At 33.5% G+C, this 144,179-nt stretch overlaps 11 protein-coding genes and 1 non-coding gene across 13 annotated transcripts; 4 read left to right on the plus strand and 8 right to left on the minus strand.

Annotated features, from left to right (window-relative positions):
* Positions 1–6,663: 6,663 nt before the first annotated feature.
* Positions 6,664–8,281, minus strand: LOC133801661 (caffeoyl-CoA O-methyltransferase-like). The gene is made up of 5 exons (XM_062239908.1): positions 7,880–8,281; positions 7,714–7,793; positions 7,478–7,622; positions 7,268–7,399; positions 6,664–7,149 (listed from the first exon to the last, which is right to left on the minus strand). The coding sequence occupies exons 1-5, from the start codon at positions 7,970–7,972 to the stop codon at positions 6,856–6,858; spliced, it is 744 nt and encodes a 247-aa protein (XP_062095892.1). The 5' UTR covers positions 7,973–8,281; the 3' UTR covers positions 6,664–6,855.
* Positions 8,282–11,447: 3,166 nt separating this feature from the next.
* LOC133801663 (U-box domain-containing protein 1) lies at positions 11,448–15,891 on the minus strand. The gene is made up of 2 exons (XM_062239909.1): positions 15,213–15,891; positions 11,448–12,910 (listed from the first exon to the last, which is right to left on the minus strand). Exons 1-2 carry the CDS (start codon positions 15,710–15,712, stop codon positions 12,055–12,057), a joined length of 1,356 nt encoding a protein of 451 aa, XP_062095893.1. The 5' UTR covers positions 15,713–15,891; the 3' UTR covers positions 11,448–12,054.
* An 8,933-nt stretch (positions 15,892–24,824) lies between these two features.
* On the minus strand, positions 24,825–24,895 carry TRNAG-GCC (transfer RNA glycine (anticodon GCC)). Its single transcript has one exon. It is a non-coding gene; the product is annotated as a tRNA-Gly (tRNA).
* Positions 24,896–26,269: 1,374 nt separating this feature from the next.
* Positions 26,270–30,785, minus strand: LOC133801664 (ubiquitin-like modifier-activating enzyme atg7). The gene is made up of 14 exons (XM_062239910.1): positions 30,501–30,785; positions 29,860–30,077; positions 29,480–29,671; positions 29,334–29,388; positions 29,128–29,222; positions 28,809–28,998; positions 28,584–28,689; positions 28,337–28,481; positions 28,104–28,262; positions 27,796–27,984; positions 27,396–27,596; positions 27,196–27,311; positions 26,903–27,062; positions 26,270–26,645 (listed from the first exon to the last, which is right to left on the minus strand). The coding sequence occupies exons 1-14, from the start codon at positions 30,634–30,636 to the stop codon at positions 26,454–26,456; spliced, it is 2,154 nt and encodes a 717-aa protein (XP_062095894.1). The 5' UTR covers positions 30,637–30,785; the 3' UTR covers positions 26,270–26,453.
* A 1,439-nt stretch (positions 30,786–32,224) lies between these two features.
* Positions 32,225–36,436, minus strand: LOC133802658 (putative transcription factor bHLH107). Its single transcript, XM_062241009.1, has 2 exons — positions 35,665–36,436; positions 32,225–32,954 (listed from the first exon to the last, which is right to left on the minus strand). Exons 1-2 carry the CDS (start codon positions 35,971–35,973, stop codon positions 32,469–32,471), a joined length of 795 nt encoding a protein of 264 aa, XP_062096993.1. The 5' UTR covers positions 35,974–36,436; the 3' UTR covers positions 32,225–32,468.
* Positions 36,437–60,807: 24,371 nt separating this feature from the next.
* LOC133802659 (heavy metal-associated isoprenylated plant protein 28-like) lies at positions 60,808–62,201 on the plus strand. The gene is made up of 2 exons (XM_062241010.1): positions 60,808–61,110; positions 61,555–62,201. The coding sequence occupies exons 1-2, from the start codon at positions 61,056–61,058 to the stop codon at positions 61,887–61,889; spliced, it is 390 nt and encodes a 129-aa protein (XP_062096994.1). The 5' UTR covers positions 60,808–61,055; the 3' UTR covers positions 61,890–62,201.
* A 5,098-nt stretch (positions 62,202–67,299) lies between these two features.
* Positions 67,300–74,066, plus strand: LOC133801665 (putative lipase YDR444W). Its single transcript, XM_062239911.1, has 11 exons — positions 67,300–67,769; positions 68,150–68,297; positions 68,692–68,759; positions 69,947–70,017; positions 70,126–70,356; positions 71,860–72,023; positions 72,113–72,168; positions 72,266–72,318; positions 73,276–73,444; positions 73,537–73,634; positions 73,728–74,066. The coding sequence occupies exons 1-11, from the start codon at positions 67,574–67,576 to the stop codon at positions 73,830–73,832; spliced, it is 1,359 nt and encodes a 452-aa protein (XP_062095895.1). The 5' UTR covers positions 67,300–67,573; the 3' UTR covers positions 73,833–74,066.
* A 7,507-nt stretch (positions 74,067–81,573) lies between these two features.
* On the plus strand, positions 81,574–84,770 carry LOC133801666 (14-3-3-like protein B). Its single transcript, XM_062239912.1, has 7 exons — positions 81,574–81,818; positions 82,089–82,395; positions 82,475–82,562; positions 82,955–83,064; positions 83,183–83,331; positions 84,266–84,321; positions 84,408–84,770. Exons 1-7 carry the CDS (start codon positions 81,746–81,748, stop codon positions 84,408–84,410), a joined length of 786 nt encoding a protein of 261 aa, XP_062095896.1. The 5' UTR covers positions 81,574–81,745; the 3' UTR covers positions 84,411–84,770.
* Positions 84,771–86,567: 1,797 nt separating this feature from the next.
* Positions 86,568–87,068, plus strand: LOC133800444 (DUF724 domain-containing protein 3-like). Its single transcript, XM_062238402.1, has one exon. It carries the CDS (start codon positions 86,568–86,570, stop codon positions 87,066–87,068), a length of 501 nt encoding a protein of 166 aa, XP_062094386.1.
* A 9,349-nt stretch (positions 87,069–96,417) lies between these two features.
* LOC133801667 (dof zinc finger protein DOF1.5) lies at positions 96,418–97,307 on the minus strand. Its single transcript, XM_062239913.1, has one exon. The coding sequence runs from the start codon at positions 97,127–97,129 to the stop codon at positions 96,587–96,589; it is 543 nt and encodes a 180-aa protein (XP_062095897.1). The 5' UTR covers positions 97,130–97,307; the 3' UTR covers positions 96,418–96,586.
* Positions 97,308–106,626: 9,319 nt separating this feature from the next.
* Positions 106,627–107,625, minus strand: LOC133800445 (uncharacterized mitochondrial protein AtMg00810-like). Its single transcript, XM_062238403.1, has one exon. It carries the CDS (start codon positions 107,623–107,625, stop codon positions 106,627–106,629), a length of 999 nt encoding a protein of 332 aa, XP_062094387.1.
* Positions 107,626–113,849: 6,224 nt separating this feature from the next.
* LOC133801668 (protein SCAR3) lies at positions 113,850–121,422 on the minus strand. Of its 2 annotated transcripts, none has more exons than XM_062239915.1 (9): positions 120,964–121,422; positions 120,058–120,221; positions 119,201–119,324; positions 118,949–119,081; positions 118,439–118,509; positions 115,161–118,110; positions 114,951–115,040; positions 114,237–114,347; positions 113,850–114,154 (listed from the first exon to the last, which is right to left on the minus strand). In XM_062239915.1, exons 1-9 carry the CDS (start codon positions 121,116–121,118, stop codon positions 114,101–114,103), a joined length of 3,852 nt encoding a protein of 1,283 aa, XP_062095899.1. In that variant the 5' UTR covers positions 121,119–121,422; the 3' UTR covers positions 113,850–114,100. The 2 variants fall into 2 exon arrangements, with proteins under 2 accessions (XP_062095899.1, XP_062095898.1); XM_062239914.1 differs by having other exon boundaries at positions 114,951–115,049; positions 120,964–121,421.
* Between the last annotated feature and the right edge of the window lie 22,757 nt (positions 121,423–144,179).

The following is a 144,179-nucleotide window of genomic DNA, read 5'->3' on the forward strand; positions in this document are numbered from 1 at the left end:
GAGCTCGTAGAGGAAAACCAAGCTCAGCCAGTAATGATTGAAGCCAAAATATTTCGGAAGCTCCATTAGCTAAGGCACGGTACTCGGACTCGGTGCTGGAACGAGAGACCACTTTTTGTTTGGCGGATGACCAAGAAATGAGATTGAGATCGAAGAACACACAGTAGGCGCTAGTGCTCCTGTGATCATCTGGGCAAGAAGCCCAATCGGCATCCGTAAAACAGTGAAGGTCATGAGAGTGATCGGGTTGAAGAAGTATACCGAGATGAAGGGTGCCTTTGAGGTACCGAAGTACCCGTTTGGCTGCTTGGTAGTGTACACTTGTTGGAGCATGGAGAAACTGACAGAGCTTGTTCACAGCGAAAGAAATATCGGGTCGAGTCATAGTGCAATACTGCAGGGCGCCAACCAAGCTACGGAAAGAGGTAGGGTCCGAGAGTAACTCACCGTCGTACAAGGACAGTGATTGTAACGCCATTGGTGTAGCCACAGGTTTGGAGTCCAGAAGTTGGGTCTTGGTGAGGAGGTCTCGAATATATTTGGATTGTGACAAGTGAAGACCTGAGTGGGACCGAGAAACTTGAATGCCAAGGAAAAAATGGAGAGGCCCGAGATCTTTTACTGCAAACTTGGTGCCCAGAAATGTTAAGAGATTGGCAAGGACGGCATCACTTGAACCTGTGAGGATAATATCATCAACGTATATAAGCAGTACAACCACAACATCTTGCTTTCTGTAAATAAAAAGCGAAGCATCAGCTTGTGAAGCAACAAAACCCCAATCAAGGAGAGCAGTGCTCAATTTAAGAAACCAAGCCCGCGGGGACTGTTTCAACCCATAAAGAGACTTAGACAGCTGACAAACGTGGTGAGGATGAGAGGAATCCACGAATCCCTGGGGTTGTTTCATGTATACTGTTTCGGTCAAATCTCCATGGAGGAAGGCATTCTGAATGTCAAGTTGCTGGATGGACCAATTAAATGAGACAGCAAGGGATAGAACAAGCCGAATGGAGTTCGGCTTAATGACTGGACTGAACGTTTCATGGTAGTCTATTCCTTGCGTTTGGTGGAACCCTTTCCCGACAAGGCGTGCTTTGTACCTGTCCACAGAACCATATGCACAAAGTTTGATGCGATAGACCCATTTGCACCCAACAATACGCGCACCAGCAGGGGGAGGAACAAGAACCCAAGTATTTTGCGATCTTAAGGCATTGATCTCGGCTCTCATGGCTTCATTCCAGCGAGGGTCAGTACTAGCGTCACGAAAACTAGATGGTTCAACGGGAGTCCCTGCAGCCACACTAAAAAATAAACGGGGCTTATGGATGCCCGATTTAGCTCTAGTAACCATAGGATGCAAATTAGTAGGGGCAACGGGAAGCGTATGTGGACCATGCATATCAACCATAATAGGAGTATTATGTGGGGAAATAGGTGAGGGGGCAGTGGACGATGAAGGAGAAGATGAAGTTGAGGAGGACGAGGAAATAGGGCTGAGTGGGGCGGGTGTTGGGGAGTTGGGAGAAGGGACGGGTGTGGGGGAGTGGGGCTGATGGGATGATGGAGCCGAGAAATTAGTGGTGGGAAGAGGAGGTTGGACATGGCTGTGGGGAGAGGGAGAAAAAGGTAGACAAGGGACAAGAGAGTGTGCTTGTTGAGGAGGAGGATGGGAGGCCGAGAGTGAGGAAAAAGGGAAATTGGACTCATTGAAAATGACATGACGAGTGATGAATATACGACCAGAAATGGGATGGAGACACAAGTATCCTTTATGTTTGCTACTATAACCAAGAAAGGTGCACGAATGAGAGCGAAACTCAAGTTTGTGGTGATTATAGGGGCGAAGAAAAGGGAAACATTGACAGCCAAAGACTCTAAGAAGAGAGTAGTTAGGAGGTTTTTGATAAAGAAGTTGATATGGACTGTGGTATTGGAGAACTCGAGTAGGAAGTCTATTGATTAAGTAGGTGGCGGTGGAAAAGGCATATGGCCAATATGAGAGGGGTAAGTGAGCATGAGCAAGCATGGTGAGGCCGGTTTCAACTATGTGACGATTTTTGCGTTCTACACGACCATTTTGTTGAGGGGTGTGAGGACAAGAAATTTCGTGTTGGATTCCATGATTAGTGAAGAAACGGGACAGAGGTCGGTATTCACCGCCCCAATCTGTGCGGACAGTTTGAATAGTGGAGTGAAATTGCGTGGAGACTAAGTTTTGAAATGTGAGAAATGTGGAAAAAGCTTCATCTCTATTAAAAAGTAAATAAAACCAGGTAAATCGCGTGAAATCATCAATGAACAACAGAAAATATTTAACGCCAGTAATAGAAGAAACCGGGGCTGGACCCCAAATATCTGAATGTATTAGTTCAAAAGGCTTTGAAGCCTGAGATACAGAGTTAGGAAAACTCGGCCTATGAGATTTTCCTAATTGACAAGATTGACAAAATGAGAGAGACTCTCTTCGTGGAAAATGAAAATTACATTGAGAAGAAACATGAGAGATAACATCTAAACTAGGGTGACCCAGCCGTGAATGCCACAGATCAATGGACGACTTTGAGGAGTAAAGTAAAAGGGGAGAGGCCGAGGGAGTTGACTTGGTGGAGGAGTAGACTCGGTAGATGCCTTGATCAAGAAGACCTGTGAGAATAATTTGATGATTGACCTGGTGTTTCACAAGAAAATGAGTGGGGTGAAATTCAACATATGCATTATTATCCTTACAAAGCTGAGAAACACTAAGCAGATTTTTGGACAGTGAGGGTGAATAATATAAACGGCAAAGTTTAAGAGAAGAAGAGAGGGATGAAGGAAGATATGCAGAGCCCACATGAGAGATACTAGCCGACTTACCGTTGCCCATAGTAATTTGATCATTACCCGTGTAAGGAGCTGCTGATTCCAGTAAGTTAAGGTCGGGAGTGAAGTGGTGAGAGGCACCCGAATCCATATACCACGCCGAATCAGAGAAGGAGTTGGTGGACGGGGGAGTGGGCAGTAAGGGTGGGGCGGGTGAGGAGGGTCTTTGTTGGGTAAGGTATGCATTGAAGGGCCTGGGAGAAGTGGGTTGGAAATTGAGATTGGCGCTGATAACTCTACAAAATAGAGTTATTTTACCATATTTTATATGCTAATTGTTGCTTAGTTCTTGAGTTTTTAATTAACTTATTAAGTTTTTATGTAATTTTTAATTTATTAGTCTTATTGTAGTTTTCTAGATTTTTATATGTTTTTATAGTTATTTTATTGTGTTATATTGTAATTGAATTAGTTATAATTAGTATTGTTAGTTTGAATGTTAAAATTTTGATTTTATTGAAAAGTAAATGTTATGTAAATTAAATTTTAATTAATGTTTTCATGGGAGTTATATTGTATATTTTATTAATGAAAATATTTAATTTTAATTTAGTTTATAATTTATTTTGTAGGAGAATTATTTCATTTGTGGCATTTTTGTGGAAGAAACAAAGAGATTCTGACATTGTTGAAATATGTTCAGCCAGCCCAAGCCTGGCCCAAGGCCCAAGCCCACGCTGAAAGCTCCCCTTTCCCACGCCTGGCACCTCAAGTCAATTCCTCTAGCATATGCAATTTCGCCAGCCGTATGCCCAGCATCATATGCCCAGCCGAATCACCAAAATCACTCCCCAGCTTCAGCACCTCTTCTCCTCACCATGGGCCTCCTGCCCAGCCCATCCGTACGGCCCTGCAGCTTCCTGACCGCCTGGCACCCAAAGCAGCCCAGCTGCCAACACATCCACTTTTTGAGCCTAAATTTGCCTAAATGTACTAATTGTCCCCTATGCTCAAAATGCCACTTTTTACCATTTTGTCTACACACTTTTACCCCAAAATCATCATCACTCCTACAAATTACCCCTATTTACCATCTTATTATTAATTTAATCAATTTACTTAATTTAAATTGATTATTTTAATAATGTCATTTTGGCTATAAATAAGGGTTTTGAAGACCATTTTGGGGTGCTTAATTTTTGGTTACCATCTTTTTCTCACATTTTCTCTCTATCATTATCTCTTCCATTTGGGTTTTTCAAGAGCATTTTGCAAGGATGTATGTCATTTATTTTGTAATTTCTACTCTAGTTATGTGCTTCTAATCTTTTTCATAAGATTATTAAGATCATGATGAAGCAACTTGTAACTAGGTAATATTTATGTTGTATGTTGACTTCCCTTGTAATGCAACAAAGTCTATGGATTTTTCTTCTTCATAAATTTCTTTCATCTTAAATATCTTGTATTTTAGATTGTTAGAACATATTTACACTTTGTTCTTCATTAGTGCATAAACATAATATTCTTTGTGTAAGATGTGTCATTAAATTGTACACATCCATGCTTAGAACAAAAATATTATGTTTTGCCTTATAAATAATGTTCATTGATTTATTTGTTATTTCATTAGATTGATTTACACTAAATGCTTTGAAATTATAATTTTGAAAAGTGAAGAAAAATCCTATCTTTTTATAAGAAATTTGTGCTTAAAATTATAAATCTTTTTGGAAAATGATAGTTTAAATTATTTTAACTATCACTAAAACTTGGGAATCAATATACTAATAAATATCATTAAACTTACATTTTGTGGATTCTAGTATCTTAATAATCTTTTCTTTTAACACTTATTGTCAAATCATTATTGGTTTATTTTCATTCTCTTAAATAACTTTATTTTTCAATCTTTTATTTTATGTTCATAATATTAAAACTCATCAATCTTTGGAACTAGGTTAGAATTTATTACTTTTGATTTAAAATAGTTTTCTTTTTTATTTTAGACAACTCCTTTGGGTTCGACATCGTGCTTACACGAAAACTATTCTATAAATACGATTCGTGCGCTTGCGAGTATAAATATTTAAAACATACCCGTTTTGGGTCCATCAGGCGCGATGGTAGCAAGTTATGGCGGTGTGACCAATCTTGAAGTATATTTGGCATTTGGGTGGGTGAGTTTGTGGACGGAAATTGGGTTGAATCCAGGGCATAGATGGACGAGAGGGAGGTCGGTGTGAAGATGAGAAAGATGTGGGATGAGATGAAGTTGGTGGTGGTCGAGAGTGGTTTGAGGAAGTGGGTGATGGTGGTCTCGGTTTGGGAAAGGGAAGTTTGGCAAAGTTGGCTTGAAGGGAGCTAATGGAAGCAGCAGCTGTTTGACGTTCAAGTCGAGCCTCATAACTGAGGAGAAGAGCATGAACTTCTTCTATAGTAGGGGGAATCGACCGAGCAAGTATGGGTGTAACAAAGGCATTGTACTCAGGGCCTAAACCATTGAGAAGGTAGGAGAAATGGTCTTGAGATGAAATCGGTTCACCAACAGAGGCAAGAGTATTGCACAAGGATTTCAGCTTTTGCAAATAAGCTGAAGCAGTAAGACCATCTTTCCGTAAGGATGCAGAGCAGTGCGAAAATCGGAGCTGCGGGCAAAAGAGGCAGCTGTGTACGTACGTTCGAGGGAGACCCATATCTCAGCTGCCGTCGTGAAGCTAATGATTTGCCCAAGCAAGGAATCGGAGAGAGAGGCGTACAACCAGCTCATGAGCAACCTGTTACACCGATGCCATGCTTGAAAGTCGGGGTTCGGGGAGGAGGAGTCGGGGCCGATAAACTGTGAGGGGCAGAGGACCGAACCGTCAATGTATCCTTCAAGGCCATTGGCAATAATAATGTTCTGCATTTGCATTCTCCATACAAGATAGTTTGAATCATCAAGCTTGACTGAAATTGTTTGATTGAAATTGGGAAGAGAAGGGTGGGTAGGTGAGAAAGAAGAGTGGGGAACGGTAGGGGCGGCGGTAGGAGAAATAGTTTCAGGGTTTATGATACTAGGGTTTGGAGGGGGGTTTTGGGTATTTTCGTCCTCCATGAGTGGGGTGGAACTAGTATTGCCTTCGGATGCCATAGGGAAGGCCTGATACCATGACATAAGGAATCGGAGAAAGTGTGTATTGTATTCCTTGAAAAGTTATGGTACACAGTATTATCTTTATATATTACACGTGAAAGGAAATAAAGAGCCACTTGGCAATACAACAATGAAAGAGAAAATATCTACCAATAGCAAAGAGATAACAGTAAAAGGGAAATGAAATATTCTATTGTTTAACACTAACCAATCATGAAGTGTCACCTCATGTAGTGTTGTGAACCTTAAAATGTCAAATAACAACACTATATTATTCCTCTCATTCTATTATTGGGGGACTTTGTTAAAGTCATTAAAGATTTTCCATCTTTCTTTCCTCAGGTGCATATAAGTCATGTCCCTAGTGAAGCTAACATAGTTGCCCAAAGTTTGGCTAAGTATACTTTAAGGTTTGATAGAAAATTTATTTAAATTGGTAACGATCCCTTTCCAATTTTTTAACAAGTACCTTTTTTTTAAAAAATCGTGATAATGATTTCAACATCATTGTGTTTTGGATAAAACGTTAGAAAATAGAGAAAATGAATTTTTTTTTCCTTTCCAATAAATCTTGAATTTTGTTTTCATAAATAATGTACCAATCAAAAACTACGATGGTCCCATTTATTTTGAGATTCTAAGCTTATAAAATTAGATTTGAATCTCATATCAATCACACTCTAAATAAACTTCGCAAAAAAAAAACAGACCAATAATCGTCATTGAACCTTCTTTTTTTAAGGCCAATAGCCAAATACAAATTTATAGACAAACACATATTGTGTAAAATGAAAAACACATTGCGAAGAAGAAGAAGAAATTTAGATAATCAGAAAAGAAAAGAAAAAATTATTGACTTTTTTCTTGTGATATATAATTGGATTGGTCGTCAAATTTTCATTTGAAATGACTTAGCTGATCCGACGGCAGATAGTGATTCCATCACCAACGGGAAGCATACAGATCTCGATCCTAGGGTCAGCAGCGAGTGCCTTGTTGAGCTCAATAACAAAGTCTCTGTAGTACCTCACGTACTTCCGGAGTGGCGCGTCGGGTGGCGCCACCACAGAGCCGTTCCACAGAGTGTTGTCGTAGCCGATCACACCCCCAACCTTGACCAGGTCAATCAATCTCTTGTGGTAGTTAAGGTAGTTGTCCTTATCAGCGTCAACGAAGATAAAGTCAAAGCTTCCATGGTACTTTGCCTGTGTATCACCGCACCCAATCAAAATCAAAAGACTTTTCTTTTTCTGTAATTCCATGAAATGAAAAAAAAAAAAAAAAAAAAAAAGAAGAAGAAGAAGAAGAGAAAGATATATTTACATCTTCGATCATTTGATCGAGAACAGGAAGAGCTGGGCCTTCTCTGAAATCGATCTTGTGAGCAACGCCGGCTTTTTCAATTACAGGCAGACCCAGTTCGTAGTTCTCTCTGTTGATATCCATAGCCAGAATCTGCCATAACCAGAGTTTAATAAGATTTTCAAGCTGTGTTCATGGCAGAAATATATACAAATATATATATATATATACCTTTCCATCATCAGGAATAGCTAGAGCTGTGGCTAGCAGTGAGTAGCCAGTGTAAACACCGATCTCCATGGTGTTCTTGGCATTGATGAGCTTGATAAGCATGTTGAGGAACTGACCTTCATCAGCTGAGGTTGTCATGATGTTCCTGTTTCGATGAATAAAAAAAAAGAAATCAGTAGAAACCCCAAAAGAAAATTTCTCAGACATTGAATTCGGACGAGTAAAGTCGAACCCACCATGGATGCTTTGCTGTCACTTCCCTGAGCTCCTTCATGCACTCGGGCTCTCTTGGGTAGACACTAGTCTCCAGGATATACTAGACAAAACATCAAACACAACAAGTTCAGAAAGAGAATGCTGTTGTTGTGTAAAATTCTGAAGAAACTGATCTGGTTTACTGACCTGGAACAGAGCATCGCTTTGGAGAAGGCTCTTGTGGCCGACCTCTTGGTGTCTGCTGACTTGGGTTTGCTCTCCTTCTCCATTGTTGGCCATTTTTGTTGGGAAGAGAGGTTTTTTTGTTCTTGGAATGGAGCTGAATTGTGAGAATGAGAAAAGGGCAGGGGTGTTATTTAGGGAGATCGAGGAGAGTCAGGGGAGGGGGGTTGGTGAAGTGGTTGGTTTGGGTTGTACGAGCCTTGGGTTGTAGCTTAAACTTTAGTCTAAGGCAGAGGTTGTGGTCCCATTAATGGTGGTGGTGGTGGTGGTGTTGTTGTTGAAGGAATCATTGGTCGTGTGAGCTTGTACTAAGCCCGGTGGAATTGGATTGCACGAACTAGAGTTTGGTGAGAGGTTGGTGAAGGAATCTTGGCCATTGATTTACCTGGCGGGGTTGGTGGAAGTGATTTGTATATACAGATTAATACTAATATATATAGTTTACTTTGTCAAAAATTATTTTAGTTTTAATTATTGTTTGCAAAATTGTCTTTAATAATTTAGATCCCTTATCAAAATTTTAGATAGATGGTCGAAAAATTCAAATAGTCCGTCGAAAATTTTAGATAATACTAGTCGGTTGAAAATTTAGATAGGTGATTGAAAAAAATTTAGATAGTACTAGTCAGTCAAAAAATTTAGACAATTAATCGAATTTTAGACCGATGTCATTTTACAAAATTTTATCAAAAATAAGTTAGAGTACAAAATCACTTAAAAAAAATTAATTTTCACAAATTTCTCCTTTGTATATATTAATTAAAGAATATTATTTTCTTCTTAATAAAAGTTAAAATATTAACTTATTTATTACCCTTTTTAATTTAATCATAATTACACATTACTGTGTTAAATTTTCATTTTTAATTATTTTTAAGGTAACATAATCTAAAACACTATTTTAGATACGATTTTGTTTGTTATATAATCAAAATCTTAGAAAAATCCGAGCTAGGAGTTTCAATATTCTGTGCAACAATTTCAGACTTTAATAGGTAAACTTACTATATTTATATTCCGTGAACATTTTTATGTGTTACTGAAAATGTAAATAATTGTTGTGTGATATCTCTCTGTCTTGGAATTTATGATGCCATTGAAAAAAAAGAAAGCTTTACCTCTTCTTGTGATGTTGTTTTAGATGTATATTTATTCTTATTATGATTATTCTATTGTAATCTTTCAACAATGTGAAGGCTCCCTCTAGCTAAGCTTGCATTGTGTATGGGAAATATCCAAATTTGGTGGGTTAGCTATCCTCAATGTATTTAGTCGATTATATTGGCTAATTTATAGGCCATGATTATCTTCAGTGGGGTTAGCCTGCGGGACAGAGTTTGGTCTGTTCCTACACTTGCGTGTCATATGACCTGATTTGTTACAGTTATAGCATAAAAACTGTCCAGAGTCATTCTTAGGGGTGGTTGTTGCTGCCTTCCATTTTGGTTCCTTGGAGGGTTCAAATTATGATTGTTGTTGTTGTTTTCGAGAATTGTTGTTGCAGTTGGAATTTGGATTTGGCTTGCGGTTTTGATTCTTAAAGTTTTTACCATTTGGCTTCAGATCTGCAGCAGTGGACTTCTTAGTGTTGTTGTTGTTTGAAACAACGAGCACCTCTTCTTTCTGGTATTGCTTTCGTGCCTCTTCCTCAATGTGAAGGCGAGTGATCACACTTTCTAAGGAAAATTCCTTGGTCTTATTCCTGAGAACATTCTTAAAATCTTTCCAAGCAGAGAGTAATTTGTCAATCATAACAACTTGAAATTGTTCATCAAGAGGCATACCTTCAAAAATAATTTCATGGGCAATTTTCTATTGCTCATGGACCGCATCTCTACAGGTTTGTCATTGGTCATTTGGAACTTTAGGTAGCAACTAACATCATACTTCTTAGTTCTAGCCTCCTCAGTGTCTTACTTCTTCTGTTAAGCCTCCCAAATTTTCTTTGTAGATTTGTCATAATTATAATAGTCATATAAATCATCACACAGTCCATTCAAAATAAAATTCTTACAAAGAAAATTATTCTCAGCACAAGACTCTGAATCCTTAGTCTGTTTCTCTTTTTCTTTTTCATCAACAGTATCAGACACAACTGGTTTCTCACTAGTCAGTACATAATTGACTTTTTTCATGGTAGGGAAAAATAACATTTCTGGTTTCCATTGTTTAAAATGAAAACCCTCAAAACGAAAAAGTCTTATTAATATCAAATAAAGCAAAACCAGAAAACTCATCGGTAGTAGTCATGGCAGAAGCTAGGATTGTCTTAAAATTGTTGATGCAGAAAGTAGATTATACCACTATTACCGTATGAATTCTCTGGGTTGAGTCATGGACACTGTCGCTTTCTTTAAGATATTTCGCGGCTCTGCCCGATATGTGCAAGACATTCTGTCAACCACGACGTCCCCATAATAAAACAACACAGTTCTCTGTATCGATATCCCTTTGCACAAGAGGAGATCGTTCACGTAGTCCCTTTTTATTGCTCAAGAAATTCGAGAGGAGGGAAAAGAACATTTTTGTTTGATAAAAGCATGTTTCTTCTATTACTTTGATCTGTCTGATTATCGAATTAAAAAGCTAGATTAGAGAGGTAACGAGAAGAAGAAAATGTTTTTCTGAACGTGGGGGAAAGGTAGTCTTGTGCATAAAATTAAGGAGAAAGAATGAATTAAATACAAATTATAACCCGCCCGGATCAGATTGCAATGCACACGTGATGATCAAGTGTGTGAGTTTTCACTCATTTGCATAAAATTGGATACCCCTTGGGGCATATTCCAATATTTACCACTTGCATTTTATATACACTCTTACTCTTAAAAAAGTGTTCCAAATTCATGTGAAACTTTTTCCCATACATACAAAAGACACTTTTTCTATTTTTCAATAATTCACTTTTTTACTTTTTTTCAAAAATTCAAACAAACATCAATAGTTATGGCAGGCTAGTGGAACATGCATAATGGGCCCATCACCCATGATATGATAACTAGTAGACTTTATCATGTTACATTGTAGTGTGTGCAGTTCCATGTCAAGGTTCATTGGAACTTTATCATTCCACACCATAAATTCCACTAGCATGGAGTGTGGCCAAGACATCCAAACTGGGCTGGTCCCAAAGTATGTGAGGCCCATGCAGAATGTAGTATTTTTTTTAAAACAATCTAAATATAAAATGATAGTTTTCTAAATTTGGGACTTCTTGTATGTAAAAAATTAATATTTTATTTTTTAAGATTTTGGGGGGCTTTATGACTTGGGGCCTAGGCAGTCCACCAATATCCAGGGTCTGACTCCATTAAAAAACATCATGATGAGAGACTGTCCTTGCCACCATAATGAAGTTACTTTATACCATTTGCTTGGAAAATGGCCATAGATATAGAGGAAATTAACATATGAAGGCACTCATATAATTCCTTGTGAGTAAGATTTGGTTGAAGTTGTTCAAGAGATCGATGGATGAAAAAAAAATGTTGTTCATTATTAATCAAATAGTGGGTTGACCTTAGACATTAGATCATATAAATGCACAAGAATTGTATTAATTCTCTTTCAGATCGAACTAGGAGGACATATGCGCCCTCTCTCGAAATCATCCTTGTGTTCACAAATATGCCAAAAAGCAAATCTCACAATAATACCACTGTAAAAAAGAATAGCATTAATTCCAAGGCAAATTTGGAATTTGTGTTTTTGAACAAATGAAATAAAAGTATGTTAGATGGGAAAATACCAGTTTGGCAATGTGTTTTTTCCAAATACGCGATCGACTCTTGTGTTTTGTTAAATAACAATTCGGACCTTATGTTTTACGAAATGGATCAAAATAGTACCTTATACTCAATTTTGGTCAAAATATTTTCAATTATAATATTTCATTCTCAGTTCCTCGACTACTTTTTTCGCTTTCACGAATCCATCGCATCACTAAAGACTTGAGAATTGATCTTATAATTGAAAATAGTTTGACCAAAATCGGGTCTAGGGCACTATTTTGATCTATTTTGTAAAACACAGGATCCGAATTGTCATTTAACAAAAACACATGGGCCGATCGCGTATTTGGAAAAAACACAAGGGTCAAAATTGTATTTTTCCATGTTAGAAAAATGTTGTGAATATCTTCAATAAGGCAAACTCTTAGAGCTCGTGCTGATCACCAAGGCTTTGAGATTAGAAGACTCTCCATCAGCATTAGCTCGTCTTGTTATCATTTCCATGTTCTTGTGCAAACTTTGCTTCACCAAACTCTTCATCATCTTCTTCCCTTCTTGAGTCATTCTCTCATTCACAGGCGAACCAATCGCCGCAACCCTCCCAGCAGTCTGAGGTCCAGAATGCGGCCCCATCTTCGCCTGTCGCTCGTCTCTAAACCACTGCAACAGTTTTAGTGACCTCTTCTGAGCTAGAGGACTCCCTAGCAATGCAACTTCCAAAAGCACTTGCACAATTCCAGACTTAGCCATTTTTTGTCTTTGAGCTGAACTTTGATGAGCTAAAATCATTAGTATGTAAGCTGATAACTCTTGGCATTTAGGTTTGTCATCCCATGTCAATATCTCAATCAAAGTCTCTGGCACCATTTGACTATTTTCCATGGCCTTCTTTCCCATTAAGGTCACTACCAAGCACCCTAATGCTCCAAGCACTTTCTCGGAGAGTTCTTTTGTCGAGGACAATTTTAAGAGAGTGTCTACTACTCCATTGGAAACCAATGCTCCTGCATTGTCCAAAATATTGGAGAGGTTACACAAAGTGCCTATACATGACTCCATTGTTTCAATATTAGTGGAACTTGATTCAAGTATTCCAATGAGAAATGGGACAATTTCTGATGAGGCTAAAGGGAAGGGTGTATTTGCTAATGAAGATAATGTCAAGAGCAATTCTGCAAATTCAAGCTTGGTTGGTTCATCTAAAAGATTTGTGTTTTTTGGTAGATTTGATAGAATTCCTGCTTCCACCATAAGAGCTTTATTCCTGAATTAAAATAAATAATTAAACAAATTAGAAAAAGAAAAAAAAGGTTAGAAAGTGCAAAATAATGGTTCAACTAGAAAAATTGGTTGAAGAATTATATATATATATATATGATATTATAAGCACAATAATTCAAAGGTAGATGAGAAAACCAAAACTACCCACATTTTCAAATTGGCTAGTCAGATAAATTAAATAATTTAAGAAATGAGAAAGGGGCTGATTTTGTAGTATTGAGAAGTCAACGAGATTCCAAGATTTATAGATCAGTGTTGGAAAGTTGGGGTCAAATAAAGCTGGTTTAATTAATTAATTTTTATATATATATACACATATATTTAAATATATGTGCCCAAATTTCGAAATGGAATCTAAACCACTACACTAAATCTTACAAGCTGTAAAATATCCAATCTCAAAGACATTATGTTCCCCTCACAAAACTCTTCTTTATTTTTTATTTTTCAATTAATAATTCAAAAAATTAATGTGGTATATTATCCTAATTATTATTTCCATGTTAATTAAGGCTAATTAAGTACAAATTAAAGGGTTACCACATATTGATATTATTGAATGTACCACTTTATATGGGATTGGGATAAGCCCACTGACCCACTAAAAAAGTTGGGTTGATCAACATGTTCTATGGTGCGATACATATGTTAAATAAGACAACTGCTAGAGTCAAATTAATACTTCAAATTGCACCCACGAGCCTATAGTATTATCTTGTAAATAATGGTTTATACTTGTTTGATTGGACTCTATGTTTTGACTAATTACTTTTTCGAACCTTGTGTGGTGTAAAATGGTTCAGATAGACTCGCTCATAAATTCATTTTTTATCAAAAATTTTCAAATTAAATTCTTAAATAATTTACCAAACTAACAACTTAAAACAAAAACATAATTATTATGCCTAATAATTATGTTGTTATATTTAATTTTTATCTATTCGAACTATTTTACATAATCTAAACAAATAATAAGACAAAATCTAAAACAAGACAAATCCTCAAAAATAAATTTCCCACCAATGAAAGTAACTAGTTAAAGAACTTTTTATTCTGCCCTACATGACATGATGTGACTTGAGCTACCTTAGCTTGAATTTGAAGGAATTTCACTATTGAAGTCCTCTTTCTTATACAAGAGTCTCCATCATCATCATATAGGTGATTTTTAAACGAGAAATGAGTGAAAATGACTTTTTTTTTTTTTAAGTGATTTGCACTTTAGTTTATTTTTGATAATTTTTTACAAAATGATATCTGTCTAAAATTCGATCAGTTGTTTAAAATTCTCGACCGATTCTTTGAATTTTTCGACCCCTATCTAAATTACGAGATGTAAAATAACTTTAAATAACATGACATTTTGCATAGAGATATTTTTAAAAAATATTCTTTGTCCTATTGTTATTTTTTCATTACTCCATAGAGTAATTCATACATGTCAATAAAATCATCAATTGTACAGACAACTAGGTCAGAATTAGATATGGGTGGATGACTGCCAACCAAACCATGCATTACATTTACTCATGTCAAAGACTCTATACTTTAGCCTCAAATGAATTATAATATCCAATGTGCTCAAATCAATAGTCAAATAAAAAGTGAAAATTATATTTTATATGGATTTTTTAATAAAGTTTTAAAAAATATGACTTTTTTTTTACTAGTATTATTTTATGACTTTTTAAAACTTATATTCACTTCTATGGGATTTTTGTAAAAAATCATTATTATGCCATATTTTTTTTTTCCTAATCTGATTTTTTTTTTAAGAAAGGTTTAATTACCATATTTTTTTGCATATTAATAGCCAAAAAGCTATATTTATGAAAGAAATCCCTAAATAAAACCCAGGGAGGAGCCCATAATGGCCTTAAATATACCCATGGAGGAGCCCATAATGGCCTTAATAGCTAAAAAAACTATATTTATGAAAGAAATCCCCAAATAAAACCCATGGAGGAGCCCATAATGGCCTTAAATATAACAATGTTATTATTTTATATTTTTCTAATTTATTTAATAATAATAAGAAAATCCTCTGTCAATGTCAAATGCAAACAAAAATTTGTATATTATTGAGCACTAAAATACATGTGTGAAGCTTCTCTTGCAAATAAGTCCCTAATTAAGATTTATTATTATTAGTCACAACTCATTTCGATCATCATGTTAACTTTTTTTTTTTTTAATTAAGTTAGAACTAAATATTTATAAATAATAATAATAGCATGCAATAAATAAATAAATAAAGTTAAGTAATTATTAATTGATCGACTTACGTGTAAGTTCCATTAGCAAGTTGAACAAGAGCAGCCACCGCAGCACGGCGGCGAGAAACGACGTCGGAGGCGGCCATGGTAACCAAAACCGGTATAACGCCGAGCTCGGCAACCAACTTTCTGAGCTTCACATCATGTTTGGCCAAGCTTTGAATCTCCAAAGCCGCCATCTCTTTCTCCTCCCAGCTCCGACCAAAGTGAAGCCTCTTCACTGCTCTCTGCAGCCCCGCCACGTCATCTCCTCCGCCGCGGCGGCTGCCATCGCCGGCGCCCAATTGGGTTTCCATAACTTCGAGCACCGCCGCAGTCTCGACGAGGGCTTGGTCGCCAACGCTGCTCAGAGCTTCGAGTCGGTCAGAGGATGAGGACACGTAGCGCTTGCGGCCGGCTTTGGAGCGCAGGAACCGTCGGATTCGATTGAAGAACTGAAGCTTTACGTAAGAGTAGAGCCATATAGGAGAAGTTGAAGATGAAGAAGAAGTAGTAGTTGAGTTAGCCATGATAATGTTTTTGTTTGGGGTTTGAAAAACTGTGTTTTGGGGCTTTGTTTTATTTATATGAAATTCTCCGAAACCTCTGACTTTTGTGGAGAGAGAGAGAGATAGTGATGATGATGATTTAATTGTGGGATTAGTGGGACAAGAGGGAAAGAGAAAGAGTTTGGGAGGTTTAAACGGAGGGAGCACAAAGCACATGCAGACTCACTATGGTACAGTTTTGTCCCTATGAACTAGTGGACCCTCCGGCACACACACACATATATATATATATATATATTTAAGGGCTTATTATTTGGGTTAAACAACAATATTTATTTTAATTAATCAACATTTATGCACAAGAGTAATGATATCTGTACCCAAAATATGCACCTAAGCATTACACACAGTGGTGATAATTTGGTCTGCCCAATCACATTTATTAAACTGGGATCCACTGTTTTAAAAAGCAGTAACATGTCACTGTGTGTAATATTTTTGTGCATATTTTGAGTGCACATATCATTACTCTATCTCTATTTATATAGGAGATTTTTAGTCAAGGACATTACTTTTGCCTCTACCGTAGAGGTGTTTTCTGTTTTTGATACTTAGAGATATTATAACCCAATTTTTTGTATGATAATGTATATGATAGCTCTAGTAGGCATCCTGCTAATTTTCGAGAAATTTTGAATAATTTACAGTGTTGAAATCAGAGTTCAAACATTCTGTTTTCCACAAGTAAAAAAAAAAATCAAGTACACGTGCAACTGAATGTTTGGACTCTCATTTCGGTACCGTAAATTATTCAGAATTTTCTGAAAATTGGCGTGATGTCTATTATGACTATAATATACACCATCATGCAAAAAAAATTGGATTATAATTTCTCCAAGTACCAAAAATAAAAAATGCTTCTACGGTAGGGGCAAAAGTGATGCCCCTACCTAAGAAAATTCATATATATATATAACTATAGGGAGTTTTTTTAGGTAGCAAAACTAATTTTGCCCCCATTGTTAGGGGCATCACTTTTGCCCTTACAATTAGGGACGCTTTATATGACAGTGTACATGATACTTATATAGCAATCAATTAAGAATTAGTTTTGTTTCTATAAACTAGTAGACCGATCGTGACATATGTATATTTAAGGGCTTATTTGGGTTAAACAACAATATTAATAATTAACATATATATAATTATATTAGGTAGGGGTATTATTTTTGTCTATAGTTAGGTCTGTTTACATGTTAGTTATATCAAACGTCCCACAAATTTTGGAAAAAATTTAAATAAATTAGGGTACCGAAAACCCAATATATTTTACAATCATATAAAAAATATATTAAGCATGTATATAACTAACTGACTGTTTGAATCCCAATTTCAACCCCATAAATTATTCATAGTTTCTTAAAAGTTAATGGAATATCTACTATAATTAATACAATGTACACCAGGTTATTATTTAATAAGCTTTTGGGTTATTATTATTGCTTGGTACAGATCGTTCTATAATGTTAGGCAAGGTTTATTATATTATGGGAAGTTTCATGGATGTGATGATCAAAATCTCAGAGTCTTCATCGGACGGCTAGCACTACACATGAAACACACACCTACGTTGACTGTCGATTGTTTCATATGATTCCACAAACATTTTAATTATTGGGTGCACAAATATACATATAAGGATATTTTGGTCGACGATTTATTAATTAATATATAATTTTTGGATTTGAATTTAATCAAGCACATTTATGTGGGATTTCATTCAAAAAGTTCATATACCTGGCATGCATGGTGTGATTTAATATATGGTGCTAATTTCTTGGATCTAAAGTATACTGCTTTTCTTTTTTAATTTATATATATATATATATATATATATATATGGCTACAAAATCTACAATGTATTACCTCATTTGATATGGTCACATGCATGGTTGTTTGTGAAATTTGTCCCTAGAAAAAAGATAAGGTCACTTTATTAGGTAAATAATAATTTAATTATACACAAAAGAAGAAGATCCCAAATTACCTACATGATGACAAAAATTTATGAAAACAAATATGTTATATGGGTTTATATTTTTTTTAGACCCGATGTTTTATTTCATTACTTATTTAGATTTGTGTTTTGATAAATTATTTTTTGGATTATGTGTTTTCTAAAATAATTTAAATAGGCTCCTAAACCCGATTTTGATCAAAGTTTTTTTAACTAAATTACAAATAATTCATCAAACTAACAACTCATAACAAAAATACAGTCATCTTGCCTAAGAACTGTGTTGTTATACTTAATTTTTTATTCATCAAAATTAAGTTTAGGGGCCTATTTGAACAATTTTACAAAACACAGGGTCTAACAAATAATTTATCAAAATACAAGATCCAAACAAGTAATGAGGCAAAACACAGGGTCTAAAAAAGTAAATTCATGTTATATTGAAGTTGATATATATATATATATATATATTTTGCCAATCTTTTGTTGCATGGTTGCATTTAATGCAATGCATAGGCATCTTTTTGAGATTTGGGCATGGACAGATCATTAGGGAACAAACACCACACACATTTATATAAATATATATTGGGAGTTTCTTAGGTGGGGACATTATTTTACTCTCTGTATGAATATTTTTTATTTTTGGTACTTGGAGAAATTATAACTTAATTTTTTTATATGATCGCGCATATGATAGTTATAGTTATAGAAAATTATGAATAACTTATAGTGCCGAAATAAGAGTTCAAATAATTTACTGTTTGAACTTCGATTACAGCACCATAAATTATTCAAAATTTCTCAGAAATTGGCAAGATACCTATTATATCTATGATATTTGTCATCGTGCAAAAAAACATTAGGTTATAATTTCTCAAAGTGTCGAAAATAGAAAATAGTCCTACGATAATAGCAAAAGTAATATCCCTATCTAAAAAAATTCATATATACACACATAAAATATAAGGCTTGATCAGAACAACCTTCAAATCTTTGATTATATGGCCAAGAAACTTTTAAGATGACCAACAAATTTAGGAAGAGTTTTTCTGTTCTCATAATATATAAATATATATATCATCTGATGTTATATATAAAGGTATTATCTATTTATTAGAAAAAGAACAAAAAATAATTGAAAATAAAACAATTAATGGAGTTTAGTGCAAGCTTTCTAACTATTTTGCGTGTGAATTACAATGTTATTTCTTGTCCTTGTCCACTATATGAAAAAAGTATTATCTAATTTTGGATAATAACAAACATTGCTTTTTTTTTTTTGTCACAGTCAGAATTTCATGATCCACAACAGGAAAGATCGGGTAAAAATTGTTCAATCTCACACCCTCTGGGGAAAGTCAAGTGTGATGATTCTAAGACTGTGTAGGTATGAGACTGCACAGCTGAAGAATGCTTAAATAGATTGATAGGTACTACCTATGCCAACAAGATGCATCTACTTTTCGGTAGCTCATCACTTGAGAACTCTAAAGTTAAGTGTGCTTGACTTAGATTAGTCTCATGATGGGTGACCTCCTGGTAACTTTTCTCAGAAAGCGTGCGAGTGAGGACAAAACATGCTGGAAAGACTAATGACGTGGGGTGTTAAATTTTCCAAAATAATTTAAAATGGAATTTGGTACCATCTTATCATACTCATGTTTACATACAAATTTGGCTAGTTTTTTTGAAAAAATTTTTTGACTAATTTTTCACATTAATTGTTATAATAGCAGCTACAATATGACAGGGTTGCGATTGGAGTTGTAAAAAGCTAAACAATATCAAATAATTAGCTAAAATAGCTAATTTTGTTAAATAAATAGTGTGATTGAAGTTGCTCTTAAAAAAACTAACCGTGCTCGAAATTGCAACAATATTACATAGAGAATTGCTAAGGGACACCACTGGTGCCCCACCACAAGAAAGTGACATACTGGTGTAATCCAATATCGAGTTCTACTATTTGAATTTAATAAGTATTACATGATATCACTAATCAATTATGGGATGCCACCTCATGTGATGTTGGACACCGTAAAGTGACAAATAACCACACTCTATTACATATAAATGAATATATAAAAGTGTATAGATGCCTTGGTAGTTCCTAGTGTTTGTCAAAATCTAGTTGGTACAAAATGGTCATTAGTGCACACACCGCACACTAATCTCACCATTGTTAATTATTCGAGAAAACAAATTAGGCACATGTATTAGATTGGAGTGAAGCTTCAATGAAATATCACATGATGACGTGGCAATATATTCCACGTCAGACTCCACTCAAGTTTGTACCAATTTTGATAGCAGCCTTATATATGGACGTAAAAATAATCGCACGTGGGAGCTTATACAAAAAACGATAATAGGATTAATTGATCGATATGTGCTTTTATGATGTGTACCACAAATCTCTTTTTTTTTTTCTTTTTTTTTTTATGAGAGACATTAATTAATGATCTCTATTCTATTCTATATGTTCACTTATTTAGTATTATGATTTATAAAAATATATTTCATTATATTATCTTAGTGTTAGTGATGTTGATCTATAGTTTTCTTTTTTCTTATCTTTCTTCTATATATGAGTTTGATTTTATTTAGCTCGAACAATCGCTTATACCAATTAACTTATTTATTAAAACATATCTTATTTAGATCACTTTCGGTGGTCCTGCATTTTTCATAGTGAGAATACAAAACTATTCTAATAATGTATTTTAATTACTTTGTTTTTTTTTTTTATAGAAAATAATTAATCTTCATTAATAAAGTCAATATTTACAAGCTTAAAAAGAGCAATATCAATAACAAACGAGCAATTACTTTACTTTCTTTTCTTTTCTTTTCTTCCCAAGATTCCAAAAATATGTGTATTTTTCCTTTTATATACAAGTACATAACCAATCAAAGTGCATTGTTTCTTAATTTTTGCCCAAAAAAAATCTTTTAAAAATTATAATTTATACTTCCCCACAACAACAAAAAAAAACATACAATTATTTTATACTTTAAATTTATATTAAATTATTAATTTTAAGAGCACCCACAGAATGTTCTCAGTCTCCTCGCTAATACATAATTGAGGATCTATAGAAAAATTTACATTATTATTTATATTAGTGCGTGATGTTGTCTAGAGATGATAATTTTACTCGGAAACTTGTTTATTTTTGGGTATTCTACCTTGGTGGGTAGGGTATTACCTGATAAATTAGGGTTTATAGTAGAATGAGTGTACAAAAACATGTATCTACATCTTTATATGCAACATGCCCGATAAATTAGAGTTTATATGCATGAAAAGGAAAATCTATCTTTGAATAATAATGTTTTATTTTGCGCTAAATTTGGCACAATTTTTAGGACACTATTAAAGCAGTTATTTTTGAAGTTTGTTAGATCATCTTCAATGAGAGATGTAAATATTGTGCTATATAATTTGACACCAAAAATCAATATGTGATATATTTGTCATAATTTTTAATACTATATGCTCCAATGCAAGCTGATGCAAAAATCAATCTTCCATTAATGCTCAATTGATATTTATTGAAAATATACAAAAAATAATAATTTTCTTTTATATTTTATTGTTGATAGTGAAAGATGATAATAAAATAATACGTTAAAAAATCTATAAAGACAATACTAAAATAATAAAAATAACATAAAAGTATATAAAAAATTGTAGCATTTATGGTGATTTACATTTTCATGATATATATATATCGTGTGATTTGGCACAGTTTTTGGTATACCATTAAAGCAAGTATATATCAAGCTATATTTTAGCAATGTATTTCCAATTTAGCATATGCTCTTATATATATAAATATATATATATATATTTTAACCATGCATCAAAGATTCTATCTTAGGTTCTTACTTTTTGGAGCTTTTTTTTCTTCTTTTGAAATGGAATTTGGAGCAATCTTTCAATTGGCTATAAAAAAAATAAAATATAAAGAACTTTTGTAGCAAAATGTTAATTAATTAATTATAGGCTACTAAAAGGAGACTCTACGATACAATGTTAAATATCCATATTCCATACTTGTAGGACAAACCTTGGACATTTTGCAAAATGTTTCCATTTGCCTTTGCAAAGTGCCAATTCAATTAAGTCATTTTTCAAAGTGTCATAATATTATTATTAATGGAATATTCAATCATGTACAACTTTGAGAGAAGAATAATTTTGCAAAGTGTTGAATCCACTCCTTCTTTTTCATTTCCGAGTGAATATCAATATCAATATTGGTTTTATCCATAACTATGTCAACTATAAAGCTCCTAATTTACAAGTTGGTAACTAAAATTTCGAATTCTAAAATATCATTAGCAAAAAATAGAAGGGTAGATACTCATTGGATATTCTGTGTTTTGTCAAAATACGGACTTGGTATCTTAGGTTTTCAATAATATTTATATGGTACTTTGTAATTTAAAATCGTATATATTTAGCATCCTGGACTCTAATTTGATCAATAGAATTTTCTCAATATGATCAAACTATCATCAGTTATATGTAGTTAAGTAATTAAATTTAAATTTAAAACTCATATAATTGATGACAGTTTGATCATATTGACAAAAATTTATGGAACAAATTTAGGTCAATAATATTAAATATATATAATTTCAAATTTCATGTTAACATAAATATAAAATACCAAACATGTAATACTTTAAAAAATAAAGTAACAAATAAATATCTATCCAAAATAGAATAGCAAAAGTTAAATCCAAAAAGCTCTTTTAACTTTTCTCTTTGTTGGCACATAAAATTGTCCCATAGGCTATTGTAATGCCAATGAGAATAGTCCAAATATGCCAGGTGGCACAGTATACCAACTCAGTGCCACGTGTCATGATGCAACTTTTATATATGTAAGGATTATTTGGCCATGTGGGTGAGAACAGTATTGAGCAGACTCAAAATGGAGATGCCACTAACCTATGTGCTGTTGGTGGAAGTATTAGTCATTGTAAGGGCCAAGCTTCCACAATCAACACCAACATTATATCAATGGATATATATAGAGAGGAAGATTCTTAGGTGCTTCTGATTTTATCGATGTCGAAAACAAAATTCAAAATACTTGGCTGTATGCATATAAAAAAAAGAATAAACATGCGTACAATTGATTGGATGAACTATATTTTCGACATCATAAATTATTCGAAATTTTACAAAAGAAAAATTGAATTATATAAAAAAAATTGAATTATAATTTTTTTATATACCGAAAACAAATTTTATTTTATCGGTAGGAGCAAAAATAACGACCTACCTAAGAATTTTTCTATAAAGATATGTTGGTGATAAAACTTGGGTTGGTCAAACTTTAAACAAACCAAAAAACTTGAAAAAGTTGCCAAACTCTTTGCCTAATGTTAGTCTATCAAAGAATTATTACAAAAATGTCTATTGTGGTTTATTAACTTAATAATTAAAATGACAATTCTATTTGTTGTAAACCTCTCAACTCGTTATTATTTTATTTTTTTCAATTACGTATTCCACACATATTTTACTTCCCCTACTTTTAGCTACTTTCTGTAAATTAGGCTCTTTTCCAAATTTGTAAATCGAGTTTGTAAAAAAAAATTATCATATTCCTTTAATACAACTTAAAAAAACTCCCTTCAAAATTTTCTTTTTATACATTTTCATATATTGTATTTTAAACAAAAAAAATTAATATGAATACATATACTACTCTCTAAAATTGAAAAAAAAATTAATTATATATTTTCTATATATATTAGTATAAATCCTAAATATATTGATAACAAACAATGATTCCAATTTGATTATTGGTTGATGGAGAATTAGATCAACAATGGAAGAATTGAAAAAAAAAATAATGAAAATAAAGCATAAAAGAGACTTGAGCTTGAAAGAAGACTTATTCAAATTCAACTTCAACAGTTACATAACACAAAAAAATCAACATTGTTGAAATTTTTTATGACTAGTTTGTAGCAAAAAATTCCTACTTGACTCTTTTTTTCTTGCATTTAAGTTTCCACTTCAAAATTTTAATATTTAAATTCCTATTTTCTAAATATCTTGAATCTGTTCTGTCAAAAAAAAAAAATATATATATATATATATATATTGTTTCTGTTAGCCCTATCAAGTAGTATCTATTGAATTTTTCAGTTAAAGTAGGAGTTTCAGTAAAAATATTTCTTAATTCATTTAATTTAGCATTAAAGTTTATATCTTCCCAAATAAAAAATAGTTTCAAAATTTATTTAAAAAATTATATTCAAATTTATTGAATTAAGTAGACAAGTTCTGATTTAATTCATATATTGTAAAGAAAAACTATTTCATTCTTATGTATATTTAATTTTAGGAAAAATTACACATAGCACTATAAATTTTTAAAAAATTTGAAAAATATGAACAACAGTTTGTTACGAGTCTGTAAACGTCTCTTACAATTTTCTATTTAGTCTGTAAATGTTGTTTACAAAATCGTAACATATGATTACAAACTTGTAAATTTTAATTATAAATTTGTAAATTTTGGTTAAAAAGAATTGTATTGTTATAAATTTATAAACTTTGTTTACAAAAAAAAAACTTTGTATTTACGATTATGCCACTCCATAATTTTATAATTTTTTACAAATTCCATATTTTTTATATTTTTTTTTACAACCTTAGTATTTTTGTGAATTTTCCTTAATTTTAATTATGAATTATATATATATATATTATAAAATAAATTTTGCAGTTATTTTTTATTTGGAAGAATAGAGATGAAAGTGCAAAATGAAATACATGTCAAGGAATGTAACAAAATTCTAGTCTAAGGTAAATATTGAATTTAAACTAATATGGAATAATACATACTAATATGGTTTGAATTGGAGATTTTTCATTAAAATAAACCTATAAATAAAAAAATAAAAATAAAAAAGAGCTTCCTAGAACATTCATAAAGGGTATACAAGTAAGTAGTCCAATAGATGTTTGAATTATTTTCTTGGTTTTCTTTTCTTTTTGCTAATTCCAACAACTCTTCACTTATTATCATTATCACAACATTGTTGAGATAAAAAAAAATTAAAAAAAAATATGATGTAAGATGCACCAGCCGGGAATCGAACCCGGGTCTGTACCGTGGCAGGGTACTATTCTACCACTAGACCACTGGTGCTTGTGTTACCCTATTTTTTATATTATGTTATTGACTAATTCTAAAGTAAGGGAAGTTTTTGGTATTTAGAAATATTATAACTCAATTGTTTTTTCATGAGAGTGTATATTATAGTTATGATAGGTATCCTATCAATTTTTATTAGGGGTATACACGGTGTGGTTTGAGCGGTTTGAACACTTTTTAATACACCAGGCCACAAGTGCAGTGTAGTAGCTAGAACACACCGTGCGGTGTGATTTGGTTGCACCAAACCGACCAAACCAGACTATTTTTTGCAATGTGGTTTGGGTGGTTTTTTTACGGTGTAAGTGTGTTAAAAAATATGTGTGAGATAGAGATGGTGATAGGGAGGAGGAGGCGCAGATGAGATGAGAGAGGAAGGAGTTGTTGTCGTGTATGATGTGTTAGAGAATAAGGTTATACCCTAATTTAAATGGGCTCCTAGTTTCAGATTGAGTTACTAAAAAATGGTATATATGTAAAGTTTAAATTTTTTTTAACATATTTGTAACTATACGGTGCGGTGCAGTGCAAACCAAAATTTCACACCGCCAAACCGCGCGGTTTAGCTAAGATACAAACCATACCGAACCATTACACTTTTGACACCGCGGTTTGCGGTGTAGTGTGGTGCAGTGTGGTCGGTCGCCGCGGTTTGTCGGTTTAGATGCTCACCTCTAATTTTCATAATATTTTGAATAATTTACAGTGCTAAAATCAGAGTTCAAATAGTTCGTTTTCCACGCATATAAGAAAACTTAGTTACACGTGCAATTGACTGTTTGAACTTTAAATTGATAGGATTTTTGCTATAAATATAATTTACATGGTTATGAAGAAAAATTGGATTATAATTTTTCTAAATACCAGAAATAGAAAACGCCCCTACGGTATGAGCATTTTCTACACCCTATTATCCTATATTACTAATACAAATAATAACGAGATATATCTTTTCCATAAAAGATTTTATAAAACAGTTTTTGTTTTGTTAATGGCAATTTCAAAGTGATATTATTAGTAAGTAAGCTTTGACAAATAATAATAATACGAGATTTCATTTACCAAAATTGTAACTTTGAAATATTATGAGATACCATCACCAACAACTGATTTTCTTCTATTTACAATAAATAATTTAAAATTTGAAATTGTGTGTTTTAAATATTTGATTGATTAGTTTAATAGGCAAAATAAAATACATAAAAAAGAAGTCATATTTTCGATTTTTGAGAAGGATTATCAAAAAAGGAACTTTTATTAAGATGATTTTTACAATTTTAATCAAGCAAAAAAAAAAATATATCACATATTCATTCTTCATTCTCTTGTAACTGTAACTCAAACACAAAATTTAGGAAGAAGAAAAAATGCATCAACTGATATCAAATATTTTTCTATTTTTAAAAATATGTTATGATTATTGTAAAACCAAAAAATAACAATTATAAATATTGCAAATTTTTTTTTTTTTTGACATTTTTGAAGCACCTACAAAGGTATTGCAGCAGAAACAATCTGCTAAAATAAATTGAAGAACAAGAAAAAGAATAAATTAGATTTCAACACAATCATCATCATCATCAGCAGCATCAGCATCAGCATCAGACTCTGCATCCCAGTCTAAACTATAAGAGTTGGCCGATTTCATCAACTCCGTTAATCCAGTAAGATCTTCCAGATAAGTCGGATGATTAATCGCCTGGAGAATGAATTCCATTCCCCTTTTCCTGTATTCTGATACTACCTGGAAATTCATCACCATCAACACATAAGTTTGGAGCTCTTGCATCAAAAACCAACACAGGACTAGAAACTGGGCTTGACAAGCTTAGAAAGGTCAAGCCTGAGATACATCAGTTTCTCTTGTAACTGTTTTATTGGCTTGTACTTTCTAAAACTTCTCAGGAATGATTATATGATGATAAAGCATCAATTTTCATGAACTCGAAAGCTCGAGGATACTCTGGAGAAAGGTTGAGAATTATTGACAGCGAAACTTACCGTGCTACAACAAGCTGTGCAACTGTTTGAGGATTGACCAACAAGCATCATCTGAGAAAACTGCGAGAGTGAACCTCTGATTTGGTGGGGCAAAATACCAAGAGGGAGCTCACTATTCCCAGTGGTACTCGAGCTTGAAATCTCACCTTCTGCAAATATCCTGTAAACCACAGGAGTGCCCGGTCAGCTAGGAAAACAGGCAAAATGAAACTACTGTTTAAATTTTCCAAGGAATGAAACAATTATTGATTTATCAAGTTTTGATTAGCTTAGTATTCAATGCAAGGACTCACCCATGAGGGTGATGCAAGACTCCCACCAAGAGTTCCGCTGCAAGGGCCGAAGCAATTGGAGCAAGCCCCGGACGTGTAACAGTACACTGCTGGTCCAAAGTGCGGTTGGCAGTTGACTGCACAAACAATAAAGAGCTTTCAGCCACCTTTGAAATTCATAAAGCAGGTAATATATCAGATATTGTAAATTAGAAAATTACATCAATAGGAGCAACCACATCATTGCAAAAATAACAGCCCAATCTTTGCCTTTCATCATTATCAACCAGGTCAAGATTGCCCAAATCAGCAGATAAAGCATGCACAGCTTCATTTTTCAAGGCGTGGTCAGAGCTAAGAGGACCTGCTCCATGGCGCATAACTAAGAAGCTATCGAACCCTAAAGCAGCAGTTATAGTGATCTGCAAATAGTAAATGATAAAAGTATAAAATTAAATCAGTTACCACAGCTATGTTGGGAGATTAGAAATCCTGTATGTGATGATGCAGCTAAATTTTAAAATAATAATAATAAACCAATAAACAATGCCATCAGGTCAAATGATTTATTAGAAAAAAAGAAAAGAAAGGGCAATGTAGATAGTGAACTAGGAAATAGACCTTATTAAAATTGGCACACAAAAGTGAAGGTAGCCACCGACTTTCCCTTGTATCAGTCAACAAGAAAACTACATCATGAGAATCAATAAGATCATGCAGCCGTTTACAATCATCAAGTACACCGGGCTCTTCTTGGCTAGAAACTGGATGCCCAGGCATTGGTATAGCCATCACAACACCCTCTGCTTCCTGAGAAAAGGATTAAGGGAATGAATACAAGTTATAGGAGGATCTATTTGTATTTGCTTTTAGTTTCTGTGCGCAGAGCACAATATACTACATGGCAAACAAGATCATAGACAGTATACCACAGCTGGAAATATTCGCTGGAGACTTCTAACAGCTGCTGTGGTTTTAAACTCACCGCCATTGAGGCAATCATCCAATGTATACAGGGATTGCCTCAATGGATTAGACATAGCTACTTTTCCATTGTCAAGTAAAGTAATTTTTCGAACACCCCACGCCTGTAAGAAAACAAAACTTGTAATCAGATAAGAAATAACATGACAAATTCAATTACAATGGTTTCGTCACTCACCATGAGCATACGAGCCACCTGACACCCAAGTGTACCAGCTCCTAGGAGAAGGCACTTGAGCTCAGACAAAATGTTTAAGTTCAAAGAAGGCAAAGCACGCCATCTCATTAGTTTTAAATTCAAATCTGCAGCAGATATGGCCAACCTGTAAAAGTTATTTAAACATTTTAAAAAATATTGTAACAATACAACCAAAGGATAGAGAGTTTCAACAGATAAATTACTGACAGAAAGGCAGACAAATTACCTAGTGGGATCCATAGATCTAGCAAGGCTAATGCATCGAGGCAGCTTTCTCCCTCTGTTAAGTTCCCATCCCACTGCATTAGGAACACATTGACGATCTTTCCATCCTATGCAGAGATTAAAATTATAAGTTATGCATATGAATGGTAAAGTTAATAAGTGTATCAACTTTTGCACATGTAAAATAAAAATAGACAGAGTTGTTACCCAAAAGCCGCAGCTCTACCTTGTGGAACTGCAATTAGCGCTTCACCAACAAGGGATGATCCTAGGTCAGCAAAACCACGATTCTCTCTGTAGCATAAAAATCTAACTGAGTTGAGCTCCCATCTTGAGCAAATAAGTGCAAGGAAGTTCCGCAGGGGCCAACCAGGATTGTTCGGAAGGTGGCATGGGTCATAAAAACCAAAGAGTAACTGCCAATGGTATGTACAAAGCTTTAACAAAGATACAGCTTAAATTTGAAGTATAAAGAACTAATTCTAATTTCCACTGGTATGTTATTGCCAATGCCACTTTTCTAAATAACTTGAGGATTTACAGACCTTGTTGCTATCACCTTGACAGGTTTCCCAGTCCTTAAGATGCTTAATAGTGGCATTTGAATTCGCATCAACACTGATAAAAAAGAATGGAATATCTGCAGCAGTCATTTGAGTTAGGTTGAAAAGAGAACAGTCTTAATATGTGAATATAGACAATAACATACACGACCACATTTACTTCTATCAATATAAGAGTGCAAACTTACCTGCTGTTGAGCTTGAGTTTCGCCACGCATTACATGCTGCCGAAATTGATTCAGCCTACATCATAAAACAATAAATGATTTGAAAGTTGTAATATTAATCTAAATAGTTAGCTTCTACTTTGACAGAAGAATTATAGTTTGAGCACCTCTTCCGTGCTAAAACATTGCAAAGCTGGCCTCAGATCAACCAAGGTAGCTGGGGGATCAAGTAACAGAGCAGGAAAAGCAAACCAATAATGAAAGCTCCATTTCTTCAGGTCTGCAAAAGAGATGAGAAGGAATCTTGAAAGCACAGAACTGTCTTCCATAGCTTTACCAGTATGAATGTCCTCCCAAATCTAATTACCAGTGAAATGTTAATGTCTATATTTGGTTTAGCAAATACCCTGATAACAAAATCAAATTTTACTTACTAATACGATTAGTAGGAATTGATTAAAGGAGGAAAAAAGGAAAATAAATTTGCAACATGACATTAGGAAAACAATACAAAAATCCACATAAAAAATCATTGTAAGCGAGATACCTTCTTTGCTTCTTCTTTTAACAAGCTCATTTTGTCAAGTGAATAGAAGCTTTCCACCGTATTGGTGTTGTAAAGAATACCAGGGACAGAGCACCTGTTTCGGTTGCCTTGACTTGTGGCTGTTAGTGCTGATTGTTCACTCGATTCATCAGGCAAAGACTCAGCTAAAAGAGTTAAATGATTTGATACTTGGGAATGAGAGCAAGGAGCATAGAAACCTGAAACAAAATTCGATTTCAAGTAATCAACATTTGTAACAAAAGTCCACCTTTTACAAGCTAAGCAGCTTTCTTTCGTATTCATGAGTCAAAACCAAGTCCTTAGAATTCCACACATAATTAGCGAAATTTGTAAAAGTGACAACAAAACTTTTGGTCCATCCTCGTCCTTTCACGATTCTTTCAGACCCTAAATTCAATAACTTCCTATCACAATTGACAAAAATTAAAAATTGGAAATTCCAATAAAACCATAGCCCAAACCCAAAGTAGCTTAACTGAGAATCAAATTATCTGGTTTTATCAAGTAATTCAATCAAAATTGTATCTTTTTCCATAACATGCAAGCGTTAAAATCAAGAGAAAAATAATTTAAACGTCAAAGGCACTCAGTCCAAAAAAAAATGGAGGAAAGAGAGGAACCAGTAATGGGTATAGGAGAGTCATCGATCCCAAGCTTGTTAAGCTTCAAAGAACAAAGTCTGTGCCAGAAACCCTCGTCCACTGCGCTCTGAAACGGAGCAAACTGGAGTAGAGATCGATTACCTTGCTCCGCCATTGTTGCTCTTGCTCTATCGATTAAATCACTTTTCTGTTTTCTTTCTCAAAAATCTTCAACCTGTTTCATCAATTTCTTTTAAAATTTTAAATTATAACAAATTACAAATTTCATAGAAAGTGATTTGAGTTGGGAATCTGTTCAGTTAGACTCGAATTTAAAAAAAAAAAAATTATATTAACTTCGTAACGTGTTCGGCTCCGGTTTCCGGGTTAGGTGTCTTTCATGATTTGCTGTCGTTTTAATTTATTTGATGTCGTTTTTAGTTTACTTCTTATTACTTTCGGTCGTGTGGTGTTTCTTCCATTTTTGGCTCTCTATTGAGTAGTTTAGTTTTCTTGGAATATCAATAAAATTTTGCATGGTCAGCAGAGCAAGGTTATTTTAAACTTTTTTCTCTCAGCTAGGTGTTTTTTTTTTTTTGGTTGAAAAGAAGTATTTCATTAAAAGGCTTTAAATTAGCCAAAATCGGAGATACAACCGAGTTAGGGTCCTTGGGCTATTGGAGACCTAATTCGGTAAGATTTCGTAAAATAACAAGCAATTCCCTCCAGGGTTGTTTTTCCCTGATGGCTATCGAGCCATGAAAAAGATTCAACTAAAGGTGGACTGGACCTATTTTTCGGTTAAGGAAAGGAAAGAAAGCTTCTTCTTGAGGTGACGAGCAACTTCTTTGGTCTTGAACTCGCTCTCTGCTCGAGAATGAATGTTGGAAACTCTTCGATGACATCTTCCTTTGAGTGCATGACTTTCGACTGGATTTTACGGAGCTTGTTCATCCTAGAGTGCGCAGGCTGTGGAGTGTCTTAAAGCTATTTGTTGGTGACAACACATGGAGATATCAGAAGTGAGAGTACTGTCACTTTCGAAAGATTCTCAAGGTGGCGTTGAATATGCTCATTGTCCTTGGAGAGGGCTAAATGAGCAAGTTCATGAGCTACCTCATTGGTTTCTCTAGGACTATAATTAAACTGAACACTAACTAGGGATGGCAACGAGGAGGGTATAGGTTGGGTATGTCTATTCCATGACCCTGTCTTGTAAAAAAAAGTTTAACCCATACCCTACCCTATTACCTTATAATTTGTTGTGAGTAGAATATAGATATTACCCTAACGGATATATGACACCGCTATTCGACTTTAATTGATGGATATTTCCTTTTAAAAAAAACATGGCCACTTACATGTTTCTTGATTCTAGGAACATTTTCTTAACTTTTTAAAATAAGCAAATGATATATAATTACACATTGGGAATTGTTAGGGAAATTCTCTTTCTTATTGTATTTTGTACTCTCCTGTGGGAATGCACATCATTCAAATGTTTTATATTTAAAAGTTTTATAAATAATGAATAAAATCCATCGGTCAAACATTCACATTAGAGGATGCAAAAGAAATAAACCATGAAATAGTTTATACATATTAAATTGAATCTAACATATGCATTAAGAAAAATTTATTGATTTGGCACAACAAATATACATCTATAAAAACACCAAAAGTCTTTTTCTTGAGAAAATAAATACACAATATGTTTACAGAAGTAGTCGAAACGCTCGACATTGAAGAAAAAAAAGTATTGCTAAGCCAACACCATAAGTAGGTAGCATTCCGTTATTAATACAATTTAATATCGGGTCTCACATATCTTAATTTAATAAATATTATGGAGTATCGCTAACCAACCATAGAGTGTCATCTTGTGTATTGTTAGACACCTTAAAGTGTCAAACAACAACAACAGTCTTAAAAAAAGCTTCTTATACTACAACTTACAAGTTATAAAAATATATAACATCTATATTTAGATTACACTATATATCAGATTTAGCAGGATGAGCTCGAGGAATCCAAGTAAGAAATCCTTCGTCGTTTGCACAAGAGCGTCGTCCTCGGCGAGTACTCAGCCAAAGCAGAAGCCTTATCAAGAACAGAGCTCAGAGTCTCATGCACAGAACTCACAAGAGTTCGGCATGTCTCAGCATCATCATTATTCTTTTCTTTACAACAAGTGAAAATAAAAGAGATTTTCAATCTGTCTCCCAAAGTTGATATTTCTGTCTTGATCATCTTCAAGGGAAGGCCCTCGAGAGCTTGCCTTACATCAGAGAGAAGCTCTACTCGATAACTACAGCAGACTGAAGCTTTGAACAAAAGATTCCTATCATTTTCTGTTCCATTGTCATCCAATCTTTCGACTTGGACTTCATCATCATCTGCCGGAATAAGCAATCCTTTGCTCGATTCTGCAGCTTTTTTCTTCAGTTGTTTTACTTGGCTTATCACTTCAGCAAGTAATGTTGCTTTGTCCATCTGTCAATATACACACACATATTTACTGTTAGAGAATAGAATCCCACATGGAAAAAATATGTGAGATCATCATACCATTTATAAGAGCATGAGTTACTCTACTCATCACCAATTGGATTTGAGATAGAACCTCATACTTCTTACCATGTACTTCATTCTATTTCTAGACCACTTTTCACATTCTAACATTTATCATAACTATTAGTACACATGTATTGTTTTTTTTATCATAATCACTATTCAGAATGAAAAGTACAATTAAGTAGAATGAAAACTTCAAATCTAAGAAGTTTATCGTCTAGTCTAAAGGCATGTTAAGTCAATCCATGTAAGTTATTGTAAAATAATACAACTAATACGAGAAAGAGATGCACTATAATTCGGTTGTCATGGGGCCATTGTACACTTTTATAGTTGTTTGGTCTATTATAGTATGTTCACACACCTAAGAGTCTTAGCCATTGGTTATAATGAGAGCTGACTTTGTTATGTGAAAGAAGCCAGATTAGGCCAACAATAAAAAAAATTAGATTCAGCCCACGTAATTAAATTAAGAGCTGAATACTTATAAAGAACAGCTTACTTTAGTGACTCTTTTAAAAATAATAATGGAAAAAAGATGACGATATAGGCGACAGAAAAAGAACATTATTTTAACATAAAAAAATAACTCATTTAAGCTTTTGAGTTTATATATGTAGTGGTTATTCTTCTACCATACGTATGTTTCTGCTTACATCCCCATTCATAATATAAAATATCAAACTAAGTCTACTTGACTTATATATAATTATATACAACTAAGCCATATATAATTATAAACATAAATATAGGGTGATTCTTTTTCTGCGTTATTTTTGTATGATTATGTAGATCGTAATTATTCAGAATATCTTATAAATTTTTGAAAAATTTCAAATAATTTATAACACAAGATTCAATAGACTGTTTTCACTCGCATAAAGATGATAGTCATGCGTGTTTAAATCTTGTTTTCAGCACCGTAAATTATTAAAATAAAAATTCTGAAGAATTTATAGAATACTCTAAATAACTACTCGTTTATAAAAAAATTGCTCTAAAAATTATTCACGGACCGAAAACAGATTAGGGTACACCGGAAAAAGAGGCGCACGCACAACATAATTTTCCTCCTATATATTTATATAAAAGAATTGCTAAGGGACACCACTGATCCAACGCCATAAGAAGGTGATATACTGCTATTGGTGTAATCAAATATCGGGTCCTACATATTTGAATTTAATATGTATTGTATGGTATCGCTAATCAACTATAGGGTATCACTTCATATGGTGTTAGACACCTTATAAAAGTACCAAATAACGTCACTCTTTTTATAACTAGTGAAGATGTAGACCTTTTGACAGCAACTATAACAGGTGGCATGTCCCCAACCATTCAATTTATAATAATCTAAATTGGGAGGACAAAATTATATGTATTTTTATCTCATACACCGTCCCCATATCTATGCCTATATATAATATATATAAGTATGATGAGATTAGGATAGAACAGTTCAACCTTTTTCTTATTAAACAAACTTGTTTAGCTGACTATTTTTATTTATTTATCTATTGTAATAATTCTAAGCACCCATTTGAATCAGAAAGAGCAGAGAATAGAACCTAGCTTGCTCAATGCTGCTAAAAAATACATACAAAAGATGTCTAGATTACAAAGCCAGTCTCTAAATTTGCTAAATAAAACTAATTTCTTATATGGTTGACTTTTGCAACTTCAATTAATGTTAGGAGTTGACTCAATGCAATTATGAATGTTGCAATGAGAAATCTATCTGTTAAGTTGACTAATGTTCTCAAAAGCTAAATTTCATAACTAATTGGTTTCTGTTATAACAAACATGTGACATTTACATCTAACTTTGTGTTCTCAAAAGCAATGAATTTTTTAAAAGTTGGTACTACATGAAAATAGAGTGTATTCTAGTTGACTTTAGTTGCTCTCATCTTCAGAGTTGACTATACAACATAATGTCACAATGTAGGCTTTACTCAATTATTTTCTAGTGTGCATCTAAATTTCAAATATAATTATTAAAAACAAAAATAAAATGAGGATAGGGCTTGTGCTTTGCTTGTGGCTAAGTGAGCCTATTTACATGACAATTTTAAGGTTTTAATCTTGTATTGGAACGGTATTTCTCCCTATTTTTAACCAGAATAGCCATTTTATTGAAACGGAATTCACCTAAGTTATAAGAACGTAACTCGTTACGAGGGTAAGTAAGCTTCATTAGAATTCAGAAATGCTACAAATTCTTATCGATCGCCTCTAATCAGTAATGATTAATTAGTATATTTTCTACCATAACACAAAAACACTAAAAAAAACAAAGAAAAAATTATGCTTTATCTATGATCCCACAAGTTAGACACACTTGCTATAACCTAATAATTACATGTTCTCAACTACCTTTCCTAAGATCCAAACCAAAGAAAACTCATATAATTCCAATCTAAATGCATATTGTTTCATTCTGAACACAGAAAATGGAAAGAAAAAAACATTTTGACCGAATAAGAAGATACTGTAAAACCATATCAAGTTTTTGAAGTTGAAAAACCTTTAGAGCTGGAGCTGAAACACAATCATAAGATCATTTGAATCTATCTAGTAATAAACTGATCATAACAAGTATGTTGAGATTATTAGGTAGCTTTACCTTTTCATTACAGGGCACCAAGTCACGAAGTGTAGCCAGATGGGCATTGATTCTCTCCCTCCTTCTCCTCTCGGCCTCGCTATGGTTCTTCAAAGCCGCCATAGCCTTAGCCTCAGAAACCCCTTTTTTCCCAACTCTTGCTGGGGCCTTCACAAGCTCACCTCTCTTACTGTCCAACACCAGAGAGTGAGGCACCGATCCACCTTTCGAAACCCCACCAAACCCTCCTCCACCAGTATGGGAAAAAGGGTCGAAAAGGCTGGAATAATCAGACCCGTATGAAGCGTTTGAGAAGCTATAAGAAGCCATTAACTAACTAACTAACTAACTAAGTATTATATTACTATGAAGTGTTGAAGTTGTTTGTGTTGAGCTGATTTATGAACCAGGTGGTCGAGTTGTTGGGGCAAACCAGAAAGAGAGCTTGGGGAGTGGAGATCTCAGGGCTGCAACTTTGTCACTGAGTATGAAGATGGTGATGGTGATGGTGATGGTGATGGTGTTCATAACTTCCATTTAAGGTGATGATGACAAGGTTTTTGGTTGGTGTGTGGTTTTGTGAAGAGGACTTTTGTGAAAGAGATCTCAGTAAGAGAACATCCACATTTTCTTCTTTACTGTCTTGAATTCCAGCATTTCTAGGCTCCGAAAGAGAGAGTTTGTAGAGGTTTTTGAGAGACTTGAGACTTGGTTTGGTGTTGGCAATCGAGTTGGGGTTTTCGATGAAGGGACAGAGAGTCAAAAAGAGTTGGGAACAGAGCGTTTGTTTATTAAGGAAAGACGGAATGAGAGAATCAAAACAAGGTATAGTAGTACTTATACTATGACAGTTTTGTCGAAAAGACCATAGTACCCCCTCTTCTCTTTGATTTTTCAAAATAATGTCTTTAAAAAAAGTGGGAAGTAATTGCAATATTTTATATGAACAATATTTGTGGTGTGTTTTTTCTGATAATTTAAGTGTTGTTTTTATTAAGAGTAATGATATGTGCATTATATTATGCCCCAAAATACTACATCAACACCAACTGATGTGACAGTTTTATTAAACTAATTAAATTTATTTCATACGTCGAAATTCAATGTTTAAAAAAATTGTGTCTCGTCAATTAGTGTAATGTTTTGATGTATAATTTCGGTGCACATGTCATTATTATTTTATTAATTAAGCTAAAAGTGAATAATTTAAAAATTATATATATTGCTTATAATATTGTGCAACCTTTTTTCAACCCTACATTTTTTCAACCCTATAGCTGGAGTTTACTTTGGTATTTGTGATTGACTAAAACTTGGGGTCTAAAAACAAGACATAGAATTTGGAGTTTTGATAGAAAATAAGCACTAAATTAAGAAACCACTTTTATAATTTTTATTTTGGTTAAGGTATAGTGAAATGAAGATGCTAATTGATCTGACGGTTCATATATTTATTGGTTATAATTAAAAATAATATGGCAATGTTCATCCATGGAAAGTTGGGTAATATGATGTAGGCAAAGTTGCTTTTCATGCTCTCTCTAATTAATGAAGGATTTAATAAGTAATATTATGTCTAATATGGTATATTCCTTATGGATGAGAATATTCATTTATTTAAAGTTTGATATGCAATCATTTGTTGTACCTTTTCTAGAGGTATATTGAACCAAAAAAAAAAAAATTATTATTAGGAGAATCTTGCATGAAAAAGCAAACTATGTGTGTATATATATATATGAAAATAATTTTACTACTTTAATGATGAATCTAAAGTATTTGTTGTTAATTAGAGAAAATCAATCACAGTTAACAAAAAACCATCAAAGAAACGCCAATTTTTTAATTTAAGTAAGATATTACAGACCTAAAATCAAGAAATTGAGAAGTACATACATATAATCTTTTAAAGTATCATTGTATAGATTGTTTAATGAATCAATAACCAGTAAATAATAAAAAAAGAATAACTTTAAACTAGCAAGCTTCAACAAATCACACTCTTGAACTCCCTTTAAAGACGTCCTAACTGAAATTCCAACAGTTTCAGTCTGAACCAAGCTTCCACTTTGATCTTCAACACTCGGCCATATTTCTTCAGCTTCTTCTTTAACCTTAATTATGTTCTTCTATTTGAAACAATAAAACTTGAACTAAGAACACAGAAATCTAGGGTTTATCTTATCAGAGTTAGCACGAAATAACCGATTAGTCTATTTATAGTCAAGTCCAAGTCACACGTAAGAACTGACTGACTAAACATAAAATTGTTATAGAATTTTTAACCGACTAACCAATTTGTTTGGAACTAGAGAAATAACATGGTGATAAAACAGAAGACAGCTCAGACAAAACAATAGAATAATTTTACGTACCAAACACGTCACAGCTCAAAACAGACATTAACAATATATATGTACATGGCAGGTAAATCTTTTCGCTTAATTAATTTAGAGTGGTAATTAGTGTTAAGTTATTTTAGTTGAAAAATTCATAATAGAAGTTAAATGAGTCATACTAGCCATAAAATTTACACTAAGTGATTAAAAAATTATATTGCACAAATGATTATATAACCTTAAAATCACTTTCCAATAATAACAAAAGATTAATTTTTGTTTGCCCCATTAACCATATCCATCACATGTGTTTGAATTGTAGAAGTGTCTTCAAGTTATACCAAGAGCCAAGATTAGTAGTTAGGTGATCATAGTTGAGAAAAAGTATATATATATATATATAATATATATATATATATATATTTATACTGCCCCATCCTTTTGTGAAGACCAATAGGTACTAATTCCGTTGACATATATTTCAATAATATTTCCACTCATAATTAAACAACAAGGGCAAAAACAAAAACTTTTGCTTCAAATTTATATATATTTATAGCTCAATCACTTCTTGGAAGGACTAACTTTTGAGTTTTATTCTCTTAAATATATGTTCTCAAGTGGCTGTGGCTCTAAGTTGATTGTCCTTCTCTTAATTTGGCCTTTTTACCATTTTATTTATTTATATATATAATATATATATATATATTTTTGATATTAATTATAACATATCAAATGTGTTTGAGTGTTAGTAAGCATATAAGTTAGAGAAATCAATATCATATAAGTATATATTTGTCTAAATTCAATTGATGTAGAAAAGTACTATTATTAAATAGTTATTAATATTATTTAAAAAAATGATTAAAAATAATAATGAAGTGTAATTATTTAAACAAATTTAATAAGCTTCGATAGAAGTTGTGTATACATGTAGCCGACTCTCGAAGCATTTTGCTAATCTGGTTCCTATAAATATGACAGCATTTCATTTTAGAAAAAAGAAGTCAATTTTGCACCATTTTCTATGGTTTAATAAACATAGAAAACTATAGATTATAATATATCATTTTTCTTCTCAGTAATTAAATAAAAAGAAAGAAAGAAAAAAAATATCATTTAATTTAGAGAAAAGAAAGAACAAATTAAATATTCCTATGCTTTATAGTTTTATGTATATGTCATTATGTACCATCATGAGCATAACAAAAAACCTAAACCGTATGCTAATTAATATTTATTATGCTAATTCCCTGGTTTAATCAAATTATAATAATAATGCTTCATTATTAGCTGCTATTATAATTAATTAATTAATTATTATTATTATATATAAATGTTTGGTAAACTTCTACTATTCCATTTTTATTTTCAAACTTGTTATATGCATGAATCTATGTGTATTGCACATTAATCTGATTAGTTGTAAGCTAAATCATGTTTAAGGTTTTAATTTTCTACTATAAAAATAATTTATAACATATATAATTAATATGTATAAATAGAAAAATTAATAGACTTGATGATATATAGTATAAATATTTGAACCACTCAAGAGCCCACCAGCTAATTATTTTAAATAATAATTAGCAATAAGTCAGCCATTGCATTATGTATATATATATAATATATAAATATTTCAAGTATTTATTCATTATTTACAAATATAATAAAATTTGACTGTTTAGATGTCATGTATAGATTGCTTTGCCATTAATTTTATAATATTTTCAGTTCATATTCCACATTGAATTATAGTTACAAATATTTTAAACAAAACTAAATATTTGTATCCACATATATATATATATATATATTAAAGTAATTAAACAACAATTGTAAATTTGTTCTCATGTCTTAACATGACAATTTTATATATTTGGGTCGACTTATGCCAGCTGTATTCTAATTATAATAAAGATTGATTTGACAAACTTCCATTAATTACTTAATTTATTTTATTATAATAATAAAGAAGAAGAAACAATATAAAGGTAGTATACAAATTGGAAACTAATACATTATATTTGCTATTTGTTTTAAAAACTTAATAATATTAAAAAAAATACAACTAAACCTAACTCTGACAATAAACAATTTTAAGCAGATGAAGTAAAAAACAAACAATAATAATATTTATATAGAGTATTCTATGTATTTTTCAATTATTGATATGGATTGACATAAATGTTTTCTACATAAAGGTATTTATATAATTTTTAATATCTAGTTGTTTTTACATAAAATTACTTAAATATGTAAGTCGATTATGGTTTTCCACGTAAGTTTGTCTACAATTAAAAAAAGAAAAACAAAAAACAAAAGCCACTTGCTTCTAGTTAATTTCTTTAATCAACTACCACCATAAAATATTATAAATATTTAAAAAATACACTTTTAAATATTTATTAATTATATTAATATAAATTCAAATATTATAAAATATCATTATTATAATAATAATTATATTAACATAAATTCAAATTCAAATGTTATAAAATATCATTATTATAATAATATATAATACAAAATTAGATATTTAATAATTATATTAATATAAATTTAAATTTTATAAAGTATTATTATGATAATAATACATAATCCTAATTTTTTACAAATTATATTAATATAAATTCAAAAATTATAAAATATTATCACTTTAATAATATTTAATACAAGACTAATATTCAATATTTATATTGATACAAATTTAAATATCATAAAATATCATTATTATAATAATTTATAATACATAATCGTAATTTTTATTAAAAAATTATCATGTTTAAAAAGTTTATCATATTATATATGTATATTTTTAAAAAAAATTATAAATAATGTTTTGTTTAATTTAATATGTTTATGTCATTATATATAATATTTTTTATTTATTAATGATACAAATTTAATAAAAATAATTAATAAATTCTATAAACAAAACTAAACAAACGTGTATTGCACGTTGCTTGTATCTAGTACATATATAAATGTTATATATTTTAAATAAATTCTAAATACACTCTATATTACACTCTCTTTTGTAATACCTTAAATCAATAAATGACATATAGATTCCATTAATAATTTGAAAAAATATTAAAATATAAAAAATTAAATAATACTCATGTGTCATGTATGAATAAAAGATAGTGTAAAAGAGACAGCAATACAGAGTGTAGTACGGTCAACCCTCACAAAGGAATTAATTGGTTTGATTGTTTTTTTTTTAATCAAGCCATTAATAATTTATCATCCAACCATGGAGAAATAATCCGAAAACAATATATCAATACCATGTTTATCTTCAAATTCTCATAAAATTTAAAACTAATCTTCATGATCTATTTGGTTTATGAGACTAGGAATGGAATTATAAGTTATTTATCATAAGAGTTTTTTCATTTTTATGACTTTCAAACTAAAAGTTTACAAAACTATGGGGAAATAACCTTTTCCCCAATTTTATGGAAAATTTTCATTAAAAACTAAAAATTTATGGAAACAAATATATATTAGTTGCTTTCTCAGTCTTGTGCTATTTTAAGACCTCTGGTTTGTTTTGCTTTTTATATTTAGTTGGCATCAGAAAATATTTTATTAGCTACCAAATTTATAGTATTTTGCTACCAAAGTTTTGCTAGCAAACTAGTATATTATTGATCATTCTATTTATAGAATAAAATAATTTGCTACCAAATGGTGGTAGAGAAAAAAATTAGTAGACACAAAAAATTTAGTAGCAAAAATTCTATTAGCTACCAAAAATATATTATTGGCTACTAATTTTTCGGTAGCTAAAACACTTTTTCTGTTGTTAACATCTGTGAGGATTAGAAGATGAAATGAAGTTCGGTTACTAAGCATTTTGCTTTGTATTTGTTGTACATCTACTTGTTCTGGCTTTGTCAGTTTAATCGTTATGTCTATGCAATAACATTTCCCCTTTTGAAAATTTTGTACACTTTTTCTTGGTTTACAACATGTTCCAAGACATGGGACACATTCAAGATGAATTTGCTCCAGGAATATTACAAGTCCAATATTGTCAAACTGGCTATTTTAAAGAATGTAGGTAACAAGTTACCCAAAAATTTGATAATGATACCACCACATTAATTGCCATTTAAACAAAATTAAGATTGTCACTGTGTTTGTTGGTTACTAGGTATCCATTATGCACAATCACGTCAGACATTGAAGATGTCGTGGAGTATGCCAAATAATTTAACAATAGAAAATGTTGTTGAGAAATTCCCCACCTTAACTTATTTGGATATGAGTTTATCACTATAAGCATCTAATAAGATTGGATACACATAATATAGCTAGCTGGTTACCCCTAAGATGGTAACATGTTATTCTGATGGTAATCAGTTACCCATAATACAGGTACAAGTTACCTATAAAATGGTAACTAATTACCCTTATAGGAATATTTAGACTTGAAGAAAAAATACTTATGAAAACAATACCCCTACTTGTGATCTTTAAGTGTGTGAATGTTTTATAATCTAATATTTATCTTTTATATTAATAATATTTGTAGAGATGACCAATAATCCTACAAGTGTTGGGCCAGCTTTATCCTCTGTCAATTCCTCATCAACTGCACAACAATCTACGAATTGAAAGAATTGCTTGTAAGAATTTATTCGTGCATGTCTTTACTTAATATGTTGTTATTTATTATCCTTGATTTCTTTTCTTTAATAATTTTTTTTATTTGAATTTTGAAAGGAAGGAAGGAAAGGACACGGACTTTCTTTGTATTTTGAATTTTCATGGACTTTATGTTTATGGTTGTAGACTTATGGACTTTATTATGGTTGTAGTTAACTAGTTATGAAATTTATAGTTTATGAAATTTATGTTTGTTTATGTTTGTTTATGATTGTATGGTTAACTAGTTATGTACTTTAGTTTATGAAATTTATGTTTGTTTATGTTTGTAATTTGTAATTTGGACTTTGTTTGTATTTTAAGTGTTTTTGGACTTTGGACTTTTGACATTATATTTTTTTCAAATTTTTTATCAAGACCAAATTTGTAAAAAAAAATCAATTAAAAATAAATTTGTAAAAACAAACTTTAAAAATTTAAAAAGTGTAAAAAAAAAGTATTTTTTAAAAAATGGTATATTTGAAAAATTGGGCTTTTCGGCCAAAAACCAATAGGCACAAAACATATTATAAAAGAAAAAAATTGGATTTGTTTTTTACATATATTTAAAAGAAATTATAGAAAAAAGTAAGTACAATAATGAAGAAAAGCGTACCAGAAAAGAAAATCTTGAAAAAAAATGATTTGAATTTTTTTTATGCATAGTAAAAATACTATAAAAAAAGTACAATAATAAAATAATTATGTAATATTAATATATATATAATAATAATTCACTTAACTTTAGAAACAATTAAATAAGTTAACTTTACAAAAAATTAAATAAACACAAGACACAATTTAAAATATTAAAAAAAATACATGTATTATTTTCGTAATTTTCAGCTAAAACATTAAGAAAAAAATATAAAATGGTTGAAAAAATCATACATCAATCTAAATAGTTTCAATTATAATATATTTATAACTCAAGAATAAAAAAAACACAATCTACCCAAAAACTAAAATAATAAAATAAAATTGTAATTTTATGAAGAAAAAAAAAAGTTCCAAGGCAATTTTGCAACCTCCTTTAGTCTTGTATGAAGATTGCTGAAACTATTTTGAATCGGTAACCTAAAAAAAAAAATAACAAACATTTATTAATTTGGGTAATTTGAGTTACAAAAACCAAGTAAAACTTTTACACCATGCGTCAACACATTAATTTACGAGTATTGTTAAGAGGCACTAGTGGTTTCCAACACCACAAAGAGGTGATATACTGTTATTGGTGTAATCTAACATCGGGTCTCACACATATTTTCCAGTCGGGGGCTCATCGACGACGATCTCGCTGATCGGTGGCCACAACATAAGCTCCTTAGCCTTAACTCCCTTGAGTTTCTTGATTTTTTTCAGGCCAACAAAGTCAGTAATCTCAGTGTCACGGCTGACGAGTTTGCTAATAGTTTTGAAGTTGTGCTCAACTTTCTTGTTCTGCAAGATCCACATGAAGCATGTTCTCCTCACAAACCCAACTTCGTTGGATTAAATTTGACTTAGAGCAATGTACTTTGTTGGTCTATTCACCAATTGTTTTTTTTCTTTATAGATTCAGTGTTTGACTATTATTCGATTAAATTGATCACTTTTCGATTTGAGATGCACATGGAGTGGGGAATTAGCTAAGAGTGCTCCCCTTATCCTGTCCCTATTAAGAATTTTAATCCTCATTCTCTTTCTCGTCCCCGTCCCCATCCTCGCATATTTCTTATCTAGTATGTTAAAAGAAAACAAAGGAAGTCTTTCTATAATAATATTAAGCAAATTGTATTATTAAACTGAAAACACTACAAAGAAAACAACATGTTCTTCATTTGTCTTCTTATAATAATACTAAGCAATTGTATATTCAAAAAGGTCTCCGTCGGGGTGGGAGTGACATGTTAGACTTTTATTTGAGCTTACATTATTTATTTTAATGTTTTATAAAATATGGGTTGATAAATAGTTCGTTGATGATCTAGCCCATTTAATTTTAGTGTTCTCTTGTTTATGGGCTTAATATCTATAGTAGTCTAGTTGAGACAGAACTGTGAGTTTTCTAGTTAACTGAAGTCTTTGATGAGGAGACCCAGTCCAACTAGGTTAATATAAGCTAAGTCACATCCCTAACTCTATATATATGAATAGTCTCATTGCTATTCTGTAGTCTGATAATCTGTTTCAAAAATAGAGATCCTAGGGAAAAAGACTTAGTTGGTTAGTATTGCACTAACAATTCACGTTTTCTTAATAGCTGAATCATGTATGTTTTTTGTATTCTTTAATTATTTATAGTGTTCTAAATTATATGCAAAATTATTAATAAGATGTTGTATGAATATCTAACATGTCATATCCGTCCCCGTCCCCGTCCCCAACTGATTTAACATTCGGCGACAAAATATTATCCTATCCCAGCCGTACTAGGGGCAAATCCCAGCGGGGTCCCATGATAAAAATGTGCTAACACTACATTTGGCTAAGGACTAATAATAATGTAATTAATGATTAATAAGTCTATTCCAATGTGAGCCCCTACCAAATTATTACTAGTCCAGCAAAAACCGCTGCTTATAATGGTGCTGGTCTATTTGGGCTGACGACGCTTTCATAGTAGTTTATTTTGTTTTGTTCCATTTAATTTGATTAAACAACTATTTATATTATAATAATAATAATAATAATAATTCATTTTCTGTAGTTGAAATTAAGCAGTGATGAGTCGTATTCACACCATTGAATTAAAAATTATTGTACGTATGCATTTGCTAATTTTCTCCTACATAAATAGACAATAATAATATCTTATTGGAGTGTTCATACAATTTGAAAAGTTTTTACAAGTTCTTTTTATAAAATTAGATAACTCCGCAATGATTTTCAACTTCCATAAGAAAAGGATGAAAATACATCATTTTATGAATTTCCAAATAATGTGTTTTTATGAAAAAGAGTAAATTTGTGTTGTACAAAAATTATCGATTAGATTCTCTATTTTGTTAAATGATTATTTGAACAACGAGTTTTGCAAAATGAAACAAAATAATACATTAAATTCGATTTTAGCCAAAATAATTTTAAATATATTTTTTCCCTCTCTACTCCTCGACCACATTCACTACTTCTCTGAAGCTATTGTATTCTTAAATACCCAACAATTGATCTTGTATACCCAAAAACGGCTCCTGGTGACGTGGTATGATTGACCTGCATGTGGCAGGCACGTGACAACTTTAAATGAATGAGTCTTGTTCGACTATCAACCAGATAGTTATTGATTTGACAAGCCTCATGCTTAGGTGCGACCAGTCTGGTCGCACACTTTCATCTATTTCCTTTTGGATGCGCAAGCTAGTAATATTTGCATTAATTATATTTTCATTTATTACCTTAATACATGAATCCAATTGTAATTAAGGTCCATCGGCCCATGTAACCTTCTTAAGCCTATAAATAAGAATCAAATGGCTCAAGGAAAAGACTTTTGAACTTTTGATCTTGGTATTCAAAGAGAGGAGCATATTGTGATTATCCACCGAAATTGTAATCCTCCCAAGGCTTGTGAAACTCGTGAATCCTAGTTCATTGATCACAGTATTGAGATTCAATATCAATAAGAACACTAAGTGGACGTAGGTCATTACCATCTAATTGGGGCCGAACCACTATAAATCGTTTGTGTCATTCGCTTTCCATTTGATTCTCTTCTTGTTTCCCTATCGTTTTTTGTCGTTTATCTGACTCTGTATTGTTGGCCAAATCGAGGGTCAACAGATCTTATATTAGAAATTAATTTGACTAAAATCGAGTTCAATGTATTATTTTGTTCCATTTTATAAAATCTGAATTATTATTTAACAAAATAGAGGGTCTGGTCATAACTTTTACACATAATTATCAAAATGGTATTTACCCTATGAAAAAAAAACTTTTATAATTCTTTATATATATGTTTATTATCTTAAATAATGTAGTTTTTATTTTATGATATTTTAATTTAATTAATTAATTATAATATTTTTTTTTCACTTTTAAGTTGTGGGCTCCTCTTTGGAATTTTGTGTAGCATTGTTGAGTCGTATTCAAAATTCCTAATTAGTTGTTAATGTCTTACAAGTTGCATCCTGTTGAGAATGTTTCTTATTTTAAGTGTCTGTATAAGGGTGAAATGTCTAAGTAACACGAGATTAGAGTAATTCATCCTCTTATATATTATTGAATGTGTTCACACACTTTCTAGACAAACTAATACAAGTTGCTCATTCATTAGCTAGACTTCAATTAGAGTTAGATAACACTAGGATTGGATTTATGTGATCCTTGACCTAGTCAAAATATCTTATGAAGGCTTATATCAATTAATTAATGCACCTTTTATTTTTCAGAAAAGAAATATGAATTTGTTTTATTATTATTATTATTATTCAAAAAAACATGCACAGGTGACGTGGCAGGCGTTTTTAAACACGTGGCTGACACCTGACAGAGTTCTGTTCGACCATCGACCAGTAAGATCCTCCTGGCATAGCGTTTGAGGTTTCCTTACGACCAGCATGGTCGTATACTCCGCGTATTTCAAGATGATTTTGGGTAAATCATAATCAATTCCGAGATTATCTCCAATGATTCCTGATTATCCGATTAATTAGGAGAGAATATCTGTAACAAATTTATGTAATCCTTCTTGAGCCTATAAATAGAGAAAGATAGCTCAAGGAGGGGACTTTTGGCTTTTGGTTATTTGAAGTTATACACTTACGAGAGAATTAGAGCTATTGTATTACAATTATATTGTTTATCCCTCTCAGGTTTGTGAAACTCAGAGAACCCTAGTTCTTTGATCACTCCTTTGGGATCTCATATCAATAATAGCTTAAGTGGACGTAGGTCATTACCAATTTTTGGGGCCGAACCACTATAATTTATTGTGTTCTTTACTGTTTTTGTCATTATATTCATTCCAACACATTTATCCACATCAAGCGTTTTGACTCTGTGTCAGTTGACCAAAACAAGGGTCAACATTCTGGTGCTTTCATTGAGAGCTTGATACGAAATTGTTGAAGCAGTAATGGCGAAAACAACAAAGAAGACTGGGCAGGCAGCTGGCGCTGCACCATCTCAACCGCCTCCTCCCCCAAACATGGCTGAAAATGAGTCACATTTGGAATTTGATGAGGAGGAACTGGACTCCGAGATGCTGAGAAATACCATGGGGGTATTGCAAGATGAACTGCCCAATTTGAGGGCCAGCCAAGAAAGTGCTGCGGAGATTATGGCGCTGCAGCAACAAGAGATAGAGTGACAGCGCCAGGAGCTAAGTGAAAGACAGGGGGAGATGGACCATCATCAAAGGGAGGCCATGGCAGCCCTCGAAGCAGCCCTGCAGTTGGCTAGGAATCAGGCTGCACCTGCCTCACAGCCTGATCAACCCGTAAATGGGCCACCCCAGAGGGGTCCCAATTCTAGCCCCTCGATCCAGCCGTCGAGCCCTCAAAGGCCCAAGCAGCCGCCAATGCCTCAAGATGACGTCCCACCAAGGGATCCTGAAACGCAGCCTCCATCCCGGGCTGGTCGAGGCAATCCCCCGCAGCCAAGGAAAAATAGGGCTGGGCAGCAGCCCCGCAGTCCTAGACGCCATAGGGGTGAAGAGCCGAACCCACCGAGCAGGGGGCAGCGTCCTTCTAGCAACAGAAGGAACTCAGAGATAAGCTCTGCGGTCCAGGGCCCCCCACGGCATGATAATGCACGGGGACCTACCGACCAACGCAGGCCACCCTTTAACGCTCGGGAAGTTCCAGCCCAAGGAGGCAACCGAGGGGACAGTCGGTCCCACCATAGCCAATCAAGGTTCAGAGATGGCCATGGTTACAATGAGGCTGACTCAGGCAGAGGAAATGCCGGTAAGTGAAATGAAGAAAGAGGTGGGGGCAGAAGCCCACCACCTAGGGAAGACCAACCAGAGAGACGTAACGCTGGGGGGCAGCCCAGACAAAATAACGTCTTTAACCACCTCGAAGCAAACGAGCAACGACAAAGAGACGAAGACTTAAGAGATGTACTCAACGACCGCCGAGAACGGCACGATGAGTACATTCCCCCAGCGGCAGAGGCCCCGGTGATTCCTGACGCCGTGCAAGCCCAAATAGATGCCCTGAACCAAGCAGTGCAATAGCTGGTCGGGGGAAGGACATCTCATATCGAGTACGACAGGAGAAGGGGCACTCCTTTCGTTCAGAGGATAGCTGTGGTAGAAACTCCCAGCAAGTTTAAGATGCCCACGCTTCCGAACTTTGACGGGTATGGTGACCCGGTATCTCATGTCAACAAGTTTGAGATACAGATGGACATTCAGAAAGTGTTCGAAGACGCTCGGTGCAGGATCTTTCCTGCAACAATTTCTGATGTTGCACAGGAGTGGTTTTTCAAATGCCCTTCTGCAAGTATTGTTTCTTTGGAGATGTTCGTAAAGGAATTTTACGGACAATTCTATGAGGGTCGTGTGCACCCAACTGAGGCGAATCAGTTGGTGGAGACACGCCAGCAAGAAGGAGAGCCACTGAAGGATTACGTCCAGCGCTTTATGCGGGCAGCAGCTGGAGCTAAAACAGTGGGAGATGAGGGCAAGATGATGGCCCTAACTGCAGGAGTTAGGCGTCATACGCCTTTGTGGAGTAGCCTCAGAAAGCATGGAGTTAAGACTACTCAAGAATTCTTGGATCGAGTTGATCGATACATCAAGCTCGAGGATGCCATCGCCAGCGAGGGAAAGCCCCCAGGCAAAGATAAGAGGACTGCCGAACCTGCCAAAGCTGCCAATGGGTCAAAACCCAAAGACAACGGCAAAGGCAATGGGAATGGCAAGAATGGGGGGAAGAGGCCCCATAGTGAACCTTCCACCTCCGAGAATAAGCGCGCTAAGGGCAACCGTTACGAACCACAGTTCACTAACTACACTGCCCTTGTCGAGTCTCGAGGAGAGGTGTATCAGGCCACGAGTTCTAGTGTGCCTTACAAAAGACCCGCTCCCATTCGAAAGGATATTTCGAAGAGAGATACTACCAAGTTCTGTCATTATCATAACGACTACGGACACGATACAAATGAGTGCAACCAGCTAAAGGATGAAATCAAGTTCCTTATCAGACAAGGACACTTGAGGAGATACGTACGGGCCTCGGGAACTTCCCAACGAGAGGCTCCAGGTGGCAACGAGCAGGCGCCCGCACGCCAACGCTCGCCACCTTTGCAGCCTGATCCCGTAGCTGACACTTTACTAACCATCTGTGGAGGCCCGCACCTTGCGGGAAACAGCGGAAAGGAAATTGAACGATATGCTCGGACCCTACGCCATGACTAGGACATCGAGATGATGACTGTGGAGGACCAGGCATCAAAGAAGGCTCGGTCAAAGGACGGTGAAATAACATTCTCTGATAGCGACGCCCAGCATGTCCAGTTCCCACATTCCGATCCGCTGGTCGTGGATGTTCAAATTGCCAACATGATGGAGAAGAGAGTGCTAGTCGATACAGGAAGTTCAGTAAACATCCTATACAAGTCTTCGCTGGAACGCATGAAGTTGTCCGTCAAGGACTTGGAGCCCTGCAACCAAACAATTTACGGCTTCTCTGGTGAGGGACTCGCCCCAACAGGGTCAATCAGACTTCCGGTAACAGCAGGTACAGCGCCTGCTACCAGGACATTACTCGCTACTTTCATAGTAGTCGATTGTCCTTCGGCATACAATGATGTAATCGAAAGGCCCATACTGGTTGACCTTCAGGCTGTCACCTCAGATGGCACCTAGCCATGAAATTCCCGACAGACGCAGGGGTAGGACGCGTGTTGGGAAATCAGAGGGAAGCAAGGGCGTGCTACAATGCCTCGATCACGAAGGCAAAGAAGGGAACGTCGAAGAGCACTCCCCCAGAGAGGTTGTAGATGGCCATTGATACACAAGCCCAATCCGATGATGGAGACACCAAATAGGGTGTTGCCCAAAGTGAGGATAGAGATTTAGATCCTCGCTTTGGGGATTTTGAGGAAGATGTTGGACCTGTCGAGGACCTTGAAGAGGTCCAACTTGACGAAAAAATTCCGACCAAAGTTGTAAAGGTCGGTAAAAATTTAGAAACAACAACGAAGCACGCATTGGTGGAATTTTTGAGAAAGAACCAGGAAGCTTTTGCTTGGTCACATAAAGACATGGCTGGGATAGATCCTGCGGTCATTAGCCATGTCCTGAATGTTGACAACAGTTTTCCACCCGTGCAACAAAAAAGAAGGCTGCTCGATAAGGACAGATCGAAAGCCTTAAAAGAGGAAGTTGAAAGACTGAAGGAGAATGGGTTCATTAGGGTGGCGTTTTATCCATCATGGGTCTCTAATCCAGTACTGGTTCCCAAGCCTAACGGCAAATGGCGAACCTGTGTGGATTTCACAGACCTTAATAAAGCCTGCCCAAAAGATTGCTTCCCACTCCCAAGGATCGACCAGCTAGTCGATGCAACTGCAGGACATGAGATCCTCTCTTTCTTGATGCATACTCAGGATACAATCAGATCAGTATGCATCCCCCTGACGAGGATCACTGTAACGCCCTACTTCCTTAGAGCCGTAACTAAGTGAGTTTAAAAACGTGCTTTCAACTCGCTAATCGAGGTTTTCGGTCAAACAGTGTAATGAAGCCATAAACAGAGAAAAAACTTTAGAAATAATAATTTCCATAGAGAATCTTAAAATTTTTACACTTGGGATCCCAAAATACAGTTTGGAAATATTTACAACATAAAAATAGAACCAAGTCGGCTAAATGACAAAATCTAAGTTCATTTACAAGCATCTCCCAAAATCCCTCTGGCTGTGGCAGCCAGGCTGGCCAAACATGTACACGCCGCTTCACGCCTGCTACACTCATGATTGGTTAGCCTTCTCTTTACCCTTACCTGCACCACAGAGCATCTGTGAGCCGAAGCCCACCAATAAAACCCACAAACAGAAAACATATGCAACACATATATCAAGCATATAAGCAGGCCACCAATGGGCTAAACACATACGGCCCAGCCATCCCAGGCGTTTACCAAGCCCTGGGTTCGCGGACCACGTCGTGAGGATATCCCAGGTATCCTTTTAGGGACTCGCCCTGGCAACTCGCACTCCACATGCTCAACGCTGCTCCCGGCCCCTTGCCGTTCTCGACCTTGCACTCAACATGCCCAACGCCGTTCCCAGCCCTTCGCCGTTCTCGGCCTACACCGTTCCCGGCTCTTGCCGATCATTCACTTCATAACATACATATCATAGCAAGCAAGTACAGAATTCTAGCATATTCAGTTAAAGGGCTACGCCCCGCAGTTCTAACATATTGGGCTCAGCCCTACATACCAACTCTATTCAAACACATTGGGCTCAACCCTGCACACAAGCTCTATGGGAACAAGAGTTTTCTTACCTGAGTCCCGAGCTCTCCGAGCACCGATGTCCCGAGCACAGTCCTCTAACTTGAGCTTCTCCGAAGCCCTAGTCACAACATATTAACAATACCCATCCATCAAATTCTAATCCAATAAATAACTTTAAGCCATAACCCTAACCTTCGGGACCTTGAATTCTATCAATCAGGGTGATAAAATCCATCCCGAGCCTTAACCATTGAATTCCCAAGCCTAGACACCCTTAAAAATGTAGACTAGCACTAGGAGCCGCGACCCCCCCCCCCTCAAGAGCCGCGGCTAGCCTCAAAACAGAGGCTAGCACACCCCTGCAACACACATGGGCCGCGGCGCGCGCATGAACTCCTCGGCCACACTCGGCCGCGCGCGCACGCGAACCGCGACCCTCACCTCCAAACCCATAGTTTCCATCTTCTTCCCTGCATTTTCCTCAAGCTAACTCACTCAAAACTTACCTAACAAACCCAGATAATTAACACACACATTCCAGCTCAATATCAACATTAAAACCCCATTAAAATCTGCTCCAAAACTCAGCTTGAATACTTAAGACAAATCAAACTTAACCAACATGCAAACTCTTACAAACTAGCAGCAAATCTAAGCATAATATTATAATTAAAACTTAACCCTTGCTGAATTCAATCCCTGAAGTTGATCCTTAATCCACAAGCTCTTAGCCCCAAGGTTCCCAGCTGAATTCCTCTAACCTTTAGCTGTTTTCCCCAAGTTCTCCTTAAGCCTCCAAAGAGAAGATATCCACTTGTTTAGAGAGAAAGAATGAGTCGGTTCCTTAAGTGTTCTGTATAGTTCTAAGGTTTGTCTTATTCAACTTATGTCTATGTGGTTACCTCAAGGCTCGGGGTACCAAAACGTCCCCGAGGCAAAATGGTAAATTTCTCCAGTATTCCCTCCTAGACATTCTATCCTCAAATATATCTCAAAATATTTATTTTCATATCCCGATAATCCCATAACACACCTAGTACCCAAATTACCCATTGGCTCGCCCCGAGTCTGAATCTCAACCTCGTTATGACTTTCCAATTAACCGCTCCCCAGGACTGTCTCGGATCGTACTCCACAGACATATCACATATATATCGCATTTATCACATTTATGCCCCTAATATCCAGACGGGGCCCACATGCACATTTAACTCAACTAAAAATGCATCATTATCATATATTCACATAAATCCACATATAAGCATATTAAATCATTTATTGCCCTCCAGGCACACTAATCAAGGCCCTAAGCCCGATTAGCAAATTCGAGTCGTTACAATCACACTAGCTTTCAGACCAATACATGGTTATATTGTTATAAAGTAATGCCCTTCGGACTGAAAAACGTTGGTGCGACTTACCGGCGATTGGTTAACCACATGTTTAAGGAATTGATCGGAGTAAACATGGAGGTGTACGTGGACGACATGCTGGTAAAGTCAAAGAAGGCAGAAGGACATGTGAAGGATTTACAGGAGTGTTTCAATGTTTTGAACAAATATCAGATGAAGCTAAATCCTCTCAAATGTTCCTTCGGAGTAGGATCAGGGAAATTTTTGGGGTTCATTCACAGATGCAACCCGAATTATCTTGATTCAACCCCAATATGGAACTTACATCCAGCTAGAGCTCGTCCACACACGAGTTCTTGAATTCACTATGTACAGTAACAATACAAACTCAGTCAAGACAATTTGTTCTTGACAACTCTCACAAATCTCTCAAACACTTTGTGAACAATCACTCTTAGAAAAAGACAAATAAGTAAACGGTACACACTATCTTACTATATTTTCTCTCCAAGATTCAACTCACTTTATGTTAGTTTCTTAATGAAAAAAATATTACAACTCTATATATATATACCGACATAAGTGGATACAAGAAATAAATGAATAAAAAGTGACACGTGGCTCTCAATGTTATTACTAGGAGAATTAAACACCACACTTGCTATAGAAACTAATAATTTCATTTATTCAATATGGAAATTCAAACATGAAACTATAAATATGTAGTATATATATAATTAAAAGTAACTGACACTTTGATGAACATAATTGACACTATATATATTGAAGTATATATATATGTGTGTTTATATATAAAGATCAGTTTTATTGACATACATGTGGCCTCTCCCCAAATTTGGTGGCACACAGCACAAAATTTGTAACATATATGAAGTATAGTGTGAAATTATTGTAAGTGATTGAGAATGTTTTAGAGGGTCCATTATATAATAATTATTATTGACATTAATTTAACATGGTATAGTACTGTCCATTGTCGTGGGGGCCATTTATAAGAAAATTAGTCATAATGTGTCTTGTCTAACCCTTATAATAGATATGTATATGTATGTAGGACAACCCTAAAGAAAATTGAACCAGAAAAGACTAAGCTTTGCCTGATATGACTAAAGAAAGTACTAACACATCCCTAAATTTGAGGCATGGGAGTCAAACCCTACTTGTGTCTTGCTTTGGCATCTAATAAGTTTTACTCCATTCTAGATGTTTCACAACTCGGTTATGCTTTTTTGCGTCGTCATTTGGGGGGTCGCGAGATGATGGTGGCCGACGAGGGCTTGCTTCTAGCTCCGAAGCAACCGAGCAGTGCAGCGAGCTAGCTCGTCCTTCCTAGCGTCCTCTGGAAGGTAACTGAAATCGACACTTTGGTTGTGTTTCAAAAAATCGTAGAAACAATGAAGTGTCGCGTTCTTATACCTCTCCAGATCCTTGGCATTGGTAAGCTTAAGCTGCTCCACCTGGCTCTGAAGGACAGCAATGGTCGTGTCCTTAGCAAGATACTCTTCCCTAAGTTTTTTGACTTCACGCCATTGGATTCGGCTGGACTCCTGGTAGTCATCCCTCTGCTTCCTGGTAGTTTCCAGAGAAGCTTGCTTCTCTACCAGCTCTGCCACCAAGGCATCCTTCTGCTAGGTGACAACCTCCAGCTCCCCAGCATGCCTAGCCTCTGCGGCTTGAAGCTCCTCAATGACCTTCGCCCGAGACTGCTCGATGCTAGCACCAGTGCGAGTACGAGCAGCGGTCATTTTTAGCATGGCCTGCAATCAAAGAATAAGAGTTAGGCTATCTTACAAGAAGGAAAAATAAACAAGATCGCAAAAAGAGAAAGAGTGCTTACATTGGCCACTTCATTAAGAGCCCTGTTGAGGATCTGATCGACCCCCATGTTTTCAGCCTCAGCCATTGCCTCCCTGCAACGGTCATGCTTCAGGATATGAGCGAGGCGATCCTTAGCTGATCGTAGGGAGCGGCTCGAGAGTTTGGCCCCAGGAAGTTCGGCTTGCTGGGCCTGTTCTTTTGGAGCCGCGGGCGAAGGATTTGTGGCAGCAGGCGAGGTCTCCTTCTCAGCAGGAGCGGAGGGTTAAGCAGAAGGTTGGCCAGAGGGCCTATCCTTTGGAGGATCAGCTGCTCGACTCTTCTTGGGTGAGGGTGCTTGGCTAGACTCACCATCTTGTCTCCTGGTTGATTTCCTTCTTCATACCAAGGGAACCTCCTCCTCCTCCTGAGTGTTGTACAGGTTGAAAACGTTTGCGAAGGCCATGTCTGCAGAAAGAGACAAACATGCAGATAGTAAGACAAAAATAGATGACAAATTATGGCACATCAGAAAAGAAGTAAGGAAAATCACAAAGTCCAATACCCGAGCTACTACTACTTGTCGCTACACTACTGAATCTACTAGTCATACACTCACTCTCTGGCACGAAGAAGTCTGGCCCTAGATTTGGAGTATACGTAAAATTGCCGTCTCGGTCAAATAAGTGACAGGGAATTGACAAGCTATTTAAAAGCGAAATAACAGTACCGTTTTCGTCTGAAGACTCATCCAAGTCTACGACAGTCTCTGCTGCCTTTTGTTTCCCCTTCCCTTGGGGGGCAGAAGGCCTTTCTGCTGAGGGGGCGCCAGTCGGTTCCCTGATCGTAACCCCAGTCGGTCTCCTCCGAGGAGGGGACGCTAGGGGATGCTGCTCGGGATGCCCCTCGGCAGTGGTGTCTACCACCGCGGGTTCCTTTATTTCCTGAGGAGGGGTCAGGAGGCCAGACAGCCTCAAGTTTTCATCAGTGACCAGAGGCTTAACGCTTTTTTCAGCGTCAGTCATCCTGGCCAGTGTGTTGGACCTCAACACCATGTCTGGTGTTGGATTTGGGCGTAGCCATGGTCCTGAAAGGCACAAGATACTTTAGAGAAGTACAAAGAAATTTGCTAAGTAAAAGTAGCGACCAGTGAAAAAGGACATTTACCTCCTCAAGCGAAGGCCAAGTTGTTTGTAGTCATGTCGGGCGTGAGGAAATACTCCTGGCTGTATTTCCCCACGTTGGAGATGTGGGTGGTGTCACTCAGGAATGTTCGGTTTGTTTCATGGTGAAAAAAATGAAAAAAGCCTGTCCCGGACTGTTGAGGGTTGGGCTTAAGGTCAAAAAGGAAGTTGACCTCGTGAGGAGTAAGCTCTAGCCATTTTTTAAGTTTGTAAATGATATAGAGTGCAGCAAGCATTCTATATCCATTTGGAGTAATTTGAAAGGGGGCAACACCGAAGTAGTTTGCCACCCCTTGATAGAACGGATGTAGAGGAAGGGTAGCCCCCGCCTCTATGTGGTACCTTAACCAGGCGCTGTAGACGCCCCTAGGAAAGTTAGCCCTCTGGTCAGCAGCGGGGATCTTAAGATTGACCCCAGTGAGAGGATACTTCCTAAGATAATTAGCAAGCATCCTGGGGGTCACCTGGCTGAGGGGAGAGAGATATCACTCGACATCAGGAAGGGTTGAATGCCGAGGGCGAGCCCTGACCTGAAAGCGAGGGTCCGGGGCAATGTTTTCTCGATCGCTGGTCGAGGGAACCCTAGCCTGCGAATCAGGCTGGGCAGGAGGATTTGGATTGTTTTCAGGGTTTGGTTTCTTTTTTCCAGGAGATTTAGAACGGGCCATTTTAGGTGGTGATGGTTGAGGTCTGGAAGAAGAGAGTCTTGAGAATGGAATCTCGTGGACACGCTGAGCCGGCTGTTCTTCACCTTCAAGCAGTTGCGCAAGAAGATCGTTTCGATTGGCCGCTCACCTCCCCACAAATCTGGCATTAAAATCTGCGAACAGAAAAATGGGGAGGTGAGGATGGAGAGTCTAGAAAGTTGGTTAGAATAACGTTGGTCGTGTATAAAAGTCAAACTTTTATACAACAGCATTCTAACAAAAAATTAATTTTTTCACACGAACAGTTTGAAAAATAGATCAAAAAGTGAAAGCAAAAAGTTTTTTGAAAAAGCTTTTTCAACTCCTTTAAGGGCGGGAAAAACTCAGTTTTTCAACTAGCATAAAAATCGAATTTTTACTTCGGTTTTACGTCCTAAATTTATGATTTCGATTATCAAACTAATTCGTAACTCCTAAATGGCAAAGAAACATCATCCTATCTAGCATCACCCGATAAATCCCCTACTTTCATGCATCTCAACCCAAGAACACAGACAATGCCAGAACTTAACAGTTAACTCACAGCGGCATGCATAGTGAAAATAAAGAGTAGAAAGGTTCTGAAACTTACCAAAGCAAAGAGCATGGAGGTTTGAAGGAATTTCGAGCATAGACGAACGGATCGGCTGGTTCTTGACACGCTGAAAGATGATCTTTAGAGAGAATGAAGGTTCTGATTTAGGGTTTCTTGAAAGAGAAAAAACTTGTGTAAAAAGAAAAAGAAGGCTCTGAGAATGCTATATATATTTTGTCTGTGGCATGAAAGAAGTAATCATCAGTTTCCTCTTTTCAAAGCATGGGGAAGGGTGATAGCCGTCAATAGGTTACTTGGGAACCGAAAAGCCGTGATTAGACAGGGTAGGTCACTTTTTCCAAGAATGCACGAACTACTCAGACAGATTTGGTGAGGTAATCAGAGAGTCATTTTCCTTAAAGTTTATTTATTATTGGTCGTAATAAATAAACTTGGGGGGAAAATGTTATCAAAAAAACAGGCAAGGGGGACGTGGCAGGCGTTTTTAAACACGTGGCTGACATCTGGCAGAGTTCTGTTCGACCATCGACCAGTAAGATCCTCCTGGCGTAGCGTTTGAGGTTTCCTTACGACCAGCGTGGTCGTATACTCCGCGTATTTCAAGATGATCTTGGGTAAATCATAATACATTCCGATATTATCTCCGATGATTCCTGATTATCCGATTAATTAGGAGAGAATATCTGTAACAAATTTATGTAATCCTCCTTGAGCCTATAAATAGAGAAAGATAGCTCAAGGAGGGGACTTTTGGCTTTTGGTTATTTGAAGTTATACACTTACGAGAGAATTAGAGCTATTGTATTATGATTATATTGTTTATCCCTCTCAGGTTTGTGAAACTCAGAGAACCCTAGTTCTTTGATCACTCCTTTGAGATCTCATATCAATAATAACTTAAGTGGACGTATGTCATTACTAGTTTTTGGGGTCGAACCACTATAATTTATTGTGTTCTTTACTGTTTTTGTCATTATATCCATTTCAACACATCTATCCACATCAAGCGTTTTAACTCGTGTCAGTTGACCAAAACAAAGGTCAACAATTATATATAATAAAATTATTCTAAACATATTTGATACATTATCGTGAGAATTTTAAAATGGTAAAGATTATATTATCAATGTAAACTTTTTACTCTTTCTTCTATGCATAAAAATAAATAAAAGCTATATATGCCATATATATGTATACATTAGAAGTCTCAAATTCAGATATTTACGTATGCCAACTGTTTGACAAATGTGTTACTTATCTACTACGAACTTTCCAATCAATTACATAATATATATATATATGTAATATATATTACATAATATATATATTAATATATATCAATTACATAATATATATTTTTGGGTCAAACTGAAAAAGGGTTATATAATTAGTTATTATAAGTGTAGCTTAGTCATTTCCTGGAACTTCTGATTTATGATTATCCCCGTTTTGTTACAAATTATATATACATATATCACTACTTGTTAATTTTATAATTAAATTAATTAAAAAAATTGTAGCTATGTATTCGTTGACGAGTATTATCAATTAGAAGCTTTACGTTATTACCATCAGATTATTGAATTAATAATAATGTTTTTTTTATAATGACGTGATTTCACCTACAAATATATATATATATATATAAATAAATTATAATTAATGACAGTCAACAGACCTACTCCAAATCGTACAAATATAAAACATAATATTAATATAAGGTATGTCTAGAAAATAGGCATATCGGTGCACCCTGTCCTGTTTTTCTACAACTAGATGAGTTTCAACGAATTTGTTTTATAATTATATATATTATAATTATTTAGAATATGCGGTAAATTTTCGAGAAATTCTTAATAGTTTATCGTGCCAAAAATAATGTTCAAATAGTTTGTTATACGTATGACTGTTTTTTCTTATGCGCGTAGAAGATAACATGTTTGAACCATATTTTTTTAGGGGTGCACACGGGTCGGGTTTTCGGGTTTCGGGTGCATCTAGTTCAGGTTTTGTAGGTTTCGGGTAGAAGAAAGTGGTACCGAATCCAGTCCAAAATTTTCGGGTTTTGGGTTTTAGGTTTGGTCGGTTTTCGGGTGGGATTGGTCCAAAAATGGACTTTAGATTGAAAATGGGCCTTGTTAAAAAAAATTCAAAAAGACCATTTTTTTTTTTTACTTTTTTCATGTTTTTTTAACTTTGTTGTTAGTTTTTTACATATTGGATCTTGGTAATTTTTTTTAATTATGTTCGGGTTCGGGTTACACTCGAGCACTCGAACCCGTGTGCTCTTAATTTTAAAATCCGAACCATATCAGATTCAGATCAGATTTCTCCTGAATTTGACGGATTTTGCAAAAATTCGGGTTTTCGGGTTGTAGGTCGAGTGGGTTTGCGAATTTTTCGGGTCAAATGTTCACCCCTAATATTTTCGATATTGAAAATAATTCACAACTTTCTGAAAATATGTACGATGCTCTAAATAACTATAATCTACAAGATCAATAAAAAAAAATTACGACGAAAATCATTCCAATATCGAAAACAGAAAATGAGTGCACCGGGACTCCCAAAGAACATGGAAGGCACTCTAGAATTTTCCATTAATATAATGGTGATGACAATGCTACTATATATATATATATTATACGTAAACGAGGATTATGCGTACGGTTTTATCTACATGCAGTGGTATACTTGACCACCAATTAATCTGAGTTTTTTTTAGAAGATATATATATATATATATAAATATATCAAAGTTACGTAATAAGATATATTTGATTAAATGTTAGAGCACTTGCTATACACTTTCCAAAGTCACCTTGCAAGAGTAGTGTGTTTTGTCGCTTCAAAGCAACTTGTTAAACTATATACATACATACATATATATATATATTTCCTATATAAAGAGCATAACAACCACATTATTATCTTGCTTCACGTCATCTTAGCTAGAAAATTTATGGGGTTTAGCAAGCAAAAGAAGCCTAAGATTAATTCTCCCAACACAACGGTGAGATCAATATATTTCTCTCCACCATACTTCTTTTACTTATATATATATATATATATATCCACCATGGTCTATATATATATATATATGTTTATATATACGTATATATTTATTACATATACAATACATATATGTATTATAGTTCATTTCCCTTGTCGTGGAAATTCTAAAACCCAAGTAAAAAGTCAAGGGGCCTTTAACTTTGGTTTTGTGTTATTTTGAAGGATTATTACGCATGTATTTCTGCATTCTATTTAGTTTGTAAATGTTTCACTGATCGATCGATTATATATATATATATATATATATATATATATAAGAAATGGTTATCTATAAGATTTGAATCAATAGTATCGTATAGTATACTAAACTCTTGATGATATTATGTGTTGCAGATAGAATTGATAGTTCATATGGACTGCGGTGGATGCGAGAACAAAATAAAGAAAGCTCTTCAAAATTTAAAAGGTAAATATATATATATTTTAATTTTTATATATAAACATATCTTTTTATTTATTTATATATATATATATATATATGATATAATTAAGAAACCAGCACTATTAATAAATAACCATCTATTCACATGGCTTGATTGGATCTTCCTCAGCTCAATATGAAAATTCCTTTCTTTTTTGTCATCATGAGAAAATTCAAATTCAAATTTTTTACATATATTATATCGAAATTAGGTTTCAAAATAACATATTTTCGACATATAAATTAGTTATCATTTTAATTTTTTATACGACGGTGTATAATTTAATTATTTAGAACTTTCGGTATACTTTATTTTAAAAATTCTTAATACTTTAGAGAGTCGAAAACATTGTTTTATACATCTGCGAAATAAGTTGTATTGAAACTTGTTTTCGGCACAGATAAATTTACGATGATAATGATTTGCAGGAGTGGAGGAGGTTGAGGTGGACATGAAGTTGCAGAAAGTAAGAGTGATGGGATGGGCTGAGCAAGAGAAGATTTTAAAGACAGTAAGAAAAGCAGGAAGAAGGGCTGATATGTGGCCGTACACACCAGAGGACCAACATAACTTCAACGTTCAGCAATACTATCACCAAAATCATCACTCAATATCTGTAGTATTTCCAGTTGTGTCCTCCAATTACTTCTTTCATAATTACGATCAACAAGCTCCAACTCCTTCTTCCACTTCCACCATGGTTGATGACAGTACCACCTCCATGTTCAGTGATGACAACCCTCATGCTTGTTCCATAATGTGATCGCCTTGTATGAATATATATATAGGGACCGACGACAACACTAGTGTAGCCAATTTGTATTTTCTACACTTCGTCAATTAAGAAAGGATGCATCGGTGTTGTCAAAAAAGTAGATGTGTTATAGTGACTCTCTATGTTATACACATAATGTATGATTGGGTAGTCGGTATAGCCAGTTTGTGTTTTCTACACATCGGTAATTAAAAAATGATGCATCGGCGTTGTTAAAAAAGTAGATGTGTTTTAGTCACTCTCTATGTATATATACATAATGTATGATTGTGTATTAATGCCTACGGTTGTGATTATATATTTTTTTTGGACCCTATGTTTTATTCCATTATTATTTTGGATTTTATGTTTTGACAAATTACTTTTTAAATCATGTGTTTTGTAAAATTGTTCAAATAGACTTCTAAACTCGAGTTTGATCAAAGTTTTTGTAATTAAAATCACAAATAGTTTACGAAACTAACAATTCAAAACAAAAGCATAATCATTCTGCCTAATAATAACCGTGTTGTGATTATTTAATTTTTTATTCATCAAAATTAGATTTAAGAATTTATTTGAATCATTTTATAAAACACATGGTCCAAATAAATAATGAGACAAAAAATATGTCAAAAAGCCTAATTATATAGTGTTTGATCATAAAAAATTGCAAGTGATTTTGATCTACATTTCAGATGATGGTGGATATAGATTCACTTAGTCTGATCAATTGATTTTTTTCATAGAATTATTCACCAAGCCCTCCATGCTTTGAATGTTACTGATAATAATGTATGGTGGTCAGGTTTTCTTGATTGTATTTGACCCCAAATCATGGCGGTGTCCATCATCAATTATATCTTTTGGCACTCTTTTTGCTCTCACAAGCTTTTTCTCATTGAGTTTTGCTTATGAGAGGAACTTTTTTTTAATATGGCTGTTTTCTCATGTGCAAAAATATGACTTTTTTTCAAGAAAAGTTAATCTACGACTTTTTTTTTAATTTCATTTTTATGGGTTTAGTTTATTATATTTTTGTATAAAAATTTGTTTATGCCATAGTTTTATTCTTAATCAAGTTTTATTAATTTGGAATGGTATGTTTGTAATTTGATTATTTTTTTTTTAGCTTATTTGATTTTTTTATATAACTATTTTTATATTAAATTTTTTCATGGTTGTTTTGCAAATTTTTATTAATTTTTTTAATATGAATTGTGTTTATTATTTTTTTTATTTATTATAAACATTTTTTTCCTTTTTTTTAGGTTGTACGTTTTTTTTTCAAAGCTTGGGTAAGTTAACCAGTTACTTAATTGATTTTTCAAAGTTATGTAAAAAAAAATCTTACAGCTAGGTTAAATAACATTTATCTAGAGGGGTAACCAGTTACTTGTTTGATTTTTCACAGTTATGTAAAAAATAGTCTTAGAGGTTAAAGAACATGTATCAGGAGGGGTAACTAGTTACAGTGAAATTAGTAACCTATTGCCATAAGAGGGGTAATCAGTTACCATAAGAGGGGCGACGAGTCACTCATATTAGAAATGAAAAGAAACATCACATTTGAAGGAAAAAAAATGAAGAGTAATGATTTAGTAACCTAGGTAACCAGTTACCATAAAGAACCCAGAAATATACACACACATCAGAATGTGAAGGTAACCAGTTACCTCCTGAAATATATAGACAAAGAACGTGAAGGTAACCAGTTACCACAGATCTGAAGATAGAAAAAAAAAATAGATATGACCACGAACCAACCTCCTCCCTCACCTCCGACCACCACCAGAAACCCCCATCCCCTGCGTGCAAAACCTCGTCGCAAACCCAGCCATCCCTGTCGTTTTGCGCAGCTCCGAGCACCACGAATCGCACTCAGCCCAGGCGCCACCCTTCTCCCTCGCCTCCGACCACCACCAGCACATCCCTCACCTCAGCCTATTCCCGTTGTTTTGGATTTTGGGGCTCGCGAATGGAATCGCGCAGAGATGCGCGAATTGAGGTTGTGTTTGTCGATGGTGCGGCTAGGGTGTTCTTGGCTAGGTTTCGCGAAGGTGCGCGCCTAAGGTGAATCGCAGGTGGTGAGGGTGGGTGGTCGGAGATGATGGTGGAGATGGTGAGGCAGGTGAGTGGAGGATAGGGAGGTGGCGGCTAGGCCAAAATGAAAGAGAAGATGTGGCTTGGCTGAATAAGTTTTTGCTATGTTAATTAACATAGTACCCATCCTTTTGCTGATTTTTTTTTTGTTTAATTTTGATTTCAAATATGGGATTAGTTTTCCCATAAACTAAGTTTTTAATAATTAAATTTTCTCATACAAATTAAAAAAAGTTTAATTCCTATATTTTTGCACATTGATAGCTAAAAAGCCATATTTTTTTAAAATTCCCAAAAAAAAATCACATAATGATAAACGCATCTTAGTCTTAGTGTTTCCCATATATGTACTTGGGAGTTAGCAATTTACACTTACATTTTTAGTCCATATACAATTTAATTTTTTTCAGGAAATATTTTGTTTATTTTTCCACAATTTAATTTACATATTGTATATTCTATAATTATGTTAGAAAATAAGCATGTAATATTGCTTATAAAAGAAAAATAAATAGGCATAAATATATTGTGAAAATAAATAAGAAAATTAAATATAATATTATGACAATATTATTAATAAAAATTAGCTACAAATTAAAGCATATAATATTAATACCACTTTTGTAACCAAATCGAGCCTGGCGTATCACACTATCTCCTTAAAACAATTAAGCATCATCACCAAAGTAGTAGAAGATTGCTACAATGTTTGTCTCCCAAGATAAAACAATCTATGAGCAACAACTAAGTACCTTACTTTTACTCCTAACAAACTAACCAATGTTCCAAAACACCACCAAGATCTAACTGATGACTCAGAAAGTATGAACTCAGCGGAGCTTCAACCAATTTCACATAAGAAGAGAAGAGGGAATTTTGAAATTGAGAAAGGATTTTGAATTTTGGTATGAGAAACAATGAGGAGAAATCCTCTATTTATAGCCTTAAAGAATGAATAATATATTTAATCTCAATATTAATGACAAAATCTCATCGATAATCAAGCACGTAATCACATCCAGATTTGTTTTTGTTAATCAAACAAATTTGCTTGGTTGTCACATAATCACAAAATCCTTAGTTGACATAAAAGAATATTCTCTACGTTTTTTATAGGACAAAATAAATTTTGAGTTGCAAAAGAAGCCCAACACAGACTAGACTTTTTGGGACTACATTCGTGCCCGCAGAACGTGCAAGCACACATGAGTCGCGTGCATTTTAGCTCCACTCACGATAATTTGCATCTCTACGTGTGCAAGAAAGAGTCTCATTGCTTATCAACTTACCAAACTAAGGATATATAATTTTATAGAGAAATTTGCGGCCAAACCCCTTTATATTTGTTAAGGGGGTTTTCCCACCAAAATTAAAGAAAAGGGGGTTAAGTGTTCAACAAAACAAACATAAGGGGTTTTAGCTGCAAATTTCTCGTAGAAAGGCTGAGTTAGATTGTGTGGATAACGAAGTCAATGCACGGAACAATGAATTGCAAATGGAACGGGATTTAAGGGGGTTTTCCCACCAAAATTAAAGAAAATGGGGTTAAGTGTTCAACAAAACAAACATAAGGGCTTTTAGCCGCAAATTTCTCGTAGATAAGCTGAGTTTGATTGTGTGGATAACGAGGTCAATGCACGAAACAGTGAATTGAAAACGGAACGGGACTTAAGGGGGTTTTCCCACCAAAGTTAAAGAAAAGAGGGTTAATTGTTCAACAAAACAAACATAAGATAGTTTTGCCGCAAATTTGTCAATTTTATATATACACCCATTTCAAAGTATATTCAAATTTCTATGTATGACTATCACAAATTTTACCATTTTTCTTCCTATTTTGCTAACTTTAAATAATAATTTCTTATTTATTCTGTAACCATTTAGAGCACATTGATAAATTTTTAATCAATTTTAGATTTATATGAAATGAAGCATATATTTAGGAGACCCTATTTTTATAATACAAAATCTTATTTAAAAAAATATATTTAAAAAATTCTATATATTTTTATATATAACAAATTACCAATAAAAATCCAAACTAGAGTGTGAGTGTGTCTATAGTCTAAGGACCGCCACCAACTGTAGTAGCTGTTCCAAGTTCCAACGTTCTTAATTGGGCATGCCAATTTTATTGACCAATTATCCTATTGGGCCAAAAGAAAAGCCATCCCACGTGACATTTGACATCTCCATTTCTACCACACCGACCAGAGTAGACCACCATCGTCTCTCTCTCTCTGCCCAAACCAAAACTCTTCATCATGCTTAACCTTAGAACATTGCTATTAAGTAGCTGAACGATTTTTATAAAGAGTAGGTAACCATTTGATATCTAAAAAAAAAATTAATTAAAACTCCGAAACAACTCTGGTAGCCACAAAGGAGGCTACCTTCCTCAAAGAAACCACACCAGAAACACCAAACTTCCGACCCCAACGGGTAAGAGCATGAACTGCTCCATTCCTAGTCCGAGGAATCCAAACAACCAACACACCTAGGGATTTAACAAGTTTAGTAATACTAACAAAGAGATGGGCACTTTGCCAATCAACAACAGAATTAAGACAAACTCTTTCATAAATTGCTTTTTGCTGAATTATAAATCAATTTCTGCACATATTCTGTAAACTATTTTCTGACTTAATTGATTTATGTGATACATATTTAGTAAGTTTGAGGACTTAAGTAATGTAAAATAAAGTTTGGACTCCAAACTTTGGAGATCTATGTGATACTTTTAAAAAATATTAGAGACCTCTAGTAATATAAATCCAAAAATAAATGATTTGCTATACTAATAAGAGTTTATATTTTTTTGGATTTGTATTTTGTCTCGTTATTAGTCTGGATCCTGTGGTTTGATAAATCATTTTTTAGATCTTGTGTTTTGTAAAATAATTTAAATGAACATATAAATCTGATTTTGATGAACACAAAATTAAATATAACAACATAATTCTTAAGCAGAATAATTATATTTTTATTCTGAGTTGGTAGTAGTACGAAAACTTTTTGAACTTACATCAAAATTGGGTTTGAGGTTTATTTAAACTATTTTTTATAATACTAAATTAAAAAATAATTTGTCTAAATGTAGAGTACAAACAATAATGAGACAAAATTAATGGGTAAAAATGTATATAACTAATAAATTTGTCTTGTACCAATTAATTCTCAATTTTCTCTGAAGTGACACGTGTCGTGTGCCTGTTGCCTCGTGTGAAATAATGTAAGAAAGAATTTCTTCCTCAAAAATGTAAAATTAAAATAGATAAATAAATGCTACAAAAAAAAAAAAATATTGAGAAAAAGATAAAATGAGTTAAGGAAAGGAATGAGCTCGGTGAGTGGTGATTTTTAATCAGTGGGAGGAGGAAGCGGCGAAGGAAAGAAAGGGCAGAAACAAACAAAACTGGAACTGAAAGTCTGAAACAGAGAAGGGAATGGGCTTTGCTTTGCTTGCGTAGGCGAAGATCATCACGATAGCAAACATTATGGCCTCGATGCTGACCTGATTCTGATTCTGATTCTCCAAACGCATCTCCTATCTCTCTGCCTCTCTATATATACGACAAATTTGCTCACATATGGCTTCGGCTCCACTCATTCACGCGCGTTATTGTTACTCGCCGATAATCGGTCGAAATCGAAGAAATGGCTCTTTAGGTTCGTCGCCGTCGCCGTCGTCGTCTTCTTCTTCTTCTTCCTCTTCTTCGTCGGCGGCTTGTTCGTCGTCTTCGTCTTGTTGTTCCTCGTCGTCTTTGGGCTTCTTCTCCTCCTCTGGTAATTTGTTTCAATTTTGAGCTTTTATTGAGAGAGAGAGAGAGAGACTTGTCACTGTCGATTTAGGGATGGAAGCTTTTAATTTGATACGAAACTGTAGTCGAAATATCTTGAATATAAATACTATTTATTGGATGAGATAGAAAGAAACTAAATTAGGATTGTCTTTCCCTTTCCAAAATTTTCGAATCATGTGAGCCTCACAAAGCTTTGTTTCTTACAGTGTAAGCTAACATCGATAATATATATATTTTTTATTTATGATTAAGACCTATCTCAATCTCTGCTTGTTACCATTTCGAAGGTGAAAATTTTAGGTGATGCATATGCTCCATTTTTTCTTTCTTTTTTAAGCTTTTGATAACTAAATTTTTGTGCAGGGACAAGCAATAATTGGAGAAATCAAGGACTTAGAGCTCACGCTATGTCTACAATAACTCAAGGAGATTTTGGATCGTCCAGGGGTATTACAAATAGTAAAGATCAGCCTGATCATCTCCTTGTCCTTGTTCATGGCATATTGGCTAGGTACTGATTCAACCATTACAATCTTAGGAATCATGTGGCCAACTTTACAAATGAAAACTGACTCATTTGAGGTTTGCTTTCGTGACTAAGAGTGTAGGATTTTATTTCTTATGGGGATTGTAGGGTTTAACAACTTTAACATGAGGACAAGTATTGAGTAATTATGCTAGATGAAGTTACATATGCTTAAGGCCCTGCTTGTTTACTTGCTTTGTTGTTTAAACGGCAAAATTTTGCTATGAATTTTTAAATCAACTAAATGTTTTGTTTTGTTGATAAAGCGACATTTTTGTCTTAAATTTTAATTTAACTAAATGTTTTGCCATTTTGTTTCATGGTTATATTTCTTTTGGCTTCCAATTTATATAAGCTTCACAAATTTTATGTTTAACAGCCCAAGTGACTGGACATATGTCCAAGCAGAGTTAAAAAAGCGTCTTGGAAGAAAATTTCTAATCTATGGTATGTTCGTCTTCTTTATTATTACTTTGTTCTGGTTTCAATCACAGATTTACAATTATAGTTATTCTTTTCGACTTAGTATTTGACCAGTTATCAAGCATGATGACCATGTTAGGCCACCAATTGGACTAACATATTCCAGGCACAAACAGGGCAATGATTAGAAAAATCGGGCTGAGTTGTTTTAAATGTAAAAATCTGATTGGTTGGATAGTTTAGGTGGTGCTGAGTTGTTTAGGAAGTTTGTTAAGGTAGTTTGCAAGCTGTGTATAAATTAAATATACCAACAGCTGCCTTAATAAGGCATCAAATTATTGTATTTGGATGGCGGAAGAGTAATAACTCTGTGGAGATATCCAAGTGTCACAAATACTTTGGAATTTTGTAACTATGTTTTTGATATCAATGAGAACCCTAGTGCTGTGTATTGGATCATGTGGGATTTTGAGGGTCATCTATTGACTATGGAGTTCTTCTTCGTCTTACCAAACAATATTTGGATCATAGAAAACTATAGCAATTGCTATATAGGTGCCAAGGAAGGGGCATGGACCATGGGTAGCAAACCACGTGTCTGAACGTTTGAGCTACCTCTCTTGGGTATAAGCTTGACGTTTTCTCATTTGCCTTTAAGAAGGGTGTCAAAATAGGAAAACTTATCACTTTCTCTATTCTCTTCCTTGATTGATCCAAATTTTTGTGCCCTTACTAAAATGAGGAATATTCTTAGGTTACTGAGGCTGTCTAACCAATTGGTAGTCATCTTGCATGTTCAAAGATTTTTTTGATAAGAATTTTATGATTAATTTGCATGTAAAAGCCACGATATGAAATAGATAGAGATTTGTTGATTTTGGGTTTGGTGAATTAGAGAACACAATGGAGAAGAGCATAATTGCAAAAGCATTTACAGAATAGGCGTACCATATCAACATGTAAATTTTGGCATGTTCTTTCAACTCATAATAATAATAAATAAATAAATAAATATAAAAGATGAAGAAGAAATAATTGGTTGTCAAAGTGCTTAATACTGTGGTTACAATGTTGCTATCATTGATGTTTCCAACTAAGAAACAGTTATACTTTGGTCAAACCAATTCTGTAGGACATTTTGCATATGATTTCTTTCAGTTTCCATAATATTTTTTAGTGCATGATTTGATATAGGTGTTGATGTTTTGCAGCAAGTTCATCAAATACTTATGCTAAAACTTTTACCGGTATAGATGGAGCTGGGAAACGATTAGCAGATGAAGTGAGAATCTGAAATCTAAGGAGAATTCTGACTTCCAGTTATATGTCCCTCTATTTGTAAGCAATGATTTGATTTGGTTGCATTACCTTTGGCTTTCATTATAAACAGGTCATGCAAGTTGTGCAAAGGACAGAGAGCCTCAAGAGGATTTCATTTTTAGCACATTCTCTTGGTGGCTTGTTTGCAAGATCTGCTATTGCTGTTCTTTACTCTCCAAATTCCCTAGTGCCAAATTCACAAACAGCATATTCCTCAAAACGTGGTATGATTGCTGGGCTGGAGCCAATCAATTTTATAACCTTGGCAACTCCCCATCTTGGGGTGAGAGGGAAAAGGCAGGTTTGTGCAGAAGGGTATAGCTTACTACCTTTATTTTATTTTTATATTTTATAGGAATAGTGTAATAGATAAGTATCCTAAGTTTTTTTTTTTGCGGCAAAACTACCTAAGCTAACGACGTTAAGTTCCCTTAAATACTCAACTTTTGTAAGTGTGGCAGATAAATTCTCAACTTTTTCTTTTTTATGGCAAACTTAATGTTGTTAGGCAGTGGGTAGTAACGGATCACTGCTCTAGTGAGCTTAGATAGTTTCGCCGCCAAAAAAAAAAGTTTGGGTATTTATCTGTTACCCTTACAAAAGCTTGGGTAGTTTCGCTGTCAATATTCCTCTTTTATAAGAAACAAAGGTTATCAAATATTGTAGATTAGGCAGGCAGAGAGCCTATTTTCAAGAAACAGAGGTTGTTATTAATAAAAGATGATAACTTATCATCAAAATACTATCTAGCAAGCTATTCAAAGTCTACTTAGAAGAATAGTCTAGTATCAAATTACAACCGTAACAAGTAATCATCGTGTAGTATAGAAGAAGGAAAAAATATAATTTCTTGGTGTTGAAAATCCAAATAGCCCCCAATAATTTAGTGTCCGAAATAGCACCTGCTTCCACTTCTATATCATTGAAAATTCTATTATTTCTTTCTAACCATATGCCCCAAAGGATAGCAAAAATACCCACATTTCAGGCTGTTCTTCCCAAAAATCTCCCATTCCTTCATGTAGCCACCACTTGCTGCAAAATATCTTGTGCTGGCCATACCCAATCAACTCCTATATGTTGTATAAATTCGCTCAAATATCCCCAATATAAAAACAATGTAAAAATAGATAATTGCTGGAATCAAAGCTTTATTTACATAAAAACCTGTAGAAATGATTTGCATCGCTGTTAATTCCCGTGTTCAATTTTATTTAAGGCTGTCAATATATACCTTCACTTTTGAAGTTGCCAAAATTTCCACATATGAAAATGAGTTAAAGGGGTTAGAACCCTCCAATGTAATCACCTTTATTTTATTTTGATTACATTATGGTAGCATTTAGTTTGATAAAAGTCTGGAATCATGCTGTTCTGTGTTTTCTTTTTAATCTCATCTTAATAGGAACTTTCAGAACTGTTTTCTGCCTTCCAATAATTACTATCATTTTTACTTGATATGCTAAACTGAAAGTTCACAAATCTAAGTGATCACTCCAACAAACTGTAGGCAAGTCAACTTGTACATTTTTATGAAGCCTTGGGCTCACAAAATGAGTTAAAATACTATCAATAAGCACATTAGTGACCAAAATGTTAATTTTCTGGCTGCATAAACAGTTAATGTCATGATTGGCCTTGTGCTTAACCTTCTTTGTATTTGATTTTAAAGGTTGGTTATCTTGTGATTTCAGCTATGTTTTGCTTGCTCATGACTCTTGAATTTTATAGATAACATCCATTGTCTGCAGGACTTTACATTCTCGAGTTTAATTTCTTCTTCTGATTTATGGTTGTTGTCCAGCTTCCATTTCTGCTTGGAGTTCCCTTATTAGAAAAACTGGCAGCACCCATTGCTCCTATACTTGCTGGTCTAACTGGTAGTCAGTTGTTCCTTACTGATGGTAAACCTGATAAACCCCCACTTCTGTTAAGAATGGCCTCTGATTGTGAAGATGGAAAGTTTATGTAAGTGAAGAGAACATCTAAAACTACTCGAATTTTTTTTTATTCCTAAACCTAACTGATTTAAATGCTTGACCTGGTCTATTTTGCAGATCTGCTTTGGGTGCTTTTAGATCTCGCATTCTTTATGCAAATGTATCTTATGATCGTATCCTATTCAATATCATTCTATCTACAATGCAATAATTATTATACCTTTCATTTATACATGCATTCTTAACCGTGAATTTCTTAACATTACATAGACATGGTTGGTTGGCGGACATCATCCATTAGGAGGGAAGGAGAAATTGTCAAGGTGTAATTTCTATGCTTAAGGTCTTTCTTATAGCTGTCCTGTTTTCAAGTACATTTATTGCTCTAGAGTTATTGAGTAGATGGAAAAGTAAATAAAGAAAGCCAATTGTCAATATACATTATTCAACAGGTTTTTCTTTGATAAGTTTACAGGAAACGTAGAAAAAAACAGTCACTGTAAAAATAGCTATGTAGTATGCTTATTTTAGATAAAAAAAAAAAGGCATGTGCTCTTGAAGAGGGAAAAAAATCAATGAGAATTACAGAGTGGAATTGCATTCTTCAAGTTTATACAGTAAATTTGTCAGAATTGGAAATGGTTTTTCACTTAAACTGAGAGTGCATTAAACGTACATAGAACATAAGAAGTGAAGTAATGACATGGACCAATAGATTTATTTAGTCTACAATTCTAATGGTTCAGTTTCTGTTTTCTGTTATGCCTATTGTTGTTAGTTAGTTTAAGGATTTGGCTGAGATATAAATAGGAACGGATCAGGTCTTTTAGAGGTTGTGGGAAAATTGTTGAGTGAATTGGTGAGACAGGCTTTCGAAAACCTGGGGGTTCTTTGTACTGGCTCTTTGGCTGATTGTGAGCAATTCTAATAAAAACGGAGGCTATACTTCTCAATTCTCCATCTGTCCTAGACACTTGCTTGGTGTGTGATTGTGAACTCATCAGAATACAGATGTTGAACAACCATTTTCATAAGAGGATTCATGATTAAATTTCAATGCCCAAGATTGATATCTTCTCTAGTTGATTCAAGAGATTTCATTCAACTTTATCCCTTTCTAAAATTAAGTTTTGCAGCTAATTTTCATTGATGGCCAGTTATAATAAACTTCTGTGAAATTTTCTTTCGCCAGAGGGTGCCAGCCATTACATTGTTATTGAATATTGTCTCCTATCTTTTATACATAATTTTGTAACGTTTATTCGACGTTATTGCTGTAGCCGCCTCGCCGATCTTTGGATGGTTATAAGCATGTAGTAGATGTTGACTATTGCCCCCCAATATCCTCCGATGGCCCGCATTTTCCTCCAGAAGCAGCTAAAGCGAAGGAGGCGGCACAGAAAGAGCCTAGCACAAAAAATACCGTAGAATATCACGAAATCATGGAAGGTAAAATAATCATATGGTCAAATATATTTCTCTATGAAATCTCATTTTTTTTCCATAATAGATTTGACGGTGTGTCTGGTATATATTTACAGAGGAAATGATACATGGTTTACAGCAACTAGGATGGAAAAGAGTTGATGTTAGCTTCCACTCGGCAATGTGGCCCTTCTTTGCCCACAACAACATTCATGTAGTAATTTTGCTCGATTTTTTTTTTTCTTTCAAATGCGCATCTTCTCTTCTCTGCTCGGATTCTAAGCTTTGGTTTCTGGTTTAAATTCAGGTGAAAAATGAATGGCTTCATAATGCTGGCGTTGGCGTTGTTGCTCATGTTGCGGACACCCTGAAGCAGGAAGAATCGTCCCAATTCATTACGGCGAGCTTGTAGCTTCGACATGCTAGTAAGTGAAAAAAAAAAATAGCTAAAACATGAAAAAGATGTATTGTATTGTGAGACAAACCAGAGTGAATAAAAATCTTGCACTTTTTAAGCTTAAAATCCTGCTCTACATCTCACTCTCTGTCATTCCTTAGGTTTATAATGAGAAAGTTTAGCAAACCAAAAACTCTTTTTGTGAGGATAATAAATATGGAATTTTTTTTTATGTTTAAAATGTTTTGAAGATTTCGTTGGTAATTTTCAAGTGGACGTGAAGTTAATGCTGTTAGGGATCTATTCTCACGGAAATGTTTTTGCTTAAACAGTTTATTTTTTTAAAACAAGGTCTTTATTATTTTTTTTAAACAGTTTTTGTCCCTTTTTTTTTATTATTTTTCCATAAATACAAAAGAAAAATGCATCTCAGTATGTATTGCAAGGTTTATTTTATGTAATCTTGATGTGATTAAATATACTTAGACTTTCAATAATTAATACTCGTTAGATTAATTTAATTATTGACGATTTATGGGATGAAAATAAGTTATCTCTTGAAATTAGAAACATAGAATTAAGTTTTTCCTATGTAAGCACGGCATTCATAAAGTTTAGAAATGACAATGTTATAGCGGTGTTGATAAAAATATCTACACTAAAATTTATATTTATGATATTGGTGAAAATTTAAAAAAATTCATGAATTTCACATGATATTGTATGAGTATTATTAAAAATAAAGGGTACTAAAATATATTTTGCAACACAAGGTACCAAATGATTACCTAATCTAAAAAAAAATTATCATTACCCATTATCAAAAATGGTAAATGACTAAACATGAAAATCAATTTCTATTGATTCTAGGTTGAGGAAATAGCATGTATGTTATTATATATATAATTATTATTATGTATATGTTATTATATATAAATATATAATATATCGGTACATTCTTGGGAGAACAAGTGTATAACCTCAGCACGAAAAAGAGGGGAATAGTAGCACCACAACCACCAAAGTTCAAGACTCACAAATCTTGGTTTTATGTTCTTATTATTTACCTATAACTCCGTGTACAATGTGCCTACAGTGGTGATTTTGGACATTGGCGAGTTAGGCCTGTATCTACAACCTCCAATTAAAAAAAATTCATTTTAAAAAAAATATAATTATTTTTTTATGCAAAAAAAAACCTCAATTTTAAATATAAAAATATTATATGTTGTATTGGGACCCTTAGGGCTGCGCTGCCCCGACTCTCAACACAATTGGTAGGTACACACATGATTTAATAACAATCTCTTCACAAAAAAAATAGAAAGCAATGATTTTTTCATATGTGTTTTGTCTCATTACTTGTTTAGTTTTTATATATTTGTAAAAAGATATTTGCGGCTAAAATACAAAAACTTACAACTTACTAACACTTAAATACCTAAACTGATTTTTTGGTGGCAAAAGTACTAAAATGTGAAATTTACTTGCAATTAGAGATACACAGTGTTAAATGTTAAAGTTGATTGGTCAAAAAACACGTGACACTACATGATTGGTCCATATTGTTATTATTCTTAAAATAATTTTCAATTTATTTTTCAATTTAACAAAAAATTAAATTTACACTTTTAAAAAAAAAATTCAAACTTTTTTTCAATTTAAGATTAAGTATGAAAAATACATTTTTTTTAATTTAATTTTTTATTGTTAATATCCTCAAATTTTTTAATTTATTATTATTAAAATCTTCCTATTTATCATTTTGTCTACTTTTTTTCAATTAAAGAATAACTAATTTTGTTTAAAATCCAAGCAATAATTTAAGATTAAATATTTTTTTTTACTTAATCTTAAATAATTGATTAAAAGCAGCAAATTTGAATTTTTTTTTTTTTTTAAAATGAGAAAAAATTATTTTTTGTTACTTTTAAATTGAAAAACAATAAATTGGATTTAAAAAAAATGAAAAATATAAAATGATATTTTGTTTGAAAAATTATTTAAAATAATAATAATAATGTGGATCAATCATGTGGTGCCACGTGTCATTTGACCGGTCAACTTTAACATTTAACACTGTGTATCTCTAATTGCAAGTAAATTTCACGTTTTGGTACTTTTGCCACCAAAAAATTAGTTTGGGTATTTAAGTGTTGGTAAGTTGTAAGTTTGGGTATTTTAGCCGCAAATACCCCTTTTGTAAAATAGTTTAAATAGAATTCTAAATCCGATTTTAGTCAAAATTTTCTTAACTGAAATTACAAATAATTAAACAAACTAATAATTCAGAACAAAAATAAAAGCATTCTACTTAAAAACTATGTTGTTATATTCATTTTATTTTTCATTAAAACTGAGTTTGGATACCTATTTGAATAATTTTACAAAATATAAGATCCAAAAATAAATTTTTTAAAATACAGAATCCAAATATGTAATAAAAAAAAATACACTATCTATCAATTTTTTTTTTAATGGAATGTATGTGTTGTTGTCTTTGTCAACCATAATATGTACTAAGTCATCACTTTTCAATATGATTAAATGTAGACAGTTTAAGACATTTAATAAATTGGTTAGTCTAGAGAACAAGATATATTTGTCAACAATCTATAGCTGTGACTTTTTGTGATAGGCTTACATAAACCAGACACTTGTTTCATTTTTCCTTTTATCTTCTGCATATTATATTTCATAGTAAGTTGACTCAACTCAATGGTCCTATTATCTAGAAAATAAAAGAATTTTGATGATAGGAGCAAATACAATCCAAGAAAAATAAACCCACTTTTGTAGATTAATTGTATACTGAAAATTGCATGTGAAATGTTTTTAAAGTTTGTTGAAATTGAGCAAATGCATGAATTGAAAGTTAGGTGTGGAAATTATTGAACTGATTTCATTAGTGATATAGTTTGTTTAAATAAAATATGGGTTGAGACTGTACTGTGGTAGCAATTATGGACTCTAATTGTGCATTTAGTTTATTCAACAAAATAGAAAAGGACAGCAAACCCAACTAGACCTGTTGCGGAGCCATAATTGGACAGCGGGTTTCATACTCAAACTCACTATTCACTATTGATCACTATTGGCAACCAAATTTATTATGATTTGATTTTTTTTTATGAATTTTTTTTTCATTAATTATAAATATATATATATATAGGTGCACTTTTAAAGGTTACTACCCATGAATGCTTACTTTAATATTAATTATTGGATTAAGATCAATGGTTCATATTTATAGTTGTTAATTAATATTTCTAAAAATAAATTTTGATTTTTTCAAATTTTTGGAAGGATTACATGATGAAAAATGTGTATTTATTATGAAAATATGTAATATTGTAAACTTTTTCATTTTTCAAATGTATGTCAATTTCTAAATATAACTAGTGTTTCTCATTGGTTGAAAACACAATTAATTATGACAAAAAAATAAAAATAAAATCGAAATTAATATAGAAAAAAAATATTTACTTGTTGGTGACTTGATATACCAAGTTACTATGTTGTCACATCATCATAATTGTTAGTACCCATCTATGGGTAGTAACCATTGAGAAGTCTTCCATATATATATATAAAGGGAGCGAATAACATGCCCCTTTTTTTTTTCAATACCAATGCATTATTTTTCTATTTTCAGCACCTAGATAAATATGATCCCAATTTTTTTTATATGACAGTGTGCATTATAACCGTAACGCTCCACTCGCACGTTTCTTGGAAAAACTTCCCAGGTGGTCACTTATCATAAGATTGCTCCAGGTCAAACATGCTTAACTTTGGAGTTCTCAAGTGATGAGCTACCGAAAAGAAGATGTATCTTGTTGATATAGGTAGTACTCATCAATCTATTTAAGCACTCTTCAACTATGTAGTCCCATACCTACACAGTCTCAGAATCGTCACACTTGATCTTCCCCAGGCGGTGTGGGATTGCACAGCTTTACCTGATCTTTCCCCTCACAAATCACGGGAAGAGAGTATTTAGGCATCATGAGGCTTGTTTCACATGGCTTTGGATGTATTCCATAACCAACGAGTTAATTTAGAGAAGCAAGTCTTCACTAGCTTCTTTAGGAAGTTTTTTTTTAACAAACAAGGAAAGTTGTTTCAAGTGTTAATGAAATTTTAAGATTTTTTCTATTCCATCCATTTTCTAATAATAGACTTACTATTTTACCCTTATTCCTCTCAAAGGAAAAAAACTTAATACATTAAAACAAAATGTGATCATTACTAATGTTGATCGCGTTTTTGGTCAACGCCGTGTAGACGTCCAAACGACAAAAACCTTCAAGAGAAATAAACGACACAGACGATTTTTATAGTTGTTATCCCAAAAATCAGAAGTAAATGACATGGCAAGCATTAATTACACGTGGCTGACACCTGGCAGAATCTTTGCTCGACTATCGACCAGGAAAACACCCAGTGTCATGCAATCGGTTTCTTCATACGACCAAACTGGTCGTATGCACATTATACGCAGAGAAGATCTTGAGCAGTTATGATGGAATCCGAAATTATCTCCCGCAATTTCCTGAATATCCAATTGTTTAGGAAATAATATCTGTAACAAATCAATGTAAACTTTCCCTGAGCTTATAAATAGAAAAGGAGGGCTCAGGGAAAGGGATCAGATCTTTTGTATCTTAGGCTTTGAGATTAGAGAGAAACACACTAGAATATTTGTATTTTTCTTCAGAGGTTGGTGAAACTCATTGAACTCTAGTTCTTTGATCACTCCTTTGAATCTCATTCTAATAACAATTCAAGTGGACGTAGGTCATTACCAGATCTTGAGGCCGAACCACTATAAAATCTTGTGTTCTTATTATTTTCGTCATCAGAACCATTTCAACATATCATTCACGTCAAACGTATTTCTGACTCCGTGTCAGTTGCCAAAATATGGGTCAACAATAATGGTTCAGCCCCAATGTGTTGGTAATAGCCTAATCCACTTAGAGTTGTGATTATAGATTTGCACTCAAGATCAGATGAACCTGAGTCAACTGAGTTTCTTCAGTGCATATTACAAGAATACAAGAATTCTCTCAAAATACAAGTAATCTCTCTCTAGAAAATTAGAATTCGAAAAAGCTCCCCAAAAGTCCTCTTAATGATGCCATGAGACTTGTATTTAGAGGCTCAGGATCGTACAGATGATATCCCCATAATCGGGATATTTTGTTATTCTCATTATATTTAATTAACAATAATATTCAAAATATAACAATACACTATATTTGTGGGATAAACTGAGAGATTCCCGCGTAAGCCAAGACTGATTCTTGTTGAAACCGTTTCTGGGATTTCTTACGTAGCCTTGCTTTGTCTAGTCGATCCATATCACACTCAGGCTGGCCGACCACACCTTCACTGGGCAGACACGCACCTGACTGGGCAGACATGCACTTGGCTGGTCGGACATGGTCATGACCGATCGGCCAAGGTCATGCCTGGTCGGCCAAGGTCATGCCTGGGCAGACAAACATGTGACTAGTCGGACAAGGTTATGCCTGGGCAGACAAGGTCATGACACTTGACTGGTCAGTCAAAATTCTTCATTGGTCTACCGGGTCACTCCTAAGCCAGATCACCCAACCATTATTGCCATTTGTCATTTTTATTGCCACGTCATCGTTTTCAAATTTTGGGGATAACAACTAACTTCTCTTTTAAAATGTCCTAATTGTTTTTTTAATTTTATTAGCTCGACTTCCTCGATCTCCTCCAAGGATCTTAAGTCTGCTTGTTCATCCCAACAATTAGGATCATTTATGTTATACCTAATTCTCGAACATAGTTGTTGGTTTGCTAAAAGGTAGCACCTATCATTCAAAGACTAACATGTCTTAAGGAACCAAGGCATCTAGGGCGAGTGTTAGTCCAAAACTATGAAAAGCTTTAAGTCAAAAGAAGTAGATCTGAAGTCCAAAACAGAGGATGAAGACTGAGTAGATTTATGAAGGTTATCTCATAAAGAAATGATCACCATGGAAGCTGTTATCCCCAAAAATAGAGATTGATGACGTGGCAATAAAGTTGACAAATGGCAGTACATGGTCCATAAAGACACATTAAATAGTCAATAAATACATTGACTCCTTAGAGTTGTGATAAAGTGACCCGGTAGACTGATGAAAAGTTTTGACTGCTTTAGAGTGTCATGTCCAAGCCAAGTACATCCGAGGAGCAGTCTAAGTGCCCGGTCGGACCTTGGTTCGATGGAAGGCCGAGGTGAGGTCGGACCTTGGTCCGAGGAGAACTCAAGAGAGTGGTCCTAGGAGACCCCAAGGATGAGATCTTAGGAGAGCTAAGGAGAGTGCATCCTAGAAGAGCTAAAGGGTGTGGTCCGAGGAGAGACATGGAATGCTAGAGGAGAGTGCCATGCTAGAGGAGAGAAGTGCATGTCCTACCACCATGCACATGACCGACCAGCACTTGCATGAGTGGTCAGTAGGAGGTGGATCAACTAGCTAGAGGAGACTAAGTCAAGATTCCCATAAACAACTTCAACAAGATATGCGGGAATCTCTCATTCTTCCCACAAATGGGGGGATTGTTACATTTTGAATGTTTTTTGTAATATAAATGTAATAAATATAATAAAATATCCCGATTCTAGGGGATACTATATGTATGACCCTAAGCCTATAAATAGGGGGCTTATGGGATTAGAGAGGGGCTTCTTCGGTTTCTTCTTTTTAGAGAGAAAAAAATTTGGGTCTGAGTATTCTAGAGAGAGAAAGTGCTGTTATTTGAAAGGATTATTGTATTTTTGCAATCAGTACTGAAGAAACTCAGTTGGCTCAGTCCATCTGATCTTGAGTACAGATCTATAATCACAACTCTAAGTGGATTAGGCTATTACCGACTATCGGGGCTGAACCACTATAAAAATCTTGTGTGTTATTTACTTTTCTTGTTTAAACAGTCTATGTTGTTTAAATTCTCTTGAAGGTTTGTCGTTTTTGACGTTCTCACGTCGTTGGCTAAAAACACAGTTAACAGAAGCAATAATAGCTCGAATGAATGTGGCGACCATAGATGAAGAAGTGTAGTTCACAACATGACCGGTCACAAGCCCAGGTCAAGCTCGAGCAACTCCCACATGTATCTATGTAGTAAATGAGAGAGAATCAATCACTCCTTGTAATTAGGTTGTTCATAAAATCCGTAAACAGCAGTTCCAAAACCCATCCAGACCAAATGAATTGAGTGTCAGCGTTTCGGTAATCCGGACTATTTTCTTCATTTATGGTCTGGTCCCAGTTCCGATAATATTTATACTGGTTCAAACCAAATCAGACTAGTTAAGTTTTTTTTTTAAAAAATACAAACATAAATAAAAAAAACTTAAAATCCTAAAAACATTAATAATAGTTGATGATATTGATATTAACTTGATGATTTTTTAGATTAATTATATATTTTGTTAAGATATTTATATTATTGAACTAATATGTATTGTAATACTTTATGTGTTATCAATTTAGTATTTTAGGTTTTTGTAATTAATCGTATGTGGTGTTAGACAACTTAAATTAACAAATAATAACACTATATTAAAAAAAAAAAAACATTTTCCACACCATTTTTCTCTTTTAATTCTAATTAAAATTTTGACTCACATCATTTTTAGGTTTTTTTTTTTCCATTAAAAAAATAATAATTTATGCTTAAAAATTCCTCCTTCAAAATCATCATTACATTTCCACTGCAACAAATCGTACGCGCTCAAAGCCACTCTCTCCAAACACACCAAACCAAACCAAACAAAACCAAATCAGCCCCTCACTTCTTTTTTTAAGAACAAACTTAGAGAGAGAGAGAGAGAGAGTGTTTGTGTTCTTTGTAACTGTAATTAAGCCTCAGGCTCTATATTAGTGGAAGAAACGAGATCGGCCATGGCTTCCACCAAAGAACGAGAGGACTATGTTTACATCGCCAAACTCGCCGAGCAGGCTGAGCGCTATGATGGTTGGTTTTCTTTTTCTTTTTTGAAAATTTTTGTTTGGTTACTAGGAAAATTAAGAGAGTAGGAGTAGATTTTTTATTTATTTTTTTGGTTGTCGTGTGGTGATGATTGAATGGAATCTAAATTATGCGATTTTAATGCGTGTTGAAACAGTTTAATCGGCGGTTTTGTCTTTTTTTTTTTTTAATTTGAAAGATTTTGTTGGATCCTAACTCTGTTTTTGTACTTAGGGTTTGGATTTTTATATCTGTGATTTGTTTTTGTGTGTTAAGAAATGGTGGATGCAATGAAGAAGGTAGCGAAGCTAGACGTGGAATTGACGATAGAAGAGCGAAATCTGCTATCGGTTGGGTACAAGAACGTGATCGGTGCGAGAAGGGCCTCGTGGAGGATATTGTCCTCGATCGAGCAGAAGGAAGAAGCCAAAGGGAACGATCAGAATGTTAAGCGTATCAAGGAGTATCGGAACAAGGTCGAGTCTGAGCTTTCCAGTATTTGCAGTGACATCATGACTGTAATCGATGAGCACCTCATTCCGTCTTGCACTGCTGGGGAATCAACTGTTTTCTTCTATAAAATGTGAGGGGGTTAAGGCACTGTTGACCTTATTCTTTTAAATCTGATTTTGTGATTCTTATAATTTATAATTTGATCATAGGAAGGGAGACTATTATCGGTACTTGGCGGAGTTTACGGCGGCCGAGGAGAAGAAAGAGGCTGCCGATCAGTCAATGAAAGCATATGAGGTATAATTATTATGTTGATCTTGGTTTTTTGTGTTGCTATGATCGGTTTGCATACAAATTAGAATAAATATTATGATAACACGCTTCATAATCCAGATATGGTATTGCTTACAATTGGGTACTCTGTCCTTATTTCTTTATCGGTTCTATGATAGTTTTTTCCTCTTCGTTAAGAGGAAGAACACTGTTGAGAAAGGTGTAATTATCTACTGATATTTAAGTAGTCAATATGGCCTGATTGTTTTTAGATGTCCTAGTCTCAGAAAAGATTTGATTTAAAACTATAATCAGATACCTCTGTTATGCCTGTATATATATTCATCACTTATTTAGTTTGTAGTACTTGTAGTGAAATTCATGAAACCCAAAATATGCTGTTGAAATTTTTGCAGACAGCTTCAACTACAGCAGAGGCCGAACTACCTCCTACTCATCCCATCAGACTGGGTTTGGCCTTGAACTTCTCTGTCTTTTATTATGAGATTCTAAATTCTCCCGAGAGGTATGGTTGGTGTATTTATCATGGTTTTGACATCTTGCAATTTAGTATGTTCTTATTTGCTATGGCTGGAATGAAATTGAGAGTATGTTTTTCTGTTTCTTCGCAATTTGTATTTCAGGGCTTGTCACCTTGCCAAGCAAGCTTTTGATGAAGCAATTTCGGAGTTGGATACTTTGAATGAGGAATCTTACAAAGACAGCACATTGATCATGCAGCTCTTGAGGGACAACCTCACGTTGTGGACTTCAGATATTCCAGAGGATGGAGGTAACTCATGAATTTAACTTCACTCATACTAACTAGTCATTTTATTTTGTAAACGCTTTCTCCGAAACAGCTATGATTTTTTATACTCTTTTGTCTTTTCCCTTGTGGGTTTGGGTTCTTTATTCTTTCTTGTATAATTAGTGCATCTTTTCTATTTTTATGTAAGCATGAGATTCTTATTCTTGAGAACCAGTCTGTTGGAAAGGGTCACTTTACAGAACAATAATTAGTGTTGTGATCAAGCATGGTTAAATTACTAAATAACCATGCTTAAACTAGTTGTGATCAGGCATGGTTAATAAGCATGGTTGTGATCATAGTATTATTATTATTATTATATATGATTAGTTAACCCTGAACCGTTTTTGACCTTTGGAATACTAGTTAAATGCTATCTTGTTGAATAGTAAGAATGTTGCAGGTTCAACCTTAAACAGTAAAAAATAATTGACTTGTTGCCAGTTGTGAACATCAAATAAGTTCCACAGTAGGTTTTATTTGTTTGTGTATGTATCAGATAAATCTATCTATTCTTTGAATCCTCTGTTTCAATGCTCCTTTTCGCCATGCATAAATTGAACCAACAATTAGGATAAGTACGAAAATTAAAGCTTCTATAAATCCGGATACGCCCAGTACATCGAAACTCATTGCCCAACAGGAAACCAGGTATTGAGTTGTAGATTAATGTTGGAGTGTGGACTAAGCTCCTAGACCTATATTCATATGCTACTATTGTTTGAAGCGAAACAATGGTTATTGTATGGTGACTGCCTTAGGATCTACATTTCATTCTTGTTAATTTAACTCTGCTAAATATCTGCATTGTATTCCAGTAGTGTCTTCTCTAATAGTTCTCATTTTTAAATATTCTCCATGGAAAATTGTTCTTTATTTTACAAGTATTTATGTTAAATTTACCTTTGCTTCACAGTTGAAGAACAGAAGGTTGACAGTTCCACCAAACTTGCTGGAAATGAAGACGCAGAGGTACCTTATTTAATTTACCAAACGAGATTTGTTCGTGTATTCGAGTTTTAGTTTGGTTATAATACTTACCTTTGTTCTTTGAGCAGTGAACCCAAGCAGACCAAGATTTGGGGATTGCGCAACGCATCGAAAGACCGGAAAAAGTTAAAATGGCCGGTCAATTACAGGGTTCTTGTTCTTATTTCAAAAACACATTCTATTGTTATTAATTTGTTCTTGTTCTGTGGCTTGTCTCGTTGTGATTGTAGTTTCACCTTTTCGACTCGACTCGGTAAAGCCTTCTTCGTACTGATCGATCGCGCAAAGATTCTGGGTTTCTGAAAGCTTTTTCTAGGGAAGTCTCTTTTAGTATTCATATTCAGTTTGTTAATGTGTCGTCCTTTGATGGAGTCTGTTGTATTTTAAATTATTATTATTATTATTATTATCATTATTATTTTCTAGCAGCATATCTGTTTCAATGTGCAGGGTTTAATTATATATTGTTGAATGGTGAGATAATTCTTTTTATTGCTAAACTATACAAATTATGATCACATAGATTTGCGGATAGGCACAAAAAAAAGAGGAAATCGTATTTTTATTTTATTCTGGGAATACATTTTCTGCAGTTTTAGTTTGATTAATATGGTTCTTTCAGAATAAACGACGCAGATATTATATAGGAAAAAATACAAAATTTTTAAATTTGGAAAAAAAATGGAATTTTACAAAAATTAAAAAAAAAAACGGATGACAGTTTATAATTTTCTAGTCAGTTTGTAAATGATGTTTATTGTTACAAATTTGTAAATTTTGTTTACAAAAATAATGTTCTACTCCGTATTTTTTGTAATTTTTTTAAAATCTCACTTAAATATGTGAATTTCCCTATTATATAACCACGATTACATGATAAACAATCAGAATTATAGTATGCAAACTGTGAGAGCAAAAAAAATTCTTAGGTTTGGAAGTGACTGACTGGCCTAATTTTCGACCTCCCTTTCAATTAAATTTTTGGCAAATAAGTCCAAAAGAGCTTTACAGTCTCTCAAGGAGCAAGCCAAACTGTCAACTTATTTTTTTAAACAATTATAATAAAGTGGAAATTAGATCCTATACCCTTTTTAAATGATTCATTTTAATTTTTCCCACTATTTTTAACTCTTATTTTAGTACCCAAATTTTCAATTAATGTACCCATTATACCCCTTCAATTACATGTTTTTTTTTCTCCTTAAACACACTACAATTAGAATGTATTTCTAATTTAACTATAATATGACACATATAATACACATTACAACAACATTTAGAATCATGTACTCAAATAAGGGTAATTTAGAAAATCTCATGATAATAATGGGTAAAGTTCAACTAAATATATTTAGTGTCTAATTTTAGTTAACTACTCCTAAAAATGGATAGTTATCAAAAGAGAGTAAAACTTGCTTATGCATTTTCTAGCGTTGACAGGAGTATAAACTTATTTATTGTATTTCTTCTTCAATTCACGATTGTTCTAGGTTTACTTATATATGTTTACTTAAGAGTAATGATGGAGTTTTTAATGGTTTTAAGATATACAAAGACGGATTAGAAAATCAAATTAAAGTACTTAGAATTGATAAGGATTAACACAAATCTTTCTATTTTCCTTTGTCATTTTGCTTGTTTTGGGTGACAACTTCTCATTCACTCCATAACCATTTTTTATTACTTGTGAGAGGAGAATAAAAATTTCTAAAAATATCTGACTGATTGCAAATGAGTTTAAATAAAAATTATGCTAATTCAAAATCTTCATCTAATAATAATATATAGTGCTACACTATTTTTCAACAAAAATCCCCACCAAAAATTCAAAATAATAGCTAGATTGAGTCTTATATGTGCATATTTTGTGTCTTAAAAAGTGTGTACAAGTCATTACTCATTACTCGTTTTTTAAACTTATCATTCATAGCCATAAATTTCCCATTAATTGTGAACTAAATAGTTAATAATAAACTTAATTAGCCATTTCATATTATACTTTGGCATTAACTTAAAAAATATATATATATATATATATATATGCATGGTACGTACTTATTTCTCACCGTGCATGACATATACATATATATATATAACGTTATAAAAGGTTCATGATCGAAAGGGTCACCATAAAGATCAGTTTTACTTTCAAGAACCGTAGCCATGCATGCGGACTAAACCCTAAACCCATTGATTAAACCTCTTGTTTGGTCATCCAAATCAAAACGATGCCGTTTAAGCACAAAGAAATGGTGGAGATTTGCAAGAAGCGAGAGGGTTTCTCGGCAGACGCGTACTACTTACAAGCAACGTTTCTTTCGCCAATGCCGCCGGAAAGCAGCAGCCGGCGGTGCCTGGTGCAGCACCATACTCTGTTGAAGGAAGACGAAGCAGCAGCAGCGGCGGCGGTGGCGACCCAGTCCAAGTACGGCTGCAAGGTCGGACCGGTCGAGGAGGAGCTCGTCAGGCCCATCCCTCCACGGGAATTGGCGCTACCTTTTCGATCAAACTACGCCGTTTTGCAGAAGGTGGACGCCTACGACAACGGGGCTTGGTGGGTCGGAAGGGTTTTGGGTGAGAACGACGATGGTTGTTACTACGTAGTGCGATTGGACATCGATGGATTTGACGTGTCAGTACCTTTCTTTCTTCTCAGAAATCATCTTCAATGGAGAGACGGTGAATGGTTCCATCCTCCTCCCTCTCGTAGGTACGTACCAGCAGATTAACACTTTCTTTTTCTTTACTATAATATATATATATAATATATATATAAATATATATGTATATGTGTGTTCTTGAATAATAAATTGAAAAACAACTTTTACCGGCGCATTTAGTGAATTGCGCCGGCAAAAGTACCATTAGTTTTAAAAAAATACCATAGACTTTTGCCGGCGCATTTCGCATAAGGCGTCGGCAAAAGTCAAATGTGTATTTTTAATTTATGCACGTTTGTAAGAAAGTTTGTGGGTAGACCTTTGCCGGCGCGTTTTGTTGCGCCGGCAAAAGTCGGACTAAGTAAAACGACACCATTTTGTACTAGGGTTTATTAAATACTTTTGCCGGCGCAACGAAACGCGCCGGCAAAAGTCATAGCGATATTACCCACGCCGTGAGCCCTTCTTCCCCATTTCAGTTTTTTTTTCTTCAGAAAAAAGCTTCTCTCTCTCCTCTGTGTTAATGGAACCGACCACCCCGTGAGCCATAATCCCACCGTGGCTCAGATCATATAGTGAAGCTTCTCTCTCAAGGTTAGTAAATCAAATGAGAAATTTTTTAACATTTTTAGATTTTTTTCTCTTTGTATTTTTTTTTTTTTGTTATTTTCTCTATAAACAAATGTTAAAGCTCCAATCTCTCCGTAAAACAACTCCAAATATTAGTTTATGTATATATTTATATATGTTTATATATATATATTTTGGTTTATATATATATTTATAAAAGTTTATATATATATATATATATATGTATATATCTGTTTATATATATATGTTTCTATATATATGTATATTTATATTTATATCTCTGTTTTTTTATATATGTATAAATGTTTGTTTATGTATATATGTATATATGTTTATAAGTATATATGTAAATGTGTATATACATATGTTTATTTAATGTTAATTTTTTTTAGAAAATTGATTAATATATATGTATGTGTGTGATATTTGATATTATAATTATATTTTTTTGTTAAAAAAAACAAATAAATATGTGTAGTTTAGAAAAATGAGATTAATAATGAAAAAAAAATATGGTTTTAGTATTTTTAAAAAAAAAATTGATTTGAGTATGTATATTTTTTTAATTTTAATGCTTAATATGTATATTAAAAAATAGATTGGATTATGTATATTAAAAAAATATCTATTATAGTTTTTTATATTAAATATTATTTGTTTATAAATATTTACTAAATAAATTGTTTTGATGTTACTAATATAAAAAGATTTGATATATGTTATTAATCTTGGTTTATGTTGTGCATGTTATGAGAATATTCTGTATATTGCTCTGAGAATATTCTGTATATTGTGTGTAGTTTGCAGGTTTTATAAAATTTTGGGATAGTTTAAAATATAGCCGTTATGCTGGCCAAATTTCGTTAGTCTTAGGAAAATTAACATTAATTACAAAAATTATAGCCATTAACATTAATTTTTATGTTAATGCTTTATATTTATTTGTTTATCTTAATAACAACTATTTTTAAGATATTTTTATAATATATATTTTTTGTATTTATTAATTTTTTTGTAAAATAAAAAAAACAGATTTGAATATGTATTTTTTTTATTTGAATGTTTTTATATGTATTTGTTTATTTTTGCTTGTTAATATTTATTATATTGTATTTTGTGATATATATATATTAGTTAAAGTATGAACTTAAAAAAAAATTAAGATTAATAATGTATGTTTATATTAAATGTGATAAGTTTGTAAATTTGTATTTAATAATTTTTTTGTATTAATAAAAAAATCAGTTTTGGTATATGTTTTTTTATGGTTAAATATTTGTTAATGTATATATATGTTTTGTATGATCTGGGAATATTCTGGTTATATATGTGTTTAATTTGTAGGTTTTCAATTTTTGAGATAGTTTGAAATATAGTCGTTATGCTGTCCAAATTTTGTTAGAGTTAGTAAAATTAATAAAAGTTTAATAATTAATTAAATAAAAATTTAAGTATAATTAAAAATTCATCAAAAAAATAATTTTTAACTATAATTTAAATAAAATAAAATTACCAATCATAATAATTAATAATTAATTTTAACATTAATATTAGATGCTTTGTAATTAAAAAAGTTAAAAATATAAATGATTTAATAAAATATAATTAAGTAAAATATAAATATAATAAAATTGTTATTGATTAAGTAAATAATCCAATACAAATTGAAGAATTTAATAAAAAATTACAAAATGAAATTAATGTATAATTAAATTAATTTTAAAATAAAAGTAATAAATAAGTAAATGTTAAAGTTGACTGGTCAAATGACTCGTGGCACTACATGATTGGTTCACATTGTTATTATTCTTAAAATAATTTTAAATTTATTTTTCAATTTAACAAAAAATAAAATTTACATTTTTTTCAAAAAAAAAAATTCAAACTTTTTTTCAATTTAAGATTAAGTATGAAAAATACATTTTTTTAAAATTTAATTTTTTATTGTTAATATCCTCAAATTTTTTAATTTATTATTATTATTATTATTATTATTATTAAAATCTTTCTATTTATCATTTTGTCTACTTTTTTCAATTAAAGATTAAGTAATTTTGTTTACAATCCAAGCAATAATTTAAGATTAAATATTTTTTTTACTTAATCTTAAATAATTGTTTAAAAGCAACAAATTTGATTTTTTTTTTTTTGAAAAAAATGAGAAAAAATTATTTTTTGTTACTTTTAAATTGAAAAACAATAAATTTGATTTTTTTAAAAAAAATGAAAAATATAAAATGATATTTTTTATGAAAAATTATTTATAATAATAATAATAATAATAATAATGTGTAGCAATCATGTGGTGCCACGTGTCATTTAAGTGTTCTTAAGTTGTAAGTTTGAGTAATTTAGCCGCAAATATCCCTATAAATAATTATTTTTGCCAAAGATAAGATATTATTATCAGTTAGTGATAATTAGGGAGACAAACAGTCATGAAATACTTTGATTATCATTTCCCTTATTTTAAGACAATTATTAATATTTTCTTAATTATTTCGCTTAAAGATGGTGAGCGACAGAAGCTGGATGAGTGCGAGGAAACGTTGGTCTCTGGAGTATAGAAATGGTGTTAAGGAGTTCTTTGATATCGCCAAAAATCAGTTGAACGATCGGGGTTTGGTTCGCTGTCCGTGCAAGAAATGTGGGAATGTTAAGTTCCAGCCTATAAATGCAATTTCGATGCATTTATTCAACAACGGCATCATACAGTCCTACAAAGTGTGGCATTATCATGGAGAGGCGTTGCCGTCGCCACCAGCTGTGGTACGAGATCATGATAGAGATGTATATGTTTAGAGACGTAAATTCCCCATTAATGGAATTAACTGCACTTACTGTATATATCAACAACATCTTCATGATTTTGATTCAGATGTGGATTTTCATGACCAAATTTACTTTAGCCCATCTGCTCCCTGATACGGGAACAAAATTAATTACATTCTTTTTCAATCACTGGTCTGCAGTCATTAAAGATAGGATGTTGACAGATAGATAATAAAGTTATATTTTATATGTTGTTATATTAAAAATTTATAAGTTAGGTTTTCAAATAATGTTATATTGGAATTCGAGATACGTGCTTTTTATTGTGCAGACTGAGATGAACGAGCGTCGAGCATCGCAGAGTACGGCCCCTGTATCATCTGCTGCTTCTTGTGTCGGCGATAATGTCGATGGTTAGTTCCCGCCTGATATGGATATTGTCACGGATGTCCTTGGACCCCGCTCGCATTATAAGAAAGGGTTTGGGGGGTTGCCTAGGTTGAAGGCAATTGGCGCAAAGAGGACAGCATCTTCGTCAACTTCTCAAATGTCCGGGCAATTTCCACCTGAAGTGGACATCATTTTGCAGCGAACTGAGGACATTATGCTAGAAAATCAGAACCTAAAAAAGCATAATACTAAACTTGAGAGTCGTCAACGGCGTCAAGATCTCCTGCTCAGTGCTTTGTTGAAGCAGATTGGTGAAATGGCTCCTGGTTTTACTGTTGACTTACCAGACCAGGATTCGGACGATGACGATGATGCTGACGGGGGCGGGGATGATAAGGCGGGCAGTACTCATTTGTAGAACTTTTTTATTTATTTATTTAAAGTTTAATTTATTAGACATTTATTTTACTAAACTACTTTTATATTTTCATGTTTGGTGGAGACAATAAATATTAATAGTTGTAATTTTTTTTATTTATTTATAAAATTTTAGTTTTAATTTTATTTCTAATTAAATAATATTACTAAAAAATTAAATAATTATTAATATATTAAAATCGAAATTTATTAATTAATATTAATATATTGAAAATAAAATTAGTAATATAATCAAAAAAATTATTTAAAAAATACTTTTACCGGCGCAAAATTACGTCGGCAAAAGTCTCAACCCTCACTGCATATATACACCTTTACCGGCACAAAAACGCGCCACTAAAAGTCTCAACTTTTGCCAGCGCATTTTTGCGCTGCTAAAAGTGTTTTCCACAACAACGTGACAAAAATTTTTGCCGGCGCATCCTTATTTTTACCGGTGCATTTTTTTGTCGCCAAAAGATACCATTGTCGGCGCATTACATTTTGCGTCGGCAAAAGTGAAATTAGCGACGGGGGTACGTCACGGACCTTTGCCGGCGCAAATTTGCGTCGGCAAAAACTATATGGCTTTTGCCGGCAAAAGTGAAGTTTTTTGTAGTGTGTTTCTTGTAATTTATAAAGTTATTTTATATGACACATTAATTTTCATGACACCTACGTATATAAAACTATATATATATCATGAGCTTCACTTTAAGCCCTACCGGTAGGGCTCTTAGTATTCTCGACCCGTGAACCGTTTTCGATGCGATTTTTTTATGACTGTGTATATTGTAGCTATTTAGAGCATTTTGCAAATTTTTAGAAATTTCTGAATAGTTTACAATATCGAAAACTAAGCTCAAACATGTTGTTGCACGTGTGACTAATTTTTTTGGATATCACAAAAATATTAATTCTTCTTTATATTTGGTCGATGAGTTTGGTCTCATTACTTGTATGTGTTTTATAAAATTGTTCAAATAGATCATAAGCTAAATTTTAATAAATGATAAATTGAATATAACAATACAGTTGTTAGGAAAAATAATTTTGTTTTTGTCTTAAATTGTTAGTTTTGGTAATTATTTATAATTTTAGCTAAGAATTTTTTTACCAAAATTGAGTTTATGGTTCTATTTGAACCATTTTATAAAATACAGAGTGTAAAAAGTTAATTTTGAAGACAAAACAAAGTGTCCAATATATATATATATATATATGCTTATGTATCTATATATATTTGGATTTTTATTTTTATTGATTTTTATTTGGAATTTTAGTGCGAAATTCTTTTAGGAAATGGTGATTCCATATGTAATATTTCATTATTGTAATGTATATACCTTGTTTTGTTTGATCTATCTTTTCCTATATTATTATAAATTATAGAGTTATATGTTTATATAAATATAGGAAAATTTATGAGTATTATTTTTATCCCTATCGGTAGAGTATTTTGTTTTAATACATGAAGAAATTGTAACCCAAATTAACTACGCGCATCCCACTAATTTTTAAGAAATTTAAAATAATTTTTAGTATCGAAATTATGGTTCAAATAGTAAATTACACACATATTTATTTTTTATACGCGTATAAAATAAGTTATTTAAACTCTGATTTCGATACTCTAATTATTCTAATGTTTCTGAAAATTGGTAGGATATTTGCTATAATTATCATATACACCCATCAATAAAAAGAAATTAGGTTACAAGGAGAATAATATTTCTACTATAAAAACTCTGAATAAATAAATATATATAGTAACCATATTGCATGTGATATATTGGGCCTACTTTGTAGATAATTTACATGGTTTTCTGTTATTGATTATTATTAATTGACTAATAATAATTTTAGGTAGCATCGGATTCCATTTCCTCTTGTGAATATTATCTAATTATTTCTTTCATATTAATTAGAAACTGTAACAATGTTTTTTTTTCTTCCATTACGATAAGAATCTAAGCATAATTTGCAGGTACGTATTAGAAAGGGATTTATTAATTTTTTTTTCTAATCTAATTAAAGTACTATACTTGTAATAATATTCGTATTAATTCATTATTAAGAGCTATATGCAATTAAGTATAATATATTAATAGTTGAACTGACCACTATTCAAATTCATATAAAAATATCATTATAAGATGTAAATACATTTCAGAATTAATTTCTTTTCTGGGATGTTTTTAACTGTTGTAATTAGGTTAATTAATTTTGATCAAATTGTAAAAAGTAATTAATTTCATAGTTCCGTACAAATTAAACATAATACAGGCATTCGATCTGTGACCTGTCTTGGTCTCTACTATATATTATCTGATCATTTGATTAAATTACTATATATAATTAAATACATATATATATATATATTTAAAACCAATTAATCTAGCTACTAATTATCAAATAATGAGTTATATTTGTCAATGGTATTAATTTCTCTCACTCTATATTTTCAGGCCACGTCAGATACCCATTGCTAGATCATGAAGCAAAGAAATATCATTCAGAGCTATAGGGAATTGTTACAGATATACTTACCTTAATTAATTTCTCTTTTCATCTCCTATTAATAATAATCCTAATATAATTATTAACAATTAACCTAATTGAGAGATATATAATTACCACATGTCTCTTTCTCATATACAATATATATAAACATATCATGGCTTGAAAATTATATTGTAATTTCTAGAGATTGAGTAAATTCATTTATATATATATATATAGGATAATTGTTTTACAGGGGCTTCACTTTAAGTTTACTGGTGGGGCTCTCAGTGTTTCTCGACTCATGAACAGTTTTCGGTGCGATTTTTTTTATCACCGTGTATATTGTAGCTATTTAGAGCATCCTGCAAATTTTCAGAAATTTCCGAATAGTTTACAGTACCGAAAATTAGGTTCAAACATGTTGTTTTCCACGCGCATAAAAAAAATTAGTTACGCGTGCAACAACACGTTTGAACTTAGTTTTCGGTACTGTAAACTATTCGGAATTTTCTGAAAATTTACAGATACTCTAAATAGCTACAATATATACACGGTCATAAAAAAAAACGCGCCGAAAACTGTTCACGGATTGAGAATACTGAGAGCCCTACCGGTAGGGCTTAAAGTGAAGCCCTATAATAAAATTCTCCTATATATATAAGTTAGTACTATACCATATATATACAAGTGGATATATATATCTATCTGATTATTTAGTAAATGAAAAAACTTGTATTAAAAGAAAATTAAGTTGGTTATTAATTAATTGGTAGCTAGTTAATAATGGTGCTTAATTAATATATGTTATATATATTCTGCTAAGTATACAGTACATAAAGGTTCCCTTTTTATAGCTAATCATAATAAGTTGCTTAAAAAGTAGATTAATTAACAACCGCTTTCCCTTTCAGATAATTGATTAATTATATATATATATATATATCTTTCAAACATTTGAAGATGTTGATAACAACCCTTCTATCTCAATTTTAAGTTAATGACAAAAGTGGCACTATAGCTAGTCGTTGAATTAATACGATGTATTTGAAAGCTACACTGCCGTGAAACAATTTATAAAAATATTTATATATTAATATAGAGTGATTCTTTGATACACCTTTCATGTTTTCGGTACTTGGATGATTTTCGGGACAATTGTTTTTTATGTCTGTGTACAATATTGTAATTGTTTAGAGCATCATTTAAATTTTTAGAAAATTCTGAATAATTTACAAAGCCAAAAATATAATTCAAACATGTTATTTTCTACTCGCAAAGAAAAAACAGCACCCACGCATGTAACAAAACTATCCGAACCCTATTTTTGGCACTGTAAATTATTCGTAATTTGCAAGATATTCTAAATAAATATCACGTACACAATCATGATTATTTTTTTTTGCCAAAAATTAAAAATAAAAGAGGGTGTACCGATACACCGAAAAATAGAGTGTGGATTGTAGAATTTTCTATTAATATATTGTTTGGGTTTAAATCAATATAATTCCAATAAACCCAAAATAGGGAATTATGGAAAGCAAGAGAAAAAGGAGTTAATTAATCAAAAGATAAGGCAGTAGTACTAGTTGTTAGGTTTTCTAATTACTATTGAAATGAGTGAAAAAGAAAGTTCAACTTCTTTTTTGTTAAAAAAAAAACAAATTCCCATCTCCACATAGATAATGCAATATATATATATATTCTTGACATACAAGAATATAGTATATTTATATAGATAATATATACTTTTTTTTTATTAAAGTACTAATTCGTGGATAATACGCTATCTCTTTTAACATCTTTCAAAAACCTTTTATACATATTATAACGTACTCTACATTTCATAAAAAAGTGAAAGAAAAAAAATTGATTTATTATGATAACATTATTTTTGTGAACATTTGGATGCATGTGATTGTTTTGTTTTGTTTTCTTTGATTATGATCTTAATCCAACGGTTCATATTGCTCCTTATAGTATTGGTAGCTTCCTAGCTAGGTTGATTGATTTTGAAAGTCATGTTAATTGGTCTTTAGTCAAAGTTCAATGCCCTCAAAATTTGGTAAATTTGGACTATGTATGAAACACTCTCACAAATCCCAATCGGTTTCTAATAATCACCCCAAAAATTTCCACAAAATTTCAGGTCAAAAAGATCTATTTATATATATATATATATATATAAATTAGTATTAATTTGGTTTTGGATGGTGAAAGTACTATGAACATTCATATGTATAAATCCCTCATCAATATCCTATTCTGCAATCAAAAAAAAAAAAAAACTAATTAATTATTAAGTCTCTTTGTGAAAAATTGACCAACTGTCATGAGTAAATTTTCGTGGAAAATTTGCATTTATATTCTTGTTTGATAATAATAATAATAATAATAATAATAATAATAAAGATCCTTGATCTATTTTTTAAAATTAGTTTGTATTTTAATTTAGATTTTGCAAAATATTTCTAGTAAAAAATTTAGACAGGTAGTTGAAAAATTGAAACAATTAGTCGAAAATTATTTTAGACAACTAATCGAAAAATTTAGATAACAAATCAAATTTTAGACAAAAATTATTTTACAAATAATTATCAAATATAAGTTAGAATACAAAATTACATAAAAAAAAATTGCCAATTTTTACCAATATCTCTAATAATATAATAATAAAAAATTCTTTTATTAAAGTGTTGAATTAGTCGCTTAAGTTATTATGATTAAGAAAAGTAAGATCTCATAATTAATAATTAATAATGATGAAGATTAATTCCAATTTGTTTATGTACACCAATATTATCCATACATACAATGATCATACATACAAACCCAACTTTTTTTTTTGTTCTGTTTGAAACTAATAAAGATTATAATTAGCATCACCCCCCCCAAAAAAAAAAAGACTAAAATTATCAAGCACACGTCTGACTACCTGAACCGCTCCTCCGCCGCTTGGCAACCGGAAAAACATGGCGGAAACCGCCCTGGGAGGCGGCGACATGCCACTGGTCTACCATTCCATCCAAGTCAAACTGGCGAACTACCTCAGAAGCATTATTATTATTATTATTATCATAGAGACAATAATCCTCCGGCAAGGCGGCTGCCAGATCAGCACGGCACGGCGGCTTGGCCTTCCGGCGGCCGGCCCCAACGGGCACGTTTCTGAGGGCGCCGCCGGCCGTCCAGTACCTCTGGCAGCCCTTGCAAAAGTGTCTAGGCTGGTTAACGTTGTAGTTGTTGAAGTAACAAAACTTGGTCTCCATGCTCTTGCATCTCGGACATGGTATGATCTTTTCTGGCCTCTTCATCTCAACCGTTGGATCAGGATCATGATCATCAAGATTATGATCGGTTTTGATCTTGTTTGGTTCCTCTTTTATTACTTGTTGTTGTTGTCTACTATTTTGTAAAGTGATTGTTGCCCCAAACAGCTTGATTCCAGCCTCAGCCATGAATGAACTCTCAATCAATACATATATATATATGTATAAGCACACAAAGAAAGAAATGAAGAGACTTTGTTTCTCTACTCTAGGGTTTCATATATATATATGTATAAATATAGAGATATAGAGATATGTATGTATAAAGGTGTTTTTTTTTTTAATAAAAGAGGGATTGAGAGAATGAGAAAAATCCATGTGACAACTGAGGAGGAAGAGCCAGTTAGGTGGCGTGGAAAAGCTGAGGGTGAGCTTTTTGTACACATCATTACTCCACGTCATCATCATGTAGTATTAATAAAAAATAAAAAATAAAAAAAAATAGATAGAATAAGTCTAGAAAGTGGGTCCCAATCCAGGTAGGTAGCTTTGCAAAGTGACAAAGATGATGTGAGTATAAATAAAGTGATGATAAAGCTAATTGTGTCTAAAAATTTAAGCTCATTGTGTACATATATATATATATATATATATATATATAACCCTAAAAGTTTATAAAAAAATAAAAAGAAGATAAAGCTAAAAGCTTCTCTTGTTGTGCTTTGAGAAATATTGTCTACATACTTTTCATGGATTATTACATTTCCACATCAAATAATATATATATTATTTTGCAAAACTACTACTATTTTTTATGGGTAATTTGGTAAAATAATATATTTTTTAAATTTATTTTGCACTCTAGTCTAGTTTTAATAATATTTTGTAAAATGATTTCTCATAATTTAGATAGGTAGTCAAAAAATTCAAACAGTCGGTCGAAAAATTTAGACAACTAGTAGAATTTTAGACATAAGCAATTTTGTAAAAAATTATCAAAGGTAGACCAGAGTGTAAAATCACAAAAAAAAAAAAAAAAAAAGATATTTTCATCGACTTCTCTTTTTTAATATTAACCAAAAAGAAAAAGTAAAAGACAAAAAAGAAAGAAAGAAAGGTTAGTTGGTCTAATAAGGCATAAAAATAAATCCAAGTGCACTTCCAATTCCTATTCAACTTATAGTACAATATACATATATCCATGCTTTCAATACCACTCATATACATATATTTACAGCATATATATAGCATTTATATAGACACATATACAGATCCATATCAACTTTGATTATATGGTAGATTTTATTTCTAGAATCGATTCCCACCCTTTTTATTATAATCGATCACCAAGTATAATCAGAATAACTTTCATGAATAGAAGAGTACATATATATATATCCTCCTATCTATAGATCTAACCCTAACTTTAGATCAAGTAGTTGTCAAAAGAGAGTATTTTACCAATTTTTATTATAATTCACTTATAATGAATTTATAGCTGCTATTATTAAGCATGGAATAATAACTTGATAATCGATCTCATTTCAATAATTTAAAAGAAATAAGTAGTGTAACAGCTTTAAGATGAACTATATATATATATATATATAGATATTCACATGGGGTTGGAATAATAATTTTTTATTGTCCAATCAGATTCCACCACTGATCTAGTTTGCCTCCTCCTTTCAAGTAATGCATTTTATTATTTAAGTTGTATGATATATTATTATTATTAGAGTTTATATTTTTTTGGACCTTGAATTTTGTCTCATTATCTGTTTGGATCCTGTGTTTTGACAAATTATTTTTTGGACCTTATGTTTTGTAAAATGGTTAAAATAGAACCCTAAATTTAATTTTGATGAAGAAAAAATTGAATATAACAACACAGTTTTTTAGCAGAATGATTTTATATTTGTTTTGGATTGTTAATTTGGTAAATTATTTGTGATTTTAGTTGAGAAATAATTGACCAAAATCGGATTTAGGGTTCTATTTTACAAAATATAAGGTCCAAAAAGTAATTTATCAAAACACAAAGTTCAAACAGATAATAAAATAAAAGACCTTATCTAAAAATATATAAACTCTTATTATTATTATTATTATTATTATTATAGAAGAGAAGACATAAAAATTAACTTTGGAGAGATCATTTATGGACCTTTATGGAAAAGCACTTTAAAGGCAATTGATCCATAATGGTATGGTATAGTAAAGCCTTTTGTTTCAAAGCCATCTTTTCAGGTTTCAATGGACTTGATCATTATCATTATTATTATTATTTGTTTAACTTTGTTGCTTTCTTTTCAGCAATCGAAATTGTGGGTTTTGTGGTCCCCAAACTACTTGCTTTGATCTCATCTCAGTTTGCAATAGGAATACAAATAAAGCAAAGTTATTTGATAAATGGAATTTCTTTAATAAAGGAATCTTTCCCTAGGCCTATATCTATATATATATATATATATAGATAATTTTTCAATGTGTGAAAAGATCCCATTTTGGATCACCTTTTGGAGAATTATTATATAAATGTAGACAAAGTAGCATTTTCGTGCTTTTACTTGGAAATTCACTTTTTCTTTCCGATGCTATGAAAGTCTCTTTCTAATTTAAAAAAAAAAAAAAAAATCAAAATAGAATATTATAAAGAAAAGGATGAAAGGAAACAAAATAAAAGTGATTTGGGTTCTTTTTTTTTGTTGTTGTTGTTGAAATCAGGTTCTTCTTCTTCTTTTTTATTTTTTATTTTTTTGTTGTTAAATATATATTAGAGTACCAAATTTTCAGAACAGTTCAAGGGTAGAAAAAAAAATGCCATGCATAGTGCAATTGAAACGTGCACAATACTATTGGAATTTTTTTTTTATCAAAATTAACTTTAGAAAATTAGAAGTTTAATTATGCCTTTCGTAGCATATAGAGCGAACATAGATATTATTTATGTTGGATTCCTTATAGGATTTAATTATATGCTTGTAATTTAGGTGAGATTATTATAATTTATGTTGGACTAGTCTTATAAATTATTAAGACTTATGTTTATAATTTAGGTTTGATTTGTATTGTCTTGTATCATTTTCAACTAATAATTAGTGTTTTTATAAGTTAAATATTATTAGTACATATAAAAATTAGGCTTGAAATTTTACTCGTTTATTATTTTATTTTATATTTTAAAAAGATCGACTTATATAAAGGCTTCAAAACATTTGATAGAACCAATCCAATTCAATAAAGAGTTTATACTTTTTTGGACCTTGTGTTTTTTCCCATTAACTGTTTGGATCCTGTGTTTTGACAAATTACTTTTTGGACCATATATTTTGTAAAATAGTTAAAATAGAACCTAAAACCTGATTTTGTTGGTCAATGTTTTTTCAACTAAAATCACAAATAATTTACCAAACTAACAATTCAGAACAAAAATAAAATCATTTTGCTTAAAAACTGTGTTGTTATATTCAATTTTTTATTAATAAAAATTGAGTTTAGGGTTCTATTTTAACTATTTTACAAAACATAGGGTCCAAAAAGTAATTTGTCAAAACAAAAGAGTCCAAACAGGTAATGAGAAAAAACACAGGATCCAAAAATGTATAAACCCTTCAATAAATAAGTATGGGGGACGCCTTCAATGCATAGAACCGCAATTCAATCTAATGAATAATTGGATTAGTCGAATCAAGTTGATTTGATTGAATAAGATATACCTAAAAATATTAGATATAAAATGGTGAATACCCTCAATTCAATTCTCATCGTAGCAAGTTTTGTTTCAAAGATTTCGGTATCTCTAACATAATGAAGTTTTAATTTAAGTATTGCTTTTTCCATCATCTTTTGTGTTATTTATTTTTATATTATTTACCTTGTATTTAATGTTTCGAATTGTAAAAGTAGGGTTGTGACTACTCATTTTTCCACAGTACCACACATAACATGCATATATATATATATATTTGTAATAATCTTCATAAACGTCACTAATAACATTTGTAACACTACCGAAACTACTATATAAAAAAAAAAAGGGAACAATGCAAAGGTAACATATGCTAATTAATATTCTTACTCTTAAAAGTGAACGTAAATTTATACTATAAATTTTGGTATCTTTAGAATACTCACTATTTTATTTGTATATTCGCTATTTTTTACTTTAGTGCTCGTTGTAATATTTGAGTACTCAATGAATAATTGTGTTAATCGAAAATCTCCACACAAGAATAAAAATTAATTATAATGTGTCCCATAAAGATGACTATATATATCCATAACTCAATTCAACATATCCCAAACAAACACACACATATATATATACTAGATTCAAATATAATTTATTAAATTTGAATCATTGTGATATATATATTTCAAATAAATAAACAATACTATATATAAAAAAATAGCCTAAACATATGTTAAATGAAAAATTAAACCAAAACATTGTTTACGATTTTTTTTAAATATATATAATATGATAATTTTTCTAAACATAAATGATAAATTTTTTAATAAAATTAAGATTATGTATTATATATTATTATTATATTAAAATTTATATTGATATAAGTATTAAATATTATTATAATAATAATATTTTATAATATTTGAATTCATATTAATATAATTAGTAAAAAAAATAGAATTCAAGAAAAATAGGCTTCAACGAGGACAAATTTCGTCAGTGAAGGGTGCTTCTTTCGTCAGTAGTGGCTATCAATGGCGACATGTCGTTAGTGATCGGTTGTTGGTGATACCTCGTCGGTGAAAGTCAATATCAATGACGACTTTACAAGTCGTTGGTAAAAAAAAGTATCACTGACGACAATATCGTTGGTGATAATTTAACCTTTTTTTTTTTTTTAATGCTTTTAACTATTAATGACGACTTAGTCGTCATTGATAATATTATCAATGACGACTATGTCGTTAGTGTTATTTATTTATTTATTTATTTTTAAATTATTAATTAATATAAAAATAATTAATTATTTCATTTTTTTATAACTAATTAATATAAAAAATAATTTAATTAAAAATAAAACATATAACAAACTAAAAATGTTCATATTAAATTTTAAAAACTCATACATGGAAATATAAAATACTAAAGTGTTCATAAAACATAAATAAATACATAATCAATAGTCCATAAAACGTATATAAAAATACTAAAAGAAATTTGTAGTAGCATCGTCATCGTCATCGTCATCATCACTAGCATTTCTCGGAATTTGTTGTTGAGGAACATTTGGCATCTGTGGGTAGTAGGGCAGCACCTGCGAACTTGGCATCATCGGCGATGTTTGCTGCCCATGTGGTGTAGGCATCATTGGCGATGTTTGCTGGCCATAAAGACTTGGAGACCTTCCCAGTAAACAGGATCCTTACGATTTCTCATGGTCACCCAAGTCTTATCGATTGTCATCTACCAAAAATTTAAAATAAATTAATTTTAATCAAATTGGTTTGTGAGGTACAAATTTTATGATTAATGTACAAGTTGAACAAAATGTGTTTTATGTTATTTTATGATTTTTTTTTAACTTTTATTTTAAATATTATTTAGATAATTCTAAAAGAAACATTCAAATAATTAAACTTATAATATATTTATTGATTTAAAAAAATAATATTAATCTTTTTTTTAGCACAAAATTTTATTATGTTAAAATTAAATATTAAATCATTTAAATTATTATTTATGATTTATTAAATTAATTGTCTAATTATTTATTTTTATTAAATATTATTTTTTATAGAAAATATGCAATAATATTTTCTTACTTAAATTACTAATTCTGAAATTAATTTTATCAAATTTTTTAAATTGTTAATTATTTAAATAATAATCCTTTTTAAAATTAAACTTTTCAATAAAAAGATGGAAATTCAATTATAGGGGACTCGAAAAAAAATTACTTTTCACAATTTTATCCCATTCCCTTTCAAAGAAAAAAAAAATCATATCCCATTAATATTATGGACAATCACACTGGAATAGTATATAACTGGACTAAAAATATATATAAGAGGGTCTAATTACAGTTGTGGTTTTGATTGTGAAATAATTACCAGCAGTCTCTTATTTGACAAGCAGAAGCATTCTTTACTTTTTTTGCAACTCCTCTGTTGTTAATGAGCCAACTCCTGTAACAATGATCGAATATAAGCCAGAATTACGAGTCACCAATAGAGTAAAAGCTAGCAGCATTTCCTTTATTAAGGGAGAAAGAAGAAGTTTAAGGTCCAAATTGGAAATTTGATTACCAAACTAGTAAAGTACAATACACAGCAGTAGGCATCTGGGTTATATATATAAGCATGAGGCATCTGGGTCTACACATTTATATATTATATATTATATATGCTGAGAACCACGAAAGATCAGAGGCAAAAATATATACCGGAGTTCTCTTTGGAGGAGCGACTGTGGGGGGTTCGCGGTGGTCGGAGACGAGCGGCTAGTGGAGGAGCGACTGTGGGGGTTTCGCGGTGGTCGGAGATGAGCGCCGAGTGGAGGAGCGACTGTGGGGGGTTCACAGTGGTTGGAGAGGAGCGGCGAGGGTCCGATGGAGCGATGGAGAGGAGCGGCTACTGTTTCGTTGAGGAGAGAGGCGAGAGTGAGGCAAAGAGGGAGGGGACGACAGAGGGAGGGGATGGGAGGGGAGGGGACGGCGTTCGACGGGAGGGGAGGAGAGGAGAGCTTAGATCTGAAAAAACTGATAAAATGGGTTAAGGGGAAATGGGGGCTCGGGGTTGAAGAAGATGTTTTTTAATGATTTTCACCAACGACTATCAATGAGGACAAAGTCGTTGGTGATTCGACATCACTGACGACGTGGCAGAGTATTATTAACGACAAAGTCGTTGGCAATACTTTTTAGAGGGAAAAAGTCCGCCTCTTTAACGGTTCATTTTCAAAAACAGTAGAAAACATCAATGAGGACAATGTCGTCATTGATAAATTTATCAATGACGACATTGTCCTCATTGTTGTAATTTTCGTTGGTGATGTTTTATTTAACCAAAAGAAAAAAGTATTACTGACGACAGTGAAATGTCGTTGGTGATACTATGACTTTTACTAACAACATTTTGCCGTCAGTGATAGTGCCGTTAGTGATATTAGTTATTCTTGTAGTGATAATAATATTTTATAACATTTAAATTTATATTAATATAGTTATTAAATGTCTAGTTTTGTATTATATATTATTATAATAATGATATTTTATAACATTTCAATTTAAATTTATATTAATATAATTATTATATATGTAGTTTTATATTAAATATTATTATAATAATAATATTTTATAATATTTAAATTTATATTAATATAATTGATAAATATATATTTTTAAGTTAATTTTAAAAATATATTTCGTTAAAGTTAACAAAACAAACCGTTAAAACTAAAAAAATTTGTTATTTACACACTTATTATAAAAGAGATATATATATATATATTTATATGCTATACATGTTTCTCGTACACATATATTATATATGACAACTTCCACTCCTTTTGAATAAAAGAATAATAAGAAGTGCCCTAGGTATTTTATATATATTCCAAATATATAAAGATAGATATATAGTGGTGGAGTTGGAAAAACTTATCAAGCATGTTTATTTTACGTGGCTTTTTTCGTTATCAAGTTGCTTTATTTAAATGAAATTAATTAATAATAGAATAATGAGAAAAAGGAAAAGATGTCTCCTATTCTTTTTTATAGTATTATTCTTTTTATTAGTCAAGTATTGAATTTTCTATTCTTTTTAAACTAATCAATCTCTTGTGCAACTTGAAAAGTTTTCTGTGCCATTGCCAGCACAAATCCACATTAATATGATATATATATATATTTATGTATTTATATATAGAATATATATATATATATTTAGGGTTAGGTCCATTGATCTAGATGCATGCATTTTAAATAGTTCTGCGAATATTTTAGTAACAAATAGTTAAGAAATAGTAACAAAATGAGAACTAAACTTCCTATATATGGTTCTATAATTATATCATGCTTGACTACTTATTTATGATCTATTTCTACTCTAAAAGTCTGTGATGATTTGAACAAAAGGTAATAATTGCCACTTAACTACTAGGCTAGAGATAAAAGGCATATATATATATATATATATATATAGAATATTCAACATATTCGGTTTTTTTTAATTAATTATGAGAAAACAATGGTTGTAGATTATTTATTTAACTTTTACATAAAAGGAGACAAATTTAAATTTGGGACTTTCTCTTTGTGAGGAAATATAGTTGTAGAATGAACACAAAGAAGGATCTCCCCTACAAGTGGACTTTCACATTAACACTAAAGTCAATTATTGGCTAAGTTGTGGACAGGGATATTTCCTTCTCTACCCATTTGGCTAAAACCTTCATAACCTAAAGGTTTCACAGTCCTAACCACATCACGTAGGATATTACCAAAATCAAAGAAAGCATAGTTACATTTATTCAAAGTACTAGAGATAATTTGTAAACAATCAATTTCAAATCTCAACCTGGTGGAGGTCTGTTGCCAAGCTAGCTCCCAGAAACAAGGCCTTGGCATCGACGACATTAGCGGAGAGATGGAGCTTTAATCATTGTTGACTCAAATTTCCGTCAACTACAAAATAGGGAGAAAGATGGTAGAAAATAGTAAAGAAGACGTTTACGTGGTTTGACCGTTAATAAGGCCTAGTCCATAAGTCACTTGATGAAAGCTTGCCGAAATCCAAAGCCTCTTAGGGTTTACAGCTTGGGCAGATGATAGTCTTGCTCCAAGGTAACAAATGGGATTGACAATAGGGTTTTTTATTTTTACAAATAACCCATCAATGCTTTATTTATAGGCGGCAATGAGGGATTAGGAAAAATAATTAAGTAAAGAGATAAGTGATAGTCCTTCGATTAGGTGGAAGTCCTGCATGAGATGCATGACATGTGTTGACGAGAAGGAGGATTTGTGCTTGATTTGGTGAGGCTGGGGCGTTGGCCTCCAGTGTCCCTTTATTGGGAAAAGGAATGGTCCCCCCGTATCATGGAAAATGGGAGGAGGGGACCACGGGATGGCAGTACCACCACTCGGTTCTCACTATGCATAGGAAGGTGGTGAGCCAAAATGTCAGAAGTAGGTGGGCATGCGAAACTCTGGGTGTATCTTTCGTGGGCTCCGCCTTTCGAGAAATTTGCTGGTGTGTTCCCTGGGGAGGCTTCTCGAGCTCTTGAGAAATCGACACGTAAGTATGCTCTCGATTACATCCTTGGGGGCCTCCTTAGTAAGTCTTCACTTGCAGGTTACCGAAGACGTGTTCTTGGGTCTCGGGTAGTCGATGACCGACCTTTCCTTCCGATCCCCCCTCTCGGTGAGTTGGATATTCGGGTGAGTACCGGCCACATGTTAGGGATTGCTGATGTGGCACTAGCCTCTGAGAAAACCTTGAAACATTTGCTCCCTGTAAGGTAATGATAGTGAAGGAAAAAGTGATATTGTATTCCCTTGAATTTTAGAATGAGGTACAGGTTACATATATAGAGCCTTGGCTCAGCAAAATCAAGGTGTAATAGAATTCTGTTACAAAACATGTACATCACCACTATGATTATAAAAAGGGAAATTCTAACTAATTATGTAATTAGAGCAACACAAGATTAATCACTGTTTCACATCCCCCCGCAAACGAACAGGCCGAGGGAGGATAGTGAGTTTGAAACGCAACTCTTGGAATCGAGCAGTGACAAGAGGTTTGGTGAGGCAATCGACAATTTGTTCTGCAGTAAGAGCATAGGCCAATTGCACAGCGTGTCGAGCAACTTTTTCACACACAAAGTGTTGATCGATCTCAACATGTTTGGTTCGAGAGTGAAGCACAGGATTGGAAGCAAGACGCAAAGTACTAATATTATCACAGTAGAGTATAGGCGGAGCAGACAATGGAAGATGTAACTCATGTAGAGACTGAATCCAGGACAATTCAGCAGCACCGTTAGCCAACGCACGGTATTCAGACTCCGTGCTCGAGCAAGAGACAACCTTTTGTTTAGAAGAAGACCATGAGATAAGGTTGTTGCCAAAAAACACACAATAAGAACTTATGCTCCGTCGATCATCCGGGCAAGAGGCCCAATCAGCGTCAGTGTAGCAAACAAGAGAAGGAGCAGAGTGGCAATGTAAGGAGAGTCCATAATGACCAGTACCCTTTAAATAACGCAAGACATGCTTTACTGCCTTAAGATGAACATCAGTAGGTGCGTGCATAAATTGACATAGTTTATTGACAGCAAAGGAGATATCGAAACGAGTTAATGTGCAATATTGCAACGCACCAAGAATACTACGATACTCAGTAGCCGAGGAGAGGGGGAGACCATCATGTTGCGATAAGGAACCATGAGCCAGTGGAGTAGGAAGAGGTTTTGAGTCAAGCATACCAGTTTTCTGAAGAAGGTCACGAATGTACTTGGTCTGACTAAGGTGAAGGCAGTCAAAAGAAGAATGCACCTCCACTCCCAAGAAATAATGAAGGGGGTCGAGGTCCTTAATAGCAAATTGGGACTTCAAAAATGTCAGTAACTGGGAGAGATGCACCGAGGAGGACCCTGTAAGTATGATATCATCAACGTAGATGAGAATAACCAAAGTATGAATAAACATAGAAGTGTCAGCCTTAGAAGCAAGAAAACCCCAGCTGGAAAGAGCGGCACTAAGTTTAGTGAACCAAGCCCGTGGTGATTGTTTAAGACCGTAGAGAGACTTTTGGAGCTTTCATACATGAGAGGGACGGTTTGGGTCAATGAAGCCTTGCAGTTGAGACATAAAAACATCCTCAAGAAGATCACCGTGAAGGAAGGCGTTCTGAATATCAATCTGATGAAGAGGCCAGTGAAGAGAGACAGCAACACTGAGAACTAGACGAATGGTGGTAGGCTTGATTACAGGACTGAAAGTTTCATGATAATCCAAACCAGCTGTCTGGTGAAATCCCTTGGCCACAAGACGGGCCTTATAGCGATCCACGGTACCATTGGGACGAAGCTTGATACGGTAAACCCGCTTGCAACCAACCACATGAGAACCAGATGGAAGTGGGACAAGGGTCCAAGTGCGTTGATCCTGCAATGCAGAGAACTCAGCTTGCATGGCGGCTTGCCATTTAGGGTCTTTGGTGGCCTCAGAGAAGGAGGAGGGCTCACATGGTGTACCTGCAACTACACTAAAAAACACACGAGGTTTAACAATACCAGTTTTAGATCTCATTATCATAGGATGATCATTAATCGTAGTAATGGCAGGCGTAGGTAATGGGTCAGGGATAGCCGTGGGGGAAGTAACAGGAAACGATGAGGAAGTAGAATGAGGAGAAACAGAAACGGAGGGTGGAGAAGATAAAGAAGAAGTGTGAGGAGTATGAGTAGGTGGAATAGGAGTGAGGTGAGGAGAAGGATGCATGGGAGGACGGGATGGAAAACAAGCACCCGGAAAAGGGAGGGAGGAGATAACAGTAGGGAAAGAAGAGGAGGAGCTGGAAGTGGGGGAGGAAGGCTGAGCAAAAGGAAAGGACAATTCATTGAACACAACATGCCGAGTCACATACAAGCGAGCGGGGACAAGTTGGAGACAAAGGTACCCCTTATGATGGCTGCTATAGCCGAGGAAAACACATGGACGAGAACGAAACTCCAATTTATGAGAATTGTAGGGGCGGAGAAAGGGGAAGCACTGACAGCCAGACGTTTTAAAATGAGAATAAGAGGGAACTTTGTTGTAGAGAACCTGATATGGAGAGACATTGGACAATAAGCGAGTGGGAAGTCGATTTATCAGGTAAGTGGCTGTACTAAAGGCATGGGACCAATATGAGAGAGGCATGGAAGAGTGAGCAAGAAGAGTAAGACCAGTTTCGACGACATGTCGATTTTTGCGCTCAACGCGGCCATTCTGTTGAGGAGTATAAGGACACGAGAGTTCGTGATGTATACCAAGGGAAGTGAAAAATCTGGAAAGAGACCGAAATTCCCCACCCCAGTCAGATCGAACATGCATAATATTTGCCTGAAATTGAGTTTGAACCATTGTGCGAAATTGAACAAATGCATTATAAGCTTCATCTTTGGGGTTAAGTAAATAAAACCAAGAAAATCGTGAATAGTCATCAATAAACAGAAGAAAATACTTAACACCAGTAACAGATTGCAATGGGGAAGGCCCCCATAAATCAGTGTGAATTAAAGCAAAGGGACTAGAAGCCCGAGTTACAGAAGGAGAGAAAGGCAGCCTATGGGATTTTGCCAATTGACATGAAGAGCAAAAATCCATACAAGGGTGCTTAATAGGAGAAAGATTACAAGAGGAAATTAAAAATGAAACAACAGCTTTGGAAGGGTGCCCCAGGCGGTAGTGCCATAAGTTGGTAGGATTGCTGACAGTGAGATGAAGTTGAGGAGAGAGGGGAGCAGGGGTGGACGATGGAGAACAAACCCGATACAAGCCCTTGTCAAGGCAGCCCTTGAGGAGCAGTTGACGAGTTACCTGATGTTTCACCAAGAAAAAAGAGGGATAAAACTGAATGTAAGCTTTATTATCATGGCAAAGTTTAGAAACGCTGAGGAGATTTTTAGTTAAGCTAGGGGAGTGATAAACATTATTGAGTTTAAGAGTAAAGTGAAAAGCAGGAAGTGAAGTATAGCCAATATGAGATATAGGAGTTGCCTTACCATTACCAACGGTTACCTGATCATGCTCATGATAAGGAGATGCAGAGTCAAGCATGTTAAGGTCGGGTGTAAAATGATGAGTCGCGCCGGAATCCATATACCAGGTCGGGTCAGTGATAGTAGAAGGGGTGGCAAGGGAGTGTGGAGTGGGTAACAAAGGTGGGAGAGGAGAGGCAGAGGTGTTATAATTTCTGGGAGGGGGTGGAGGAGGGTGATAGTGAAGGTTGTTGCGATGGTAGCAAACATTGGCGGTATGGCCGGGCTTGAGGCATATCTGGCAACGGGGCCGATAGGATGGTCTGGATGGAGGGGAAGGAGAAGGCCATGATGGTTTCGGAGGCTCAAAGGGAGGCCGAGAAGCTGTGTGGGGTCGAGAGTGAGAGCGAGTATTAGGTTGAGGAGAGGAATGAGAGAAGGGGGAGGGAAATGGTTTATGTTTTTTCTGGTGGGTTGGTAAAACGGCTATATTGGCATGAAGGGAGCTCAAGGAAGCAACAGAGAGTTGTCGCTCAAGACGGGCATCACAAGTCAGGAAGAGGTGGTAGAGCTCCTCGATGGAAGGTTTGGGAACCCGGATATGAATGGAGTCAACAAAGGAGTTATATTCACGACCCAAACCCTGCAAAAAATACAGAAGTTGATCAAGATGAGGAACGGGTTCACCAACTGAGGCCAAGTTGTTGCAATATGTGCGAAAAAGTTGTATATATGCCATAGCTGTGAGACCATCTTTCTTAATGGTTTGGAGCTTGGTGCGAAGCTCAGAAATGTGAGAAAAAGCAGCAGAGGAGTATATTTGTTCAAGGGCAAGCCATATTTGAGAAGCTGTGGTGTATTCCACGATTTGCCCAAGCATGGACTCATGAATAGAGGCGTAGATCCAGCTCATAACAAGTCTGTTGTATCGATGCCATTGTTGACAATTAGGATTTGGGTGAGTGCAGGCTGTATCAATGAAGGGAGAAGGACAAGGGTAAAAGCCATCAAGAAAAGATTCAAGGTCGTTGGCAATGACAATATTCAAGAGTTGAGTCTTCCATATAACAAAGTTAGTCTCATCTAATTTAACACCTGAAGGTTGATTGACAGAGGGGAACGATGGAAGAGAAGGGGTCTGAGAAGAGGGAAGAGAAAAGGGCACAGAAGTGGGGACAGTTGTCTGTACGGTAGGGTTGGGAGAGGTGTCCTTGGAAGGTGGAGGTGGCGATGAGGGAGGATGGGTGGAATCGGCAGAGTCTGTCGTAGAGGAAGCCATGCTGCTGTTAATGGCTTGATACCATGTAAGATAATGACAGTGAAGGAAAAAGTGATATTGTATTCCCTTGAATTTTAGAATGAGGTACAAGTTACATATATAGAGCCTTGGCTCAGCAAAATCAAGGTGTAACAGAATTCTGTTACAAAACGTGTACATCACCACTATGATTATAAAAAGGGAAATTCTAACTAATTATGTAATTAGAGCAACACAAGATTAATCACTGTTTTACACTCCCCAAGTCTCTGGTGCACTATGTGTAGTGGAGACTTCTCACTAATGGACACGTGGCAGTAAGGAGATGGAGCTTTAACCACGAACAATCAGGACCAAGTACCATTCCCCTATTGTTTCTGCAAATTGCCATAGACCCAATCTCACTATTAATGATAACCACAGTCGCATGGGTATTAACTTTTAGACAACCAGCAACTAGTTCTTTCCACACACTTGTTATATTAAAATAAGGTTAGTTTTAGATAGTAATTTAAGATGTAATTTGAATGTTTTTACTTTAGTTTGTGCATATTTATGCTTGTTTTTCTCTTATTTTAGGTTTTAATAGTCAAGTACATGATATAGAGTGAAATAAGAAAAAAAAACATGTTACACAAGATGAATATGATGAATTTATCATTGAGTGTGGGATTTTAAGATATTAGGGGTGGAAAATACTAAGTTGAAGTGCTTAGCACACATCATTTATGCTCGACATTGCAAATTTGAAACTTCAAGCCAAATTTAGACCATGATCCCATCACTTTCTTGAAAAATTCACAGAAATAAAATGTTGTATATATCTTTCTTAGCTTTCCATATCTGCTTAAATTGTCAAATTCCAAGTTATATTAAGAGAATTATAATTAAAATATCATCACTAGCCACTACAGGATTTTCACGAGCTAGAGTTGTCAACCACTGCCCCTGCGCCCCATGAGTGGTGCGACCGCGCCAGACATCGACATGGGAAAATATCATGTTTTTGAAATGTATTGTTGGCATTTCATCACCCAAAGATTGAGACACTATAAATACTTCTTGTAAGAATGTTTTGAGGGACTTTTGGGGACTTTTGAAGCCCCACGGATGGATTCAAGACTAGAGAAGAACTAGAGAAGCATCTTTAGTTTTTCTTTCATATTTTTATATTTGTTCTACTATTGTTTAATGGATTTTAATAATTTCTTTATGGTTTTCATTGTTATTATTAACTAAATTCTTATTCTAGGATTACGATGTAGTCAAACATGAATATTTAATGTTATTTATTTAGTTTTATATTTTCTTATTATTCATATTTATGTTTGAATTCTCTAATTTGTGTTCAATACTTGTAAGTGTCTGATTACTATTTATATAATTTATATGATCTTGATTTGAGATCTGACAATTGAGAATTGAATATACTATAGCTAATAATTATATATAGATTTTTATATGATGAGAGTACATATATAACATGTGTAGTGTGAAGTTTGTGTTTTTAATGACTCCAAATAAGTTGAAATTGTCATAGAGATATAGGTAATTTACTTGTTAGGTTCAATTTCTATATCTTGAGAAATAATAGGAAATACATTAGAAAGCTATTGTCAACATAGGAAGAAGTTATAAAACTAGAATAAATACATTAAAGAAGATTGTTATAATAAAGTCGGAAACCCTATGTGTTTTAATAATATACGTTCTTGTTCATTTGTTTTTAATCTTCTAAATCAAATCTTGCTTAATTAAATAGAATTAAGACTAGCTAACAAAATTTGTAACTAATAAACAATCCTTGTGAAGATGATACTTTACTTTCACGACAAATTTTTGGTGTCTTTGTCAGAAATTTTCTTTATTAATATTAATAAATTAGTTTAGTTCTAATTTAGTTAATTTCATTTTATTATTTCGTCTTATAAGTTGTTTCAAGAATTGATTTAGGTTTATGTGTAGAATTGAAATTTTACAATTTGATCCTGAGATAGAGAAGATTTGTAGACAGAATCGCAAGAAGAAGATAAGTTAGTAAATGAGGAATCGGTAATAATGGCTGGATTATAAAATAGAGTATTGATGATCATGTGAAAAAGAGAAAGAAGAAGAAGAAGAGAATGTTACTTTTGGACTATAGCTGATTAATATTGTCAGCTAGGGTAAGAATACTCCTGTTTTTCAAGCTTTATTTATTCATAATCGAAACAAACAAATTGAAATTGACAAGTTGCTTTTTTTTATTTGGAAAAAAGAAAAATAATAATTATAATAACAAACTAGTTTCTATCTGAAAACTTGGGCATAGGTTTTCCAACTTTTTTTTTGGTTTAAAAACTAGCTAAAATGAGAGCAGTCAACTAATCTTAAAACTTTCTTTCTTTATTAATACAAATGCTCTTTTTCTCCCGGATTCTTGGTTATAAAGCAAGTGGACATAATCAAAGCGTGGACCTTTGACAATTGATTACACAATACACACCCAAATGATAACTATCAACATATTTTTAATCAATTAATTAATCTCTATTATCTGGAAGATTCTACGAAATAGTGTGCTTAGATATATAATATATATACTTAGGTTTTTTATTAGTCTTCATTGAGGGAAAGCATTGACTAATGAAAATTATTAAAGCTGTAAAGCAAATTATATATTCATAATCACCCCAAATGACAGTCTTTTCTTCTTAACACAATGGGTTTGTACAAAGGATAATTAATGACAAGAAAAGATGCTTTTTTTTTAATAATCAGTCAGTCAACAGCTTACTTGTGTTTTCAAGAAAAGACTCAGTCATTGCCTTATTATATAATAATGTTTCGGTGTATTTACTTAAAAATTAAGAAAGAGTTCCCAAAATTATAACTTGACATGATCAAAACTCCACATTAAATTATGTAACAGAGAAATGAATTACTATAAATATGTGGAAATAACTGCCTTGCTGCATCAAACTCAACTATTTTTCTCATGTTTTACAACGAATTCAACTACATTTAAAAAAATTATTTAAGAAAAATAACTGCAATGAGATACAAGATTAGTAGACCTAAACATAATTTACAAAGAAACTTAAGTTATTCACATACACATATGATGGACGGCCTCGATCAACTTCGCGAACTTGGAAACATTTCGATTGTTGGAGCTACAGCAAATGTGTCGGTGAAAAATTTAAATGTCACTCCAGGTATCGTCGTCTTCTTCGCCATCATCACTCCCAACAGCCTGGAAATTTATCAGTTGTCAATTTGTTGGGTAAGCCGTGAAAAATAAATGGAAAAACAAGGAAAAGAGCTTATTTGGGAACCTGGCGAATTGCATTTGCTTTCTCTATAATTGCGGTGACTTTGTTGTTCGCAGCGGGTGCAGGTGTTGTAGTAGTTGGCTTTGCTGTCACCGTGCGTCTCAGATTGAAAGACTGAAACCATATAACGGTAATAAGAGCACAATTGAGCTAAGTTGAACTTTACATTATCTACAGATTACTTCCTCTCTAATAACTTTATTGCTTAGCGACTAGGTTAATCTAAATGCTTAATACAAACATTTACTTTGCAAGATCTTATAACATTAACATCTTATCATGGGATAATTAATAAAAAAGAAGACAGCAATTCTTAGTCTAATAAGGTAGTTTGAAAGTTACATAACACAAATTATGATTGCTACCAGAGATTATTGATCCAGAAAACGTGTTTAAATTATCTTTTAAGAATGTGCTTGAACATCTATTTGCACAAACTGTGGCCTGGTTATATGCTTGGACAACATGGAAGAAACAAAGCAAACTGAGAAAACAACTATCAAAACATAAGAAAGAGCAGCTGTTGTTAATGGTATACACTCGATATGAAAAAATCTGAAGGCTCTGTTTCTTTTTTCCCTTTTCATGTAATCTGTAATCTCATGTCATTAACTTGAAATAAAATCACAGCCAAAATACGTAATTAAGTCCGGTTTTGGTCTCTTTATGATATTGGAAAGTGCAAATAACAATGAGAAACAAGAAAAAATTACTTACTTTTGTTCTGATTTGTTGTAAGAAGTCCTCCCTTTCATCGATTCCATTATTATTTGGGGCTTGCTTAATTTCTTTCTGGCTATTCAACTTCTGCTGGTCCTGCCAAACAGAGCTATTATGAACTGCGAAGTTCTACTTCCGAATTCCAATCATGTTTATCCAATATTTATAACTTTTAAGAAAAGAAAAAGAGTTAGTCTACTATGATACCTTGGTTTTTGGTTTGACTGTCAGCTCTTCATCATTTTGTTGGCCTGCTGGAACCTCTTTAGGTTTCTGGGAAGCCATAGAAGCCAACAATTTTGCACTCAATTCATTTCTAAAATCCTCGGATGTAATACCTGTTATGTCTTCTGCCTCATCCATGTGAGGTTTTGAGACCCGCCATTGTGCAGGAGGAAGAGGTGGAGGTATTGGGGAAGGATCGGCATGACATCTTGAATCAAGGAGATTCTTTGGATCGGAATCATTTTCTGTTTCTTGTGGCATAGCAGGTTTCACAGCATCAAAACTTGGAAGATCAAGTATAGGGTCACAGAGAGAGAGTTCCAACCCATTTCCAGAGTTTGTACGTTTAAATCCACCATCATAGCAGATTTCACCATTGGTTATTTTATCAAAATCAAGAGAACCTGAAATATGTTCAGCTGATGATATTCCATGTAAAGGATAATATACACCATGGTCTTCTTCCTCGCCTTCCATAGTTTCGCCACATTCCCACTGTTCTGAATTTGACTCTGAGTGTTGGCTAAGACAATCATCTGACATGCATGGAGAAGATCTACAAAACGTGTCATCATCTGAATCAGAACCATAGTTGTGCGGAGGAATAGCAGGCTTTGGGATCAATTGAAATGATGGAAACATGTCTCCTATGCTTTCATGGCTTTGTGTCCCATCAGAAAATTTTAGTTTTAGAGTAGAAGTCTCAAAGCTATCTATAGGATGGAAAGATATTTTCATATGTTCAAGTGGTGGAGAAGAAGAGGGTGAATTGGCAGCAGATCCAAATCCAAAATGTTCTTTGAAGGCTCTTTCAGGTAGTCTTTGGTGTGCTGCTCTATGGTGCTCATTCCCCTGCTCCCAAATGCTATCATTCATTGAACTAATTGATTCAAATTTTTCATCTTTCGCATCAGATACTTTTCTGCTAAAACCATTAGAAAGCAACCGACGGCTGAGTCCAAAAACCAGAGATGAATTTTCATCATGCTCTTCACTAGTTTTGGTAAAAGTGTTTTTGACATTTGGAGCAACTGGGAGTACTTTACCAGTTCCATACACACTGGTTTCATTTGCATTATTTTCCCTGTTAGTATGATTTCCATTTTGCATATGAGAATCATCAGCATTTCCATGTGTTGAGTCTAAACAAGTTGTTGAAGATCCCTGAGACGTTTTCTTAGTAGAGGTACCATCTTCTTCATCGTTGCCGCATGATGTGGAGCATTTTGTATTTGTACTAGAATCCTTTCCATTACCTGCAATGTTAATGGGCGATATATTTGAATTGCCTCCATGCATCTCATCCTTAAGCTCATAAGTATGGTTTAATTGACCAACTGCATCAGTTTTACTGCTATTCACAGAATCCTGAGTAACAGTACTTGACATGGAAAAATCAGGAGGTTTAGATGGTTCAAGTCCTAACAAGCCACCATTGGTCCAGAACCTCATTGAATGATTTCTGGGTAGGTCAGCCTGAGATTCTTCAGAGTCGTGGACAGCACTCGTAGTCTTCTTTCCTGATGGGTCCTGTACATCAACAGGCTTGGTTACAGAGGATGATGGGGTAGACATAACTGATTCTAATTTTGAACCATCATAAATATCTTCACTTCTAGTAATGACAGCATCATGATCTGTAGATGATTCAGAAATTTGGACATCATCATGACTGTCAGAGGAAAATGAATTGGGAAGATCACAGGACTCTTCTTTGTTTGGGGAAATGTCAGGTGTAGGCAGTTGTTCATGGACACAACTCTCTAAAGAGACTGAGTCATGGAGGTCTGTCGCCTCTTCTTTGTTAGTGGAAGTGAAGGATGCATTATCAAATGTAGATGTTGGAGGATCATCGCAACGATCTGACCAATTCACATTCAGTTCATGCATTCTGTCTTCCACATCATTGTTGAAAATGGTGGGAAACTGTTCTACCTCCCTTTTGGTCTGATAATCAAGATCATTTTCAGCATCTGATTCAATGGTATTAAGGGCATCCATGAAATTGTCTGTTTCACTTTCAATTTCATCAATCTCATTCGAGTTGGAGGCTGATTCGTGGATATTCTCGTCACCAAGCATTTCCATTTGGCCAACTGATCTTTCGTGTACGTCTTGTTCAGCGAGAATTTCCATTTGATCAACAGATCTTTCATGTATGTTTTGTTCACCAAAAATTTCTAGTTCATCAGCAGTTCTTTCATGGATATTTTGTTCACTGTGCATTTCTGTTTGATCAACAGTTCTGTGGATGATTTTGTCACCAAGCATTTCCATTTGATCAACAGTTCTTTCATGGATGTTTTGCTCGCCAAGCATTTCCAATTGATTAACAGTTCTTTTGTGGATGTTTTCGTCACCAGGCATTTCCATTTGATCGACAGTTCTTTCATGGATGGTTTTGTTGCCAAGCATTTCCATTTGATCTGAAATTCGTTCGTGCATGCTTTTGTCACCAAATATTTCCATTTGATCAACAATTGTAATGTTCCCAGCTCCATATCCATTTGCATCTATAGTAGGCAAATTCTGATGCAGATCTAGTGTTTCATCCAAATTACTCTCTTGACTAGGATCCATTATTTCTGCCTTCTCATCCCAGGTAACACATGATGAACCGGAGGTAATTGGTTCCTGTAATGAACTTCGGGAAAGGCGATCATCCATAAAGCCAACATGTTCATCAGCAAAAACAGAATTAAGAGTATCATTATGCTGAGTCATTCTAAATGGGGGTGAATCCTTGAATTCTTGTTCTCCAGCTTGAACAGATGAACTTGGATGAAAAACACATTCGATATATCCAGACTCAGCTCTAGAATCAAAAGAATTTAAATGGTTCCCCCTATCATATTTTAGTGTCGTGTCAACTGTAGAAGTGGCTTGAGATGGAGAGCTTCGCGCTTCAACAGTAGGAGGAATAAACGGCATGCTGCATGGTCAGAAGCCAAAGCTTTTCAGCTTTCAAATCAATAATGGAAATAAATTTTGATCATCATCATCTTGTGTCAAAAATAAATTTTGGGAGCTATGTCAATGTCGAATAATAATCCTAAAAAAATGGAGCTGAACAACCTTAGCTTGTGAATAATGATATCAGCAATTTTAAAAAAAAAATGTATGTTGTTGAGACAGTATATGTTCAATTACTAATTCGGTGTGAAGATAGAATATTCATCTATAAAATTTCTACAAAAATTTTAACCCAAAATATGCTATTGTTGTGCCAAAGGTTGTTCTCAACAAAGTGTATTAATTACCTGTTATTGTGAGAATCTGACATTGAGGCACCACGTGATACATCTCCCTTCTGCTTTGATGATCGTTTTTTCTGTCAATTTCAATATTTACATGAGAAATAAATAAGCTCTCATCTAATGATCAAGTGCATTATTAAATGTCATTTCTTAAAAGATTAAGTGAACTAATGCATTATGTTATCACGCACAAAGAGAAATTTTCATCTACAAAAGTAAATATTGAAAAAAAGATTGTATTTGTTCAAATGGACATCAATATCCAATCCCTTTAGTTAGTTAAAAATTTAGACAGGGCTTCAAAGCATCTGCTTTAGTGCCTTGCAAACCAAATTTGAACTTTCTAATGCTTCCTTGCATAGAGCCATTTTTGTTAAATTATTCATATAAGAAGTTCCACATAGAAAGATGAATAATGGAAAGTAAACTACTACAAGAATTCACTAATAATGTATTGACAAGCTTGGAATTCCTTATGTAAGTTCTTCAAGGGGTAAGGGCAGAAAGACATACCTTGCTTCGTCGAGCCTTCCTATCTCTTGGATTCTTCTCAGCATTTACTTCATCAGAAACAGCTGATACTCTCTTAAAGAAGGTTGGGTCTGAATATCGCTTTAAACAAGATCCAGGTCCACCAGTATCAAATCTGAAAATTCCACCATGTGTAAGGATATTCTACACTTCACCACTTTTGATAGTTTTCTTTCAAGTAAATAACAGTGATTAGAATTATAGACGGTACAGAGAATAAAAGGTATAATATACTTGTCAAGCAAGTGCAGATGAGGAGGACGACGACATTCTTCGTATGAATCCATAATAAAATGAGGCAAGTCGTTGTTAATGAAATGGTGTCTTTCATTGTGAATACGGGGATGCCACTCTGAACCTGCAAAGCAACTGCTTCCATTAAGAATTTGAATCGTCTAGAAGATCAACATGGTACAATAAACTCTTAACTAAACACAGAAATCTTTGATAAATGAAAAAAATACAAGAACTCGAGTTTTCTTTTTAAATTAGACTCCCTGTCTATCCCTACAATATTTAGGGATTAGAAGCTATAACAATTGCTATATAAGAGCCCAGGAGGGGAAAAAAGGCAAATACTTAATAGTAATTGAAAACAAGTCAGTCTACATATGGAAGCACTTTCTTGCCATCAATAGAGGCAACTCAGTATTTTCAATACGAAATAATAATAAGACATTTTCTTAGACACAAGATTAACTAGGTTACATTATGCATGTGTAGAACTACAACATCATAATGAAGTTCCAACAGCCCCTAAGCCTACATGAAAGATAACGAATAGATGCTAAAGATATGAACAATTACATTAAGTTGTGCATGCCTACATTAGAAATTTCACAACTTTTCATGGAGAAAATATTTAATTTCAACATATGGCACAAACATACAATATATGTACATACTACATGGTATTAAATTAAGAATTTTACCTTTTAACAATAAGTATAAACATCTTACAAGAAGCAATCACACAAAATTGTCAATCCATAAGCAAAAGATAGACATAAATAAAGTTAACATAGTTTCTAATGATATGCATCTTATATAGAGACAGACATCAGAGTATAGCAAAGGTAGAAAAGCCATACCGGCTGTATAAGCAAAATGTATGTGGCTCGTTTGTGCCAATACAACCTTCTCAAGGGGAGGAAGAGCAGCTTCAATGCGTTGCACACGTACCATCAATTTATGGCTTCGGGAAGAAGTAGCCATTACCTGCTCCTGCAATCCATGAAACACCTCTCCAGCAAACCTACAAATCGGATATAGAGTCCACTGCATAAATTACAATTTCTGTATAACTGGCATATCTCACCAAACAACAAAAGATAAACACCTCGTCGTCAATTTGAAAAATTAAAGGAAGCAAAACCCTGGCTATTACGATATTATACTAAATGCATAGCAGAGAACCTGAACTCCAAGAGATTACTTATGTTTATCATAGTAAGACCTGCTTGGTATGCCTAAACAACTGCCTTATCTCGTATAATAACCAATAAATGAACCAAATTTCCTTCTCTCTTTTAAACTCCAGACTACCGGAAAGGATCCCAACTTAACACCTCCACACTAGGAGAAGGTGCGGATTACCAGTACCATCATAGCAGGCTCTAGCTAAGCTTGCAACCACTGGTTCCAAACTTCCATAATCACTAGAAATAAAAGTAGCCAGATTTGCAGTAAAGTTATCTAAATTATTAATCTTCAAGTAAGTTTCAATTGGAAGACCAAAACTTTTAATTGCAAATCAACACAATTATAATATTCATACAAAGATTCACTTGGGCTTCAAGGTTTCCAAATTCCAATACTAATCCAATTGGTTCAACAAATTTCTCTTAAACTCAATAACCAAACAATCTTATTCTTTCTCCGAAATTAAAACAGCAAAACGAGCAAACACCCCTTTTCAAAGTTCCTACTAACATAAAAAAAAAAAACGAAAATTTCATTCGCCATTAAAATTGAAGAGCTACCAAACCAAAACTTACTCGGCGAGATCGCCCAATTGTCTCAAGATCCCAACCAAGCCAGCCACGGCGGCACCATCAAGCACAGCTTTAGGATCTTCTTTGTTGAGCCGCGAGTGAAGCTCCGAGTTCCCCAGTCCGAACTCATTCCGAACCTGAAACCTCACCAGAGGCATCTTTCTCTCTCTCTCTCTCGCTAGGATTCAGCTGACGCTACCTCTGTAAAAGGGAAAAGAAAAGTATGCGGAAAAATACACGAATGAATGAGAACAATAAATGAAGGAATGAGAACTGAACTGAGGTTGGGTTAGAGAGAGAAAGCTGTGGTTTTTGTTAGAGAGAGAAAGGGAAGAGTAGGTGGGGAGATTGGAGCAGCTTAACTGCCCAGAAAAGAGAGTGTTAGAGAGAGAAACAGAAAGAGAAAGAGAGAGAGTGAGAGGACATTGCCAACTCTGCAAGCCATTCCTCCATGGAAGAAAGAAATCATTGTTAGTATTTAGTACAGTCCTTTTTTTTTTTTTTCTTTCCTTAATTTTTTTTTTGGAAGAGAGTGTGGAATTACGAAAATACCCTCGATGTTTCTGGGTAATTACTTGGGTGTCCTTTATTTGCCTTTTGGTTCGTGTGGTTACGAGGTTGGCAGCGGTGGGGGAACGTGGCGCCCATTACTTTTGTCTTTTTGTTTTTTTTTTTTGGTTAAATTTTGAAAATTACAATGAAAATATAGATAGCTAAATTAATTTTATTAATTAACAAAAAAATCGGGGAAAAAAAAGTAGAATTATATGATGGAAAATAATGAATGATTATCTTAGCAAAAAAAAGAAGAAGAAAATAATTAGATTATCTCCATAATAAATGGTAGAGACCAATTTTAGCAATTGTGGCCTAATATACAAGATACACATTTACTCAAAAAGTCAAGAAAATCATTTATTATTTATTAAAAATGTATAAATAAATAAAAAGTTAAAAATAAACTTTTAATTAACAAATGGTATTAATTAGTTGTAAAAGGTAAATAAAAAAAGGTAAAATTTATTGATTAGTGATAAAAGAGTATATAAAAAAGAGAAAATTTATGATGGGTCAAATTTCTCCCGAACTAAATTTAGCAGGTTTTAAATTTGGCACATATTTTGTAACACCATTAGAGTTGCATTTTTGGATCTTGTGTGTTTGTAAAATGGTTCAAATAGAACCCTAAAATTAATTTTTGTCAAAATTTTTGAGCTAAAATTACAAGTAATTCATCAAACTAATAATATAAAACAAAAATAGAATTATTTTGCTTAACAACTGTGTTTTTATATTCAATTTTTTCTTCAACAAAATTGAGTTTATAAGTCTATTTGAACAACTTTACAAAACACTGTGTCCAAAAATAAATTTATCAAAACACAATGTCTAAACAAATAATGAGATAAAACACAAAGTCCAAAAAAGTATAAACCCAATAATAAATAAAAGATTTTAAAATAATATTATTTCTTGAGAAAATGAAGGGGGAAGTATTCCCTTTATTTATTTTTCTATAATTTATATGAGTCTCACTAACTCCTTCATTATTAAATTTAGTAAACAAGTGAATGTGAATCTCTAATAAAAATAATAATATATTGAAGAGAGTAATCGAGACTCTTCAATTACCTCAAAATATATAGGAGGTGTTTGGTATGGAATGGAATCTAAATCTCTTCTTAAGTTTGGTTCAAATTTTAAAGATGTAAAGTTAATAATTTGTGTAGGTCTCATATGTATTTTAAGGGTAAAGTGAACCATTTTGTACACAAAAATTTAATATTACCTCCATCCTAAGTCTATCTACATTTTCCAAAACAATTCAACTACTCAAAACAAATACCCATATAATAATTATATAATTAATTAATCAAATAAACACGTCAAATTAAATAATTACTCTGAATTACGCTCAATTCTAATCATAAACTAACTTTCCGAACACACATTAAATAGCACATGCCATTAATTGATCAAATACTTATTGGTATATTGTTACATTTTTATTTCTCAACAATTCCGACACTCAAACATATTAAATTATATTATATTATTCTCTCTAAAAAGAGCTATTATTAAATATAATTTAACATTTAAAATAATACATTGTAGCTCAATAAATTGCCAAATAAAACCGTTAAATTGATATCACACCTAAAAATTGTGCAAAAGTTGAAGTTTCCAAGATATTTAACAAGGTGATGATGCAATGCAGTTGGCCAAACATTACACATCAATAGATTCCTATCCAATAGTAACACTACTCAAAGATAACGCCAATTTCTTCCCTTAGCCAGCTTGGTTGACCCTTAACCCATTTCTCAAGTTTTGGTTTAGTTTGACCTAAAACTCAATAAGATCACAACACCTCCAAATGTCTTAGTTTGCTTTCACTTCACCCAAATACCATAATATCTTAATCAAAGTTAGTAACATGTCTTTTTTAATTAACTTCCATATGTGTCATTATATTTTGTCACATTCTTCATCAAACTACATTCTAGTTAAAGTGACAAGTTTTTTAAACCAACTTATTTGTCATTCTTGTTAAACTACTTTTGTTTGTGCTAATTGTATCTTTTTGCTCAAGTTTAGCAACATATATTTATTTAGGAAAATTTTAGAGTGGGGTGTCACTTTTGTTCTTATAAGTAAGAGTGTCTGTATTTTTAACACGTGAATAAATTATAATCCAAATTATTTATATATGATGATATATTTTATAGTTATAGTAGGTATTGCAAAAATTCTTATTAATTTATGATACCGAAAAACAGAGTTTAGAATAGCTAGTTGCACGCTAATAAAAAAAATAGGCATGTGTGCAATTTAATATTTAAATAATGTTTTCGGCAGTATAAATTATTCATAATTTACTAAAAACTGGTGGGATGCTTGTTATACATACGAAGTACATCCACATATAAAAAAGATGGGTTATAATAATAAAGGCAAAAATATTGCCCGAAGAGCTATAGGCTTGGCAATCTCTTGTGAAAAACTATACACAACTACAAAAATAGGTTTTAATTTCAGTTTTTTCGCTTGTAATTCTTCAGATCTCGCGGAGATATTAACCGAAGTTAATTCGAGCGAAGTTAAAAGGATTTAAACCGAAGTTAAAGGGTACATTTTAACTTTGGTTATTATATTAAAATCGAAGTTAAAGGGATTTAACTTCGGTTTTTACATAATAACCGAAGTCAAATGATATATTTTAACTTCAGTTATTACATAATAACCGAAGTTAAATATATTTTTTCCTAAAAAAATTATTTTATTATTATTTTGGTTTTTATAAAATATTTTTCACAATTATTTTTTTAATTCTAATGTGAAATTATTTTAATATTAATAAATATATTTGAACATTCAAATAAACTTAAAATAAAATAAATTCACAAACTATGTAGACTTAATGTACATATATATACACATTCATACAAAAATAAAAGCTAAGTACTACATAAACATCTAGAGTGTTTATACAACTAAACATGCGAAGTTCACTTAAGTAATTATATGAAATATTGAAATTTCTTATGTATTAAATATTTTTTTAAAAATTTAGCTGAATTTTCTTTATAAATAGGACTGCTCAAACCTATAGTTCAAAGTAACCTTATCTAATCAAGAAGACATGATAATGTTACTTCAAACTAGGGACTTATGATTATCAATACAACACACAAATTCTCGATATCTTATTCAAAACCTACCGCCAAACCTAAAAAGTTTAAATTACAACTCTATGAATAAATACTACATATTTAAAAACATTTTCAATTAATAAATCCTAAAAAATTGGGCAGAGTTTCTTCTGTTTCTATAACATATCCTAATTTCATAAGTATCTATTAATTCAATACAAAGAAAAACAACAATCAACATGGATAATTTCATCATTATACCACCACAACACACAAATTTTCCAAAACGTACTTCACTAGTTTTCAAACTTAATTTCTACTAAATTCAATATAAATTAACTATAATTCTATAAATATGTGCAATAGTAATAAATAAAACTAAAATACTTACTCACCTTCAATTTAATCTTCAAGTTAGTAACTGTAACGCCCTACTACCTTAAAGTCATTACTAAGTGAGTTAAAAATGTGCATTTAACTTGCTAATCAAGAATCTAGTTCAAAAGTGTAACTAAACTGTATTAAAAATCACATAATTTGAAAATGTAATCATTCATTGTAGCACCAAAATTCTCGAACACTTTATAATATTCCCAAAATACCCCTAAGCTCCTCCCGAGCCAAGTATGTAACCCTGTTGTGACTTTCAAGCTAAACAACTCTCTAGAACCGTCTCGTATCGTCCACCACAATTACATCACCACTCACACGCGGTATCAATCACAATACACATTGTACGCCCTGATTTTCCAACGGGCTATTAGCGAGCTGAGATATGGCGTAATTATATCAGCCACGTGGATACCCCATGACCGGAGCTGCTGTCGTCAGGTCTTACCTCTTTAGCTCGAGGTAGCCAAAGGTTCGCCAAGATTACTTAAGGGCCGAGTCAGGACTATGAAGGCCCAGGTCGAGAAGACATCCAGCTAGGGATACGAGTTGGAGTTTGAAGCTATGACCTTTTGTAAAGTCAACCATGCAATGTAAACGTGCATATATCAGACATCATGTGTCTGATACATCCCTGAATTCTCGGACACGCAGCATGAACGTGCGTATTCAGGCACCCACGACTGGGTTGGGCCGTGCGACCCATTATCCCCCTTACCTGTTGATTAGACCACACTTCATTTGTCAGGTTTTAGGAATTAATCATGAATGTCACAGAAGTGACATGATTGGTAAGAGGGTCACGGGATGACCCCCCTTACCAACTCCCCGGTGCTCTCTCCTATAAATATGGAGACCCTGGGAGTTGGAAAGGGTTGGATTCTATTGTGTAACGAAACACCCTGTAAAGAATACCAGAAATATAGCAATAATATTGGTTGGTGGAGTAGAAGGATTTTAACCTTTGAACCACTTAAAAACGTAATTGTGTCACCAGTCCATTTAAAGATCATTCATCCGTTTCGGTTCATTATTAAGCACTAATCTCTTTCTCTTATTTTCTTAATTACCTGTTGGCGAAGAACCGCGTCAACAGTTTGGTGCTTTCATTGAGAGCTTGTTAGGTTGGTGCCATCACGAATATCCAACTATGGTGACCACTCGATCAAGACACGGTAACGAGGCGGAACAACATGATGGGCAGGAGGCTCATCACGCCGCCATCTTCGGTGAGCAAAATCTTGAAGTCCAGCAGCGGCCGGGCAAGCAGCCGATAGGCCAGGATGACACTGGAAGTTCGGCACCCCGGCCACCTAATCCAAACCCGGATTTTTACACGGCGGTTGAGATGGAGAACGCTCAGCTGAGGAGCTAATTGGTGAAAGCTAGTCAGCAGATTAAGGAGGTGTTGGCCCGACTACCCCCTCTTACAACCGACGCTAATGTCGGAAAGAGGAAAGGCGAGACTCGTAAGTCCCGCTAGGGTAATCGGTCCAGACCTAGCCGCTCAGTCAGACCTCCGACGTCCAACTCTACTCCCTCATCGCACCGCCAAGAAGCAAACTTCGAAGAAATACCCAGAGCCAAACAACAGTATAGCCGCTTGGTCCGAACCTCAACTCCCAGATCACTGCCAGCCTCGAGCGCGTCCAGGAGGGCTCGAGGGAATTCTAGAAGGAGATCCGGGGAGGGCTCACAGCACCAGCTGTCCTGCGCCTCGTCCAGATCGCCAGGCGCCAGGCCCACAAGTTGGCAGGGCCGAAAGGCCCCCACCAAACTTGATCTGCCCTGACGGAACCAGGATCGCATCCCCGGTCAGACATCCTCCGTCACCAATAAGATATCCGTCTCCTCCTCGGCCCATCCGAGATATTCTAGCTTATGGAAGCAGCAGGAGAAACCCCCATCCGCAGGACCTTCCTGTTGTAGCAGGGCGCCCAGAGGGAGCCCGGATCCTCACCCCCAGAGGCGGACTCCGAGCTTCTCTAACAGGAGCTACTGGACCGGCAGTCGCCAGAGTGACCTTTCTGGCGGAGACCTGCGTCAACGCTTAAGCTCGGCGCAAAGTTCTCAAGCCACCCCAAGGGGCGACCTACGAGATCGCCTTAACTCTCATTGGGAGGACCCGGTAGGAGGTGGCAGCCATGCTCGCTCAGGGGGGGACCTTTCCGAGGTACGTAACGGCGAGAATGTCCCAAATAACCTATCTCAAGACAGGAGGGGCAATAACCCACCAAACGTATACAATGGATCCAGAGCTGTTGAATAGCCCCGAAGTAACCAAGGAAATCAGGACAAAACCCTTGAGCGCCTTGCTCAGATGGAGGAGCTAATGAGGAAGCTCCTGTCGGAGAAAGAAAAAGACGAATATGGTTCGGGGGACGAGCTTGAGCTCTTCGCCCCCAGCATAGCAGCAACGGCATACCCACCCCGTTTCCGTATGCCGCGCCTGCCCAAATTCAACGGAGACGGAGATCCGTCGGATCATCTGGGGATGTTCAATACCCTAATGATGGCCCACAACATTGGCCCTAAGTTGAGGTGTCTGATATTTCCCTCCACACTGACCGGGCCAGCCAGACATTGGTTCAAACAAAGCAAGAAACAATCAATCAGCTCCTGGAAAACTTTCTCTGCTGACTTCAAAAGGGCATTCCGAGCCTCCCAGGCTGCCCGCGTCAAGGCCGACTCCCTGGCTAACGTGAGGCAACAACCCGACGAGCCTTTATTGTGTGTCAAATTTGCCCCGAACTGAATTTAGTATGTTTTAAATTTGGCACATATTTTGTAACACCATTAGAGTTGCATTTTTGGACCTTGCGTGTTTGTAAAATGGTTCAAATAGAACCCTAAACTCGATTTTGGCCAAAGTTTTTGAGCTAAAATTACAAGTAATTCATCAAACTAACAATTCAAAATAAAAATAAAATCATTTTGCCTAACTGTGTTTTTATATTCAATTTTGTCTTCATCAAAATTGAGTTTATGAGTATATTTGAACCATTTTGCAAAACACAGGATCTAAAAATGAATTTATCAAAACACAAGGTCCAAACAGGTAATGAGACAAAACACATGGTTCAAAAATGTATTAACCCAATAATAAATAAAAGTTTTAAAGGTATTGTTATTTCTTGAGAAAATGAAGAGGGGATGATTCCCTTTATTTTTTTTCTATAATTTATACAAGTCTTACTATCTTCCACCGTTGTTAAATTTAGTAAACAAGTGAATGTGAATCTCTATTAATAATAATAAATTGAAGAGAGTAATTGTGACTCTTCAATTAACTCCAATTATATAGTAATTATATAATTAATTAGTTAAATAAACACGTCAAATTGAGTAATTACTCTCATTACACTCAATTCAATTCTAATCATAGACTAACTTTCCGAACACACATTAAATAGCACATGCCATTAATTGATCAAATACTTATTGGTATATTGTTACATTTTTATTTCTCAACAATTCCGACACTCAAACATATTAAATTGTATTATATTATTCTCTCTAAAAAGAGCTATTATTAAATATAATTTAACATTTAAAATAATACATTGTAGCTCAATAAATTGCCAAATAAAACCGTTAAATTGATATCACACCTAAAAATTGTGCAAAAGTTGAAGTTTCCAAGATATTTAACAAGGTGATGATGCAATGCAATTGGCCAAACATTACACATCAATAGATTCCTATCCAATAGTAACACTACTCAAAGATAACGCCAATTTCTTCCCTTAGCCAGCTTGGTTGACCCTTAACCCATTTCTCAAGTTTTGGTTTAGTTTGACCTAAAACTCAATAAGATCACAACACCTCCAAATGTCTTAGTTTGCTTTCACTTCACCCAAATACCATAATATCTTAATCAAAGTTAGTAACATGTCTTTTTTAATTAACTTCCATATGTGTCATTATATTTTGTCACATTCTTCATCAAACTACATTCTAGTTAAAGTGACAAGTTTTTTAAACCAACTTATTTGTCATTCTTGTTAAACTACTTTTGTTTGTGCTAATTGTATCTTTTTGCTCAAGTTTAGCAACATATATTTATTTAGGAAAATTTTAGAGTGGGGTGTCACTTTTGTTCTTATAAGTAAGAGTGTCTGTATTTTTAACACGTGAATAAATTATAATCCAAATTATTTATATATGATGATATATTTTATAGTTATAGTAGGTATTGCAAAAATTCTTATTAATTTATGATACCGAAAAACAGAGTTTAGAATAGCTAGTTGCACGCTAATAAAAAAAAATAGGCATTCGTGCAATTTAATATTTGAATCATGTATTTGGACAGTGTAAATTATTCAGAATTTCCTAAAAACTAGTAGGATGCTTGTCATACCTACGAAGTACATTCACATGCAAAAAAGATGGGTTTTAATAATAAAGGCAAAAATATTGCCCGAAGAGCTATAGGCTTGGCAATCTCTAGTGAAAAACTATACACAACTACAAAAATAGGCTTTAATTTCAATTTTTTCGCTTGTTATTCTTCAGATCTCGCAGAGATATTAACCGAAGTTAATTCGAGTGAAGTTAAAAGTATTTAAAAACTGAAGTTAAATGGTACATTTTAACTTCCATTATTATATAAAAATCGAAATTAAAGGGCTTTAACTTCGGTTTTTACATAATAACCGAAGTCAAAAGATACATTTTAACTTCGATTTTTACATAATAACCAAAGTTAAATGGTAACCTTTAACTTCGGTTTTTACATAATAACTTAAGTTAAATGGTACCCTTTAACTTCTATTATTACATAATAACCGAAGTTAAAAGTATTTTTTCCTAAAAAAAATATTTTTATTTTATTTTTATTATTATTTTGGTTTTTATAAAATATTTTCATAATTATTTTTTTAATTATAATTTGCAATTATTTTAAAATTAATAAATATATTTGAACATTCAAATAAACTTAAAATAAAATAAATTCACAAACTATATAGACTTAATGTACATATATATACACATTCATACAAAAATAAAAGCTAAGTACCACATAAACATCTAAAGTGTTTATACAACCAAACATGCGAAGTTCACCTAAGTAATTATATGAAATATTGAATTTTCTTATGTATTAAATATTTTTTTTTTAAAATAGCTGAATTTTCCTTATAAATAGGATTGCCCAAACTTGTAGTTCAAAATAACCTTATCTAATCAAGAAGACATGATAAAGTTACTTCAAACAAGAGACTTATGGTTATCAACACAACACACAAATTCTCAATATCTTATTCAAAACCTACCACACTGAATGGATTATGTGAGTTGAGAGCACTGAATATTTGTGCACTAATTACAACCTAATTATTATTAGGACAAATAACAATTTTTTCCCTTGAATTATAGTCACTTTAGAGTTTTATCCGCTGAACTATTTTTTGTGGAAAAAATGCCCTTGAATTATAGAAATAATTGCAAACATGCAATTTTTTTTTATATTTTGTTCATTTTTTAAAGCAATTTGCTATGCAGCCACATGTCACATGCATAATTATAATATGGGAGTCTATTTAACTAACTGAAGTTAGTCGAAATTAAGATTATTGACATCACACATACAAAAATTAATTCTAAAAATGTAAATACATATTTTCAAAATTTATAATGAGAAAATTGTTTAAAAAAAATGAACGAAATGCAATATAAATAACACAAATACAATAATTGCTAAAGTCCAAAGGGGAATTTTTCCACGAAAAAAATTTAAAAGGCAAAACTCTGAAATTTACCCTTATTAATAATAACAAATGTTAAATTAAAAAAAAAAAAAAAAGTTAAACCTGAGTCATTATTAAAATGTTACATTAAAATAAAAGTAAAGCTAAAGCCTCAGTCATTGAGGTCAACGCTATAATAATAATACGGTAATACCCTTACGGCACAGTGCCGATGTCTCCCTAAACATCGACCGGTCTTGTGGCGGGTCTACCCCGCCATCAGCTGTACAAACCCTATTCTTGTGCCACCGTTGGCTTGGTGTTTAATCAAGTTACATACTAATTTCAAAGAACAAAATAAAAAAAGTCATAAAATATATTTTTATATTTTTTTTTTGACAATTTTTCTGTAGGACTTTACTTTAAGTCTAACTGGTGAGATTCTTTAATATTTTTGATTCGTGAACAGTTTTCGGCGTAATTATTTTTTATGATTGTGTATACTGTAGTTGTTTAGAGCATCTGCAAATTTTTCAAAAAATTCAGAATAATTTAACTGAATACTAGGTTTAAATATGTTGCTTTCCATACGTATAAAAAAAATTAGTCACGAGTGCAACAACATATTTGAACTTAGTTTTCGGTACTGTAAACTATTCATACTTTTCTAAAAATCGTATCGATACTTTAAATAGCTATAATATACACGGTCATAAAAAAAAATTGCGTCGAAACTGCAAAGGTCGAGAATACTGAGAGCCTCACCGATAGAGCTTAAAGTGAAGTCTCTACATGAGAAATTCCCTATAATTATATATATATAGTGAAAATTTGGTGAAGGGGGTTCAAAAAGAGCCCTATCGGTAGGACTCATGTGTATTCCTGATTCGTGAATAATTTTTGGCGTGATTTTTTTTATGACCGTGTATATTTTAATTATTTAGAACATCTTGTAGTTTTTCAGAAAATTCTAAATAATTTACAGTGCCTAAAATTAAGTTCAAAACATGTTGTACGCATGATTAATTTTTATATGTGCGTAGAAAATAGTATGTTTGAACCTAGTTTACGGTAATGTAAATTATTCGAAATATTTTTAAAGATTTCCAGGATGCTCTAAATAACTACAATATACTTGGTTATAAAAAAAAATCGTATCGAAAATTATTCACAAGTCAGAAATACAAAAGAATCCCACCGGTGGAATTCTTTTTTAAGTCCTTATAGCATAATCCCCTTATATATATTTATATTGTTTTGCTAGATCAGATCGACTAAGAATATAAAAAAGAAAGATTAGCACACAGTCTAAGTTCATTATTAGCCTAAAACATGCTCTTATCATATCTTGGGACAAAAGGGCATATATATTAAAATCATTTAGAGAAGTACTAATAAGAACACCAAAGAAATACATATAATAAAATAGAGCATTATTTAAAGGTTATAGCTAACAAAACACAGAACAATACTTTTATCAATAGTTATATATATATATATGATTTTTTTTAATTTGTGATTTTTATATATATATATATATCATATCATACATTTGATCATAAAGATCTAAGAAAATGTACTCTCTTCAAAAAAAGAAGAAATATTTTACAAAATCAGTCAGAAGATATGGGATCCAAAGCCTCTCTCTTTCTCTCACACAATAATAAAGAAATGAGAGCACTCAGCTCAGTATCATTTGGTCATTGCTGGATATTAATTTACTAAGATGATAACTATATACAAAAGACTCCTTTATTTGATTTTTTTTTAAATGTATTTAAATATTACAGATAATATAATATTATGGAAAGACTTTATGGGGCCCAAACTCCAAGGCTAGATATAAAAATTTGAATGATTATGGTCCAACACACCAGCTTTCAATTCATGGCTTAATTATAGCTACTAAATTTATGGCACATTGATTAAGTAACAAATAGAATATTTTCATATCTATTATTTCTCTTTCTGTCACTGAAAAGATTCTTTCTCCACATGAATTGGTCTCACTATTACAACATTTCTTTTTTAATTTGATTAACTATAGAAACTATAGTGTCTTTTCTAATATGTCAATCTAGAAACTGTGTTTGGAATTGTGCATAGTCATTGGTCAATTATATGACATGTTACATTAATTATGATGTGTTTGCCCTAAGTCAAAGCTGAAACAAGTGTTGTTAGTTCTAAATATTTAATTTTCAATCTTTGTTACCAAGACCAAATTTCTATTAATATTCGTGAAGAAAAGATCGTAATAAATATAAAGATGAGATATATTTTGTCCAGTAACAAGTGATTTGAACTAAAATTTCTAGATGAATAAGTTAGGATATCAGATACATAATTTAAAAAAGAGAATTTATCATGGAAAAAAAAAATGTTGAACGAATTGATTGTAAATTATAATCTTTTACTACTTTTGTCTCAAGTAAAGGATGTTATACATTTTTTTTCTTCAAGCGATTGTAATAGTTTTATTAATTGTCGTATTTATAATATGGGTATCTCTGTAAAATGGTATATTTTAAAAAAAAATTATTTTACACTCTCACTTAGTTTTAATTATTTTTTGCAAAATAATATCCGACACTCCAGATAGTTGGTCGAAATTTTTAGACAATTAATCAAATTTTAGAATGAGACTATTTTTTCAAAATTTTTTATCAAAACAAGTTTATTTTCACTCATTATTCTTATAATATTTGCTAACTAGTTAAAAAAAAAAAAAAAAAAAAAGCTTGTTTTTGAAGCCTTGGGTGAAAATATCCTAAATATAATTCGAAAGGACAAGGTACATATCAAAGCAGTGATAAATGTGGTGTATTTGTAGACAAAATTCACCAAACATTTAATGAATGATGATTCTCATTGTCATGAAACAAGAATATGAAACAAATGAACGATTACAATAATGAAAAACTTTCATATAAGTAGAAGCAACTGGACCACAAAAAGGACAGTTTAAGCAAACAGATGCAAGAGTAGTACTATACAATAGAGAAAATCAATACAAGAAGTTACATAATAGAAAAAAATGATGGAATGGCACCATTTTGTACCAGTTCATTAAATATTAATTGACTTCTCTTGGAATATAAGAAAGTAAAATAATGAGCTATGAATGTCTTTAATTACATCATTAAGTGGAAATAAATCATTTTAGTTCGACTTAAGCCTATCTATAGCAATTTTGGAACCCAATTCAATAACCGAGATAGGTATAGAAATAGCATAACACCATTGAAGAGCATGGAGTAAAGCTTGTGAGACTCCATAAATAAGGGTTGAAAGTAGGGCACATTTTCTTCATGGGCCCCGTCCCTAATGGGGTGGGGAATCCCCATCTAAATAGGGAACGAGGTGGGGACGGAGATAAGTTTCAATCCCCGAATGTTAAATAGGGTGGCCATCCCCATCCTGACAAGATCCCGTTTAATTTTTTTATCTATTTTTGTAATATTTTTTTACTTATTTTATATTGTTCTTTATGTGTTATTGTAGTATATTAATACTTTTTCAATGATTTATATTTAGTATAATTATATATTTAAATAAATATATTAAATATATTGCATAAAATGAGTTTGACATGAATATAAATATATGCATGAATCAAAGGGTTTAATTATAACATATTTCTCACCTCCAAAAGTTATATATTATTTGTACTACAACATACATGCATGGTAGAATTAGTTATGTTCACATTTGAAAAAAATTTCTACTTTTCGATGGAATTTTTGCATGTTTTTCCCTTATATTCGTACATCTCTCACTATTTTGGTCGTCGCACCCTCTACACACCTCGACATTGCACACAATTTTATACGTAGAAGCCTAAGACAAAGGGCTACAACTTTCGTGCCCATTACCCTTGTAGATTCCTTACTATTCACTTTCAAAATATTACTCGAATTCATATTATAGAAATCGAATTTTTAAAAAAGGGGTACCCCTTTGGTAAATTGAAGATTTCACTAATTTCTCCGTAATGTATTACACTCGTGCTCTACTCATTCAATATTTTTCCCCATGACATCTCATGGGTAAACGCTTCTAATGGAGTTGAAATAGAGGCTTAAGTCCACATTTGAAAAAAATTCCACTTTTTGATAGCAATTTTCACAAGTTTTTCCCTTATATTCACGCACCACTCAGTATTTTGGTCGTATCACCCTTTACACACCTCGATATTGCACTAAATTTAATACATAGAAGCCTAACACATAGGGCTACAACTTCTGTGCCCATTACCCTTGTAGATTAATTACTATCCACGTTCAAAATATTGCTTGAATTCATATTATAGAAATCGAATTTTTCTAAAAAGGTACCCTTTTGGTAAATTGGAGATTTCACTAATTTCTCCGTAATGTATTACACTCGTGTTCTACTCGTTCGATATTTTTCTCTATGACATCTCATGGGTAAATGCTTCTATTGGAGTTGAAACGGAGTCTTAAGTCCACATTTGAAAATATTTCCAATTTTCGCAAGTTTTTCCCTTATATTGGTACACTTCTCAGTATTTTGGTGGAATCGCCCTCTACACACCTCAATATTGCACTAAATTTTATACATAGAAGCCTAAGACATAGGGCTACAACTTTTGTGCCCATTACCCTTGTAGACTCCTTACTATTCACCTTCAAAATATTGCTCGAATTGATATTATAGAGTTCGAATTTTTTTGACAGGGGTACCGCTTTGGTAAATTGGAGATTTCACTAATTTCTCCGTAATGTATTACACTCGTGTTCTACTCGTTTGATATTTTCCTCCATGACATTTCATGGATAAATGCTTCTATTGGAGTAGAAAAGGAGCCTTAAGTGCACATTTGAAAAAATTTCCACTTTTCGATGGCAATTTTCGTAAGTTTTTCCCTTATATTTGTACATCTTTTAATATTTTGGTTGTATCACCCTCTACACACCTCGAAATTACACGAAATTTTATACATAGATACCTAAGACATAGGTCTACACATTTTGTGCCCATTAGCCTTGGAGAGTCTTTAGTATTCACTATCAAAATATTTCTCAAATTTATATTATAGAAATGCAATATTTCCGAAAGGGGTACCCCTTTGTAAATTGGAGATTTTACTAATTTCTTCGTAATGTATTACACTCATTTTCTACTCATTCGATATTTTTCCCCATAACATCGCATGGTAAATGCTTCTATTGGTGTTGAAACGAAGCCTTAAGTCCACGTTTGAAAAAAAATTACACTTGTCGATGGCAATTTTCGCAAGTTTTTCTCTTATATTCGTACATCTCTCAGTATTTTGGTCATCTCAACTCTACACACCTCGACATTGCACAATTTTTTTTACATAGAAGCCTAAGACATTGGGCTACAAATTTCGTGCCCATTACCCTTCTAGATTCCATACTATTCACTTTCAAAATATTGCTCGAATTCATATTATAGAAATCAAATTTTTCTGAAAAAGGTACCCCTTTGTTATATTGGAGATTTCACCAATTTCTCTGTAATGTATTACACTTGTGTTCTACTCATTCAATATTTTTACCAATGACATCTCATGGGTAAACGCTTATATTGGAGTTGAAACGGAGCCTTAAGTCAACATTTGAAAATATTTCCACTTTTCGATGGCAATTTTCGCAAGTTTTTCCCTTATATTTGTACACCTCTCAATATTTTGGTCGTATCATCCTCTACACACCTCGATCTTGCACTAAATTTTATACATAGAAGCCTAAGACATGGGCTAAAACTTTCGTCCCCATTACCCTTGTAGATTCCTTAGTATTCACTTTCAAAATATTGCTCGAATTCATAATATAGTAATCGAATTTTTCTGAAAGGGGTATCCCTTTGTTAAATTGGAGATTTCACTAATTTCTCTGTAATGTATTACACTCGTGTTCTACTCGTTCGATATTTTCCCTTTGACACCTCATGGGTAAATGCTTCTATTGGAGTCGAAACGGAGCCTTAAGTCCACATTTGAAAAAAATTTCCACTTTTCGATGGCTATTTTGCAAGTTTTTCTCGTATATTTATACATCTCTCAGTATTTTTATTGTATCACCCTTTACACACCTCGAAATTGTACGAAATTTTATACATAGAAGCCTAGGACAAAGGTTACAACATTTGAGCCCATTACCCTTGCAGATTCCTTAGTATTCAGTTTCAAAATATTGCTCGAATTCATATTATAGAAATGCAATATTTCAGAAAGGGGTATCCCTTTCGTAAATTAAAGGTTTCACTAATTTCTCCGTAATGTATTACACTCGTGTTCAACTCGTTCTATATTTTTCCCCATGACATCTCACGGGTAAAGGCTTCTATTGGAATTGAAACGGAGCCTTAAGTCCACTTTTGAAAAAAATTTCCACTTTTCAATGACAATTTTCTTAAGTTTTCCCCTTATAATCGTCAATCTCTCAGTATTTGGGTAGTCTCACCCTGTACACACCTCGACATTGCACGAAATTTTGTACATAGAAGCCTAAGACATAGGGCTAAAACTTTCGTGCCCATTTCCCTTGTAGATTCCTTACTAATCACTTTCAAAATATTGCTCGAATTCAATCTATAGAAATCGAATATTTCTGAAAGGGGTACCCTTTTGGTAAATTGGAGATTTCACTAATTTCTTCGTAATGTATTACACTAGTGATCTACTCTTTCAATATTTTTCCCCATGACATCTCATGGGTAAATGCTTCTATATGAGTGGAAACGGAGCCTTAAGTCCACTTTTGAAAAAAATTTCCACTCTTCGATGGCAATTTTTGAAAGTTTTTCAGTTATATTCGTACATCTCTCAATATTTGGGTCGTCTCACCCTCTCCACAGCTCAACATTGCACGAAATTTTATGCATAGAAGCTTAAGACATAGGGCTACAACTTTCAAGTCCATTGGCCTTGTAGATTCCTTTCAATGCACTTTCAAAATATTTCTTGAATTCATAGTATAGAAATCAAATTTTTCTGAAAGGGGTACCCCTTTGGTAAATTGGAGATTTCACTAATTTCTCCGTAATGTATTAAACTTGTGTTCTACTCTTTCGATATTTTTCCCCATGACATCTCATGGGTAAATGCTTCCATTTGAGTGGAAACGAAGCCGTAAGTCAACTTTTGAAATTTTATTTCCACTTTTCGAAGGCAATTGTCGGAAGTTTTTTCCTTATATTCGTACATCTCTTAGTATTCTGGTCGTCACAACCTCTACACACCTCGACATTGCACGAAATTTTATACATAGAAGCCTAAGACATAGGGCTACAACTTTTGTGCCCATTACCCTTGTAAGTTCCTCATGATTCACTTTCAAAATATTGCTCGAATTCATGCTATAGAAATCGAATTTTTCTGAAAGGGGTACCCCTTTGGTAAATTGGAGATTTCACTAATTTCTCCGTAATGTATTACACTCGTGATCTACTCATTCGATATATTTCCCCATGAAATCTCATGGGTAAATACTTATATTGGAGTGGAAACAGAGCCTTCAGTCCACTTTTGAAAAAAATTTCGACTTTTTGATGGCAATTTTTGCAAGCTTTTCCCATATATTCGTACAAATCTCAGTATTTGGGTCGTCTCACCCTCTACACACCTCGAAATTGCATGAAATTTTCTTTATAGAAGCCTAATATATAATGCTACATATTTCGTGCCCATTACCCTTGTAGATTCCTAACTATTCACTTCCAAAATTTTGCTCGAATTCATACTATAGAAATCCAATTTTTCTCAAAGGGGTACCCCTTTGGTAAATTGGAGATTTCACTAATTTCTCCGTAATGTATTAAACTCGTGATCTACTCATTCGATATTTTTCACCATAACATCTCATGGGTAAATGCTTCTATTAGACTGGAAAAGGAGCCTTAAGCCCACTTTTGAAAAAAATATCCACTTTTCAATGGCAATTTTCGCAAGTTTTTCACATATATTCATACATCTCTAAGTATTTGGGTCATATCACCCTCTACACACCTCGAAAAAGCACGAAATTGTACACATAGAAGCCTAAGACATAGGGCTACAACTTTCGTGCCCATTACCCTCGTAGATTCCTTACTATTCACTTTCAAAATATTGCACGAATTCATACTATAGAAATCGAATTTGTCTGAAAGGGGTACCTCTTTGGTAAATTGGAGATTTCACTAATTTCTCCGTAATGTATTACACTCATGATCTACTCGTTCGATATTTTACCTCATGATATCTCAATGATTCTATTGGAGTGGAAAAGGAGCCTTAAGTCAACTTTTGAAAAAAAATTCCACTTTTCGATGGCAATGTTCGCAAGTTTTCCCATATATTCGTACATCTCTCAGTATTCGGGTAGTCCCGCCCTCTACACACCTCAAAATTGCACGAAATTGGTCACATAGAAGCCTAAGTCATAGGTCTACAACTTTCGTGCCCATTACCCTTGTAGATTGTGTACTATTCACTTTCAAAATATTGCTCGAATTCAAACTATAGAAATCGAATTTTTCTGAAAGGGGTACCCTTTGGTAAATTGGAGATTTCTCTAATTTCTCCGTAATGTATTACACTCGTGACCTACTCGTTCGATATTTTTCCCCATGATATCTCATTGGTAAATACTTCTATTGGAGTGGAAACGAAGCCTTAAGTCCACTATTGAAAAAAATTTCTAGTTTTCGATGGCAATTTTCGCAAGTTTTTCCTTTATATTCGTACATCTCTTAGTATTTGGGCCATCTCACCTTCGACACATCTTGAAATAGCAAGAAATTTTACAAAAAGAAGCCTAAGACATAGGGCTACAACTTTTGTTCCCATTACCCATGTAGATTCCTTACTATTCACTTTCAAAATATTGCTCGAATTCATACTATTGAAATTGAATTTTTCTTAAAGAGGTACCTCTTTGGTAAATTTGAGATTTCACTAATTTCTCCGTAATGTATTACACTCGTGATCTACTCATTTGATATTATCATGGGTAAATGCTTCTATTGGAGTGGAAATGGAGCCCTAAGTCCACTTTTGAAATTTTTTTCCACTATTCGATGGCAATTTCCGCAAGTTTTTCCCTTATATTCGTACATCTCTCAGTATTTGGGTCGTCTCACCCTCTACACACCTCGACATTGCACTAAATTTTACACATAGAAGCCTAAGACAGAGGGCTACAACTTTCATGCCCATTACCCTTGTAGATTCCTTACTATTCACTTTCAAAATATTGCACGAATTCATACTATAGAAATCGAATTTTTCTGGAAGGGGTACCCTTTTGGTAAATTGGAGATTTCACTAATTTCTCCGTAATGTATTACACTCGTGATCTACTCGTTTAATATTTTTCCCCATCACATCTCATGGGAAAATGCTTCTATTGGAGTGGAAACGGAGCTTTATGTCCACTTTTGAAAAAAAATTCTCCTTTTTTATGGTAATTTTCACAAGATTTTACCTTATACTCGTGCATCTCTCAGTATTTGGGTCGTCTCACCCAGTACACACCTCGAAATTGCACTAAATTTTACACATAGAACCCTAAGACATAGGGCTTCATCTTTTGTGCCCATTACCCTTGTAGATTCCTTACTATTCTCTTTCAAAATATTGCTTGAATTCATCTTATAGAAATCGAATTTTTCTGTAAGGGGTATCCCTTTGGTAAATTGGAGATTTCACTAATTTCACCATAATGTATTACACTCGTGATCTACTTGTTCGATATTTTTCCGCAACACATCTCATGGGTAAATGCTTCTATTAGAGTGGAAACGGGGCTTTACGCCACTTTCGAAAAAAAAGTCCACTTTACATTGGCAATTTTTGCAAGATTTTCCCTAATAGTCGTACATCTCTTAGTATTTGGGTCGTCTAACCCTCTGAACACATCGACATTGCACTAATATTTACACATAGAAGTCTAAGACATAGGGCTACAACTTTCGTTCCCATTACCCTTGTAGATTCCTTACTATTCACTTTCAAAATATTGCACGAATTCATACTATAGAAATCAAATTTGTCTGAAAGGGGTACCCCTTTGGTAAATTGGAGATTTCACTAATTTCTCCGTAATGTATTACACTCATGATCTACTCGTTCGATATTTTTCCCCATCACATCTCATGGTGTTGACTGCGTTTTTAGCCAACGACGTGAGAACGTCAATAACGACAAGCCTTCAAGAGAAATAAAAACGACAACAGACGGTATAAACAAGAAAAGTAAATAACACATGAGATTTTTATAGTGGTTCAGCCCCGATTGTCGGTAATAGCCTAATCCACTTAGAGTTGTGATTTATAAATCTATACTCAAGATCAGATGGACTGAGCCAATTGAGTTTCTTCAGTACAGATTGTGAAAATACAAGAATCTCTCTTAATTTCAGTACTTTCTCTCTCTAGAATAGACAGTCCCAATTTTCTCTCTCTAGAAAGAAACAGCTCAAAAAGACCTTTCTCTCATCCCATAAGCTTTCTATTTATAGAGATGGGATCCTCAACTGATATCCCCTTATAATAGGGATATTTTATTATATTTATATTACAAATAAACATTCAAAATTTGAAATGTAACAAACTCCCCATTTGTGGGAAGAATGAGAGATTCCCGCGCATGTTGTTGAAGTTGTGTCTGACTTAGTCTCCTCTAGCTAGTTGGTCCACCTCCTACTCGCTACCCATGCAAGGGCTGGTTGAACATGCATGGTGGTAGGATATGCATGGTGGTAGGTTGAACGTGCATGGTGGTAGGATATGCATGGTGGTAGGTTGAACGTGCATGGTGGTAGGAGATGCACTTCTCTCCTCTAACATGCACTCTCCTCTAGCATGCCATGTTCCTCCTTGAACCAATCTCCTTGGCTTCTCCTCGGACCAAGGTGGTCCGAGGCAACCTCCTTGGCACCTCACCTTGGACAACATTGAGGGAACCTCACCTTGGACAATATTGAGGCAACCTCACCTTGGACAATATTGAGGCAACCTCACCTTGGACAATATTGAGGCAACCTCACCTTGGACAACATTGAGGCAACCTCACCTTGGACAACATTGAGGCAACCTCACCTTGGACAACATTGAGGCAACCTTCTTTAACATCTCCCAAACATGTCCGATCGAACATTGTATAGACTTTCCTTATGAAAGTCTAAGTCTCCATTCTCTTGCATGAGACTCCTCCTCCTTAGCTATTTACCTTGGACACGTTCGAGCCAACACTTAGAAAACCTTGGGAGGCTTGCCTCCTACACACCCTTGGGGTCTCCTAGGACCACATCCTCCTTGGAGTCTCCTAGGACCACTCCCCTTAGCTCTCCTAGGAGGCACTCTCCTAGATGCATTCTCCTTAGCCTCCTAGGATGCATTCTCCAATTTTTGGGTATAACACATGGGTAAATGCTTCTATTGGAGTGGAAACAAAGCTTTATGTCCACTTTTGAAAAAAAATTCACCATTTCGATGGCAATTTTCGCAAGTTTTTCCTTTATATTCGTACATTTCTCAGTATTTGGGTCGTCTCACCTTCTACACACCTCGAAATTGCACTAAATTTTACACATAGAAGCCTAAGACATAGGGCTACAAATTTTGTGCCCATTTCCCTAGTATATTCCTTACTATTCACTTTCAAAATATTGCTCGAATTCATACTATAGAAATCGAATTTTTCTGAAAGGGGTACCTCTTTGGTAAATTGGAGATTTCACTAATGTCTCTGTAATGTATTACACTCGTGATCTACTCGTTCGATATTTTTCCCCATCACATCTCATGGGTAAATGCTTCTAAGGGAGTGGAAACGGAGCTTTACGCCACTTTTGAAAAAAAAATTCCACTTTTCATTGGCAATTTTAGCAAGATTTTCCCTTATATTCGTACATCTCTCAGTATTTGGGTCGTCTCACCCTCTACACACCTCAACATTGCTCTAAATTTTATACATAGAAGCCTAAGACATAGGGCTATAACTTTCGTGCCCATTACGATTTAAGATTCTTTACTATTCACTTTCAAAATATTGCTCGAATTCATACTGTAGAAATCAAATTTTTCTGAAAGGGGTACCCTTTTGGTAAATTGGAGATTTCACTAATTTTTCCGTAATGTATTACACTCATGGTCTACTCGTTCGATATTTTTCCCCATCACATCTCATGGGTAAATTCTTCTATTGGAGTGGAAATGGTGCCTTAAGTTCGCTTTTGACAAAAATCTCAACTTTTCAACGGCAATTTTCGAAAGTTTTTCCCTTATATTCGTACATCTCTCAGTATTTGGGTCATCTCCCCCTCTACACACCTTGACATTGCACTAAATTTTACACATAGAAGCCTAAGACATAGGGCTACAACTTTTGTGCTCATTACCCTCGGAGATTCCTTACTATTCACTTTCAAAATATTGCTCGAATTCATAATATAGAAATCAAATTTTTATGAAAGGGGTACCCCTTTGGTAAATTGGAGAATTCACTAATTTCTCCGTAATGTATTACACTCTAGATCTACTCGTTTGATATTTCTCCCCGTCATATCTCATGGGTAAATGCTTCTATTGGAGTGGAAATGGAGGTTTATGTCCACTTTTGAAAAAAATTCACTTTTTCGATGGCAATTTTCGCAAGTTTTTCCCTTATATTCGTACATTTCTCAGTATTTAGGTCGTCTCACACTCTACACACCTCGACATTGCACTAAATTTTTCACATAGAAGACTAAGTCATAGGGCAACAACTTTTGTGCCCATTACCCTAGGAGATTCCTTACTATTCACTTTCAAAATATTGCTCGAATTCATAATATAGAAATCTAATTTTTCTGAAAGGGGTACCCCTTTGGTAAATTGGAGATTTCTCTAATTTCTCGGTAATGTATTACACTCGTGATCTACTCGTTCGATATTTTTTCGCATCACATCTCATGGGTAAATGCTTCTATTGGAGTGGAAACGGAGCTTTATGTCCTCTTTTGAAAAAAATTTCCACTTTTCATTGGCAATTTTCGCAAGTTTTTCCCTTATATTCGTACATCTCTCAGTATTTGGGTCGTCGCACCCTCTACACACCTCAAAATTGCACTAAATTTTACACATAGAAGCCTAAGACATAGGGCTACAACTTTCATGCCCATAACCCTTGTAGATTCCTTACTATTCACTTTCAAAATATTGCTCGAATTCATAATATTGAAATCGAATTTTTCTAAAAGGGGTATCCCTTTGGTAAATTGGAGATTTCACTAATTTTTCCATAATATATTACACTCATGATCTACTCGTTCGATATTTTTCCCCATCGCATCTCATGGGTAAATGCTTCTATTGGAGTGGAAAAGGAGCTTTATGTCCACTTTGGAAAAAAATTTCCACTTTTCATTGGCAATTTTCGCAAGTTTTTCCCTTATATTCGTACATCTCTCAGTATTTGGGTCGTATCACACTCTACACACCTCGACATTGCACTATATTTTACACATAGAAG

This window comes from Humulus lupulus, chromosome 9 (genome assembly GCF_963169125.1).
Source record: "Humulus lupulus chromosome 9, drHumLupu1.1, whole genome shotgun sequence".
Taxonomy (NCBI): Eukaryota; Viridiplantae; Streptophyta; class Magnoliopsida; order Rosales; family Cannabaceae; genus Humulus; species Humulus lupulus.

Coding starts and splice junctions, on each gene's coding strand:
- LOC133802659 (XM_062241010.1), top strand. CDS start 61,056: ATGGACTGCGGTGGATGCGAGAACAAAATAAAGAAAGCTCTTCAAAAT. Junction 61,111..61,554: donor AGCTCTTCAAAATTTAAAAG/GTAAATATATAT, acceptor AATGATTTGCAG/GAGTGGAGGAGGTTGAGGTG.
- LOC133801668 (XM_062239914.1), bottom strand. CDS start 121,118: ATGCCTCTGGTGAGGTTTCAGGTTCGGAATGAGTTCGGACTGGGGAAC. Junction 120,222..120,963: donor CAATTGGGCGATCTCGCCGA/GTAAGTTTTGGT, acceptor TCCGATTTGTAG/GTTTGCTGGAGAGGTGTTTC. Junction 118,510..118,948: donor GGAAGGCTCGACGAAGCAAG/GTATGTCTTTCT, acceptor TGAAATTGACAG/AAAAAACGATCATCAAAGCA.
- LOC133800444 (XM_062238402.1), top strand. CDS start 86,568: ATGCCGTTTAAGCACAAAGAAATGGTGGAGATTTGCAAGAAGCGAGAG.
- LOC133801666 (XM_062239912.1), top strand. CDS start 81,746: ATGGCTTCCACCAAAGAACGAGAGGACTATGTTTACATCGCCAAACTC. Junction 83,065..83,182: donor ATTCTAAATTCTCCCGAGAG/GTATGGTTGGTG, acceptor TTTGTATTTCAG/GGCTTGTCACCTTGCCAAGC. Junction 83,332..84,265: donor AGATATTCCAGAGGATGGAG/GTAACTCATGAA, acceptor TTTGCTTCACAG/TTGAAGAACAGAAGGTTGAC.
- LOC133801667 (XM_062239913.1), bottom strand. CDS start 97,129: ATGGCTGAGGCTGGAATCAAGCTGTTTGGGGCAACAATCACTTTACAA.
- LOC133800445 (XM_062238403.1), bottom strand. CDS start 107,625: ATGTTTATTCATACTTTGGTTATTCTCATCTACGTTGATGATATCATA.
- LOC133801661 (XM_062239908.1), bottom strand. CDS start 7,972: ATGGCCAACAATGGAGAAGGAGAGCAAACCCAAGTCAGCAGACACCAA. Junction 7,794..7,879: donor AAAGCGATGCTCTGTTCCAG/GTCAGTAAACCA, acceptor TGTTTTGTCTAG/TATATCCTGGAGACTAGTGT. Junction 7,150..7,267: donor TCGATCAAATGATCGAAGAT/GTAAATATATCT, acceptor GGTGATACACAG/GCAAAGTACCATGGAAGCTT.
- LOC133801663 (XM_062239909.1), bottom strand. CDS start 15,712: ATGGCTAACTCAACTACTACTTCTTCTTCATCTTCAACTTCTCCTATA. Junction 12,911..15,212: donor CTTGCTAATGGAACTTACAC/GTAAGTCGATCA, acceptor ATTTTAATTCAG/GAATAAAGCTCTTATGGTGG.
- LOC133801664 (XM_062239910.1), bottom strand. CDS start 30,636: ATGGCGGAGCAAGGTAATCGATCTCTACTCCAGTTTGCTCCGTTTCAG. Junction 28,690..28,808: donor GCTAATTGCAGTTCCACAAG/GTAGAGCTGCGG, acceptor ATCTCTGCATAG/GATGGAAAGATCGTCAATGT. Junction 27,597..27,795: donor TGTGTGCCAATTTTAATAAG/GTCTATTTCCTA, acceptor TACTATTTGCAG/ATCACTATAACTGCTGCTTT.
- LOC133801665 (XM_062239911.1), top strand. CDS start 67,574: ATGGCTTCGGCTCCACTCATTCACGCGCGTTATTGTTACTCGCCGATA. Junction 68,760..69,946: donor AAGAAAATTTCTAATCTATG/GTATGTTCGTCT, acceptor GATGTTTTGCAG/CAAGTTCATCAAATACTTAT. Junction 72,319..73,275: donor GGGAAGGAGAAATTGTCAAG/GTGTAATTTCTA, acceptor TTATTGCTGTAG/CCGCCTCGCCGATCTTTGGA.
- LOC133802658 (XM_062241009.1), bottom strand. CDS start 35,973: ATGGCTTCTTATAGCTTCTCAAACGCTTCATACGGGTCTGATTATTCC. Junction 32,955..35,664: donor TGGTGCCCTGTAATGAAAAG/GTAAAGCTACCT, acceptor GTATATTGACAG/ATGGACAAAGCAACATTACT.